Source organism: Amblyomma americanum, chromosome 3 (genome assembly GCF_052857255.1).
Source record: "Amblyomma americanum isolate KBUSLIRL-KWMA chromosome 3, ASM5285725v1, whole genome shotgun sequence".
NCBI classification, from domain to species: Eukaryota; Metazoa; Arthropoda; class Arachnida; order Ixodida; family Ixodidae; genus Amblyomma; species Amblyomma americanum.
In genome coordinates this window covers 91041417-91185595 of record NC_135499.1, presented here as the reverse complement: position 1 = coordinate 91185595, position 144179 = coordinate 91041417, and the positions used below count along the sequence as shown (strand labels likewise).

Below are 144179 nucleotides of genomic sequence, written 5' to 3'. Positions count from 1 at the left end.
AGCAAGAATGTTACAAGGTTGTTCCTTGATCGCACGTCACTACCTTCCAGGTGCTCGCTTATTTGGCATTGTACATGTAGCCGACAGCCAGACTATGGCTAACGAGTAAACGAGGCTTTTATAACACTTGGAAAACTCTAAAGAAACATCTTTGCACAGAAACAACACGGGCTGTACACTCAGCTATCAAAGCTCACACAAATTAACGCTCGTTCTCGGCGCTTTTACCTCAGCCAAAAGTGTGTTGTCACTTCGGACTGCCTCAGAGGGTTCGCTCTATACCTCTGTTGCTATCGCCTCCCTGTGGGTTCGCGCACTCCTTGCTGTGGCTTTGTCTTCCTTGCTTTTGTCGGTCTGTCCAGTGAGCGGACAATCCCTAACAATGTGGCCCACTTTTTGGCATTCAAAGCAGCCGCTCCGTTTTCCCTGGTTGTTCACATCGCGCTCCTTCGTTCGCTCCAGTGCTATCACCGATTGTCGCAGAGCTGCACCTCTACCTTTCGCATCTTCGAATGTGTGGCCGCTAAAGTTCAAACACGAGGCACCGAAACAGTGCAATAGCGTCTTTTACACTTTTAAAAAGATTCTGGAGGTAGAAGAAGCTCTAATTTTAACGCTTTTGAAGTTATCCCGGAACCAAGCCCCTTAGTACTAAAGATATATAATGCTCATTGAGGTCAGATGTCGTGGAAATATTGAAACCGTTTGAAGAGGCTACAAAGTGCTCTCTGGAGAAGAGTATTCGACCATTTGTTTGATCGTTTCTGTGGTCTGCGGTATTGAACGAGAGCTGGAAGGGCGACTGGACAGATCATTTCAGATTGAAGAAGCAGGCCAAAGGGCAAGAAAGTTGACATGTTCGTGTTCCTTCACCAGAATGTTTTGCTGACGCATGATAATTAGGTGTACCTAGCGGTTCTTTTGTAGCGGACAGGAAGCCGGTACAAGTTTGCCAAATTGCCCTGCACGAATATATATTTGATTTTATGGTTGGTAAATAAAACATCAACAAATGAATTTATCGGAATGGTGTAGTGGTTCACGTTTGAGCATAATTGTATCGAAGAACATACTCCGAAACCTTTTCTGCAGAATGAAACATTTTATCCGCTTACAATGTTTTTAATAAACGCATGAATTGAGTATTGCTGACAGTCAATTGTTACAAATGTGCTGTGGTGGCACAAGGTTTATGATACTTGCCTGCTGACAAGAAAGACGCGGGTTCGATTCCGGCCTCAGCGGCTTTATTTCGACCACTACCGCCACTACCTTTATTTCGAAGGAGGCTAAAGGCTAGAGCTCTGTATACTGTGCAACTGCAGTTCTTTCGGAACAAAGCCTCATTAAACCCTCAAACCAACAATGTATCGCAAATGTTTCGGACAGTCGCAGGGCAACAGATGCTGACTATCGAGAGTGTTACTATCGATAGGTTTACTATCGACAGTCTTTCTAATGACAGTCTTATTACCGATAGTCGCAATGTCGACAGTCTCGATATAAATAGCCTCACTATATATAGTACCATCAATAGACTATCTATAGTAGCACTATCGATTGTTTTTCACATTATAGATAGTACTATAGATAATACAATCGATAGTCTTTAGGTAGTAGCAGCATCGATGGTTTTTACACCGTCCATAGATTCAAAATATCTATCGATACCATCGATAGTAAATTTTTCGGTACTTTCGCATCACTAAGGCGGAGTCGTATGTCGGTTTTAAAGGCGCCGGCATAATCAGGTTGCGGCTCCTTTTGAATTAAGGAGCAGAATGTCGACCGTAAATGGAAAGAGTTGAGAAGCAACCACTTCCGGCCGGTAGATACCTAGCTGCGCCAATGCAGGAGCCTATCAGGGATAGCGAAGTGTGCAGCCTGGCGGCGTAGACCGCGGGGCACAGGTGCAGTTGAGGAATTGGAGAGGAGGCATAAAATACAAAACAATCAGGAGTCATCTTTTGCTCCGTGCCCATGCTATCAGACTTGTATTTGGCCGGCACTGCGAAGCTGCCGCGAAGAGCGAGACAAAGCGTGGGCTTCGTTGTGTTTTCGGCCGGAGCGATACATTGCACGGATATTGTTTTCTTGTAGGAGTATGGCCTAGCGAGTGAGGTGCCCTGTAGGATATTTCGAGGAGGACAGCCATGACAGGGAATGGAGGCCCTTGGCGGCGTTGAAAGCGCGGCAGTAAACGAAATAGCGGAACTTTCCGATCATCAAAATGTTGGCCAAGAATTATTTGTCGGCGACGCAGTAGTAGGATTCCGGTTATGTCAGGGCACGGCTCGCGAAAGTAACCACATACTTGTCTATCCTGGGTTTACAATGTGTAAGTACAGCGCCGAGGCCATGCCACTGGCATCGGTGTGAATTTCGGTCGAAACAGTGGGGTCGAAATGTCGTAAAATAGTAGGCCTGTGAGCAGCCGGTACAAGAAGACGAGCTCATCGCCGCAGTCAAGTATCCAGCCGGACTGGTCGTTCCCGCCCCGAGGACGGTTCGTCAGTGGCGCGATAATTGAGGCAATATTTTGGACAACACGTCGAAAGTAAGAATATCAGCCGGGAAAGCTGCGAAGTTCTTGCACAGTTTACGGCTTGGAGAATTCTGCGACGCCACAAACTATTTACTGGTTTAGGGAGCACGCCGTCCTTACAGCGCGCGTGACATAAAATTGTCAATCGGCACACAACAAAGCGACACTTTTTCAGATTAAGTTAGAGCCCCGCATTTGTTGAACAGGTCAGCACGTGCTACAATTTCAGAATCTCGAAATCGCGAGAAAAGACGACAATGTCGTGTACGTTGCAAAAGCGCGGTTTGCATTTCATGCCGCATAAAAAAGAACCCATCATGCGCTCGAAAGTATCCGGGGAATTACAAAGGCCTACCTTTGGGAAGGCATGTACCCTATGAAATACCACCAGATACCTGGCAGCATTGGGGTCGACCCACCAAGAAGAGGCGGTTTTTCATGCTACAATTCCATCGCTGAATAATGTAGGTGATTTTGTTTGCTTCATTTTGTTCGGTATTTCATCTTCTGCTATTTGACCTAGAGTAATTTTGTAACGAATATCAGCAAATTTTGTTTTTCTGGAATAGTATTTTTATGTAATTTTTAAACAAACCGCTCAAAAGACAAAGCTACTCCGCAGGCATGTATCTGTTTAGTGCAGCAGGTTTACATCTCGGTGCCGAACAAGCTTTAACAAATCACTTTTCTACCCCGTGTTGAAAAATTACAGAACGATCAGCTTACTGTCAGCTGTCTGCAAGGTACTTAGGTAATTGCAAATACAATCAGGCCGAAATTAGGCAACAGTCAACCAAATGATCAGAGAGGTGACTAAAAAATGCGCAGATTATAACCTACCCCATTATGTAGCGTTCATTTATTAAGAGAAAGCATTTGACTCAGTGGAAACTTTAGTCATGAGGGCTTTGCAGAATTAGGGTGTTGAAGCGTCATATATAAAAATACTGGAAGATATCTATAACGAGTGCACAACTACTATAGGCCTCCATAAATTCAGAAATAGAATTACGTTATGGAAAGGTGTTAGCCAGGGAGACATTATGGCGCCATTGCTATTCACCGCCTGCTTACAGGAGGTGAACCGAGGCTTCGATTGGGAACAGTTGGGGATAAGAGCTGAGGGAGGTTACCTAAGCAATTTGCGACTCGCTGACCGAATTGCCTTATTAACTCTCTTGGGACATGAGCTGCAAGGCATAATAAATGAGTTAGACAGGCAGAGCAGAACAGTAGTTCTTAAAATTGGCAGAAACAAAGCCAAAGAAATGTTAAGCAGTTCTTCAACGGAACCGCAGCTCAGAATTGGTAGAGGTGCTGGAGGTGGTACGAGAATAAGTCTACTTAAAGCAGGCAGTGAGCGCTGGTCGGGGTCCTCAGAGGGAAATAAGTAGGAGAATATGAATGTGGTAGAGCGCATATGTTAGGTTCTCTCAGATCATGAAATGTAGTTTACCAATATTCCTTAAGAGAAAAGTGCACAACAGCTGTATCATACTGGTACTCGCCTACGAGGAAAAAACGTGGAGGCTAATGAATATTTTTCAGGTTATGTTGAGGACAACGCAGCAGATTTGGAAAGAAAATGATATTTTAAAAGCTAAGAGACCGGAAACGGGCAGGGTGGCTGAGGAAACAAACACGTGGTAATGATATCCTAGTCAAAACCAAGCGGAGGAAATGTGCTTGGGCAGGGCAGGGCATGTAATGCGAAGGCAAGATAACTGCTGGTCCTTGAGGGAAAGAGCGGACTCCAAGAGAAGTCAAGCATAGCAGACACGGCAAAAAGCTATGTGGGCGGATGAGATTAAAACATTTATGGGGATACGGTGGCAGCAGCTGGCAAGTGATAGGGCTAATTGGAGAGACATGGAAGAGGCCTCTTCCCTGCAGTGGGTGTAGTCACGCCAAATGTAAAGCAAAAGACTTTAAGTGGTATTTATTGTCCAAGGTTCAAGCTAGAATATCATTGACTGCAAAATTCTCAGTTCGAATGTCGATGTTGCTTGCTTGTCAATTTCTTTCCATCATATCCTTTGTTTGTAATCTGTTCTGCATCTAAGTAAAGCACTTTCGACGATGCTCTCGCGCGTTTGTCCATATCACGATGTCCATCTAAAATCTATCTAGATATCTATATACCTCTAGATCTATTCTATCTAGATATCTAGAATACATTTAGGAGGAAAGCTAGGGCTATGCGAATTTCATGTGATGAGTAATCTAGTTGGCAGCTAGGATACGAAGCGTAAAGGACGAACTCTACGGTGCGCACTCCAGTACTACATGAATAAAGGTCCAGTTTGTTTATTATGTCGCCCATGCAGGCATTTATTGTTTTTGATTTGATTTAGTTTCGAGAAAATAAAAACTGCGCGCAGAGCAGGTCTGAGACAGTATTTCTGGACAGCGGCTCATTGAGTACCTTGATTTAGAAGGCGCACCATGTGCCAGGGACTGTAGAAAGCAACCTGTCACAAATGTAGGCGTTGGTTGCCGGCTTGTCAAAATATTGGGCCCATAACAGCATTACACGTGTTTTTTTTTTTCAGCTGCGTGTTTTATTCGTGTTTTTCAAAAAAGAAAAGGATCGAAATGCCCGCACAGTAACGATGAAATTGTTTGCTTCTTACGAAATAAGAAAAGTCCAGGGAAACACGTAGAAAAATTCAAAAAATAAGCCGATTATCATTTAAGCTATGCCTACGTATTATTTGAGTTGTAGCTGAACTTCGAAAGTTCTTAGGTTTGCTTACAACAAAATTTCAAAAGCCTAAGTGCCAGTGTGCCGAAGCTCCAAAGCCATCGAGCCAGCCCGCCGCCCCTTCTTTTTGAAATCTGAGGAGTTAAGTCTCTACTGAAGCCGGAAAAGGTAGGGAGTGACTGGCTAGCTTTTTAGAACGTTTGGCATGGGAGGCTGGCAGGAATCCAGCGAACAATTTATTTTCCAATGTTATCCTAGCCTGCTTCTTTATAAACGAATTGCCCGATTTTGTAATTGTGTGATTTTTTCAAGAGAGGAAGCCGATCATCTCAAAGTTTGAAAGTATTGCGTCATATAAAGACGCCAGAGCTTGGTCTTCTATGCTTGCAATTGTAGGCGCAGTACCACAGATAAAAATTCAGCTATCCTTTATTCGGCTAGCGGCCGTTCCTGCAGAGGTTCCACAAGTATAGAAAAATTCTCCATACCATCTTACACAATTTCTCTTAGTTTGGCTTTGTCGTTGTATATTTCATTGTTTTTTAATAAACTTCATCCTCAATCCCTACATGTCAAATTTTCGGTCCCGGTAAAGCTAATAAGAAAGAATGATGCGCTGATAAGAGCGACTGCTTTGAGTAATCAACATGTACTGTTTTAGATGACGCAGCCTCAGCCTGTGGAGCTTCCATATTCAAGGTCGCGATTTTAATTAATAACATTAGGTCAATTTACCATTGTTAAAGTGTTAACGTGCGCATATAAACGTCGGCCGCTACAGTACATTTTTCGTGTACGGTTGTGAAGAAAACCCTTTTTGCTTCACCCAGAAAGTCGTCGAGGTGTTCACACTTCTGTTGCCTTATACGAAATGGTTACGCCAAGACAAACGCTGTAGTGGTTCTCACTCTGTATTATACGTGTGTTTAAATACTGCAAGTTCAGGGAGACTCACTGAGTTGAAGATTTCGTTGAAGCCCAAACTTGCAACAAACCGTCAACACAGAACTGCTCAAGTAAAGTGTAAAATTCTGAAAAGTGATGAGGTGCTTCTACGTGTTGAAACGCCCATCACGCAAGCCTACAGGGCGGATATCCAGAGGTTCTATGCTAGCGCGCATTTTCCTACGGGAAGTCTTTTATGAATGCAATTTTTTACATAGGGTAGAATTCCACTTTAGCAATCAATAAATACATCCGCAGATCTCATCAGTACAGGCTTGTCTTTTCCTGCTGTTAACGTTTTTGCGATTGTCAAAAAAATTCTTCGTTTTTGACGCCAGACTTGAATACTTGATGCGTGCGATGAAAAATAAAAGAAAATATTTTGCTACACAATGATCCTATCAGTCATTACCTTGAAAATTTAGAATTCAAAATTTAACAGTATTGTATGCTTTCCTCACATTTAAAAAAGATTTCGAAGAAACATGCACTTCTGACATTTGTATCACCAGTTCGCACCGCTCACCTAGAAGCAGACAACAGCGGCTGCCAGAAGTCGTCAACAAGCTTCCTGAGATATTTGCTCATGTGCCGATCGCGAGCTCATGACGAAACACTGGGAAGAAAAAAGCAATGCATTATATACGGCTGCGGCAAACTGCATACCAGCTGCGGTACGACTTCATAACGGGCTTTCAACCTTTAAGAACAAAGCTGGATTTCAACACGGGCACTCGAACACTTGCTGGAAATGCGCATTTTAATCGGCTTAATATGCGCCAGAGCATAGCGCGTTAAAATTATATTCGAAATGTTTTCAGGTTACGAATTGGGCCTCCGAGTTATCAGAAACAATTTAATCTTCCCTATGTAGCGCTAGCGCCATGTTGCGCTGTACTAAACATTTTATAAACCACATGTGGCACTATTTAACTGGCTCATTGACTCATGGCAGCATGGCCCAACTTGTCTATGTCAGACGAGTAAAAAGAACGCAAAACAGAGGAGTACAAGGGTGGGGGGGGAGGCAGAAAAACAGAAAATACGGGGCCTCACTAGCAATTCGTTTTTTTCGCGAAGACCACATTTACAGTCTGTATAACCCCGGCCACAGACAAAACCATGAAAGCAAAAAACAAGTGATGAAACCAAGAAACCCATAAAGAAACCACTTCAAACCAAGGCATTTTTAAAGTAGCGATAATTGCTATACTGCAGAGGCCACTAAGCCCTGAGGGCAAACACGAAAGCACAATACCGACCTTCTGAGCCAAGATTGCAATAATGACGCCCCAACGCAACGCCTCAGCTGGCGCAACTATATAGAAAGAAAAGTTCATATTGTGGGAGTAATTCCTTATGATCTGTGTTGGTAATAAAATCAGCGCTCGATCAGTTCTACGGCGCAGCGTAATAACCCTCGGCAACCCTCTCGTAAAATACGTTCTTCTCTTCTACTGGGCAAAAAATAAAATATGGACACCGTGTGAGAGAAATTACTGAAACGAAATTTGTTGCTGCTTTTCAAACTAGAGCCCCTGGTCAATACACACATGATACATATCACCTTGCATTTTACGAACATTTTCATTTAGAACGCCTAGTTTGAAACCTGGTGATAGGCAGTGGCCAAATATGCACGTTTGCTGAACGCTTCAATATCCTACGACACACTCGACTGGCTGAGCTCTTGGATACATGCATATTTAGAACGTTTACACTGGAAGACACCAATACAATAGCGGGAGCACATTTTCGTCTGTTGCCTTATAGGAAGCTGTAAGGTTGCGGCGTCACAGGACGGGTTGCTCATTGTCACATATATTAAGGAGCTTAAATTAAATTTTAAAAGGAAGAGGGGTGAAGAAGACAACGTGGATTAACCAAAGAATAAAGAAGGTAAAGAAGAAGCATTCGGTGAGGCGGAGAGAGATGATTAGTGAAGAAGCATTCAGTCAGGTGGAGAGATATGGGTGGAGAAGCATTCCGTACGTGAGCTGGAGAGAGAGGATTAATGGAGAACAGAAGAAGAAGACAAGGCTTACGTGGACTAACGCCAAGGCTATAAAAGGGCGAATGAGAGCGAGGCACGGGGCGAACAGCAGAGAAGCGGAGGCTCCGGTGGGTCAGGGACACATCGCCTGGAAGAGAGCGACGCCGGCTACTGCTCCGGTGAGCTCGCGTTCTACGGCTTCGCATCGTAGACTTCCTGCCGTTCCTGAAGCCGTTCCGGGGAGTCGACGGAGGACGCTACCACCTGCTACGGCTAGGGTTGTCTCCAGCGCTGTTGCCACCCATCCGGGTGGTACCCCCAACGCCAACAACACTGGCATCATCTCCACGTACGCTTGGACCGGGAGCTTGTACGACGCAGCCGGCGACGCCACCTGCGACGCCAGCCCAAGCACGTCGAACACTGCCAGCGACGCCAACCAAAGCACGCCGAACGCCGCCTCGACGCCGGCTACTTGATCCATACAACGCCGCAGCCGCATAGAACCAACCGTGAGCAGGAACGCCGACCACTAATAGTAGAGCGCTACTAGCAGACGGTGGCAGCAGTGTGCCCGGGTCGTGTGCATTTTTATTCCTTTTTTTGTTAGTTTTGTAAGTTTTGTGTTCTAGTGTGTGTGTCAAGTAGGGTGTATTAAATGTGCGTCTTGTGGGTACACCTGTCGCCTAGTCCATTCTTTCGGTTCGAGTGTTCTCAGGTGAGATCCGTGACAAAGATAAGTGGCTAGCCTGTGCCAGGATACATTTCTTTTTTCTTTTTTGCTTTGTCTCGGATCTTTCCGATCTCTCGACGGCAGAAAGTATGGATTTGGCAAGAAAGTTAGAACTGGCGCTCAAGCTTGGGTTAAGCAAGGAAGAGGCGATGCGTCTCTGCGACCAGCAGAATGAGGAGTCAGATAGGCAGAGAGAGGAAAGGGCGCAAGCTGGCGCAGACGCTCGCGAAGCAGAAGAGTGCGAGAATAAAAGAGCTCGCGAAGCAGCTGAGAGAGCTCGGGAAGCAGATAAAAGAGCTCGCGAGGCAGAAGAGCGAGAAGCTAAAAGAGCTCTTGAGGCAGAAGAACAGGAGAAAAGAAGGATAGAACAGGAGAAGTTTGTTTTGTACAAACAAGCGCATGTCTCGGGAGGATATGAGGAGATCACGGACAATGACCAGCATTTCTTAGCGGGTGCAGAATCTCCTAGACCGGCTAGAGTCTGTCCAAGAAAGCTGATGGCTCATTATGATGACGAGAGAGATAATTTGGACGCATGTCTGCAACAATTCGAGCGGATAGCTTTGGGGCAAGGCTGGGAGCGCAGTGAATGGGCCAGGGCATTGCGCATGCGTTTAGTTGGAGAGGCGCTGAATGTGTTTGGAAGGTCGCCTGTTGCTGATTCCATGGACTACGATAAAGTCAAAAAGGCGCTCCTCCAATGGTTCAGGCTTACGGCAGATGGTTTTCGTGAGAGATTGCGCGCCGCGAAACCTGAGGATTCGGAAACTGCTAAGCAATTTTACGGCAGGCTAACCAATTATTTTGATTGGTGTTTGATATGTCAAACCCAGAAAAGGGCTTTGAGTGGGTGCGTGACAAGATGGTCACAGAGCAATTTTTAGCGTGTTGCAGCTGAAAGCTGGCGGTATTTCAGAAAGAAAGAAAGTTGTGTTCATTGGAAGAGCTCGCCGACACTGCAGACTAATTCGTCGAGGCTCAAGGGCTAAGAAATTTGAGTAAATCAAAGGAGGAAACCCTAAAGTTCCTTGAGAGAGACGCGGCAAAACCAGGAGCATACGGCGGTGCATCTAAGACGCGAGTAAGGTGTCTTCTCTGTGGCAAGATGGGACACCGTGCAGCTGACTGTCGTACTAGTAGTGCTGACCAAAAAAAAAACAGTTGTGTGTCAAGGTTGTAAGAGGAGGGGTCATACTCTGGATGAGTGCCGATGCAGAACGCAGGACCGAGCTGCATGCGTTGTCGACTCAAGGGTAGAACTTGTCACGCCACCTCGAAGTTCCACAGCTGAAGGGAGAGCAAATGCCGCTGGAAAATGAGGCAGTGAGTCGAACACCCAAGTCGAAAGCAGCAATGCCAGCGGTGGTTGGGAAAATAAGGGACCGTCCTATATTGGTGCTTAGAGACAGTGCAGCCAACACAGTGTTTGTTCGGAGAAGCCTGGTGAAGGAAGAGGATCTTACAGGGGAAGCGTCGGCCGTCACTCATGTAGATATCACAGTAAGGTACCTTCTGAAGCAAGGATTCTAATGTCCACGCCATATTATACTGGCAGGTAGTGGTAAAATTCGTAGGCCAACCCATCTACGATCTCATCTTGGGAAACATTATGGGTGCAAGAAGTGTTGATGACCCCGATCCCGAGTCGTGGAATGTCGACGTTGAAGAACAACCAAAAGAGGAAAATCCCTCGACAGCTCAGGGGGGTGATGATTCTCGTCGGCAGTGTAGACAAAAGCTCAAGAGACAGCCCACACAAAGCAGCGTCCGCTCTCTACTACTGTTACGATGTGTCTGTGCATAACACTGGGCCAAATTGCAATTAGGCAAATATAAGATACGAGCTTGAAGCCTGTTTCGAAAGAGGTTGGGAAAAAGTGATAAGAAAGAAGTGTCGTACGTCATTCGAATATCAAATGGTGAACGGTCTTCTGCACAGCGAATGCACAGTTAGCTCAGAAAGGCTGGTCCAACAGCTGGTGTTACTGAAAGATATGAGAGAGACAGTGCTACTCTTTAATACATGACGCCATTAAGGTCGGACACCAGGGTGTTCAAAACACGGTGCCTAGAATCACCGAGGAGTTCTTCAGGCGTGTCCAGAGCGATGTTATACAATTTGCTGGGTAGTGTAACGTGTGCCAGCGCACATTTTCGAAGGCAAGAGTTGGTCCCGTACCCCTGGGCAAGATGCCAGCCATCGACCTACCATTTCAGCGAGTGGCGATTGATATTTTGGGGCCAATCTCTCCTGTATCTGCCAAAAGCAGTAGAAATGTGCTTAATCTGGTTGACGTGGCCGCTCGTTATACTGACGCTTTTCTACTGAGAATTAGTGACAGTATCCAAGTGGGGGAGGGTCTCGTTGAAATGTTTCCGCCTTATGGATTCCCTAGGGAAGTTTTGAGTGACCGGGGCTCGAACTCTACATCGCAACTAATGAAGGAGGTTAACCGCCTTTTGTCAGTAAGGCAGTTACTGACGACGCCTTACCATCCCATGTGTAATGGGCTTGTAGACCGGTTCAACGGCACCCTCAAAAATATGATCAAGAAAATGTGCCAGGAGAGACCTACTGATTGGATAGATATTGGCGCGTGCTCATGGGAGCGCGCCGACGATGAAGACGAAGTGTGCGTGTGCCGGTGGACAAAGACGAAGTGTGTGTGTGGTTCGGACAGCCATCTTGTGAGTTCCCTGCTGTGCGCTGGACTTCGCTGCGACTGTGATCTGTGCCGGTCCTGTCTTCGTTACAATATCTCCCAGCTCTTTTGCCCGCAAAGTACCGCAAACGTGTCTTGGTTTCTCGACCTTCGAGATGTTGTATGGGAGAACCGTTAGAGGTCCACTAACAATACTCAAGGAGCAGTCGGCTAAACGAAGATTGCATCAGATCTCAAGACAACATACACATACGTTCTTGAGTTGCGGGACAAGATGGAAGAAACATGCAGGCTTGCACATCAAGGCCTGTAACGGGCGCGCGAACGCTGTAAGGGTTACTATGACAAGGAAGACACGCACAGGAGTCTGATTCCGGGCGACAAGGTTGACATCTTGCTACCCACGGATCATAATAAGTTACTGATGCAGTGGAGGGGCCCTTACCTTGTGACGCAGAAGAAAAATGACATGGAATATGAGTTACTGATAAATACCACCAAGAAGGTTTTCCATGCAAAAATGTTAAAAAATTACGAAGAAAGAGTTCCCGTACAGTGCGCCCCCAAGGTAGCATGCTCGGTAGTAGCCGGGAAGACAGATGATGTTGTCGAGGTGCCGACTTGCAGTGGGAAGTAAACTGTAGGATGGGATAAGGTGCTAATAAACCCAAATTTGAATGAAGACCGAAGATCACAGATAAAGGCCCTACTCCAAAGCAAATGGGATGTGCTTTCGGATTTGCCGGGCGAACCGGATTTCATATGTTGCAGACTAGACCTATCTACAGATAGACCAATCAGCGTGAAGCAATACCGACTACCTTTAGCTGTTCAAGAGTCAATTTAAAATGAGGTGTGGGATGTGTGTGAGCTTGGTGTGATTGAGAGGTCGTGGTTAGCATACAATGCGCCTCTAGTTGTCAAAAAACTCGATGGTACTAACCGAATTTCTGAAAATTTTTGCCGGCTAAATGACATCATAGTACCCGATGCAGAACCCATACCAAGAGCGGACGTGGTGTTTGCTAAGGTGGCTCACAAAAGGCTTGTTTCTAAATTTGACTTTGCTAAAAGGTATTGGGAAATACCAATGGAACATTCGTCTAAAGAGAAGACTGCCTTTTCGTGCTCGGCGGGTTTATTCCAGTTTAAATTCATGCCTTTTGGTTTGAAGACAGGATCTGCAATATTCACAAAGTTGATGAAGGTTTTGGATGGGGTCCAAAATGTAGAACAATATATTGATGACATCCTGGTGGCAACAGATACGTGGGAAGAGCATGCAATTACGCTGGAAAAACTATTTCATTGAATTCAGCAAGCAAGATTGACCATAAAACAGGCAAAAGGTGAGGTGGGCTTTGAAGCCATTTCTTTTCTCGGACACAAGTTCGGGATGGGCCGCATTGCGACGAAAGACGACATCTTGGATAAAATGCAGTGGACCCAGACACCGACGACCAAGAAAGAGGTACAGTCGTTCCTGAGGTTAACGGGATAATACAAAGACTTTATTCCCGATTCTGCCCATATAGCTGACCCGCTTGTCGAAGTCACTAAGAGGGTAAGCAATAAGCTGAATTGGAGCGCTGAACATGAAAATGCATTCGTGATGTTAAAAGGGCATATGGCAAAACCGCCCGTACTGCTTACTCCGAATCTGGATAGAGAGTTTGTGCTTCGCACTGATGCATCAGACCGAGCTTTATTTGGTGGTGGTGGTGAAAAGCATTTATTAGGCTATATGTACAGAGATTTGCTCGGGGAGAGGCCCCTAGTGGGCATCGCCCATTAAAATAGAAGGCGGAGTCCCTCATTCCGGGACACCGTTGGTCCTGACCGCTGCGCAGGTCCGCCGAACCAGGGCCTGTTGGGCCGATAGTTGCTTGCAGCCGAGCAGAGCCGCCTCCTAGTCATCTCGTGTAGGGGAAGGGGTCGTGGGAGCAGAGAAGGATTTTGCCTGCATGGCCAAACCATGTGAAAGGTGTCTGCCACCTCCCCACAGAATGAGCAGCGGCCGTCAAAAGAAGAGTCGAAGTGCTTGAGAACCGCCGGGCACAGCAGGGTGTTAGTAAGAGCCTAAGCAGAGTTCGTTCGCGAGCTTTACTCAGTCCCTTCATAGGAACCAGGCAGCGCCGGTGTTCGGCACGATAGTGCTCTGATATCTTTAAAAGAAAGAAGAGGGATTTGATCCGGGACGAAGGTCCTCCCAAAGAACGTCTGGTGCCTGGTAATTGAGTGCGCGGGCTGCCTCATGGGCGGCTTCGTTACCTGGCATGCCTTGGTGGCCGGGGACCCTTATGATTGAGCGGTGAGTTGGATCGCAGTCGCGAGTACGGTGATGAAGAATTAGGTGAGCAAGTGGAGTGATCCAAACGAACTCAAAGTTACGACAGGCTCCGCGAGAGTCTGAGGATGAAATTAGAGTCGGGATGGGAGGCTGCGAGGGCGATCGCTACCTCCTCCGCATGAGTTGAGCTGGGCGCCCTGAACGAGAGGTCGTCCACCTGTCCTCCCTCGTGTACCATTCCCCCTGGAGTGGTGGTAGGGGCCTGCAATGTTGACGTAGAAGACGTGTTTCTTTGAGCCATAGTGGCGGTGCAGGGCATCCGCCCGCGCCTGGCGCCGGCCATTATGGTCCTCCTTGTTCATCTTAGTCGGAAGGGGTCGAACGTAGAGGGCGCGTCTCCACAGCTCGGGCACTCGAACCCGTTCCATTGTATGATGGTCATGTTTGATGTGTAACCTGTCCAAGAGGCGGCGACCGGACACGGTCTGAGCGAGACGCGTGTATTGGTTAACGAGATGCGCCCCGCGAAGTTCTCTATAGGTGTTCACCATCCCCAACGCGAGCAGTCGCGCGTTGGAAGTGAAGATCTGGAGGTCGAGGGCTCTCTTGAAAATTTTGCGGAGGACAACCTCCAAGCAATCTTCGTCATGTTTCCGTAAGCGGAGGTAAGGAGTCGAGTACAGTACTCGACTAGTTACGAAGGCATGGGCCAGCCGCACCGCATCCTTACTTCGCAACCTTCCTCGCTTGTTGGAAACGCGGCGAACCATTTGGCCCACCTGGTCGCCGACTCTGCGGAGTCTGGCAAGGGTCGTGTCTACCTTGCGATGCTGATGAATGAAGAGACCGAGTATCCGCAGCTACTGCGCTTCACGGATGGGGCCGCTGGCGAGAGAGAGCTGAACGGAGATTTTGCATTTCGGAGAATGTCGAATATTCACAAATTCAGACTTGGACGGGGAGCACTGGAGGCCGCAGTACGTAGCATAGTGGTCTACTGTGCGCGCCACTGCTTGCAGGCATTCCTCTATCTCTCCTATGTTTCCCCTAGTAGCCCGGATGGTGATGTCATCGGCGTACAGTGCATGCTGAACACAGCCGACACCCGCCAGCTGCGCTGGGAGGTGCATCATGGCAATATTAAAGAGAAGCGGGGACAACACAGCGCCTTGTGGTGTGCCCTGCGTTCCCATCTCAAACGCGCCGTACTCCGTCTCTAGCCGATGAGAATCGCGTGGTACATCCGGTATTTTTCGCAAGCAAGAGATCATCGGCTAGTGAACGCAACTACTCCACGGTTGAAAAGGAATGTTTGGCGGTGGTGTGGGCGGTAAAGAAATTACACATTTATCTTGATGAGAGACATTTCAGGATTCAAACAGATCATCGGCCTCTTGAACACTTAACCAAGGCCAAAATGAACGATAGTAAAGTCGTGAGATGGAGTTTGGTGTTGCAAGAATACTCATTTCCGGTGAAATATCTTAAAGGCAGAGATAACGTTGGAGCGGAATTCATGAGTAGAGCCAACTGAACAGCACTACATATCTCTTGGATGTATCTTGGTACAGTTGTTGTGTTAATATATCTCTGGGATTTATCTTGTTGTTGCTGGAGCGGTGTTAATGTATCTCTGGGATTTATCTTGATGTTGTTGCTGTTATAGGGGTTATGTGATTATACAAGTGAGTGTGTTCCGGACACCAACACGTTTATTAAGGACTCTGTACGAACAACGGCAGTGGTGTGTTAGTGTTCTGAAAACGCCGTTTGGTGTGCTATGTTAGTGGTGTGCTCTTGGAGTGTGCTGGACATCTGCGATGTGTTGTGTGCTGGGTCCAGAATCGCCACAGAAGATAGTCGGTTGGCTGGATGGCTTCATGATGAGGATGACGTGAGCAGTTTTCCACGGAAAAACTCTTGAGAGAGGGGGCCATTGCCACATATATTAAGGAGCCTAAATTAAATTTTAAAGGAAAGAGGTGTGAAGAAGACAACGTGGATTAACAAAAAAATAAAGAAGATGAAGAAGAAGCATTCGTAGAGGTGGAAAGAGATGATTGGTGGAGCAGCATTTGGTGAGGTGGAGAGAGATGATTGGTGGAGAAGCATTCGGTGAGGTGGAGAGAGATAATTGGTGGAGAAGCATTCAGTGAGGTGGATAGAGATGATTGGTGAAGAAGAGAAGAAGACAAGGTTTACGTGGACTAATGCCAAGGCTATAAAAGGGCGAGTGAGAGCGAGGCACGGGGCGAACAGCAGAGAAGCGGAGGCTCCGGCGGGTCAGGCACACATCAGCTGGAAGAGAGCGACGCCGGCTGCTGCTCCGGTGAGCTCGCGTTCTACGACTCCACATTGTGGACTTCCTGCCGTGCCTGCGCCCATTCCGGGGAGTCAACAGAGGACGCTACCACCTGCTACGGCCAGGGGTGTCTCCAGCGCTGTTGCCACCCATCCGGATGGTGCCCCTAACGCCAAAAACACCGGCATCACCCCCACGGGCGCTTGGACCGGGAGCTTGTACGACGCAGCCAGCGACGCCAGCCCAAGCACGTCGAACGCCGCCTCGACGCCGGCTACTGGATCCTTTCAACGCTGCAGCCGCACCGAACTAACCGTGAGCACGAACGCCGACCACTACTAGTAGAACGCTAGTAGAAGACGCTGGTAGCAGTGTGCCCGGGTCTTGTGCATTTTTATTCCTTGTGTTTTGTGTTAGGATTGTTAGTTTTTTGTTTTAGTGTGTGTCAAGTAGGGTGTATTAAATGTGCGTCTGTGTGGGGACACCTGTCGCCTAGTCCATTCTTTTGGTCCGAGTGTCCTCCGGGGAGATCCGTGACACTCAGCCGGCATGAATCCAAGATAAGTGAGGAGAAAGCAAAAGAGCATGCAGGCGCTGCCTCGATGTGAGACGTCGAATCTGGTGCCCGGTGTGAAGCATGCCACACACACCAAACGGTGCAGATCAGGTTACTCTAGCCCCTATGACCAAAGCTGAGGAACAGGTAGCAGGTCAGGCTACTCTACAATAGTGAGGTGCACAAAACATTCTCAGAGGAGTTTTGAGTGCGGCACGTGCGTCGACAGTGGTGCGTCGGAAAGTGGAGCGTTGCGCGTGTGCACGTGCGTATGATGTGTGCGAGGCGACGGCGGCAGCGAGCGTTGCGAGCACAAGGAGCAGAGAGCTGACTGGTCAGAAAACCTAGGTGTTAAGAGAGATAGCGCAGCGAAGGTCGGGTGATGGAAGCGTGGAGGTAGCAGCCGTCGGGTGTTGGGTCCGTGCTGCCGTGACCTTCTTTGAATCACCGTCTCAAGTCTCCTGCGTTCCTTGCTGCCGTGCTGCTTTGGGTCCGTGCTGCCGAAAGGCACTCTTGGATAGCCTGCTTTAAGCCTCGGGCGTTTCGGGTCGCGGCCAACGGGATCTATGATTTTCCTGCTGCTGCCAAATTCATCGGGCTCTTGACGGGAGACGACCAGCGTCTCCATGTGTTCCTGTCGACGCCTATTGCCACCTGGCTCCCTTTAGCCGCTTCCGATGACGCAACGCCAGTGACCCGTCGCAGTTCGTCAACCCGCGTTCCTTTCTGTCTACAATGCGTCCCCGCTTTACCTGGGACGCTTGGTAGCGGGTGAACCCTTTTCTCTTATTCTGTAGTGTTGTATGTTTCTTGAGTGTGTGTTTTTCTTGTTTTAGATTCCGTTTTTTATTGGTCCTTTTTCTTTGAATTAAAAATAGGGCTTCTTTTTGTTTTGTGTGATCTCTTTTTTCTCTTGTTCTCTTGTTGGGACCTGCGCGCGATAGCGTTCCTCTTCGGAAAGTCGTGGACAGGCTACCAATACGCAAAAATTGGTGTCCGCGCGACAAGACGAAGCCGATTATCTTATTTTCAGGGTTTTTTTTAAGAATAAGGAAACAAAGAGTGCGCTAAAGGAGTTAATTGAGTTAAGGAAAGCGTTGTGGTTTAAAGACGCTGAGCTGCGCATGGGGGTGGCTGCCGAGCAAAAGAAGGAACGCGCAGCACGTGTGGCCGAACGCGAGGCTCGACGCGAGCATGAAAAGGCGCTAGCAGAAGCCGAACGCAAGCACGTGAAAGCGAAAACAGAAGCCGAATGCGAGCGCGCCAAGGCGCAAGCAGAGGCTCAGGAGCGTAAAGCAGACGTCAAACGCGAGCATGCAAAGTCGCTGGCAGGGGCTGAAAAGCGTATTGCGGCTCCCACTAAGGCTCGCAGAAGCTGGTGGCGGTAATCGACATCCCGCACCGGAAACCCCATTCACGATTACCCCACACTAATTGATCCCGCCTTTCGACGATCTCAGGGATGAGTTAGATGCATGCCTGAAACGTGTTGAGCGCATTGCAGAAGGACGCAGCTGGCCCAATGAAAAATTAACAACAGCACTCAGTAGGTCTTTGACAGGGGAGGTTCTCCGTGTGTTCAGTCATTTGGTTCCAACTGATTCAATGGATCACGATAAGGCAAAACTAGCCCTTCAACAGTTTCGGTTTTAAGCAGAAGGTTATCGCGAAAGGTTTGGTGAAAGTACGCCACTTGATAAAGAAACAAGAGAGCAATACGCAGCACGTTTCCTCAAACTTTTCGACCGATGGGTCGAGATGTCGTGAACGGCCACAACCTACAATAATTTCCGTGACTTGGTGGGGGCCGAACAGTTCATGAAAAGCTGCCATAGTCGTCTGGAAATTTTTCTTCAAGAAAGAGGACGCAAGGCGCAGAACAACATGGCTGAGGCCTGAGAAAACTTTTTGGAGGCCCAACGACAAAGAAACTTGTCGTTCTAAGAATCCTTAGAGGTGGGCCATCGAAGAGAGATGGTTGTTCCATCAAGTAGATAGTCAGGAAGGTGCCTCATTTGTAACCGACCTGGACATAAGGCTGCAGATTGTCGTTATAATCCAAAAGAGCTTTACTGCGTCTATTGCCGAAAAACAGGGCATGATCTAAGCTTCTGCTCAAGGAAGCCTGAAAACCAGCAGCAGTCGTCCTGTTGTGTTACGCCAGAGAGTAGAGCACCTGAAACGGTGTGCTCAACAGCAGATATGCTTGAACCAGATGAGGATAAGGTGGTGGTCGGATGTATCCGAAAAATCCTGCAAACGCACAACACATGCCTTTCCTAGAAGGAGAGCTCCGACGGCTACCAGTACGTGTTTTACGGAACACGAAGAGCCCTTCTTCCTGACTCAGCTCTCACCTTTTCGAGATCTACGGTGTTCCTTTTTGATGGCAGTAGTCTGGAGGTTCCCGAGACAGAAGTGTATATCGCTTCCTCTTATTTAGCTGACACGGCCCTGGTAAAGTGCATGAAGACACCAGTGTACGATGTCACAATTGGAAATATCCGAGAGGTCTGTGAGCCGTCAAATCCAGAGATTCATTGGAAGAAATCGGAGGGCGTTGCTAAATTATGCCCTGGCATAGTCAATGACGAGGTCGCCAGTGAAAATGGTGAGGGCGAGGGCCCAAAAGTGGTATTGGCTGGAAAGGAAGTTTTCGGACAAATAAGAGAAAACACTGCTTTAAGCGTTGGTGCTTGAGGTTCGCCAAATAAATGCTAGGAACAGAGCAAAGAGGATATGAGTTATTTATTGAAATCGTGTTGGGTGACAGTAGGAAAGGTGTTCCATGGTAAGCATGGCACATCGCACTCGTATTCTTTCGAAAAGATATTGCTGTGTCGCCTCTATCATCTCACCTGTGGCAGATAGGTTCTACAGGTAGTACTTCCAAAGTCTTCTAGATCACAGGTGTTAAGGCTCGCTCACCATACCCCGTCGGTGGGGAATCTAGGCACTAAGAAGACTTTATATCGAGTTCTGAAAACATTCTACTGGCTGGGAGTTCAGGGGAAGATTAACAAGTATGTCAGGTCGTGCGACGCCTGCCAAAGGACGTGCCTGAAATGCAAAGTAGGGAATGCTCCGTTGGGACGCATGCCTCTAATCGACACTACATTTGATCGGGTTGCTGCGTTATTTTCCGTTCGCTGTCGCCCACATCAGTGAAGGGAATATAAGTATATATATATATATATATATATATATATATATATATATATATATATATATATATATATATATATATGCTCACTCTTGTTGGTTTTGCCACGCCGTATGAAGAGGGAGCTCAATGGTCTCTGGGCAGTGAAACATCTCAGCACGACTCCTTGCCGAGTAATGTTCAATGGGATGGTGGAGAAATTTAACGGCACACTCAAGCAGGTGCTGCGGAAGATCAGTCTGGAGCAGCCCGAAACATGGGATCGTTATATCGCTCCTCTTCTCTTCGCATACAGAGAGGTGCCGCAGCCGAGTCTGGGGTTTTCTCCAGTTGAGGTGATATTTCAACGTCACGTGCGAGGACCGCTCGCAGTGCTCAGAGACATGTGGACCAGGGAAATGCTGGGAGAAAACACGATGATGACCTATGGCTACATTACCGATCTAAGAGAACGTCTCGAGCAAAATGAGAGTGCGGCACATCAAAATTTGTTGCGTTCCCAACAGTGTCACAAGCAATACTAAGACAGGAACAGCAAGAAGCGGTATTAATGGTTGGAGATCGTGCTCTCATTCTTTTTTCCGAGCCGCCACAATAAACTGCTAATGCAGTGGAAAGCTCCATTTGTGGTTTGTGGCAAAAGAACGATGTGGATTATTGGATCGACTTGGGCCACACTAAGAAGCTCTCCCATGTCAGTATGCTTAAGCGATAAGAAGAGCATGCGCCCGAGAGACCGTGCAGGCGTCATCTTTTGTCGTACTCGAAGAAGGTGCCAAGCTCGGAAAACGTTGGCGTTGATTGCATGAGTCCTTTGTAATATACAGGTGGGTTGTTCCCACCTTTTAGTGCTACTATACGTTGTTTGCAATTGTTACCTGTTCAATTGCAGCCTGGTAAAAATTGTGCGCTATTATTTTTCCTCTTTCTAGGGTTATGGCTTGTTCAGTGTATACATATTCACCTTCATCCATGGTACACACTTGTTTAAAATTTGGGTCTGATATTTAATACTGTTTTATTTTTACTTTTTCCAGATGTATAAGGTTTGACCGCATGTTTCCTCTAAGACCTTCAACTAGATCAAAAACTTTCTCAGCGACCGCACGGCCACGATTGGCATGGGAGATGTCCGCTCCGACAAAGAGCAGACACCCAACAAAGGCACTCCCCAAGGATCTATCATCTCTCCTCTCCTCTTCAATATAGCTATGATCGGCATGGCAAAAGCACTCGAGGCTATTGAAGGCATCGGCTATACTATCTACGCTGATGATATTACCATCTGGTCCACCTGTGGTTCCGTCGCCGACAAAAAAAAACACCCTACAAGAGGCAGTCAATTGCGTAGAAAGACAAGCAGCAAATTGCGGCTTCCGCTGTGCACCCGACAAATCCGAAATTATCCGCATTCAGGGCTATGCCTAAAAATCTCCCGGTGACATCGAGGTTGATCTCGAACGCACGAGAATAAAGGAAGTCCCTCTTATCCGCATCCTGGGCCTTTGGCTTCAGAGCGACAGGAAAGCCAACCACACGTTACAGCGTCTCCGGACAACTGCCCTCCAGATCTCACTCATGATTCGGCGCATCACCCGCAAACGAAAAGGCATGAGAGAGGAGGATACCATTCGACTGATACAGGCTCTATTTATGAGCCGCCTGTCATATGGTCTCCCATTCCTACCACTTCTAGGGAATGAGCGAGACAAAGCAGATGCCACCATCCGTACCGCCTACAAACATGCGTTAGGCCTCCCGATGTACACGGCCAACTGCCAACGAGGACCTGGGACTGGCCAACACAATAGAAGAAATTCGAGAAGCCGTCCTAGCATCGCAAAAGGAACGCCTCCTCACTACCAAAGCTGGACGCGCAATCTTGGAAAGAGTGGGTTCCCCGGCTGACATACGCGCCGTCCATGACAACCGACACCTTCCTTCAACTCTGCGAACACCCGTGTATGTAGCTTCACTCCCGAAGAGCATGCACTCGGAATCACAAAAGGGACGACGAAAGGCGCGAGTGGACTATCTGTGCCACACACATCGACAGGCACAAAATGCTGTATACGTTCAACGCAGCCATGTACCCCGATTCAACAAACGCGGTGGCGGTCATCCTGGACACCAATTTCAAGGATATCGCCACCGCCTTCCTACGAAAATGCTCTCCCACAGTTGCAGAAACTGCTGCAATTGCCCTCGCAATCCAGCACGGCGATGCTACGGGAAATGAGTTAAAAATTATTACCGACTCCCAGTCCGCGTGTCGCCTCTTCCTCTCTGGCAGACTTCCACACTCCGTCGCTCCCATTCTGACTACCCCACAAATTCAAAATTCCACATGCATGCACCAAATCACTTGGACTCCTGGGCACGAGGGGCTCGAGGGAAACGAGGCCGCGGACAGTCTAGCTCGAGGATATACTAACCGAGCGACTAACCTCCCCGACCTCACCCCTCTCCCCTCTACGTACGGCGAGCGCCTCCTCCTTCTCCGAACACAGACAAGTCTATCCTCCACTACACCGTAAGCTAACGGCGGCAGAGGCGAGGGAATGGCGACAACTACAGACGAACACCTATCCTAACCTACACAAGTACCACATCATCTTCCCCGACAGATATGACAGCATATGCCCCTCAAGAGTGGAAATGCGCCAATCTAGTCCTCATCCCCAAGACAGGCAAACCACCAATCTTGGCCAACCTCCGTCCCATCTCTCTCACGTCCTGCGTTGGGAAGCTGATGGAACACGTTATCCAGACCAGACTCTCACGATACCTTGAAGACAACCATCTTCTACCAGACACTATGTTCGGCTTCCGCCCTCATTTAGCAGCCCCGGACATTATGCTTCTTCTCCATCATCAGGTAGTCATGAGACGTACACTAGACACGAAAGTCATCGTCGGCCTCGATGTTGCCAAGGCATTCGACAACGTCCTCCATGAAGCGATTCTTCAACAACTTCAAGCTCTCGCTGTCGGACATCGCATGTATGCGTACATCCGAAACTTTCTCACCGACCGCACAGTGCAACTTAAAGCCGGCACGGGAGATCCTTCCATCATCTCTCCGGGAAACCGTGGCACGCCGCAAGGCGCTGTACTTTCGCCGATGCTTTTTAACGTCGCACTGATAGGCCTGCCGAAGCTACTGGCCGACATCCCCCAACTGCATCACAGCATTTATGCTGACGACCTCACACTTTGGATCACGCGCGGCAGTGACGGCCAGATTGAAGAGACTTTACAGACCGCGATCGAACGGATCGGAGATTATCTAAGTACAGTTGGCCTCACGTGCTCAGCGACAAAGTCCGAGTATATCATCATTCTTTCCCCGGTACGACGCCCTTCAAAGATACTTCCGGACATCAACCTCCAGGTGCAAGGAAACCCGATTCCTCGAACAGACAACATCAGGATCCTGGGCTTGTATCTACAGGCCAACGGCAGCAACAACATCACGATCCAACGCATCGACCAGTCGGTTGTGCAGATCGGACGCCTCCTTAAGCGAATCTCCAACAAGCATCATGGCATGCGAGAGTCCAACCTCCTGCGCCTCGTTCAAGCTTTCGTCTGCTCCCGCATCACCTACTCTGGACCCTACTTACGTCTCACTCGTGCCGAAAGCGAACGGCTAGACGCGTCACTTCGAAAAGCATACAAGACGGCCCTAGGTCTTCCCATGTCCACAGCTACGCATAAGCTCATGGCTCTCGGAATCTCCAATACCGTGAGCGAACTGATCGAAGCAACCCTCACCGCCCAGTATGAGCGGCTCTCACTCACACACGCTGGCCGAGCGGTACTGCAGCAAGTTGGGATCTCCCTGCCGAGATCGGCCCCAAGTTACGCTGAACTTACATCGGAATATCGCCTAAATCTCCGCATTCCTCCTATTCCCAAACGGATGCACCCGGAACACCACGCCGAGAGACGGGCCGACCGGGCTCGTCAGTTCGAGAAACGCTTCAGCGGACGTCCGGACGTCACGTATACGGACGCCTCTTACCATCCATCGAGGCCAGCGATGGTGGCGGTAGCTCTCGCCCCTCACCGCAGCTGGTACACAGCCTGCAGCATTCGCAATGCAGAAACAGTCACCGCAGCTGAGGAGGTTGCCATTGCGCTCGCGCTAGCCGACCCTAATACCAAAGTCGTCATCAGTGACTCTCAACAGGCTATTCGCAATTACGATGCTGGCCGTATCTCTTGCCAGACGTTACACATTCTACGTTCTACAGCACCCTCTTCCACATCTCGCTTACTTCTTTGGGCTCCAGCCCACGAGTCGCTCAGCGGAAACGCCCAGGCACACACTCTCGCTCGAGATCTCAGCTGCCGAGCCGAGAGTATGATCAGCCACCCTGCTTCCGCTGACACTAATATCCCACGCGCTTCTCTACTCACCACTTAGACGGACATACTCCAGCACTACCGACTCCAAAGGTGCACATATCCTCCCGCACACCGCGATCTAACAAGACGCGAGGCCGTCCAATGGCGCAAACTACAAACTGGCAGCTTCCCACACCCCCTCTTATACAGCAGGATCTTTCCGGAACAGATAGCCCCCATGTGTAAACACTGCTCAACTCCGGCCACACTCATACACATGGTGTGGACTTGTACACATTACAACACAGACAACGCAAACACCCCAGAGACGTGGGAGTCTCTCCTGTGTACTTCCAAGCCAGCAGACCAACGCTGGCTTATCCAGCGCGCGGTGGAGGCCGCGGCATCCCAAAGGATCCCCGCCGACCTTCTCTAAGTCAGCGCAACCGGTCCTTTGACTGGTCCCCTGTTTTTGGGCGCAATAAAAGAGTTTACCTACCTACCCCTGGTGTGGCGGAATTCCTACGTATCGTGTAACATGGGGCTGCTCCGGTCCCAAGCCCCCCGATCTAGACAAACATCACTCCGAGGAACAGTGGGAGTCTGCCCTGCTCAGCTCTGACTTGGCGACGCAGCGAAAGCGGATATCCTAAGCAAGATCAACTGCGGTGGACATTGCGGTCCTGAAATAAGGACTCCACCCAAAATCTGTATTTTCGCCTTTCCATCCTACCTTTTTGGAATAAATGTTTTTTACTACTACTACTCTGAGCGCATTTCCATGTGCCTCCAAGTGCCTCCGGTGACTTCGGCGCCGTCTAACTTGACAGTTTACCAAGTGAACATTAGTTTTCTTACATCAACCGCGTTTGTCTGCTTCCCACGTGCGCATTCGTGTTGTGTGCACCGACGGCAGTTTTTTCTACGAAAAATCTTTTCCGAAGAGGGGGGGGGGGGGGCTTATGTGAGGTGCACAACAAATTCTCAGGGGATTGTTCAGTGCGGTACGTGCGTCGACAATAGTGCGTCGGAGAGCGGAGCGCTGCGCGTGCCAGCCCAGTGTTGCGCGTGTGCACGTGCGAAGGGTGTGTGCGAGGTGACGGCGACAAAACGCGCGGCGAGCATGAGGAGCGGAGAGTTGACGTGTCAGAAAACCGAGGTGCGAAGGGAGACAGCGCAGCGGAGGTCGTGTCATTCAATCGTAGAAGTCGCAGCCATCAGTCGTTGGGTCCGTGCTGCCGTGACCTCCCTTGGATCACCGTCGCAAGCCTCCTGCGTTTCTTGCAAGCGTCGAGGTGGCAGCCGGTGGACTTAGGGCCCGTGCTGCCGATAGGCACTCTTGGATAGCCTGCTTTAAGTCACCGGCGTTTAGGGCCGCCGTCGACATGATCTAGCTACGATTTTGCTGCTGCTCTCGAATTCTTCGGGCTTGTTGACGGGAGACCAAAGGTGTCTCCTTGTGTTCCTCTCCGCTCCTAATACTACCTGGCTCTCTTCCGCCGCTTCCGTCTACGCAACGCCAGTGACACGTCGTAGTTCACCAACCCGCATTCCGTCCTATCTACAAGGCATCCCCGCTTCACCTCAGTACCTGGTGAATCTTTTCCTTTATTCTTTAGTTTTGTACGCGTGTTGCGTGTCTGCTTTTCTTGTTTTCTTTTTTTGTTTTTTATTGGCCCTTTTCCTTTATATTATAAATACGGCTTCATTTCTTTTTGTTTGACCTCTTTGTTCTCTCGTTAGAACTTGCACGCGATAGCGTTTCCTTTGGGAAAGTCGGGGACGTGTTATCAATTCGCGGCACCGCGTCAGCCAGTTTGCACATGGGACGGTGCGACTTTCCACTGCCAACATATCGGCCTGCTGCTCCTGCGGGGCTGTCCAATCAAGGTTGCAGGTGATTTCTTTTGCTCAAACCACGTTTGAGAGCAGCATGATCGTGGCGCCCAAATCCGTCAATCGCGTGGTTTATTTCTGTATTTCGTGGGATTTCTTTAGATCAGGGAGAAAAATACACACGTGAGCGTTTCCTTATCGTAAATGATGTAATGGGGGTTTCTGAATGCGCTCGACAACTATTCAAATTGATTTGGTTGTCTCAAGATAGTATTTATTATTCAAATAGCAAAAATAGATTAAACGATAAATTAATTGCGAAACAAAAAATGACCTATGGTGCGCAAGATGGTTGTCACCAGTAGGCAAATGGTTTCACTCGCCTGTCTCTAATTGATTTCACAACCCTCGATTAAATTTAGCTGGGACACCCGGTATATACAGGGCGTGACACCTAACACTTCACAAAATCATTAAAAGAAGCTCTTTAAGTTAAAAGAGCGCTTTTTCCGGCATAGGATTGTCAGCGGTGTATTACATCAGGATACAACTAAGATGTGCTAAATAGCGGTCTGGTTGACAAATAATGAATAGTTGACTTTTTAACTATTACTGCGGGGCTCTTTAATATTTGAGGGTGTGTAGTCCCACGTAAGTAATATTAATATCACTTTTAGAGATTTTGAAGACGCGGTTACTCTCGTAGCTGTGGCAACACTAATTTTAGCTATTTCGACCAGTTACATGCGCAGGAGAGTTTGATATGCCCGAGAGCTTCTCAAAAGCGCATGTATTTTGGCGCAGTGTAGCCAAAATTTGTTGGTCAACACAGTGCCGGGTGTAACCGCGTTTTCGAAATTCTAAAGAAGGTTGTGGATATTATTTTCGGGTACACGCCTCTCGATAAATGAAGAGCATAATGGTAACAGCTGAAAAGTTAAATTTTAACTAGCTAGGACATCTCAACTGTGTTCCTATGTACTCCACCACTGACAGTGTAATGCCTATAAATGCGCTTCTCTTACTCAAAGCCTATCTATATATGGTGGGATTTCATATCCATTAGAGAAAGCAACTTCTGTCTGGACTTGCAACTGACAATAACATTTACTCTTGCAGGTGCATGAGGGCATTGCATAAAGTATTTAATATCGTTAGGCAATCCAATTTCTCTTTGTCATCACTGTCGCAAAGAGCGAAATGAGGGGCCTAGGGCTTCTGCGCAGATGGCAATATTTTGTTCCGCTCTTGCTCCCCGCATATCATTTTTATGTCTCTTGCACGTCTCGCAACGCTTCAGTAGATTAGAGATTGTGCGCAATGGTTGTAATAATTTGCATTCTTGGTTCTGTAATTTTTTAGTAAGTGTCTCATTCAGTGTCCGCAAAATGTTTTTGAAGTGATAAAACAATGTTGATAAAAATATAATACAGATTCGGTAACACGCACTTTAGGAAACGTTGATAATTTCGTGGGATTATAAAGGCCTTCTTCATACTTGACACTTTTGGATACCGGTGGCCAAATTGTCGGAAGACGGTTAATGAATGAGATGTTACTAGAAAGTATAAAGACATTTAAAATACTATCTATTCAATGTTAATAAGTTGTATTAACATTTGTATAAAGACATTCTAAAAAATGTTACTTCAAATTTTTGTAAAGAAAATTTGCAGCAAAGAAAGCACAACAAAAAGCATTAGAATATGTGGCCAAAGCCGAGAGAACAAATGGCGACACCTACAAGGCTATTGCGGTAACAAAATTGAAAGCAAAATTTACGAAGTACTAAAAACAAATAATAGTTAAGAAAGCATGTGTGAGACAATTCACGAGGCCAAAATCTGATGGCATTATAGCTAAAAGATTAAATTGGAAAATTTTGTACCTTGGATTGCAGCTGGCTTAGGAATGAATTTAAATGGGAAGGTTAAAAACTGAGCCCAAGTATGATCCCATTAATCAAATTTAACCGCCGGGAAAAAAAATGTCTTTTTTGAAAAGGGCTATTGGTGGCATGTTAACTCAGCTTGCTTTTATGATGCCAAATCTGACCGCTTGCATTTATTTAATGTGAGCTCATATTGGAGAATATACGGGCATCTCTCATTTCGCTTCAATCGAAACGCAGCCATCGCAGGAAGGATGGAGCCCTTATCTTCTTTCCTAGCATCCTTGTGTGCTATCTGTTCAGCTCATATTTCTACAGTGGCTCAGTGGTTACTGCGTTCGGTTACTGAGTCGGAGGACCCAGGTTCAATCCTGGTCAGGACGGCTGAGTTTAGACGGATGCAAAACGCAAAAGGTATGGTTGTAGGGTCTAATGTCTGGGCGCATAAAGGAATCAAAGTTTTCAAAGTAATCCGGAGTCTACACTACTGCCCATGTTTGGCTTCGGGATGTCCAACTCTATAATTTAACATTTTTTCTATTATAGTTAAAATAAATGTTTCGGGAACTGTGTTTCAGCATCCAGAAAGCTATTTTTTTTCTTTCCCCTCTAATTAGAGATCAGTCTTCTTTGAGCGACTTTGTTGGGAATTTCTTAATCAATATTCCAGTAGAAAAAAAGTGCGATTTTATTTGCTTCTAAGCTTTCATTCTGGGTTTTGAACGTGTAGGCCAATATTGGTGTTCCCTGCTTAAATGTCTTGGGAGGGTGGACGCTCTTGCTGGGCCGAAACTTTCCCCATGCTAAGTATGCGCTGACCGAATCAGCTGTGAGCTTCAGCCCTCATCAAACGGCTCCGCATTCTGATGTAGCGGTGTTATCGTGCGCAAGGTGGAAAACATCCAGTAACAGCGAGAAACGTGGCTAGTTAACTGCATCTCAAAACATGCATGTAAGCCAACCTGAGAACAAAGTTGCCGTAGCAGCGAGCTTGCTCCCATAATCTTCATTGACAGCCTTGCATAGAAAAGTGTGTATGAGTGAGTTGTCTGGTTTTAACACATTTACCTTATTCAGCGCATGTAAAGGGTATCTGCTGCCGCCAAAGCGTGAATCCCGGATTTATCACGTGAATTGACCGCCCTCTTATGCAGATCTCCATTCGTATTTGAACAATCGCAAGGAATTATTTGGATCACTGTGCTTCAAAGGGCCTAATGGGTCGCAATGTTGCTTTCTAGTGCATATATCCAAAAATTATTATCCATTCCTTGAAAACAAATGGCATCCATAATTAGCCTCCAAGGATAGTGCACGCAAGAACCTGGGGATAATTCCTTATGTGCGAAAAAGGACGTCAAAAATGAGCACGATGTGTTTCGCATTTTTTTTTTTGTTCTCTGCCCTTAAGCCATACACACATTTTTAAAAATTTATGTGAAATACAAAGTGTGGTTGGCTGCAAGGAAGAAGAAAACGGTGACGCACTTTGTGGTGCTTCTGAACCAATTTGAAAAATTGAAAATAATGCGTGACCTTTCTTTTTAGCTAAGGTAGCCTTTGTTTCAGCAAATTCTTTCTTGTTAAATCCAGATTGCTGGTTTTTTTTTCGAATGATAGAATTATTGCATTGTGCATGCATCTTGTATACATGTTTGAATATTTTCAAGATGTTCTCTAGATCTCTTGCTTAAAAAACCTGCAATTATGGTGTGGGCTGCAAGAAAGATCTCCATCAATGAATAATACATAGTCCTGCACAGTACTAGGGCTTATTGAGTTGCTGCCCGATTGGCAATTCATAATTAGATGGCAAATGATTAGGCGGACCAACGCAGGCATTCAACTCGGGTTAATTAGAATTCCCGCATGAGTGTATAAGCAATAGAGCCCACTTATAATGGCCCGCAGTTAAAAGGAATGCATGTTGTAGCGAACAAGGGTTGTGATACTGTGAAAACGTGCATTAGAGGAATGGCAGTGTGTTTCGGGTACAACGAACGATCGTAACTGCACAAATCGGGAACAGCAATCAAGCAGCGCCGTAAACCTAGCCCTGAAATCGAAAAACGTACGCTTCAAACCAGTGTGGTGATTGAGAAGTGCCTCCCAGCTTCTGTGACACCCACGTACGCCTTGCAAAAGGAATAAGGCGGCCGAGAAACAGCAGCAAAAAAAGGAGGCGTTAAAACCTCTAGCGAAGCAAGCATCGATGGACTACAGTGTAAGTCGCTGCATGAATATGTACCACCTTATCCTGAGTTGAAACACAAGCGTGGTATGTGTGAAACAGGAATAGATTTGTAAATGAAACTACTGCACGCTGTTAGTGATTAACTTCTAATGCTAGGCTCGTTGTGTACTTTTGCTGGCCCAGCCATCCATGTACGGTACTTAGTCTGCCCAATCAGTTCTTCAAGTCATGCGCCATAGAGGCAGTTTGATAGGCTGTGTGAGCACGTTGGCTTTGTAGTTGCTGTAAACATTGATGTCATAATTCGTACTGTCACGTCCCTATAGCAGGCCGTTGACAAAAAGGTATTTCGGTGAATTTTGGACTACCGCTCTTTGACATAAGTGGCAGAATATAATATGAACTGAATTGAATTTTACAAAAGTATGCGACACTGTTTTTGCATTTTGGGCTGTAATAAGGGGAAGTCCAGTTACTGTGTACTATGGATACAATGAATGCAATCCCCACGACCCCCAAGTTTTTATAAGCAGGCTCAGCTGCATGTGCAGTGCGCTACAAACAATATTCTTTAACACATAAGGTAAATCATGCAAAAAAATTTGATATCGCCTTAGTGACAGCAGATAGATAGTGGGTTGTGGTAGTGGTTTTATTAAATATAATTGTAAAAAGGAAGGAAAAGATTTTTGCTAGCCCCTGCATCTGCCATCGATACTGAAGCACCTGAGCTGGGGCAGCGGAAATAAACGACAGCAGAAAGAATGGAGAAATGAAATGAAAGAGGTGAGGGGACAGAACAGCAGATAGTGCAGCGAAGAAATTAAATTTTCTTTTCAAGATGTGTTACTAAGGGAAAGCTAAGGAGGAGGGACCTGCATTCTTGAGAGTTTAATTGTGATTTTTTTTTTCAAATGTGCAATGCCGTTATAAAATGTGCTTGAGGCTCCTTGCTCTTTTTCAGTTTTCTAGTATTTTCATGCTGGTAATCTTTGTGGAATGAAAGCCTAAGTGTTTCAAATTTCGCGAAATAATAATTGTATGCAAAATCAAGTGCATTGATTTTGTTCTGTGAAGAACTAACTATGCCCGGGCCAATTTACGCCTGCGGGCATGCGGGCATCCCTTATGTAAGTGCTGTATCACTCACTGTTTTGCTACGAGAGAACTTTTTGGCTGTGGTCTCCGTCTATGCTGAAACAATGAAGTCTGACAGGCCAGAACTGTCGTTCCTTTTTTTTAATAACGAGGGTTAGCATACTGAAACTTTCATGGCGCAGACAATCTCTTGGTGCTGAAGTGTGAGTTTTCTTGCACCGGTTCTCAGTCCTGAGAAATGAGACACATTTTAGAACTGGCGTTTTTAAGAGCCGCATTTGACCACGTCATTGTGAGGAAATAACAAAGAAGACGTGCTGCCTCACAGAGAGGTATTTAAGCATATCTAGCAAAGGGCAAGGGAAGATGCCAAATGGTGGACATGAAAACAATTTACTACCTTGATGGAAAGAAACGCGAACAACCCGGCGCCAACATGCCCTGCTGTTTGAATTTATTTTCATCGCGCATTTACCACGGTGGTACGAAAAAGACGTCATAGTCGTCCTAGAATGTAACGTGGACAAGCCTAGGGTTTTTTTTTCTATCATCGAAGTAAAAGCACAATGAAAAGAAATTGAAACAGCGGAGCTTGTTGCCGCCGGTTTGTTCGCGTTTCTTTCCGTCGATGTAGTACCAGGGGGGAAATGTTGCAAAGGGCGCTGTTCAATCTCGTTGAGGCCTTAGCTCTGTGGATAATTGGCTTTGTTGGTTCGATTATTTGTGTTCCATGAGTTAGCATGGTTTTGAAATTTTCAGATAAGGCATGCCCTCTATCACTGAGCACTTCATGAGCTGCTTTATGGTGTATCATGAAACATTGCCACAAGAAGGACGCCACGTCGTGTGCAGTTGCAGCCGAGAGAGCTGCGGTTTTGGTGTACTTGGTCAGGACTCAGGAGGTCAGCAGCAAACAAATACACAATGGCTCTCAGCAGCGTGTGTTGAAGTGGACCATATAAATCAGTGCCGACATTGAGGAAGGGCGGAAGCATGCAAGGCAGCGGCTGCAACTTTCCAGCACGAGTATGGGAGACCATGTAGCGACATTGACTTGTTTTAAAAGTATCCTGCATCATAGTTGCAGTACTGCAAATTTTCATGCCGGTCAGGTAAAAGTTTACATTGTTTAAATTTATCTTGTAGTTCCACCTATTATAGGTGCTGCCGCTCTTTTAAAACATGACCCAGTCCTCAGTCATTTTCATCTTCCGGTGGTGAAAGGAGTGGGCCGAGATAAATGCTAGGCTCACTTGGATGGCTTGGTGGCTGTTGTCTGCAGGCATCGCTGGCTCCGGTAGCATGCGACTGAGGAGTGTCAGGGCTCTTAGCTAATATTCAGTTCAATTCATTTATTTCACAAATGGCTCCTCATTCTGTCTCCTCCACAGTGTGTAAGATGGAGTTTGGTTTATTTCGAGAAACATAGCAGCGGTGAAAGCAGTCTAATGGCAAACAATTCGAGTACATACTGTCCATGAGTCGATGACCGAAAATTGGGACCCCTGATTTTTCGGTGACGATTGACTTGACATTGCTCATAGATTTAATGTATAACATCAGCGGAAAATTTCGAGACACCACAGTTGACTGCACTATTCTTTAGACCTCGTTCGTCCTCACCGCCAATTCCCAAGTTGCCATTAATCTCGGCATGGTTAAATAAAACTGCAAGGAGAATAGAAACCAAATCACAAAACCGAAATTCTAGATAAAAGAAGCGTCATAAACGGCGGGGCTGTTAATGTCCGCGAATCGGCACATTACGCCCGAGTGGTTTCGACTTCGGACTGTTCTTGGACATCGTCCACCACACAAACATGAACACCAGCCACAGTTCGCGGCGCTCGTCTATACGGAGCATTTTGTCCCGACTACGGGAAGAGGTAGCAACGAAGAACGTGACAGGCATACGGCTTCACAGAGACGGCGAGTGCAGAAGAAAGTGGTGTTGCATTGAATAGCGACTTCAGAGTACCCATGGAACACGCCCGCAACCCTAATTTTTCCACCTTAAAACCGTAAACAAGTCCGTTTTGATGAAAGGCAAGCTGCATGTCATTATACGCATGCCACCGCACAGTGCGCATCGCCAGTAACGATGAAGATTTTAACTCTAGATGCAAGGGCTATATATGGAAGCCAACGCCGACGGAGCGCTTGCTTCAGTCTTTTTGTGGTTGTTATCGTTTCTTTAACTTCACCTTTCTTTCCGCGCACTTCGTACTATGGGTGCAGTGCAGTTGCTGCCTAGGCGTGTTCGACTTCACGTCCAGACTTTGTCGCAGCCCATGTGTTAATCGGCGACGACGAACGTTGTGCAGTCATCGTAAGCCGAACTCGGGAAAGCTGTCGCCGCGTTTTGTGTACAGAGACGAATGCGGTGAGATTTAGCAATGAGGAGCTTCAGAAGATTGCATATTTACTGACCGCATCATCAGTCACATTGGGAAGAAGCGAAAGTGATTTTAAGAGCATTAGTTCATACTCATCGTGTTATGAGATATCGTGGGTTCTGCTACCACCCTGAGATCACAGCGCCATATGTGGCAGCAACTACTCATCAGGTTTTGAGATTTCGTGTGGTCACGGTAAAGTGTGGTGCATAGAGGTGGAACTGTGAGAGTATCACGTCAGTGAACGGAATGACAGCATAGTTTCGATTCCTCGTATATAAGATCGCGGCCACTAAAATGGCGCTCCAGTTACGGAAACGCTTTATATGTATGCATTCGTTCCGCAACAAATACTCCGACAACAAGGGGTACCCATCCAGTAAAAGTTGTACAGCGAATTTGGCAGGAAAATAAAATCATTAGGGTTGTGGGCCCCGCCGCGGTGGCTCAGTGGTTAGGGCGCTCGACTACTGATCCGGAGTTCCTGGGCTCAAACCCGACCGCGGCGGCTGCGTTTTTATGCAGGAAAAACGCTAAGGCGCCCGTGTGCTGTACGATGTCAGTGCACGTTAAAGATCCCCAGGTGGTCGAAATTATTCCGGAGCCCTCCACTACGGCACGTATTCTCCCTTTCTTCTTTCACTCCATCCTTTATCCCTTCCCTTACGTCGCGGTTCAGGTGTCTAAAGATATATGAGACAGATACTGCGCCATTTCCTTTCGCCAAAAACCAATTATTATTGTTATTAACGTTTGTGGAAGAGAAATATAACTACATATAAGTAAGAGGTATACGTTGTATACATGCAATAACTAATTGAAGAGTTGCCATATTGCAACGCAAGCGGAATTGAAGGCTCACCTTGAGCCCCAAACGAAGGAGATTCATTTCGGGACGTATCTTGAGGGGATGTAACTCGACAACGTGTAGACGTCCATAGAAAGTTTTCTGATAAATGGCGCTAGGCGTCGATCACTCCGCTAGGCGGCGTGCGTGGATGCATAACCAAGCATGGTGGCAATCCATCCCGTTTGAAAGGGGACGCTCCTATGTTCCATCCATTCGTAATGAGCCGTCTAATTCGGGAGCTCCTCTCAGATGCCCTCGTTTCGCCGTTACGCGCCCTATCACAGTGTTTGAAAGACATGGATGATCCCAAACGATCGAAATCTTACGCAGTGGGCGAAGAAGGTCTGGGAAATATGTGCAGGAGATCAGACATACTCGGATACTTCTGAGAACGCCGAGCTGCCGAGACCTCACTTTAATCTCCTTCATCTCAACTGTAGTAAACGAAACAGCTAACTCCCGTTAATTCAACGTCTCCCAGGCGCTGGCGGCCTTTCTTCGGTGAAATTCAATTTTTTGGCCTGCTCGTTTTTTCAGTAAACTTCGAGGTCTTCACAGAGTCCGAAATATTGGTGCCAGAGTGTAAACACACAGCAGTATTCTTGCCGCTGTGCCAACTTTGATCGTCTTCTTTACATTGTACTTTTCAATGCTCAGTCGTGCAAGGCTGCTTAAAATGCCTTTGACATTTGCCAGTCGTAAACATATATTTAATCAATCCTCTTCCTCACCGATGTGTGGCACTTACCAATGCTTGTTGAGTTCGCTGTCCATTGACTCATAGGGCATTATACACTCCGTGTGACAGGGGTATTAAAAATTCGTTACCTTCTGACATAAATTATCCTTCACTTTCTAAAGCGACAGTGTTAAACGCCCAGTTGGCCACAAAATCCGGCGTAGCCGTTGTGAGCGAAAAATCGCGAGCGTGACTCTATCAGGCGGTGCCCAATGGGCAATCTAGGAGACCGGTTGGCCATTTCGGTCACATGACCAAGCAGCCACAGCCTGCCAACCATGGCAAATGAGAGCTAAATTAATCATTGGTCGCTCGGTTACAGGAACCTGGGCCAAACAAGGCCCACCGCTGGGAGCACCTGCCACCACAGGGAAGTTGTGCATTTCATTAGCGCTGTACCACTGCTCCAGCAGTGGTATGAGAACTCCCTCGGATCAATGAATGTAAGGTAGAGAATGACCCATATATGGGAATTAGCCTAGTACGCTATCACGTCATGCCCTTAAAGTGGAGCTTAAGTGTGCACTCCATTTTATTATTATTTCATACATTTATTAAAGAGGCCCTCAATAAAGGTTCGGTATTCCGAGATGTTAACGGATGCCGCTTCGCGAGGGTACTCTATGAAGGATTTTTTTCTGAACTTCTCAGAAACTGAGTGTTGTGTAATCTAATTCTATTTGGTTTGGGGGAAAGGAAATGGCGCAGTATCTGTCTCATTTATCGTTGGACAACTGAAGCACGCCATAATAGAAGGGATAACGGAGGAAACGAAAGATAGGAAGAAAGAGGTGCCGTAGTGGAGGGCTCCGGAATAATTTTGACCACATAGGGATCTTTAACGTGCACTGACATCACACAGCACACGGGTGCATCAGCGTTTTGTCTCTGTGAATACGCAGCCGCCGCGGTCGGGCACGAACCCGGGAACTCCGGATCAGTTGCCGAGCGCCCTAACCACTGAACCACCGAAGCGGGTAGTGTTGTTTATTCAAATTTGAATTTCAGCATCTTCACGCCTTTCCCTCTCGTGTGGTAATTTTTTGGATCCTCAAAATCGGATCTTCTCCCCAAAGGCTACCGCCGATGCGCGCAGGAATTCCCCGGAATTCCCCGCGCAGGAATTGCCAGAGCTTCCTGGCCCACTGAAGTGGCGGTGCTGACTGGCTGAGGCCATGGTGTTAGCTATGGGACGCCTGAAAGAGTAACCTACAGCCATTTCTGAACAAAATTATCCATAAGTGTTCGACTGTAGAGATCGCGGGCATGAAAACGTTGCCGGAGATGATCTGCTGACTTTCGCGTGCGATTGTGGTTTCTCTGCTGCAAGTAGTAATTTATTTTTTGGCTCAAGTGTTCATGACGAGAGAACGTAGTGAGTGAGCGTTTTTATGTATTCTCCTCAGATTGTGTTTCACGGCCGTTGATCTTTCCGTGGATACCATATGCATCGGTGTTTCAGAAAAAAGCATTAATATGATCAGCAAATTAGCGAGTTCGAAATGTGAAGAAAATGTTTTGAGGAAGAGGCTGTTGCCCAGGGTGGGCGTCACTTACTGTAAAAGAAATCATAACTAGGTATTAAGTAAGTGGAGTTCATTATTTATCTTTTTTAGCACAACAATCAGGTGGCTAGATTCAATCAAGGGTTCAAATCCACGAGCTTGACAATGCCATATCAGTTTTCATATAACGAAAACTAAGAAATATGAGTTTTTTTCAGGAATTTCAAGATTGCAGAAATTTCAGCAAATAAAAAGAATCAGTTTTCATATCATGAAAATCCAGCATTCGTTTCCGCGCAAATTCAAAACAGGATGCATAGTTAATTTTGAGTAGGCTAAAAGGACGGCTTTTCCCGGCAAAATGCTTCATGCTGATGGATTTTCAATCTGTTGGACTAAGAAAAGTAACGGCAGCCAGTGATGCCTGGAGAGGTACGGCTCTGTGGACGGAGCGTGTGTGTCACGCGCTGGTGCACACTATAGAGAGATGACATTTTCAGGCGTTTTGTGTTGCGCAGTAGCATTGTTCCCAAGGGCGTCTTCATTGTGAGCGCGTTTGAGATGGAAGGCATAGGAGACGGCTGCTGGTGACCGCATGCTGGGAACATAAGCGAATGTTCGCATGTGGGTTTAAATCAAGATGATAGGCTCTTTGCTCTGCTTGGCTTGATCAGTAGTCTGGTGTTAGCGGACTCAAGGTGCCAGCCACTTGAGATGATTTCAGTGCCTTAACTCCGACTGGCCGTTGCCATCCAACGCCCTGAGCTTCCTCATGCAAGCATGCTTGCTCTAATTTTGGCGCCGAATTTCTGTTTTGGCTAGTCAGTGCCTTTAGTGCATTTTCTGAAGAAAAACAGATTTCAAAAACATAGAAACGTAACAAAGATCCAGGCGCCACCTCAGCCAGTCGGGAGATAGGATACGGGATCACCGCATGTGGGTGGTGTCTCTGGTCCACTATCATCTAAGAACTGGCTCAAGCCAAGTAGCGCAAACGGCCCATTAACTTGTTTTTCAGCCATACGCAAACGTATGTGTTCCCTACATGTTGTACTCAGTAGCCATCTCCAAGAGTTTTAGTCGAAACGCGTTCACAATGAAGAGGCCTCACGAACAGTGCCTATGAGAGCGCGCAATGCATGTGCTTTTTATGCGGTACCGGATCATTGCAGACGCCCCCACTGCAATTGCTGCTTTTACTTTAATGTTTTGGAACAGCCACCTGTACGATGCATTCAGAGAGGCGGCTAGTGCTTCTCAACCCAACTGTAACGTAACATCTCCAAAACCAGGAATGCTGTGTACACACTCGTATGCACGCATTCCAGCTTTTCTCACATTGTCTGAGGCACCTTGGAGGTGCAAATTAAAGGAACACAGCAAAGACGTAGCGCTTTTTTGCGATTTTGTATCATAACATTAAGCCTGGTTCTTGCCAACAGCTCAACCATACACAAGACAAGCAGATATTGAAAAGGCAGCGCTCTTTTTACACTTACAGCAATACTTTCCACCAGGTGGACAAGCTGAAATACTGGTCATTGTCACAAGGCTCCACTGCTGCGGAGCAAGACTTTCGCTTGCGAAATGTTGAATTGCCCCACCAGCAAAACAAAATGACCAGAAGCATGAATATGGAAGCAGTTTTGATAATACACATGGTTTCAATCCAGTGACAAAAAAGCTAGCACCAGCAGTACCAGCTAATTGTTACGCAGTTGTACACTAAGTTTGTGGCCCAAGTATTAAGCAGTTTTATTTATGAGAGTGGTTCTTTGCCACGACTAGTGGATCTCGTGTTGCTAGAGCAGTGAATACTCTTGCTGCGACCTTGTCCAAACATTAGTTCTTCTGCCCGAGGCATATCGCTGCTGCAGCTGGCGTTGCTGCCTGAATCAATGCCGTTATGCTGCAGGCCACATGCATTGTGGTTACCGTTTTGGGTGTGATCTAGTGGCTACTTTAGGCATCATTGCTTGGCACATAGCCCATATCAATACGACTAGATTTCAATTGCCTGGCAGCACCTTGGCTGTGGCACCACTCGAACATGACTTGTCCACCTCAGGGTCCCCCCGCCTAACTAGCACCAATACTGTCTCGTTTAACGCCACAGCTAGGCTTTGGTGTTGCAGCCTGAACCATGCAATTTGTGCCGTAACCTAGAAGAGTTGCTGTTTCCACCTCAGTCAGCCATGCGGGGCCGCACTGGACACCTGTTCTTGGCGAGTAGCTCATGTCGGCATGCTCCTGCAGTTCTGAGCCCTGAGTGACCTCGCTATATTGAACTGTCTGCTACCATGTACCATCACATGTACATTTTTGCCCCCGTCTGTGTGAAAATAACGGTATATTAATCGGTGATTGTGACCGAGCAAAATGTTATGCTTGTAAAACGAACTGCGCATGTATCCTGCGCAGACCGCGCATTGCACGCGTCTTTAAATACAGCTGCGTTTCTGAATAAGACGTGTTTTCTTCACTGCTGCTCGCCTCATTTGCATGGTGTCAAAAGTTGTACCGGCAGTTCGTTTTTGCTGTGTAGCAAGCCGTAGCATGTGAACCAAGTCGTCAGGTTAACGACCGGCGAGTATCTCTGATGCCCCAGTTCGAGACAGCCTGTATTCCAGAACACAGCCACAACAATGAGTTCAACCCTGCTAACTCCGCCAAAACGCGTCGACGCTACAGGCGACGTTTTCCACTACTGGACTATCTAGAAATGTGAGTTCGAACCTTTTGCAACCGCGACGAAGCTGAAGGGACAACATCAAGCTGTTCAGGCCGCTACTTTTTTAATGGTCCGTGGCGAAAAGGCAAGGTGCACCTTCTGTACCTTTAAGTTTGAAAAATAGGAGCAGAAAAAGAATTTGAAGCCTTTAATCATGAAGTTTTAAGAGTATTACAAACCATCCACAATCCTCACGTTCAGCGAGTCTTGGGTTGGTTGCAAGAACCAGGGGGATGGCGAATCGTTCAACGATTAGCTCACGGAGCTCACAACTCTCACGAGGCCATGCCAATACGGAGAACCTTAGGACAGGCTTCGAAGCGGCCGAATAATTCTTGCTATAAGAGACAAAGAACTCCAGCGAAGAATCATCTCGGAAATTCCAACCTGTTCCAAAACAATAGAACTTTGTCGTGCTAAGGAACAGCGTAAAGAACAGTTCACAGAGATCACAGTTAATAGTTCTCAGTGCGGGAGTCCTGATGAAGTTATTGTAATAATTGAGTAAAGGTGTTCTTAATCTTGATACAACTCATTTATAAGAGTTGGTTATAAGAAGGCATGCATTGCGTCATGCAGGTATGTTGGCGTTTTTTTACGTGCTACGGCCAGTGTGGGACGGCATTCATCATTGCTTCTGTGTTTTTTCCTGTATAGAGAGCGCTTTGAATTTGCATCACACTTTAAACCCCGACGAGACCGATTTAGTTCACATGCGGGCACATGACTCTTGAAACCCCGCCAGAGCCCTTGCTGGACGTACCACTGTAACAAGAAGCAGTCGCAATTAAGCTTGGCGAGGCTTTTCTCGTACAGAGACCACATTTATTCGCCCCTCCCTTCAAATGACAAACATGGTTCCTATTTGGGCTGCATATGGGCACCTCAGTTTTCCAGCCATGCCGAGTGTGATATGGGACCTATGGCGATTCTGTTACAGAAACCGCAGTTGGGCTCGGCAAAGTTATTCCCACATAACGCCAATATTAATGGAGCGCCTGCCTTCAAGTACCCTTCAAGAGTAACGTGGGCAACATGCAGACGCTCCCCTTTTCCAGACATGCATTAGACGTAATGAGTAGTTGGGCAGCCCCTTTTCAGCTTGTTGATTTTTCCTCGTAGAGCCTACATTTATTCAGCATCCGCCATGAAATGCCCCACAAAACACCGATGTGGGCTAGAGGCAGTACAGTGGTCTGAGTTAGCCCTAGGAACGACGGTACGGGACGCTTGTAGCATCAACAGCGGCAGGCCCAATTTGGGCTTGTCTACCTAATCCCTATCGGGGGCCGATGTAAACGAGTTGCACCAGTCCACTTGCCGAAGCGGGACCGAAAGGTGCCTGGTATTGTGTGCTGGCTGGGAAACTATTAAAATTGAGTCCCTTATCAGCCGTTTACTGACACTGCATTCTCAGTCCTGTATGGTAAAAGCGCTTTGTAGCCTTAACGATTCAGTGCTGTATTCAGTTCATGATGAAATAATAAAGTTAGCGCGCACAGCTTGACCCATGCTGTGAGTGACTATTATTGTAATTCCCCTTTTGGTGCTCTGTGCACCTTTGCAGGTGGAAAGTAAGCTGTAATGCCGAGGCATCTTTCCGACATATTTAATGAAAAACTTGGGTTTAGAAAAAACCATAACTTTAACTGTTCGAACCAGTTTGAGTGCTTTTGGTCTGGGTAGTGCATTTTGAAAGGCGCATCTAGCAATCGAAAAAAGTAGGTTTTTAACGCTGTTAAATGGAGTAGACGAGTTAAAGCAAGTGCTCAGCATGATTGGCTGATGGTTTTTTAGGCGAAAGCCGCTACTCGCGGTGTTCGCTCGTCCGTGACGTTCTTCAACTCGATAAGAAATATTTGCGCACGATGGAAATCGAACCACCATGCTTCCGTTCCGCAGCTCAGCGTGCAAACGACTAGGCTACTTCCTGTCATCGAATATGTTGTTCTCTTTGTCTAGGACGCTGGAGAGTGTTTTCAGAAAGCTGTCAAATCAGATGGACGCCTGCGAAATGCCCTCATTTGTCTCCAGCATTTTATATTCACGAACAATTGTTGCCTTAATCAACATCTTAACCATCATCGTGACACAAGCAGCAACACAGCCCTAAGGCTCTCGCCTCACCACACGGGGTTGTCGGCCTGTCTGACGCCGATATTAGGCTGGTTTGATCAGATCGCACAGCTGATAGAAGGTGATGAAGACGACGAAGTTTTGCAGTCTAACACGAGGCGTGATTGGTTGCGGCGATAACATAGGTTGTGCATTTCCTTTTTTCTTGTTCTTTGATGCTTATATGTGTCGCATTATGATGTATTAGCTAATTGCTCCAAAATGGCACTTTCGTCGTGCTTCCTTGGTTAGGTGTGTTGATTTAACAATGTTTTCCTAATGTTGTAGGTAGCTGATGTGCAAAAAACATCGCCTTATTGTAATGAGTGCAAGGTACATAAAAAAAAGCGGCGATAGCATAGTGCTCGCGTGCGGTGGCCAGCAAAGCTGATCGGTTCACACTGCCACGCGTTCGAATCTCAATCTTGGCAGCTTTTCTTGGTCGTGAAGAATAGTTTTCGCTTTAAAAATCAGACCGCGGTAAGTGGAGTGATTTTAAATTCGTTGATTAGGTCAGCTTAACTCAGAATGGACGACCATGGCTTTCAAATTTCATTTCAGTTTGAGAAAGGAACCGACAGCGCTGAAGGCAATGTTGGCTCTGTCACTCAGACGTCACAGCAGAGGTGCTTGCGGCGAAAGGTAGGCCCTTGTATTGCCCCAGATACTTTCGAGCACATGATGGGTTAAATTTTATGCGGCGTTAAATGAATAATAATAATAATAATAATAATAATAATAATAATAATAATAATAATAATAATAATAATAATAATAATAATAATAATAATAATAATAATAATAATAATAATAATAATAATAATAATAATAATAATAATAATAATAATGAAAAACGTGCCTTTGCTACTTACACGACATTTTAATCTTTTCTCGCGATTTTGCGACTGTGAAATTGCAGCACGTGCTGACCCGTTTAACTGAAGCGGGGCTCTAACTTAATCTGAAAAAGTGTAGCTTTGTTGTGTGCCGATTGACAATTATATATCAAGTCGGCTCTAAGGAGAGCGTGCTCCCTAAACCAGTAAACAGTTTGGGGCGTCGCAGGATTCTCAAAACCGTAAACTCTGCAGGAATTTCCCCAGCTTTCTCGGCAAGTATTCTTACTTTAGACGTGTTGCCCAAAATATTGCCCCGATTATCACGGCACTGACGAATCGTCTTCGGGGCGGGAACGACCTGTCCGGCTGGCTACTTGACTGCGGCGATGAGCTCGTCTTGTACCGGCTGCTCACAGTACCTACTATTTTACATTTTTACCCCACTGCTTCTACCGAAATTCACACCGATGCCAGCGACATGGCCTCGGCGCTGTCACAACATCATCCAAATAACACAAACAAATCTGCCACTTCAGACCACGCAAAATAGTGTCCATAAATCTTTAGAATGTGGCACATGCATTGCATAGTCCGAAAGGCATGACGTTAAATTCATGCAGTCCGTTGGGTATGATAAATACTCTCGGCCGTTTAGCTGTAGTAGCCAGTTGAACTGCGGCACAAAAAGAAATAATAGCATGCGACTGAATGTTCTTCGTGCGAAACAGGCATTGCTGCTGCTGCCGCTGCCATGATTCTGTAGTGCGAGTGTCACCTTACTTCGTTGCCTTTAGTACTTTATCCTCTGTTGTAGTCCCGTGCAATGCCGGAGAATACTATTTGTATTGCATGTAAAGAGAACCTTGATGATGGCGACGAGTGTATCACTTGTGACGAATGCAGTTGCAGTTACCACAATGGAAACTGTTCTGGAGGTTATGTAAAAAGTACAAAGGGGAAAGCCTCCAAGGCCACTTGGAAGTGTCCGACTTGCATACTTGTCAGAACCAGAGGGGGAAAGTCGAATGAAAAGTCGAAAAATGAACAGGCATGTGAGCACAAGGCTGAACTATCGCAAATCAACGCCAAGTTAACTGTTCTCTTGAAGATGAAAGAGAAAGTCGACGCTCTAAGTAGCTTGAAAGAAGTTATAGAAAGTCTTGAACAGTCAGTGCAGATGATGTCAGCCAAGTATGACGAGCTTCTAGAAACGCAAAAACGACACGATACGGAAATACAAAATCTGAACAAACGGCTTGAAGTCGTAGAATCGGTGGGATCTGAGGATGAGGTGGGTCGAATGAAAAGTCGAAAAATGAACAGGCATGTGAGCACAAGGCTGAACTATCGCAAATCAACGCCAAGTTAACTGTTCTCTTGCAGATGAAAGAGAAAGTCGACGCTCTAAGTAGCTTGAAAGAAGTTATAGAAAGTCTTGAACAGTCAGTGCAGATGATGTCAGCCAAGTATGACGAGCTTCTAGAAACGCAAAAACGACACGATACGGAAATACAAAATCTGAACAAACGGCTTGAAGTCGTAGAATCGGTGGGTTCTGAGGCTGAGGTGGGTCGATTGAAAAGGCAAATAAATGACCTTGAACAGTATGGACGACGCCAGAATCTTGAGATCCATGGTCTGAAATACACTGAGAACGAAAACGTGTTAGCTGTTGTGAACGACCTTGCATTGTCTTTGAGCCTTGAACCGGTCACTGAGAGCGAAATTGAAGGTGTGCACAGACTTCCTCACAGGAATAATGAGGACAAAACGCCTCCTGTGCTGATCCGCTTTGTCAGCCGGAAAACAAAAGATCAATGGTTAGCAAAAGTAAAAGATCTGAAAGCTAAGCAAACTGACATACGCCTTTTTGACAACCTGACAGCCTTCAACAGGCGACTCTTGTGGCTGGCACGTTGAAAGGCAAAGCAGTGTGGCTACCAGTATACCTGGCAGAGAAGTGGCAAAATATTTGTCAGGAACAGAACCGGAGAGAATGCAATCTGCATTGCTTGCGAAGACGACTTGGTAAACATTCGGTAGCCTTAGCTTTTCATGCGCGCTGATCTTCTGTGAGAAAAAAGAAACCTATCATGACCTATTTTGATATTGATTCTTTCAATAAGTACATGCTGAATTCTGAAAAGTCTCTCAACAATTCTCTCAGTTTTTTTCATTTAAACGCACGAAGTCTGCAAAACAAAATAGATGAAATGGTTGTGTTGCTGTCAACTTTGAGGTTAAAGTGGGATGTATTAGTATTTTCTGAAACCTTGTTTAGCAATGATAATGATGCTCCTAACATTGATAATTATAAATGCGTATCTTTGGCTCGACAACAGAAAAGAGGAGGGGGCTTATCAATTTATTTGAGGAATGAAATCGGCTATCACTGTTTACCTGAATGCTGTGAAATGAATGCAGATGTAGAAGCTTTGTCTTTGTGCTGCGGAAAAATTGTTGTTATAGGTATATACAGACCGCCTTCAGGTTCGGTATCTGCGTTTTGTAACTTTGTTGAAAAAACTTTGGAATATGTCTCTCTTAATAATTATGAAGTGGTTTTTCTTGGTGATATAAATGTTGATATTCTGGGTCAAACGTCCGTTACAAGAAATCTGCTAGATTTGTACAACAGCTATGGATTTGTGAACTTAATCTCCTCACCAACACGAGTTACTGATAACTCTGAAACGCTTATTGATGTGTGCTTTACGAATATTTGCACTAGTGATGTCCCGGCTGGCGTTTTGACATTAAGCATTAGTGACCATATGCCTATATTCTGTATAGTTCCGAGTCAACCAAAACAACACAGGAGTAAACCGGAAACTTCTACATTTATAAGAATTGATGAAAACAGCTTATCAGAGTTTCGACGTCTTTGTGCTAGCACAGATTGGAGTAATATTTTAAGACAAGAGGATGCATGCCAATCGTACACAAATTTTATATCTACTATTCAAGAACACTATAATACTGCATTTCCGCAAGCAACGCACAGAACTCATAGAAAATCAAGAAAGCCGTGGATTTCAAAACAACTATATGACCGCATACAGGAAAAGAGCAGACTTTTTTCTCGTTTTGTGACCACAAAAGACACTGACATTCTCCGTCAATTCAAAACGTTCCGCAATAAGTTAGGCGCTGACATTAAAAATGCAAGAAGTGATTATTACGCGAGAAAGTTCTCCATGTCTGATGGCTCGAAGGGAACATGGAATGCACTTAACGATCTTCTAGGTAAAAACAGAACCAACGCACCCGTCTCACACCACATTCATGGTGAGAACTATGATGGCGCTGACCTAGCGAATGAATCTAATGGGCATTTCTTATCTGTTTTTCCACGAAAATCAACTGATGGTCCACATCAAGATGCCTCAGTCTATATAACCAGTAAACAAAGTAATTCCATGTTTTTGTTACCATGCACTGACTCAGAAATAATTACCATTATTCACTCCTTACGCAGTAATAGTGCTCCAGGTGTAGATGGCATAGCTCCAGTCCCGATCAAGAAAGTAGCAGATGTCATTGCGATACCATTAGCACATATAGTCAACCTAATGTTCACGACACACACATTTCCACATCAGTTGAAAATAGCTCGTGTCACTGCCATTCATAAAGGGGGTGACATTAATGATTTAAATAATTATCGGCCGATCTCCATTCTTTGAGTTTTCTCTAAGATTGCGAAACTTGCAATCAACACACGTCTTTCTCAACATCTCGACAAAAACCATGTCATCTCCAAGCAACAGTACGGATTTCAAAAAAACAAAACAACTGAGGCCGCCTTACTGGAAATCAAAGAGAAGCTAATTGGAAACATAGAAAATCAACTGCTAACAGTTGGCATATTCCTTGATATGAGGAAAGCGTTTGACTCGGTTAACCATAAGATATTGCTTGAAAAAATGCAGTGTTATGGAATACGAGGCGTTCCTTTAACCTTATTTGCAAGCTACCTTGACAACCGATCTCAAACAACTATCATTAACGGTATTTCATCTGGGATTGGTCAGATTGGGTCTGGTGTGCCACAGGGCTCCGTTCTAGGACCAACGTTGTTCTTATTATATATTAATGATATCGTCAACCTTCGTCCAGCAGACAACATTATAATCTATGCAGACGATACTAACGTATTTTTTTCAGGGCAAGATAGTAATATTTTGCAAGCAGCCTCCAATAGTTGGTTATCCCAATTGTCTGTTTGGTTAAAATCAAATAGGTTAGAACTTAATGTCAAGAAAACAAAGTACATACTGTTTAGAGCCAAAAATAAGGAAGTTCCGAACAACTTCCAAATTCACTTCGAACAAGCTCCTATAACTCGTGTCAGCTCTACAATGTTCCTTGGAGTCATTTTTGAAGAACGCTTACTCTGGACAGATCATGTAAACTACGTTTGCAATAAAATGGCTCGCTCTGTTGGTATCCTAAATAAATTTCGCACTATACTGCCTCGAAAATTCAAACTACAAATTTATTTCTCTCTAGTCTTTTCGCATGTACAATATTGTTTGTTGATCTGGGGAACGACTACCTCAACCAATCTTGTGAAAGTACTTACTTTACAAAAAAGAGCTGTACGAGCGATTGATAATTTACATTACAGTGAGAGCACGGGTCATTCCTTCCTCAACCATAGACTGCTAACCATCACGGCCGCTTACCACAAGAAACTTGCTGTTTATATCAGAAACCTTATGAAAGGAAACTGGCAGACTTTCGAGAGCACATATTTAATTGCCCAAACAGCTTACAGTCTAAGGCACCCTCAATACCATGCATCAAAATCCCGTACAAACTATGGGTTCCAAAAACTAACTCACATAATTCCTCATACATTAAACACCTGTCCATACTTAACAGAATTGTCAGTACAAAATATGTCCGAGGTCAGATTTAGGAAATCTGTTCATGAATATTTTTGTTATAGCTAGTTGTGGTGTGTTTTTACCTAATCAGTTTTTGTCTTTGTTATGTTTTGCTCTTAGTTTTGTTGTGCTTAGCTCTATGCATGACTGATTTCTGTTTCGTTGTCAATATATCCGCTGCTTTTCTGGTTTCTGTTACTTATGGAAATTTTGTACCATTGCCAAGTGCCACTTTGTTTTGATTTTTTTTTACATGGGGAGGGCAGGCCTCTGTCAGGCGCTACTAGGCGCCTTTAGCTTGCTCTCCCTTGTTTGCAGTCTCTGTACTGGCCAAACAAAACCAATAAATGAAATGAAATAATTTGAACAATGGCTGTGTCAGAAAGCCCAGCAATGATGGTATAATTTTTGAGATAGTGTTTATGATATACAAAGCTAGCCTTAACGGGGTAAGATATTCCTGTGTCGGGGATGATCATAAACAGATATAGCATGTTATCCAGCAGAGCTGAATATCATTTGGCCGATAACTGATTACGTATTGCACTGTAGCATTTAGAGGGTTTCGCGCCACTGTTAATGGTAGGCATGTCATTTTTTCTGATATAGGAAGCAATTTTTCTCGGCGATTTTGAATCCTAGAAAAGGAGACTTCTTTGGCGTTTGTTTAGCGACGCCCACCGATACACGCCACTTTAAACCTGTGTGCCGATTTACCTACTCTACGCAGTCTGCGTTACAATGCCATCAACTGGCTACTCTTTTAACGTTGGCCGGACAACGAAGATTGCTTCACATTTGCGTTTTGCAGTGATGTGTACTGGTTGGCGCTGCTCAGCACATGCCAGAGATCAGTTTTATATTTCTCAAAACATGCGCAGCTCTCACTAACGGGCTGGCAGTAATCTCATATTGCAACAAAGCTCCTAACTGCAAAAGTCAAAACACTCTCAGACACAATAGAATAAAGAGATTCTAAAGCAACAAGAGAAAAACGTGGAATAAAGATGCGCACAACATGCCGCGACAATTTATGCCTCTCGTTCGGAAATCAAGGAAATATCCGATTACATGCGCTTATAAATTTCAGGGTAAAAAAAATTGCCTGCAAGACGCAACTGACCAGAAAGCCTTTCCTGGTCGCTACGGTCGGACTGAAAAAGTCGTGAGGGGTAACGTATTATCTGATTTTTTTTTTCACACAGTTCACGAGTGTTTTGCAAGTCACAAGCGAAATAGAAATGGAATCTTGAATATCTGTACAACTTTTGGTTCCACCATTACTCTATTGTTAAAAAATTATACATGATGACATTGCTCTCGGTTCTCTTCCTTCCTACGCTTTCAGCTGTAGCATTTGAAGGATTTTCAAACGTGACTCATCAGGCTCACATTACAGCCACTATCCTTTTCTATGGCCTCGCATGATGTCCCCCTTTGGAGTACAGTTGCCAATATGGGGGAAAGAGCGGACAAGTAGAGCCATTCCTGGATGTGCCGTTAACTGGCGTTGTGAATACAGGGGAAACTTCGGACAAGTATGTCCATCGTTAGAGGTGCCATGGAGTAAAACTGCCAGTAATGATAGGAGAGAGCAAACAAATAGCACGACCTTGGAGGTAGCATACAGTGGCATTGCCGAAAGGGAGACGGCGATCACAACGCTGGTGCTATGTAAGGCCGGTTACCAGCGCGCTTCCAATATTTGACCTATGCATAGTATAGCCTTGGTGAGGTCTCAAATAGAAAGCTGCCAACTCATGCGGGGCGCCACTGTGAGCACCAGTCCTTGGAAACGTTATCCCGTGCAAAAAAAGGGGTTACTCCCATATTTCGAATTTACATCAGAACTGACATTCATATTGTCTCAAATACCAGCTATCTGGTCGCGGAATAGACGCCTTGCAAAAATACCTCACCTGCCGGTGAATTTCAGTTCCCGTTTCGGTTCGAAAAGCGCGCTGGAAAGAAATTCGCCATCTTAGGGGAAGCCGCCTCCCCGCCTATCCGCTGCAGCCTGACTGCCTTTGTTCCGTTGGCGTGGGCACGCACCGCTTGCTCAGCTGCGATTTTGCTGCTATAGTGCTGCGCCACCGTTGGTACAGATGTATTGTTTGAACTGAAATGAGTGATATCGTGTATCCGGTGCGTTTGTGGGAGAGCGACTTGAAGAAGCTGCCGCCGCTTCGGAGGCCACACATCGATGCATATGTGTCGCGGTTGACAGCGACCACGAAATGTCAGCGGAAAGCATGCAAGCTCGTCACCGAAGGCTACGTCGTCACGTCATCTGTGTCAGCGAATTATTCCTGCACAACGTAAGTAACCACACTTCGTTCGGCTGTTTAAATGTTGTTAAACCGAACTCATTAAGCGCAAGCGGAGCTACGGAGAAATGCCGCGCCTGTCGGCGCCCGATGTGATGTGCTCGCTTTGTTTTACGCTGCCGGGTTGACGTGTAGGTAAGCCCCATTAAACTGCTTTGTTTATTTTTATTTGTATGCGCTGCTTCGAAAGGTCGAATTAAAGACACGTGCAATAAAGAACGCACGTTACAATATTGTGTTGACGTCTCGCGCGCGCTCGTATTCGTGCTATACAGTTTTGTCCATGTGTTCGCGTCGCGCACAGTGGCTTCGCAGTATTTCTTTCACTACGTAGACAAGACCTACTACTGCAGAGCGTTGCAACACCCAGATAGTTATTCATTATAAAGTAAGACAGCGATATTATTTCAGGTTTGTGTACACTGAAGTACACGGGATAAAGCAACCCGACAAGACGAGGGCGAAGTGACAGTGTTACGAAGTGCAGTGTCGCTTCTTCGTTTTCATCCTGCTATGCTGTTCTCTCCCCTTAAAGACCCTTGGGGACGAGACTGCAGAAGACATGCCACAAATGCTGATGCCAGTACTTTTGTCTTTATTTCAGCGACAACATAGAATTTGGGAAGGCCAGCTGCCACAGAAGCCAGAAGACGAAGCCACCATATGTGGTTTCAGTGGCCTCGTCTCTGCAAGGTGACGTGCTTGGCGGACAATGTGAATGTGCTGCCGGAAAGTACATGTGTAACCACTTACAAGCAGTGCTAAGGATTGTCGCGCTGCTTCAGGAAAAAGGATTCTCTGAGGCACCAGCTCATATGTCATCCACTGACTTGCCTCAGTGGTGGCGAGTGCCAAGAACAAATCCATTACGAGGAACTAGTGTCCAAAAAATTGACTGGCGAGAAGTTGCAGAAGGCGGGCAAGCTGTTCCCCGCTGCTCAAAGGTATACAGCGGCCATGCTGCAAGTGAGCCCCCTGGAGCAGCAAGAAGATTGCATAAAAGCATTTGCTGATGCCTAGAACACATCCAGTGGAATGCAACAATTTGCTAGTTTGATTCAAGCTCCCGACTGCAGTGAAGTGGTCGAAACCAGATACGGCAAGCGGATAAAAGGTGGTTTGCTGAGCTACCAACAGTCGCTTGTGCCGCATGGGATTTCTGTGCTTATGTATTACAACCTAAGAAGCAGGCAGCCACAGCTGCGGGAGACAGCTGAACCCTTTGTGTGCTTCAGTTGCCTGACACCTTGGCAGGTTCCTTACCCAGTGGATGGAGCTACTGCCGCAGTGCTTAAAATATTTGCATCACTTGTATGTTTAGTTCATTTCAGTAAAGACTTTATGTCTGTTACAAGCCGCGAACTGTTTAAGACATGTGGCCTATAACGTTGTTTGTGGCACGCAGTATGTGTGACAAATTTGCTAAGTCATTGTTTTTTGCACCTTTTAGGGGACAGTTGTTACACCTGCTGAAGCCCAGCAACTGGAGAGCACCTCCAGAAAACAAAAGAACAGCACATCTTGCTTTCACGCCCACAGCTATCGATTGACGGCGTCCCTCTTTTGCGTAGTCATGAGCCGCAAAAAATGGACGGAGAAAGGGCTAGCGAACCTAAACGCTATGAATGACCTTTCCCGAGTGAGAGCTATCAGGTATGTGTATTTTCTACTGACACGGTACGGAATTGCGAATAAAATTTTTTCAGGTACGGAATTGCGAATAAAAGTGATACAATCCTGCCATATAAGGACACCATGATTGCTGCAGGCCATCCTGTTGAAATCATTAACTGTGGAATCATCGTGAACCCCAAAAAACCATGGCTGGGCGCATCATCAGATGCAATTGCCTTTGACCCCTGTGAGCCCTTCCCGTGGAGTACCGTGGAAGTGAAGTGCCCCTATTCTCTGAAGGATGCTAGAAAAGAAGACCTTCTGTCTCAAGACTTTTTCGTCGAGTTTGACGAGAACTACCTGCCAACTTTCAAGAAGCACCATGAACACTATATGCAGGTGCTCGGCCAGATGGGTGTTAGCCAGACGCTGTGGGCAGACTTTGTAGTGTTCGGGCCACACTACCTCATTGTCCAGAGGTTGCGTTTCTGTGAAGAATGAAGCAACATGGAAGCCGTATTGAACAGCTTCTTTGTCAACACACTGTTGCCTTTTATGGTAAAGCAGCTCAAGGAGTGAATGAAACGTAAGGCTTGATTCAGCAGACCACAAGAGGTGAAAAATGTTTTTATTCGGATTCTAGAATTAACGGGCTTTGCATGTTGATGAGCACTGCACAGGCTGACAATTTCTGGTTAATAAGCGGGCCAAGGGACAGTGGTATGGGGCGGTCAAAGATGTGATAGCACTGGATGCGTTGTATTCGTCGCTCTACATGGATTCGACAAGATGTGATATGTTGCGTTTCCTGCACGTCTTCTTTTTCGAACTGGTGCTTCTGAGAAATGGTGGAATGTTGAGGCCAACTTTTTTCTTCAAGCAGGTCCCTGATTTTGAAACCCTTGTCAGCCATGACAGTGTCTCCAGAAGAAAATGTGTGGTTTCTCTGTCGGAGAGCGACCCCATGAAAGTTAATAATAATAATTGGTTTTTGGGGAAAGGAAATGGCGCAGTATCTGTCTCATATATCGTTGGACACCTGAACAGCGCCGTAAGGGAAGGGATAAGGGAGGGAGTGAAAGAAGAAAGGAAGAATGAGGTGCCGTAGTGGAGGGCTCCGGAATAATTTCGCCGCGATGGCTCAGTGGTTAGGGCGCTCGACTACTGATCCGGAGTTCCAGGGTTCGAACCCGACCGCGGCGGCTGCGTTTTTATGGAGGAAAAACGCTAAGGCGCCCGTGTGCTGTGCGATGTCAGTGCACGTTAAAGATCCCCAGGTGGTCGAAATTATTCCCATGAAAGTTCTGAAGCGAAAATCAGCAGACCATCTGGTGATACACAGACAAGTGCCCTGAAAGTGTTGGCAGATTTATAATTTGAGTATGTACCTGAGTGCATTACAAGAGAGCTAGGTACCTCGCACCTAATCTCTTTGGCATCAATATTCACTCTTGTGGAGGGGTAGAGCTCACGGAACACAGCAGGCATATTGCGGTTGATCACACTTTTGGGTGCCCACAAAGGTAGGTTCCCTAGCTGGAGATACATAAACCTCACCCAACTAGAGAATATCCTCGACACCGTACTGGGTGTGATACCAAAACCGTGGCCAAGGTGCGGGTGAAAGAAGCCTGTTCTAAGCTTAACCAGTGTAAGAAATAGCTCTTCCTCTTGTGAAAGCTTGCGAGGTCGACCTCTGGCATCATCATTGGGCAGGCAATGTTTCTTGCTCTACACATCACATGCATTTTCGCCTGGTTTTAACAGCAGCAGCAGCTTCTGGAAATCCTGGTAGTTGAGCAGGCCTGTGCAAAACTACATGCTGCTATCGTCATTCTTGTATCTGTCTAGTAAGAACGCCCTCGGTTGCTGTTTTTCGTTTACAGCTCGTGCTTCTTGCAGCTGCTGAGTGGTAACTGCAAGCTGTTGCTGGAGATTTTCATTATGTGCTACAAGCTCGGCATTCTTCTGTTTTTATACTTCGAGGTCATCTTTTAACTTCTGTACAAAAGCTCTCAGATTTGTTACACAAGTATAGAGGCCTCTAAGTTTCTCATATTTGTCCTGAAGCTTTGCCTTAATGTCAGTACACACAGACAATCTTGAAGCTCAAATTGCTTCTCAGGAGGAGAGTCTGATTGGTCTGCCAAGTCTGCTGGGTGGTAGTCGCAAACTGCAATGTTAGGGCTTGCAGGAGGCTCGTCATCTTGACTGCTGCCTTGGTGAGATGTTTTTCTAGACCGTGCTGTGCTTGTGTGGGTTGTTAGAGTCCTGTTGGTGCAGTGTTGTAGTCTCTGCTTTGGTGGTCGACGTTTGGTCGCTGGTTTCGAAAATGGGAACTGTGACGGAACAGCATTTTCTTTGAGGAAACGTCTTCCACTTGCTACATTGCTGACGAAGTCATCTAGCTTGAAATGTTTGCTGCATACTTCAGTTGATTGGTCAATTACAAATTTTAGACCCGGGTCTCTCTTTATAGCAATAATCCACTTCTTGACCAGTAGACTGTCTCTGGGAAACTTGCGATAAGACACCTGCAAAAGATGTAATTGGCATTGAAAGCATGATGTGACTGTTTTTCCTACTTTCTAGTCTGTTATCTTTCATGTAAAAACTGATTCAGTTGATCAACGTCAAAAATAAAATTTTACATAAACTCATTCCCTGTGTCTGTTTTTTTAGTCAGTGAGTGCTTCCATACAAAAATTGTTTCCTGTGCTATATTCTCCAGTGCTCTGGTTCTAAAACGGTTCGCTGTGTTAGTACAAGCGAACCAAATGATATCGCTCGCGCAAGCACATGTGTCCTAGCGGTGTTTTGGTCAAAGCACACTGCTGCTGATGGCGAGGTGGCCTGCATTATACTTCGTCCGTGACCGAATTTATAAGCGAGAACGACGCAAACCAGCGTGCTGTCTGATGCTAGTGAGTAACTATTCTAAGCTGTGGTCTAAATGTGTCGCCAACAGGGAATCTCTTGCTTCTCTCATGCAGCTCCGTGGCACTAAATCGTAGGCAATACGAAAGCTCACAGCCTACCATAGCGCATACTAATGCAGCCAACAAGTGCAAACTGCACGAGTAGGTGTGCGCGCACAGCTTAGATTCGACCGCCTCCACCAACATCGTCGTTCACTCGGCTGCACAAGCGAACGACGCATTTCGTCGTCGCATTTTACACAAAATCACAACAATCTATCAAGCTGGAAGGCTGTCGGTAGTCACCACATCGTTTCTTTCTAATAGGTAACGTTCCTGCGTAGTCGGGTTATCGTGTGCTGCGGCGCCTTCGGGGAGCAGGCGCAGTAGACGGTGCATTTCTTCTGCATGCGATAAACTGTGCGTCCTTTTCGAAATGCATACAACTCCAAGAACAAAATACAGTTTATTAGGAAAAAAAAAGTTGCATGCATGGTCCGCGACGAAGCGCGTACCAGAAAACTTGCATCCACTGCGGACGTACTACTTACAGTACGTACCTAAGTACATACCTTCCCGCCATTCGCGTCGCGATATCCGTGTTTGTGGCATTGTGGAACACAGCAGGAGTTGACCATCTTGAAGTGCTTCAGATGACGCCAGAATCAGTAGTGTCAGTGCTTTAGGCAGACTTGTGCGGCGTACCGCGGTAAATCCGTGTGGCGACCGAATCGGGCGTCTTTGCGGTCTTCCCCCAACATGGCGCTGGCGCTAGGGTTCCGGTGGTCTCCCACAGGTGGCGTATTTTTACAAGGGGCCCATTGTTTCATAACGTCTGCATTCGTCTCCGTCTCGTCTCATGTGGGTTAACTAACTGCGCATTCATCAGCCCGGTCGTGTAGATTTATCGAGCGGCGCGCTTTGGCCAGCGTGGACGATATCCACGTCTAACACGTAGATATCGACCCTCGAAGAGCCTCCACGCATTTCACGCCGCGTAAATAATAATTATTGCCTTAAACGCTCATGCAGAAGAACCCAAGCCTTCAATTCATCTTCACTTCCATGTGCCATGGTTTTTTGGAATGATCTTCCCGACAGTATCGCCTCTGTCTATAACCACCAATCATTACAGCCTAGCTGCACAAACATTTTCTTTAATGACATTGTAGGATTTTACAAGATGTTCTGTCCCATAAGCTCTTTTTCTCCTCGTTGCTAAAGTATTATGTTTTGGTTTCTTGTGCAGTTTCAACAATTCGCAATTTTATTATAGATAGAACTATTTCTTTACATGTGTATTGGGCACATGCGATGCATTCATGCTGTTTTTTGTTGCTCGCGGGGATGTGTGTCTTGTAGTAACAATTTACCCTTTATTACTATAATTGTTTTCACTTTTTGCCTTGCATTGCGCGTTGTATTTTATTTATTGTTCCTATCTTACTTTATCCGTTATTTTGCTCCCTCCCCCCTTACTCAATGCACTTCTGGGCCCTGTAAGGTATTTTGAATAAATAATAAATGAATGGACAACCAGTCTGAGAAAGTTGGAATATTAGCACGCGCTGCAGCACAGATGTTCATTGCTTCAACGTTTAGCTTTGCTTGTCTACAGCTGCAGTCACTGGCGAAACCGGCGCAGTGCCTCGAAACAAAAGCGGAGATAATGCTTTTCGCCATTTGCTGCTATTAAATATTTGTCCACTAAAACCTGAATGCGGGGCATTATTTTTTATCAGAGTTTCGTCGCCGCATTATTAAGTTCGGCGTGCACCGCAAGCGCTCTATTTTGCCAGATAGCTTGAACTCTGTCACCGTCGATGAATTCTTGACCTTAAGGAACTTGTGTTTACCTGCGGTGGATTTTGTTTTTAAAAATCAACCTTACAGAACGTGTGGATTTTTACGCGTTTCACGCTTTGGACTGAATATTGCGGAAATATCAGTAGGGTGGTGTGATAATTGTTTTGTCACGTGGCAATGAATGATAAAATCTATGAAAGAAAGCCGCAATTTTTACGACGGGATCCGACGAGGTAGATCAAGCTACGCTTTTAATGCTTTAATACCGCCACAGTATGATTAATAAGATATAATACATCGAGCTAATATGATGAGAGTCAAAACTAGCTCTGAAATATTCTAGTTTAGGACATATTGGGGTCTTGTACGCAAGAAATTTAGCACAATATGGGTGGAAGCGCCATATTTCCACGTAGATTCTGTACTGCATGATAGGCTGAATACTGATCAACAGTGATTTGCATATGCCTTGTCGAGTGCTGCGCAGAGATTGCACAATAACAGTTGTATCTTACACTCTGGCCAAACGGGCGAGTTGGCTGTACATTTTTAAGGCGAACAGTGCGAAAGACATAGCCGGAAAGCACAGGAAACACAGGATGAGCACTCGTCCTATGTTTTCTTTGCTTTCCGTCTAAGTCTTACACGCTGTTTGCCCCTTAAAAAAAAGCTTCATCTTGACTGCCAGCTTGAATGCTAGTAATCACAGGTTTGGCATGCTGTGCAGACTTGTAGGCCCGATGTAGCCCTGGTTTGCACTTTGCTGAAACACATTACATAACGGGTGGAATGCACAGCAAGTGCTACACAAGACATTGCTTTTCGTAGATTTTACTGGACTAAAAAATTATGTTACGTGTAAAAGACACACGAGTATCACAGACAATGATGCCAACATGGCTGCGTTTGAAGTTGTAAAGGGACCCACAAACGAGAGACATTAACATTGTTGCATCATACCTTTAAAGGCGGAGCTCAAGCATCCGCCAAAATTTTTTTTGCCTGCATTCAACACTAGTTCAGAAGCGACTTTGGACGAATGCTGGCAAGCCTCATTTTTCCTCGGGTCTACTGAGGATAGAACATGTTACAATGCACACAATGGACACTTTACGGAAAAGCAGGAAAAGTAATGCGAAAAAAAAACGACTCAGGAACATGCAAACAACCTTAACAGACACAAAATCGAAGTGTTCAAAATTTATCCAGAATCCCCATATTATGATGCCCTTCATAACTACAGTCACTTCAGAACAACTTTGCCCCACATATTGCACTTGCCCACATATTGCAATGAAAGAAAACAAGCACTAGAAATTGCACCTTGTGCACCTGCCACAGCTGCAGGTAAACATTTGAAAGGAATGGAAAATAAAAGAGTATAGGAGGCTTTCACACCTGGCAGAGCTTAAATTACATAACTGGAAGAAAATAAACAGTGTGAAGCATCCGGGCCTGCAGAGCTTACAAGAAATAAAAAAATGATGCTATGGCACATGGCAGAGATGATCTTGAATAAATACAAAAACAGAAACCTCACAGAGAAGCAGACATTGTAAATAAACAAACACATAAAACAGAAATTTTAAGAAGCAAACTAAAAATAGTTCAATGAGTCTGCACCTGGCAGAGAAGTAAATAATGTTCTTGAATAAATATAAACGTATGAAGAGGTTCTTTCATAAAAATAAAAACAAGCAAATAATGACATAAATATGAACAATTCAATGTGGTGCAGGTGGCTCAAGCTGCTTTTGTAAGATTAGCGTCAGTAGGTTCACATTCTGGATGAGCAGCTCTTGCTGACCATTTGACGCCTGCACAGCATCTGCCACCTCCCATATGGCCTGCATGTAAAAATACTTCCAATTACAAATTATTACTGACAACCAAATTTGAGATCTCGCTTAAGCTTTATGTAAAATTTCAGGTGCTGAGATATTTTGGACAAAGTATGGCTGTAGAAGACTCGTGTCAGTTTCATAAACTCAGCTGTCCCAACCACCTCCCACAAGAGGCGTCAAAACAGAAGTAGAGGTGCTCAAAAGAGAGCACTGATATTTATGCTTCAGGTGACGGCTTCGACTCTTCAAAGTGCAGTGTGCGCAGCGAGTACACACCTCCAGCATGCTTTGCTGAAAAGCAGCGTCCTGGCGGTTCCGGGCGTCAGTAAGGGAATCCAAACGATGCGATTCATACAGCATCTGGCGCAGCACCTTATTGGCCCCATCGTCTCGCCGTCGCTTCCCAAGAAGGCTAGGCGTGGCACGCGTTGAGGGCTGCAGTGGGGGCTCTGGTGTGTGCTGCTGTGAGGGCTGCGGCGAGGGCACCGGTGTAGCTGTCGGGAAAGAAAATGTGCTCATCACGTGGTGGAATACGCAAAACATTTGGTACAATGTGTTAGAGGACTTGACATAAATATACAGGACAGCAATCTTGGGCAGCATTGTAGTAGCATATTTCATGTGCACATTTGCTAGACTGCTAGGAGATGTCACAGCCTCACTGCAAGAGAAACATTCTGCACTGCGTGGCAAAGCCAGAGAGAGATAGTTTTGTGTGTACTGTAGAATCACTGCAGTATTTTGGCTACTGCTGCAAATGCTGCCAGAGAGTATAGTGCTATTACTTTCAATCAGCTGCCAGAAAGGGTAGTATGGAGCTTGAATAATGGAAAGCCAACTCACGGTCTGTGAGGCTCCGTGTGTCTTGTCGACAACTTGCTGAGGCTCCCCGTTCATCTCCTCTGCTGTAACAGGGTAAAAGGTGCGGCTGATTGGTACTGGCAAACCATGAAACTAAAAGAGCACTAGCAAAAGAGAAGCAATCAATAATGCTCAACCACTTGTCTATGCATTCCTGCACCTCCTCCGAGACTAAAATACACCACAGATGGAATAAACAGTGCTAGCAAGGCGCAAGGCAAAGACATGTTTTTAAACGGCCGACCCCTTGTTGTTGAGAATCGACGCAAGCTGGATCCACAGCTCGCGCTTTTCAACAGCTGTGTATGAGTTTGTTAGGTCGGCAGAAGCCCGAGCCAAGAGCGGATGGCTCTCCATAAACTCTATTAAGATAAGCTATTGCTCGCTTGGCATTCTTCGTGTTGGCGCCATTTCGAGACTATAATTCCCGCTTAGAGAATTGCAGCAGCGAACACAGCGGGGAAAACAAACAGGGAATAGTTTCTGTTCCGCTTTTCGAAAGCAGGGAATAACAGGAAAAAACCTTTGCTCTGAGTTCGGGCTAATATGTTTTTACAGGAACATATGCGTGTGCTGCGCTGCAGCAACTTATAGCACAGCCAAGAACGACCGAAAACGAGCAAGGTTGTTAGCGTGCGCCCAACCGCCTTGCTTGGTTCTTGCTCCTTCCCAACTGAATCATTTGTGCCAGACGTTTATGAAGCCAAAAAAGTTGATTTTATCCAACAAGCCGTGCTTCGTGGACGCCTTGTATTTGCTAAAGTGAAAGAAACAGAACCCAAATCATATGCTTGGCATGTGGCATCTTTAAACCAATAACACAGGCTTACCTCAAGTTGTCTTCGTCGATATTCGGGCCCGACGTTTCGTGCAGGTTCCTTTCTGGAGGCCCGTGACCTTCACTGGCTTCGATGATTGTTATCCGCTCACTTTGGACAACCAAATAGAACCTTGATTTCAGACGACGCCTAAAAAAGCAGGAACTAGCCGTGGGATCAGCTGTTTTTTAGAAGGCCGCCATATTCAGTGTTTACATCGGCCAGCGCGCCCTCATGGCAACAAAACTTACCCACGAAAGCAGTTATTTGCAAAAGTGAATGCCCTTCTTGTTTTACTTCATGGCAGTGAGAGTGAAATACACTTTTATAAAAGAATAAAACAATGTTTATTTTATTCACTGCGTATTCTTATAAAAAAAGTTAGCATACGGCCCCTTGCCGTGCAAATTGGCCTCTTGTCGTGCAAATAAACTCTTCCGGGGCGGCACCCTACTAGCCATTGGCTGATTCTGCGTTCCGTCACGCGTTGACGTCTAGCCTTGTCGTCATGCTGTCGTCATTTTGACGTAACGCTCTACAACTCTAGAGCGAGTTCCGTAATTCGGGCCCAGATATTCGATTGATGTCTCAGCGCCGATAATTTTTTTTGTTCCAGGGAGCTCGCCGCCTTAACAACGAGGACGGCAGAGTGGCTCCCTGCCATCGACGTTGATCTAGGATGTGGATCTTGGTTACAGACCTCGCCTCGTGCGCAGAGGCCTTGAGGCCCGCCGAGACGAGGAGTAGCGTGGTCTGCTTTGGAGGAGGTGGAGTAGCGCTAGCTAATTCCACATGAGCGAGGATGCCATTCTACAGCCTGAGATTGTGTGGTCTGGACAGGTTCCAGAGGCCAGTGTGACGCGTCGCCTTGTCGCACCGTATGGGAGAAGTTTGCGGGTGTAATGGTAGAATGATAGAAATGTTGTTTGCCATTCTGATGCGAGCTGTCCCCTGTTTGCATGAAAGGATTTATTTCGTTTGCACTGCTATTATTTTTTTTCCTGTCTTCCACGATGGGCAAGACCTGAAGTAGGCAGTGTGCTCACCTTCACTGTTAGCGCAGAGGAATGCTGATTCGCACTTTTCTAAGGCATGCTCCTTTCGCGCAGGGTTTGCGACCGGGCAGCTCTAGCAGCCTTGGCCATACCTTTGGCATTTGAAAGAACGCCTCGGGTTTCGGATGTACGGAGGCACGGCAATCTTTGTGTATCTCACTTCAAGGGATTCGGGAAGTGTGCAACAAGTGAAAGTCAATACAAGGTGCTTCGTAGGGATTTCTTTCTTTTATTTTCTTAATTTTATTCTTTCGGGTTTAGAGATAGCGTCATCTCCACGGTGAGGTACACTAGTAGTAAGTGGTTTTTATTAAAATAATAATGAAAATGAAGGAAAGATTTTTGCTAGCCGGCATCTTCCGTCGATACTGAAGCACCTGAGCTGGGGCAGCGGAAATAAAGAATAGCAGGAAGAATGTAGAAATTAAATGAAAGAGGCGAGGGGACAAGGAGAGAGGATAGGGGGAGAGGTAATATACCAAAATTATTTACACAGTAAGAAATGTGCACAGGTTGTGCGCGTGATTAGTTCATGATGGAGCAAGAAAAACACGCGCACAGCGCTATATCGACAACAACAGGAGTGGAGCGTCCAGTTCTTAATCGATCAAGGTAGAACTCGCGGAGCGTTCGGTCACTGCGTGTAACTACCTCGCGGGGAAAGGCGGGACGTCAAGCCCGTCTGTTCGAGGAACGAACCTAGGCTCACCAAGGTTCGCTCACGGGTGCGCGCACTGCACTGCGGCCACAATAGCTTGTTGAGGGAGTCGGGTAGTATGTTGGGAAGTTTTGGTACTTGACCTTTGCCCTAGATACCTAGAAGCAATTCACTCCTAACTTGTTTGGTCACCTTGCATCCGGGACTCATGGCTTTTTAGATATTTGACAACTATGAAAGGGGATATTTTTCTTCCTGGCTTTTTTTTTAATTCTCGACATTGGACCACGTATTATTTCGGGAAAACTATTTTTGTTTTCTGGATGAACAGTTTGGCTACACCGGTTCGTTTTCTCTTAACAGGGAGATCGTTTGTGAAAAAAAAAGAGAATATGTATGTGTTTCGGCTACAATGCCAGCCACCCACGATGGAGCCCAACAAGGGCACAGGACAGGCATTTGCAGGTACTGAACACGTAGGCTGTACACCTGAAGCACATCCCAATATGACGTGACGAAGGGCAGTTCGCCACACACGGTTAACCCTAAAGCCTCCAGAATAAAAAGGAAAAACTCTGAACAATGGAGGAGCCAAGAAAGTTGTGAGAAAGATGATAGGAAAGTGAAAGGTGTAGAGGAAGGATAGGAAAAGGCGACTGCCGATTTCCCCCTGTCGGTACAGGCCCGACGAGTCGTCTACAGGAAGCTACCGTCTTCAGCAAAATGATGCGTTGCCTACGCCGAGAGTCCTTATATATCCGAACACTAGGCATCGGCTTAACCTCTAGGATCCTCTTTTCGCCGGGCATGGCTGAGCCACGCACAGCTAAGCTCGTGTGCTCGGGTCCGTGGTGGGGCACTGCTCACCAGCATCCCCCTGCGAGGAAGCCTCTGCGGAGGCTCTGAAAACTTTGGTGTCGTAACTCACCATCACCGGCTTGTTGCAGATGCCCCTGCGGGGTTTGGTCGGAAGCTTTTATAATCTGTGAGCTTCCGTTTCTGTCTTTTCCTTGTTTATCCTGGAATGTTGCAGCAATTATGTGGGACACTTCGCATACTTTATATCTTGTCTTGATGTCTGATGGCCATTCTCTAATGTTTTAGCTCCGTCAGATATTCAGATTGGTTTGGTTTGGTTTATGGGGGTTCAACGGCCAAAAGCTACTCAGGATATGAGAGACGGCGTAGTGATGGGGTCCGGAAATTTCGACCACATGGGGCTCTTTAACGTGCACTGACATCGCACAGTACACTGGCTTCTAGAATTTCGCCTCCATCGAAATTCGACCGCCGCGGCCGGGATCGAGCCCGCGTCATTCTGGCCAGCAGCCAAGCGCCATAAAGCCTCAGCCACCGCGGCGGCAGATATTCAGATTCAAGCTAAGGCCATGAACCCCACTTTCAGTGCATGCGATATGCTAAAATTTGCTGGTAACAATATTAAAGGCTGATTGCATGCTGCTGCCGCTCTCCGTTACTAGCGCCAAATTTTTCTCACTTACCACCGATTCAGTCACCTTGCAGATATCGCTAGCAACATACACAACAGAGTAACAACTGTTGCCTGTTTCCACAGATAAGTTGAACAACGTTTTTGGCGCAGCCACGACAGAATTCATGAATTCCTCGCCACGAATATATGTCCATCCGTCCGTCAAAAGTATCAGACAGGATGTATTCCTCAAGGACTCCTCCACGAGATTCGTCACTCGCATGTATTTCGAGTGCAATAAAGGTCGGCTCTGAAGGTGCCGTGAAGACAGAGAATGCGATGGGCAAATCATCTTGAGAGCTGGTTTCCAATGCTCTAATCTCAGAGAGAGAAAGAGTTGAACTACCTGAGCAAATGGCTTGAGCTAAGCGACCGTCAATTTGGCTTTGCAGGGCGCCACGAAGGTTTGTACTCGGAGAAAGCCTCTTGCATGCGCAGAACCTTCGTTGTTTTGTGCCGTGTGAGTCAAGCGGCAGCATACTCAGCCACATTGCTGTACTTAAGGCCTGAGTTCAGAAGAGAAATTTGTATTGTAACGTTCAGCCGGGCGCATCTATGTGCAATTCACATCCACTAAGCCCGAACGCCTGAAAAATAAAAATGTATGATTTTATTGAAGTGAAACGGAGAAGTACTTGCGAAAGGTTTTGAGCCCAGATCGAAGTTCATGGAGACGACTACATGCAATGAACATCGCGAGAGTGTGTTGTAGTTTGAATCGTCGCGTGATCGGCTCTGGCGATTGCATAGATTCTCGTGTACTAGGCAGCGACGCTGATCTGTTCGCGCTGCCGTGCTTTCGAAACCCAGTGGCAGCAATACTTATTTTGTTGCTTCAGGTTTGCCAAGGGCATTCTCAAGGCCAAGAATAATAAAAAGACTAGCTAATATAACTAAGACAAAAACAAAGTAGAAGACAGTACGAGCGCTAAAATAGGATTAGCGCTCGTCCTGTCTTCTATGTCTGTGTCCTAGTTATATGCGCAAGTCTTTTAAATAATGATGACACACCAACTAGCCCAAATTTCCGCCTTAATCACAAGGTCAAGGTGGTCACAATTTTCTTGGCTCGTATGAAGTAATGCTTTCACAGTAAATCCTTATAGAAAACAGGCGATAACGATTACTCTTCAATCGTTCTTTGATGTACACTGGAGTTCTAAAAAAAAATTATGAGGAACAACTCTAAGCAAGAACTCGATCATGGAACTTTGAAATCAGTTTCGAAGATTTTCGACATTATAGCGCCTTTTTCGGCGCTCAAAAAATATTCTTTTTTTCAAAATTTCTGTGTTTTTTCGCGCCTTTCACTTCTCCACTCCACAAAAATTAGCATATGCTCTTTAATGCGTCAATCGTGGGTGCGTCTTGTTGCAACGCATGTCTGCTTTAGAGGTAGAGTCCGTTGGTGGCAACGAAAATACGTGAAGTGATCAAGGACGGACACGAACCTCAAAACAAACTCCAGATCTCCGTACGGCACGTATACATCGACTACTGCGAGGCAATCGTGTTGCCTGCGGTGTACTCTGGGCCGTTGTGAAGTGTGAATGTAAGATGCGAGGGATCTTCTAAGGCATGCGCGCAGCTACCTTTCCTAATGCATCTCGTCTGAGCGAAAAACTGCACAAGCATTGCTCATCAAACGGCGCTCTGTACGGTCGATTATCCTTCGTTTGTTCACTGTAGGTATAATTGCAAACGACACTTCAGATGGACTCAGCCGTCGTCGTTGTGATTTATGTGTTTTATGAATTGTTTCTTGTCAGTTGTAAGAGAAAGTGTAGGCGGCACACAGCAGACTTCGCTTGAGCGCAGTCTGCTCTGTGCCGCCTACACTCTAAACTGGAAGTAGTTTAAAGGGTGTGAACTTTACTGTATCGCATTCTCTTTTATGAAGGTGTGTGCGCTATAAGGCTATAGAATATAGCCGTATTCGGGTTCAGAATGTACAGCTCTCGGCAGAGAGTGCATGCATAAACTTCAAGACACGTCAGCCGGCTGATCGTTGTTCTCGCGGAAGCGTGTGGAGCGTTGATACCAGTTTATCTGCATAGCGAATTTGTATGATATAAATTCTCCGTAGATAACGGGCACTCGAACGAAGTGAGCTAAAATCATTTGGTGCATAAAACAAAGCCAGTTGCATTGAGCCCGCTATCTCAATATGAGCCTCCAGACCGGCGCTTTCAGCTCCTTTTTTTTTCCACTGCAATTAATAATCGTGAAAGCACACGCCGGCTTTGAACTCTCTTTAACATGCAGTCCTCCCACTCGGGCTATGAAAAGCGGCAAATCGCAACCCACACCACGGTTGTGCATAGAGCACAAAGCGCATTTACGGCGTGCCCTATGCATTGCTTGGTGACAATATCATGGTCTTGGCGTGCTAAAGGCATGTTTCAGATTTTTTTAATTTAATCCGCTGTATCACGAAGCAGACACTCAGTACCCGTGTGGTAACCTTTATTTATTGCAGGAGAGAGAAGAGAAGAGCTCTGTTTTAACGCCGCCTGAATTGCACACGTGTCTCTGCGACGTAGAAGAAGGAAATCGACGGCTCCACCGGCTCCAATCCTGGTCATTGCGCACTCACTGATTTGCTGAGGCGGCAGTATCCGTGGCAATGATGAGCTCCACTGTCGCAGTGACATGGGGGCCTGCAGGGGCCAATGCCGCAAAACTACAAGAACAATGTTGTTATTGTGAATATGTGTCAGGAGTATCTGTTTCAAAGCGGAGTACGGCAATGAACGGAAATTTTTACGTGGAAAAAAAAAAAACTTAGCAGGAATGACAGCTGAGCCATCATCTAGGAAGGTGTATTCCCCAGCTGGGTACACCAAAATGAATAAACTGTCAAATCACAAATGGAAGCAACCCTAAATCAATGCACTAACGTGAGTTGCGGCCCTTATTATGGTTATCCACAAAACGTAATAGTGAGTTATCACATGTTTGATGCAGTTAATTGTGACAAGAAAATGAACACTGATATTAGAATGAAACCGAGATGTCTAGGACTCTGAGTTTCTTGCCCAAGATACTAAGAACAGAAAAAAAAAGAAAAAAAAATATCATATGAAGCGGTAAATGACTCGCTTTCCGTTTTAAAAACTGATGAGGCACATTTTTCAGCTCGACAGCAACACGGGACTACCTAGCGTACACCCTTTTGCAAAAGGGTGTACGCAAGAGGACAGTTTACTCCCTTTTTACTCCCTTGTAGGCGTATTGGTATTTCGAATGTAGATCTAAGCCCGTGTATGTGCGATGTCATTTCTCGTTATCCCTTAAAGGTGCAAGCTCCGTTCATGTCTCTCATGCATGAGAATAGCAGAGTTGCGCAAGAAATTGGTTTAAGAATTTAAAGACGTTATTTGCAAGTTGTTTCGACCAATGGTTTGGCAGAGAAGTGGGGTGCGAAGTCCTACCTAAGGACCTAAGGGCTTCGTATCAGGAGCCCAACTGTGGTATGTATTCTTACTTCAGTGTTGTGAATGTGTTAAGCAGCTTGTATGTTAATTAAATATTACGTACAGAAACATAACAAGTCAGTTGAGTGATGGTAAAATCCTTATATCTAAAGCTCAACAATGTTACAAAGTTTTTCCCAACTAAGGATAGCCTCGTAAAACTCTGCACTACCGCTTATAAAAACACAAAGAACACCAAGGAGGCTACTTAGCGAAATATGAAAACAAACTGAATCACATGCTTGATAGTTCGGTGGTCTTCCCCATGTAAAGGTATGATGGGCAAGTACATGACTTTAAGTTTCGCGGCACTTGAAGCAAGTAGGATGCGTGTCCTGCTACTGCACAAAGGATAACGAACTTCGCGTGGCCGAAATCATCCGCAGCCCTCCACTACTACATCCCTCATAGCCTGAGTTGCTTTGGAGCGTAAAGCCCCATAAATTCAAACAATGTTCTAGTGCATGTGTTTATCAGAGAACTTTATTTAAGTGAGCACTATTTGCAACAGAGTGACCGGAAACTTTAAAACGAGAGATCTTTTACGGATACTTAAAGCCTTTAGTGGCGTCTTTGAGGGATTATCAAATAACACCACTTTCGCGGCTCAGTTTCTTTCCCCGCTTACCAGCTTCTGACTGTACATTTCTTTTCGACACACCACGGGTAGGCAATGGACCATTTGACGTTCCTTTCAAGGTGGCGTTGAGAGTCGACAGGCGCGGCGTTCTAGAATCAATTTTCTTGGCACATACTTTACCACTTACTTTCAGGGGTCACTGATTGTCAGTTGCGAAAAGTGTATGGCTCAGCATCATTACGCATTTGAGGAGGCGGCCGTATTTGTTTTGTCATATTTTTGAACGAAAAAATCCTAATACTGAATTCTTGTTGCTCTTCATAATGCCTACCGTCTTACGTTTTATTTTTATGCACATAAAATTTTTGGGGCAAAACTGAAGACTCCTAAATATAAGTTATCGTCTCATTTCTAGCGGAAAATCAAGTAGGATCCACGCACTAAATGATTAACTTCTGCAGTACTAATCATATATATGTGAGTCAGGTCAATTATATTTTTGTATGCGTTAGCCTAAAAAGGAGTTGTAAGTTTATTTTGATGTTATAATAGAAGCAAGTTCACGCTGAAAGAGAGTTTATGCTTACATTTTACTCAGGCGGACCGAATTTTGAATCACTTTCCAGTCTCCGATCAAATGCCTGTTTGCCTTCATTTCTAACTTCACCTTTTGCGAGCCGACAGCTCAGGAGTGAATGCTTCCGTGGCATGCTTATTCTCTCGCGCATCGGTTTGAACAGAGTAATTTATTGTGAACTCTGGTGCCAGTGCCAGCCTCTCGGTTCCGTTCAGTACGGCTTATACGTGCAGGCGAGTTCCCAGTGTAAACATAATTTTACTGGGATAACATGGGCATCAAGAAATTAAGTAGCCTTGTTAGCGGTATGAAGACATTATAAAATTCCTTCTTTGCGTTAACTGTCCTATCTATCAATGTAAATATTTCACGTAAATTTGACGTGTAGTGGAGGTGATTTTCTAGAAGAAGGTTTTGTGTCAATTTTAACCGGTAAAATACTCCAATCGGATCATAGTTTCTCCAAATTACCAGGAAGAAAATGTCGTGCCGCCGTCTATGTGATTTTTTAAAGAGCACTTACTTCATTGGCGGCACTTCATCTGCAGCTGGAATGCTGGCAGACGAGGATTCTAATTTCGATCGGGCAGTCTTGCGTGGAAAAGATTAATTATGCCTCACGACGGGCAGCAGCGCCAGACAAGACTAACGTCCTTGCGCAGGTAATATGATTTTAGTATTGAGTTTTCCAATTTAAACATTTTATTTATTACAAGCTATAGACCAATATGCAAACTTACACCGCATACATTCAATGTTTTCCTCGAAGAGACGGCTATTGTTACAACTGAATCTACGCGTCATGCCGAACAATAGCCGAGCGAAATCTCAAACATCATCTTCCAGGCATTCATGCACATCTCCTCAGCAGTTGAAGTGCTGCTGCGCCAGTTTTCTTCCCAGGTACTATTAAGCAACTCCATGTTAATAATAATAATAATTGGTTTTTGGTGGAAAGGAAATGGCGCAGTATCTGTCTCATATATCGTTGAACACCTGAACCGCGCCGTAAGGGAAGGAATAAAGGAGGGAGTGAAAAAAGAGAGGAACAAATAGGTCCGTAGTGGAGGGCTCCGGAATAATTTCGACCACCTGGGGATCTTTAGCGTGCACTGACATCGCACAGCACATGGGCGCCTTAGCGTTTTTCCTCCATAAAAACGCAGCCGCCGCGGTCGGGTTCGAACCCGGGAACTCCGGATCAGTAGTCGAGCGCCCTAACCACTGAGCCACCGCGGCGGGGCAACTCCATGTTCCAGATAACGCTTTTCTCCTCACAGGCGCGCCATGCACTTGCACCATGATTCCTCTGCTATTCATGGCACCAAAACACAAGTACGAGGATTGCATCGTTTGCTTGGAGACCAAGTAGAATTAGGATTTCATGCACATACATTTGGCAAAAGCGTTTGCAATGATTCAGCTACTGAGAAGAATGAAGAATGGCTTGCACTGATTGTGCTTTAAAAAGCATACAAGTGACGATATTCGTCACGCGTAGTCCGGCGCACAACACACAATGGGTGTTCAAGATATTATCATCATGGTTAGGTGGGTGAAAAGGGCGCGGACAACGCAGATATTAAGGGGATCCGCAGTTATGTAAACGGCACCCAAGAGAAGGCTGTCTAAAATGCTGTAACGTTGCGCGCTTGCACCTCAACATTCCTGGCGTTTAAATGTTTCTAGCAGTTCGACGCAATCACAGACGCAGAATGCAGCAAATGTGGTGCCGACACTTCTGGCCCCAACGTGCAGAACATTTCACGCCACAGGGATAAACTTTCATTGCGTTGAACGTTTGCATGACCACAAATAACATTGTTGAACGTGGAAAAATGAATTTTAAGACTACTCCTGCTCGTCGGTAAGTTTCGCTAAGTATCGAAAAACTAATTTTGGCAGGTCTACGCATTCCTCGCCATAAATAGTGAAACGTGAATCTGTGATATGGCAAACTGTAAGCGTACAAGCACCTCTATTATGTGGGATGCAGTATGCATGCAGAGAGCAGTGCAGAATATAATAAAAGAACATACAGCCCCGACACAGGGGTGCTCCCGTTGTTCCTCTTCACTTGGCTCTTTGGGACAGTATGTACTGGCTGTAACACTGAAAAGGGAGAGAAACAGTAAAGGAGAAGGTTGAGACTTTAACATTTGTAGTGTAGCACTTCCTGCCTTATGATTAAAACCACTCGTAGGTTTGCTTTTCTCTCATTTCTTCCTGCTAGCCTGGTACATAATTGCGGGTACTACTGAGAATCGATTCCTCCGATTGAAGAAGTGAGGTTCCAATGTGACAAGTTATCAGAAAGCTGCGAGTGGTCAGCTAGAACAGAAGAGAAAGACGGAAGACGTCTTCAGTGTATCCGGTGAGCCGTGATGTACCAAACTGCTAGCGAAGAAGCGAGGAATCAGTTTTGCTAGCGCTTAGTGAACACACAGACAAAGAACACAAATACACAGGACAGTTATGTAAACGGCTTTGTCTGTGTGTTCACTAAGCGGTAGCAAAAATGATTTCAAACGCTGTCCAACTAGCCCAAGTTTCCGCGTTAAGCAGAAGCGAGGTTTTAATTTGGCAAGTTATCAAGAAGCTGTGAGGGGTCTGCTAGGGCATAATTGAGAAAGACGGAAGACGTCTTCAGCGTATTCCGTGAGCCGTGATGTTCCAAACTGCTAGCGAAAACGAGCAGATACTAGGTTCACTATTTTTGGCTTAGTATGAAAAAATCACGCCACCTGAACTACTCAGCCCGGAAATTAACAACTTTGCGTTGCGCCGAAGCCAGCTGTCCCATCCTGTAATGAGAAACTCCAGGGCTTCCCTTCCTCGGTGGTCTATCGATGAACAAGAATTAGAAGAAGTAGTTGTTCACTAAAACACAGCGAAGTCTCTTACTGTAAGTCAGCGCGAGGAACACCTGTAAAAGCATGTCCCTAAATTTTTGTATGTTTACAAACAGGGAAGTGTCTTTCCAAGCCAGCGATCAACGGCTTAATTTTTGCTTTCCAAAGCTGAGTTAGTGCCCTAGGCCACCGTAGTATATTTATTAAGTAGAATGTTTACTTCCGACCGGGAGAGAAGTGTGTTTTCTATGTTATGAGGTAAAGGAACGGATGAGTGAGTAGCTGGTTGGTCTTCTAGTGGCTCAGATTTTCAGACGAGCGAGAAAGTTGGTTAGCTACGCGAGCAAAATGAACCCGAGCTATTGGCCCCTGTTTGTTATGTTGGTGGGCTCAACCAGGAGGTCCACTAATGCTTGATGGAACAGAATGAGCAACAGACTGTGATATGCAATAAGGCTGAACCACAGCCATCGCTGAATATTTCACGCAGTCTATGCGCGTAGCTATGCATGTCATGATGCGGCAAGAAGCTGCTTCCGACGTGTAAGGTGCAGCTGAACGTAGAAATACTGCCTAAGGCGGATTAATTTCGAGTTAGATTTAAACTTCGGGCAGGCAACGGCGTAATGGGCAAAATGGCGAAAACCGTATATTGTGGACGGTGGTAAAGGACGGAGTGCAAGACGCCGCGAAGCATTTATGCATTTTAAAGCGCGCTGAAAAATCGACCACTCCACGAGAGGCGTGGCCACTTGCTGGACACGCGCCAGCTGAAAAGCACTGTAAGATACAAAAGGAGTCGCAAGAGGCACAACATTTATTACTTTCAGAAGGCGAGGAAGTGGGACATCCTGTGTACCCCTGTAACAAGCACTGCTGGCAAGTTAGAACAGGCTCTTAACGCAATAGTTCATGGTGCTCGTCGGAAGTGTTTTTACTAAGCCGCCGCGTTAGATCAGTTGTTATGGTGGTCGGTTGCAACCCGAAAGACGGGGATACAATCCCCACAAAATGAAGGCAAAATGCCAGAGGCACCTGTACTGTGTGCTCTGTAAGAGTAAGTTCAAGAAAACCCCATGTGCCCAAAATTATTCGAATCCCTCCAATTTGGTTTCCCTCATAGCCTGGTTCGTTTCGGCATTTTCATCATCCTCATCAATGTGACTACGCCTACTCCAAGGTAAAGCCTTTCCCATGCCTCACCAATTAACCCTGTCCTCGGCAAGCTGTGGCCATCGTAGCCCCACGAACTTCTTATTCTCTTCCACCCACCTAACTTTCCGGCGTCCCCTGCTACGCTTGCCTTCTATTGGAATCCAGTCCGTTACCTTTGAGGAGCAGCCGCTAGCTAGCATTCCCATTACATGCTCTGCCCAAGCCAATTTCTTCCTCTTGATTTCGACTGAGATGACATTAATCTGTGTTTGCCTCCTCATCCGCTTCACCGGCTTCCGGTCTCTTAACATTTCATCTACCACTTTTTTCAATACCTCGCTGCGTTGTCCTTAAGCTGAACCCTCTTCTTTCGCCTCCACGTTTCTGCCTCATAAGCGAGTACCGGTAAGATACAGATGTTGGGTACTTTTCTCTTGAGGGATATTGGTAAGCTGCCATTCATGACCTGAGAGAACCTGCCCTATGCGCTCCACTTCATTCCTATTCTTCTCGTTATTTCCCTCTGATGATAACAAAACATGCCTCTTTCGAAGGTCGATCAACATAAATACTTAGGCATAACATTTACATCTAACCTCAAATGGGAAACACACATAGCTAATATTACATCTACTGCACTGCGAAAGCTATTGTATCTAAAAAGGCGCCTAAAGCTCGCTCTAATGAATATTAAGCTTCTTGCGTAACAACATTTGTGAGACCTATTTCAGAATACGCTAACACAGTTTGGTTTCCTTACACAGCAACATAGCTAAATTTGAAGGCGTACAAAGAAAAGCCGTAAGGTTCGTTCACAGCAAATACCGTCCTACTGACTCACCCTCGCGTCTCTTAGCTTGTTCAGGCCTTAACACACTATTGTCGAGAGCAAAACAAGCTCGACTTAAGTTCCTTTTTAGAATTCTGCATTGTCAGTATAAAATGAATACCACCCAGTACATTTCATATTCGCAAGCTAGAAAAACACGGTATCAACACGAGCATACGCTAACTAAGTATTCTTTCTCTAACGACACATTCAGGTACCCATTTTTTCCTCGCGTGATCAGAGAATGGAATGAACTTAGCTCATCATTAACAACAACAAATTCATTATCCGGGTTTGTTTCACAGTTAGAGTTAATCACAAAAGTTTATTAAGATCTTCTAACGTTTGTTCGCGATTCTATTTTTGGTAGCACTCTCAATAAGTAGAATTGAAATGCAGTTGCTTCTTTAAACTTTCTCGTTTTTGCTTATGACTATGACGAGCACAGTTGTCATTATATACTACGTTGTTTTCTATTGTATGCTTCTATTACCTTGTCTCTTGTATTTTGATGAATTATGTTGTTTCTTTGTGATTTGTGTCACTCACACGTATACTTGTATGCGTAGAAGAATTCATTTTTTATGCCCTTCTGCTAGGCTCTCGGCTGAGAGAGGCAGTATTGTAAAATAAAAATAAATAAATAAATAAATAAATAAATAAATAAATAAATAAATAAATACGAATTGGTGGGCACTGCCAGCCCTAAGTAGGCGTATTTCCTTAAAACTCCTAGCACCTCGTTATTAATTGTGAACTGTTCTCATGCAAGACCGTTGATGATGATGATGAAATAACTTTATTTGCACCCGTCAAGGAATCAGAGGGCGACAACGACGAGTCTTGACCGCCGTCATCTTCCTCCCCTTTCAGCAGGCTGGGATCCCTTGGGATTCAGCGGTGTCCAAAGCCAGACGGATGACTTCTTTTTGTTCTTCTTCTTTCTGGCTGGCCATTAAAGCCTCCCAGCATTATTGAGCATTATATTTGGTTTGCCTCCCGTTGAGCATTATTTTTGGTTTTCAGCGTGTTAATTTTAATACCGTCCCTTGTACTCTGCCTGTCTGACTCATTCATCATGCTTTGCAGCTCATCTCCTGAGTGACATAGCAATGAAATGTCATGAGCGAATCGAAAATTACAAATGTATTCTCCATTACTTTTATTCTCAATTCTTCAGAATCCAGGCCTTAGAACGCTTCCCGTAAATAGGCGTTGAATAGCATTGTCGAGATCGTATCCCCAGATCGTGTCTCCCTGTTTGACACCCTTTATTATTAAATTTTATTGTTAACGTTATGAACTATGGTAGACACGGAGTTATATCTTCCAGTATTTTCACACTAAAAACTTGTGCACCCTTATTCCAAAATACATGCATGACTGCTGAAGTTTTCACTGAATCAAATGCTTTCTCGTAATCAATGAACGCTTTATATCGAGGTTGGTTATATTCCGCGTATTTCTCTGTCACCTCACTTAGAGTGTGTATATAGTCGCTATGGTGTAGACAATAATAATAATAATAATAATAATAATAATAATAATAATAATAATAATAATAATAATAATAATAATAATAATAATAATAATAATAATAATAATAATAATAATAATATTAATATTAATAATAATAATAATAATAATAATAAATAATAATAATAATAATAATAATAATAATAATTGGTTTTGGGGGGGAAAGGAAATGGTGCAGTATCTGTCTCATATATCGTTAAACACCTGAACCGCGCCGTAAGGGAAGGGATAAAGGAGGGAGTGAAAGAAGAAAGGAAGAAGAGGTGCCGTAGTGGAGTGCTCCGGAATAATTTCGACCACCTGGGGATCTTTTACGTGCACTGACATCGCACAGCACACGAATGTGTAGATAACTCAGTTCCTGCAATAACGGCGCTCACCCAGCGCAATAATTCTAACCCTAACTGCGTTGCGGCAGACAGAGTCGAGATGGCACAAAAGCAAATTTCTTTATTCGAAAAAGTTTTCAGCTTCTCTTGTACGTGCCCTCTGAAATTCAAAGGAAAGGGCGAGTGATGCTGCCGTCTTGAAACCTTACTATTTTGTGTTCAATAGGGTGTTGTTGGGGTCCATTGAATTGTCGTTTTATTAGCATGACACGCCCAGTACAAGCGACCCCTTTCACTTGTCTCATCGGAGTCTCCTAAGACCACATTCACTATTGTGGAGCCTCTCTGATGGATATCGGGCGTCTGAGGTTGAAAGGTGAGCTCGTACTTCAGCACCCTTTGAAATGGCGAGCTCGTAATGTGATGTTACAGGAGCCATCCACGTCGCTGCGCCTCCAGCCCAAAGTCTGGGTGGAAAAATTTGTATTCATCGTCTGCAGAGTGTTCATCGTCTGTAGAGAGAAAACTGACGCCAACCAAAATCTTTTACCTTTACCCAACGCATCGGTACCAACTTGGTCCACTCTTAAGCGGTGACTAAAGTGCGCCAGCAGCAGCAGCGGGTTGCTTCCTTCTCTCTCCCTTTGTTAGCACGTGGCGCAGTCCACTAATGTACGCGGAAGGGAGCGTTACTGGAGTCCCATTTGTCGCCTCCTTTGTGAGCCGGATGTGCCATAACTCCACATGTGGCCTCTTGAACAGGTTTGGCTCCACGGCCAAGACGCTCACCTCCTCGAAGGTTATCCGGTGGTCGGCGCGCTCGCAGTGTTAGGCGAGGGGGTTGGCTACTGAATTCATTACCCGGATGACATTTTCGCATTTTTACGGCGATGTATGAAGCCGGGCACTCTGAGCATAGGATTTTGTAGACAACACTCGGTTGTTTTTCTCTTGGGACGTGGTCTTTTGGTCGTAGTAAGTGGCTGATTGTCCAAACAGGTTTTTCAGCCACGTAGAGTCCATGCTTTCCGATAATGCGTGGTAATTCCTCGCTGGTTCCCCTCACATCATCATCAGCCCTACTACACCCACTGCAGGGCAAAGGCCTCTCCCATGTCCCTCCAATTAACCCTATCCTTTGCCAGCTGCATCCACCCTTTGCCTGCAAACTTCTTAATCTCATCCGCCCATCTAACCTTCTGCCGCCCCCTGCTACGCTTACTTTCTCTTGGAACCCACTCCGTTACCCTTAAAGACCAGCGGTTATCTTGCCTTCGCATTACATGCCCTGCCCAAGCCCATTTCTTTCTCTTGATTTCGACTAGGATGTCATTAACCCGTGTTTGTTCCCTCACCCACTCTGCCCGCTTCCGATCTCTTAACGTTACACCTATCATTTTTCTTTCCATGGCTCGCTGCGTTGTCCTTAACTTAAGCTGAACTCTTTTCGTTAGCCTCCACGTTTCTGCCCCGTAGGTGAGTACCGGTAAGATTGTGCTGTTGTACACTTTCCTCTTGAGGGAAATTGGTAAACTGCCACTCATGATCTGCGAGAATTTGCCATATGCGCTCCACCCCATTCTTATCCTTCTAGTTATCTCCCTCTCATGATCCGGATCAGCTGTCACTACCTGCCCTAAGTAGACGTATTCCGGCACAATTTCTAGGCTCTCGCTGCCAATTGTGAACTGTTGTTCCCTTGCTAGGCTGTTGAACATTACCTTGGTTTTCTGCATGTTAATTTTTAGACCCATCGATCTGCTCTGCCTGTCTAACTCGTTGATCATGATTTGCAGTTCACCTCCTGAGTGACTCAGCAAGGCAATGTCATCAGCAAATCTCAGATTATTTAGGTATTCTCCATTTATTCTTATTCCCAACTGTTCCCAATTCAGGCCTCGAAATACCTCCTGCAAACATGCGGTGAACAGCATTGGCGAGATTGTGTCTCCTTGCCTGACGCCCTTCCTTATTGGAATTTTATTGCTGACTTTATGGAGGACTATAGTAGCTGTGCAGTTGCTATATATATCTTCCAGTATTTTGACATAAGGCTCTTCTACCCCCTGATTACGCAATGCCTGTATGACTGCTGAGGTTTCCACTGAGTCGAATGCTTTCTCGTAATCAATGAAAGCTATATATATAGGTTGGTTATATTCTGCGCATTTCTCTATCACCTGATTGATGGTGTGAATATGATCTATTGTAGAATATCCTTTACGAAAGCCTGCCTGATCATTTGGTTGATTAAAGTCTAACGTTGCCCTGACTCTATTAGCGATTACCTTAGTAAATACTTTGTAGGCAACGGATAGTAAGCTGATCGGCGTGCAATTTTTCAAGTCCTTGGCGTCTCCCTTCTTATGAATTAAGATAATATTTGCATTCTTCCAAGCTTCTGGTACAGTCGAGGTCATAAGGCATTGCGTATACAGGGTGGCTAGTTTTTCTAGCACGATGTCCCCTCCATCCTTCAACAGATCTGCTGTTACCTGATCCTCCCCAGCTGCTTTTCCCCTTTTCATTGCTTCTAAGGCTTTCTTTACTTCATCTTTCGCTACTGGCGGGATAACGCATTGCTGTGCACTGCTGTCTTTCTCATTAGCGTTCTGATTACATTGGCTACTGTACAGGTCTGTGTAGAACTCTTCGGCTACGTTAACTATCTTATCCATATTGCTAATGACATTGCCCTGCTTGTCTCTTAATGCATACATCTGGTTTTTACCTATGCCTAGTTTCCTCTTCACTGTTTTTAGGCTATCTCCGTTCTTTAGAGCATGCTCGATTCTCTCCATATTAAACTTCCTTATGTCGGCTACCTTGCGCTTATTTATTAACTTTGATAGCTCCGTTAGTTCTATTCTATCGGTAGTGTTAGATGCCTTCATGTTTTGGCGCTTCTTAATCAGATCTTTCGTCACCTGAGATAGCTTCCCGGTATCTTTTCGAACTGTCCTGCCGCCTACTTCTACTGCGCACTCCGTAATTATTGATGTCAGGTTATCGTGCATTGAATGAACATCAAGATCATCTTCCTCAGTTAAAGCCGAGTATCTGTTTTGCAGCGCTATCCTAAACTCCTGTGCTTTCCCTCTTACGGCTAACTCGTTAATGGTCTTCTTCTTCGCTAGCTTCTTCCGTTCCCTCTTCAAGTCTAGGCTAATTCTAGACCTTACCATTCTATGGTCGCTGCAACGCACCCTTCCGAGGACGGCCACATCCTGAATGATGCCAGGTTTAGCGCATAGTATGAAGTCTATTTCATTTTTAATCTCACCATTGGGGCTCTTCCAGGTCCACTTCCTGTTTTCTCGTTTGCGGAAGAAGGTATTCATGATCCGTAAATTATTTCTATCCGCGAATTCGACTAATAACTCTCCCCTGCTATTTCTAGAGCCTATCCCATAGTCACCTACCGCGTGGTCGTCAGCCTGCTTCTTGCCCACCTTCGCATTGAAGTCGCCCATCAGTATAGTGTACTGCGATTTTGCTCTATTCATTGCTGATTCTACGTCCTCATAGAAGCTTTCAACGGTCTGGTCATCATGGCTGGATGTGGGTGCGTAGGCCTGCACCACTTTCAGCTTGTACCTCCTATTCAGCCTAATTACTATAGCTGCTACCCTCTCGTTAATACTGTAGAACTCCTCTACGTTGCCAGCTATATCCTTATTAATGAGGAAACCCACACCTGGTTCTCGTCTACCCTCTAACCCGCGATAGCACAGTATGTGTCCGTCCTTTAGTACTGTATACGCCTCACCTGTCCTCCTAACTTCGCTAAGCCCTATCACATCCCATTTAATTCCCGCTAGTTCCTCGAACAGCACTGCTAGGCTAGCCTCACTAGCTAAAGTTCTAGCGTTAAACGTTGCCAGGTTCAGATTCCAATGGCGGCCTGTCCGGAGCCAGAGATGCTTAACACCCTCCGCTGCGTCACAGGTCTGACCGCCGCCGTGGTCAGTTGCTCTGCAGCCGCTGGGGACTGAGGGCCGAGGGTTAATTGGTTTGATCATAGAAGGTTGTGGCCAAGTACTACACCAGGGTGGCCAAATCCTGCTCTGGTGAGAGAGTGCGTTGTCGGTTCTGGTCACCGAGATAAGGCCGCACTCCAGGCCTGATTATGCAATTCCATCGACACGCGGATTTTTTTTTTTTAAACCCGGTGGAGCAATGCGCGGCACCAGGATTTGAACCCCGGTCCTCTTGCACGCGAGGCGGATGTTCTACCTCTACGCCATCGCTGGCTCATCCCCTCACATATGGAAGCACAACGCGCACGCGTTTCGTTGTTTCATTGTTCGCTAGTTCTCTTGTCCTCCGAGCTTCACGGCGACCAACGCGTTGAATAAAGATACGTATGTAGCCATTCTTCTGTAGGTCGGCGAGAACGGTGGCTTCTGCTTTTTTCTCCGCTTCGGAGGAGCAGATTCACTTTGCTCTTCTCAGGAGAGAGGAGACGAGGGATCCTTCCATGTCCGACAACACTTAACCGATAATAACATAATAAATCCACTTAAACATAACTTTCAACGGCGCCAGTCAACAGTAACACTATTAGTAGAACTTACGCATGACTTCTGAGGGTTTGGTGATCGCAAGCGACCGATAACTGTATATTTCTCAATTTTTGCGAAGGCCTATGGCAACTTAACTCCAAGATGAGGCATGTTTCAAAAGAGAATAACTGGTACGATGGACAGTTCGTATTCATCACCGCAAATATGTCCAGCACATGTCAATTAAGATTGGGGGTACCGCAAAGTTCGGTACTTGGACTTTAATTGTTCCTGCTCTACATTAATGAAAAAAAGGGCGAACAGGTTGATTAAATTAGGATTATTTGCAGACGACAGCATCATTTACATCCACATTGAGACAGTAGACGACCAATTTACATAATTAGTACTTGGGTAAGATCAGTGACTGGTGAAAATTATTGAAAGCGTCATTAAGCCGCAATAAATCAACATTCATGACTACGTCACACAAACGTCCACCGCTAGAGTTTGGTTAATCCGCAGAAGGAAACACGTTCCCACGCACAAATGAATTTTGATACCTAGAGATGACTGTGAGCTAGAACTTTCATTGGGGGCCACGTGTCCTGTCCATTGTTGTTAAAGCTAATAAGAAGTTAGGCTGCCTCAGGTGAACACTAAATTTTACCTGAAGTGAAACAAATCTAACTTCATATAAAACGTTGGTGTGTCCAATGTTAGAGTACTCATGGGAAGTGTGGGACACGAAAAGCAATGTGTTTGCGCAGGAATTGGAACATATTAGAGACGAGCATTGCGTTTCATATTTTCGCACTTCGGGAGGAAAGATTCAGTAGCTCCTTTCCAGAGTTGAGCCAATAGACGATATGCGCCATCCCTTGGCGCTCCGAGAACAAGGCCAGCCATGTTGGTTTGGCAGAGAAAACGAAACCGCTGCCCAACGTTGGAGTTAACCCGGCTGCGCATCGTTAAAAATGTGCAATGCCGACGCACTGTTGCGCTATGTTGTGCGCTCTGGGAGGACGCTCCGATGGGTGCAGGAACCAGGTACGTTTAAGCTTCTTGCTTATTTAATTTTTTAAATTTGTCCCAAGGTTTAATAACATCAAATGCTACGCGAGGTAACGTGTGGCAGCAAGCCTGCCAGTGCGAAGATTCTTCTTACTGCGCTCATTTCTCAGACAGCTTTATGGGTAATTTGCGTATGAATTAAAATGCGGGCCAGGGCCTTTGTTCTCTGTGGACAAAATCTGAAGTCGATTCCGAGCATTTATTAACTTGCCGATAGCGCGTAGCGGTCGGACGTGAACATACCGACGACGACTTAAAGAACTTAATAGAGGAGGCAAAATTTTTCAGCTGGCCAAGGCGTGTGTTGATCAAGCCTGCAGTCCACGCGAAGAAGCGCTTTAATTAATTTGCGGGAGATCGCGGCCATGAGCACTCAGTGCGCTTTATCTACTAACCTCGGTCGCTCACGCCCCGGCGAGCTAAGAGCACTCACAGAATCATACGTCCATTACTGCTTATTTTTCTACGTCCCCTGTTCATGTGTTCTCAAGACCAATTACATTCAGAAGCGCTAAAAATTTCTATCGAACGATGAGCTGTTGCTAAGTTCCACGCGCTGTTTTCCTGTAATGCTGTGCGGTCGTGGTCGCATGTTATGCCCCTTAATGTGCCTTGGTGATGTAATACAAACAGTTGATAAACACTGAGGTTTGGAAGTTTTATATTTTCAGGATTCCTGCAATCGGTATCCGCGGCTGCAAAATATTGTCGGCGCGGACATCTGCATCTTTGATTAAAATATTTTGAATTATATATGCGCACACTTTCTCCTTGATTATGTCGACTGCTCGCAGCGCAAAATAGAGTCCAACTGCGTCTTCCAACGATGCTTAATCCTCGTTGAATAAACACTAGCAACAGCGCAGGGCTCTGAAAGCGGTGTCACTGAAAACCGCAGATATGCATTGCACATTGCAGCTAAAGGAATAATATTGCACTGCTTGCCGAGGGTCTTCTATGATTGAAGTGTAATGCACGCAGCTGCTAGAGTCAGAGCGCACGACAGGTCGAACATGATCGACAATGAACGACTCAATTCGACAAAAAAGATTTATGAATACGCTTTCTTGGGTACAAAGATTGCTTGTGCAGCCTAGTAATACATGTACTGGTATGTAAAATAGGTGCATGAGGGTGACAAACAAGCTGCTAAACTAATTTCTAAAGTTGCCCTCACTATTACAGTTAGTGCACTGCATGCCGCTGTCTGCACTTCGCGACCTTTTGCGTAAGGTCCCAGACACCTAAGGAGCGTGTGGGGGTAGCGGACTCGGTCACAAAGGAGATGCCCTCGAGTCAGCGAGGCAAGCTCAGCCGGAGAACAGCTACCATACGACAAGGAGGTTGGTCGTTTCATGCCGACCTTTCACCGGTCGCAAGCCAGATAATTGGTCGGAGCCAATGGTTCACAAAACATAACAAAGTTTATACAGCGAAGAGACGACACAGAGGATTTCGCAATCACTCGTACGAGCGCATACAAATTGATTTACTAATACAATGCAACTCGTCCAAAGTAACACTTGAGAGAGATTACAATTCAACAAAATCTTTGCACCTACAGTGCACTAACATAAAGAGAGACAATCAAACAAAACACAATTTGATCACCGTGCACTGCGTTTGTCCGACGACCTAAGGAGCACGACGGGGCCGATTCGCAGACTGGCGCATGTAGCCTCGATGGTCCGTGGCTGGGCGAGTGGTGTTCTCCCGGGAGTCTAGCGCGCGTGCTTCTAGGAAGCTTAAACGGCGGCTCGGGCTAACAGACAACGGTTGAAGCCCCTCATTTATAGGCGCAGTCCGCGTCTGTTTGTTCGCGCCAAGGCAGGCGCGCACATACACGCAGTTTCAACTTCACAAGCTCCTTCACATTCTTACGCCGGGCGCGCGACCCAATTGGTCGAGCGCGGAGACAGCCTTCGAGAAAAATCTGGGTCCTTCTTGCGATGCGAAGATGTTGGCGCGAGAACGAAGGGGAGAGGGTATCCTTTTAGCGCTGTCAAAGTCACGCCCTCTCCGTCGACGTGAGTAGAAACTACTCAGACATTGTAGAGAAATCAATGCCGCACGTGGCCGTGTTTCCGTTGGCGCCGCTTCGGCGAGCTGAGTGGAAAGGGTAGCAGCACACGCAAAGTTACGCGATCTCCGGGGATCCTTGCTAATACAACACAAAGAGGGAGCACACAAGTTCAAGGCATTCCTGCGCCTATATTTCCGAATTCGGCGTAAGCTGTCGGCTCGGCATAATCTTGCCCCGCTCGAGATTTCGGAGGCGTTTGTGGCTCGCTTTCTAACTCGACTTTGAGTTTTCTTCCTTTCGCGCGTTCTGCTCGTTTTCCTCTTTCCACAGAGTTTTCTCTTCCGAACGCAGTTCTGGCTCTGCTTCCTACTCGTACCCCTCTGAGTATTTCTGCTCAAACTTCGAGCCGTTGCTCTTTTCCTTCGGCTAGGGCGTCTGTTGAGAGCAGATGTTAGGCCAGTTCGCTCATGACGACTCCACTTGTCGTGTGCTTCTTCTCGGCGCGCACTTTTCTGTTTGCGCTTACGCTTCTGCAATAAGTCCGTTCTGTAGGTTGGGCTCGTTTGTGTCAGCTTCTGTTTAACTTTGCTGCCATGCTCATGCAGCTTGCTTGCAACCGACTGAGCGGTCTTCAGATTGGTTCTCTGTTGTCCGGGTTTCTTTCTGACCTTTCTCTAAGGTCTGTCCTGTTAGACAGCATCTGGTTGGCTGTGCACGATTCGTTGCCCTTGCTTTTTACTTTCTTCCAAGATGTTCTACGGGGCACGCTCGGTTCATTTTCACTTGCATCATCCGAGCTGGGTTCTCGCGGTGAAGCCACTGGTTCAGATGCTTTTGGTTCTTTGAGCACTGAGCATTTTTCCTGAGATCCTCTCCTGAGCTCGTCACTTTCTGTGCACTCGTGCTTCATTCCTTGCACTGCACTTTCGCCTTTCTCACAGGCAAAATTTTCATAACCTTCCTCATTGGGAAAGGCCCCCTCACTGCTCGAGGGTTCACTCGGAACAGATTCCGGTTCTTCACTGAAGGTGCTCTCCTCAGTGGCAAGCGCGTCAGAGCTTTCGCACTCTTTGACATTTGACCTTTCTTTCTCACGGTCACTACTGCAACAATTAGGCGTGCAGTACTCTCACTTTTCGGTGAAGCTCCTGCTTTCATTTCCATCTTCAGGCGACTGCCCTAAGGTTTCCTCTGAGTGAAGCGCCAGGCTGACCTTCTCTTCAGTGCCTACTACCTCGGTAGTAGCTACACTATCACTTTCCTGAGGAAGCGACACTCTGGTCTGGCCCTCACCCACTTCAATCTTAGCTGCAGGAATTGGCTGTTCCTCAACGAAACTCTCACTACTGGAGCTATTTACAACCTCTTTCGTGGTTGCTTACAAATCAGACTCGCTAGTCTTCCACCCGGCCTCTCCGGAAATAAGCCCCACTGGCTCCCTGACGTTGTTCAAACGCCGAACTTCAGCAAGCTTCCTCGCAAGAATTGCATACTCTCTTTGAAATTCAGTTTCTCACTACAAGGCGAGCTTTACGGCTTCTTCTCGTCTCTTCTGCAATTCTCGTTCTCTTTCTTCTCTTTCTTTTAGTTCCTTTTGTCTCTTGTTCTCAGCTGCTTCTCTTGCGCGCTGTCTTTCTCGCACACCGGATTCTTTAGTGCGCTGTCTTTCTCTCTCTCTTTCTTCTTGTTTTCTCTGCCATTCTCTTTCTCTCTTTTCTCGAACCTCTTTTCATTTTTGGCCCACCCACTGAAAAAGTTCAGCTCCCTTCAGACTTTTCTGAAGGCCTAGCTTGGCTATCTCCTTGAGATTCATTCTGATCTTGAACTCTTCAGATGCAGCACATAACGTCTGCTCTGTGAACCTCTCCAACCGCTCCAGCGCGGCAACTTACAATATCGTTCTGCTGCTAAACGCTCATTTACGAACTCTTCGTAAACTCTTTCCGAAATTTTCTCCGTTCTCTGCGACTACAAAGTACCAAACACGGGTCGCGGACGCCAGAATATGTCACCACTTCCCGCACTTTTGCTTGCGCTCCCAGACACCCTTAGAGCGTGTGTGGGTAGCGGTCTGGGTCACAAAGAAGTTGCCCTAGACTCAACGTGGCAAGCTCAGCAGGAGACCAGCTACCAAGTGTCAAGGGGGTTGGTCATTTGGTGCCCAGCTTTCGCCGGTCGCAAGCCAGAGAATGGGTCGGAGCCAAAGGTCCACAAGACAAAGTTTATACAGTGAAGAGACGATACAAAGTATTTCGTAATCACTCGTACGAGCGCATACAAGGTGATTTACAAACACAATGCAACTCGTGCAAAGTAACACTCAACAGAGATTACAATTCAACAAAATCTCTGCACCTAAAGTGCACTAACACAGAGAGAGACAATCGAACAAAACACAATTGGTTCACCGCGCACTGCGATAGTCCAACGACCTGAGGAGAACGACGGGGCTGATCGCAGACTGGCGCACGTAGCCTTGATGGTCCGTGGCTGGGCAAGTGGTGTTCTCCCGGGAGTGGAGCGGGCGTGCTTCTCGAAAGCTTAAACGGCAGCACGGGATAACAGACAGCGGTTGAAGCCCTTCATTTATAGGCGCAGTTCGCGTCTGTTTGTTCTTCGCGCCAATGCAGGCGCGCACATACACGCAGTTTCAACTGCGCAAGCTCCTCCTTCTCGCACCGGACGCGCTACCCTATTGGTCGAGCGCGGAGACAGCCTTTGAGAAATTTCTGGGTCCTTCTTGCAATGTGAAGACGAAGGCACGAGAGCGAAGGGGAGAGGGTATTACTTTAGCGCAGTCAAGGTCACGCCCTCTCCGTCGACGGTGAGTAGAAACTACTCAGACATTCTAGAGAAATCGACGCCGCGCGTGGCTATGTTTTTAGTGTGGCGCCGCGTCGGCGAGATGAGTGGAAAGGGAAGCAGCACACGCAAAGTTGCGCGCTCTCCAGGGATCCTTCCCCGTGTTTTTTTGTTTTATTTTACCGCGCGCGGGCGCGATTGCTTACGCGCAGCGCCGTTGTTTTCGAATGTGCGCCGAATTTTGAGAGCCGCCCGTCCAGCTCCCGCTTATCAAGCGGCGCGTGTAAGGAAGATATGCTGGACATGCGCAGAAGCGACCCACGGGGGTTGAATCCTCATTTTAAAAGCTTTGCGCACCTAACGGAAGTTAAGGGGCCACTCGCGGCGTTGAGAGTCCTTTTCACGGCGGCAGCGCTGGCTGGGATCCTTGGTATGCGAGTGCTTGCCTGGGCCTTCGCGGCTGATTTCTTTATATATTCCTGGACTGGTTGCGGGAAATATATACATATTTATATTCATAATATTGTTGTATCCGTCGTTCTTGTTTCAGTTTGGTTCGTTTCAGTGTACATATCGTCATCGTCATTCAATATGATTTCCTATATAAGTGGTTTTACTGTGACGAATAAAGGAGAGTTTTTTTGCATACTGCGCTTGTGTGGTCCAGTGCCATGCGTCTGGCCTGAACCAGACACCACATATTGGCGGCGAGGGTCAGTATCGGAGCCATGCCGATCGGGCGTTTCCCAGCACCGCCCCCTTTCTTGCCTGCACCCGGTGACCCGGCTGTGCCTTGGCAGCAGTGGAAACGCGTATTCCTGAATTTTCTGAAGGCCATTTGCGGCGATGAACTGAAGCCGAAGCGTTGCAAGGCAATTCTGCTAAACTCGCTCGGGGTTGAAGGCCAGCGAATATTCTACAGCATCCTTGCACAAGGAGCAGACGTGACCGCGGACGGCAAGGCCGAGGACAAGGTGGACCAGTTCAAGGACGCGCTTGCTGCACTGGATACGCATTTCGCGAGCTCTAAGAATGATTAGGTGGAGCGGCGCTGGTTTCGCCAAAGACAACTGCCTGGTGAGACATTTCAAGCATTTACAAACAGTCTTCGGGACCTTGCGTCTATTTGCAATTTTGGCAGTGCTACCGATAGCATGATTCGAGACCAATTACTGGAATGCACTTCGTCACGAACAACCCGTGAACGCATGCTTTATGAAGGGTCGTCGCTTACACTGCAGCGTGCTGTTGACATCGGGAAGAAAATTGAGCAAACACAGCAAGAGCTCGGGGAATTCGCGCATAGCACTGTGAACAAGATTCAAGATGTGGGAAAAAGGTCAGACTCTGAGCAAGGAAGTTGCTACAGGTGCGGCTCGTCATCGCATATGGCTAACTCGACTGCATGTCCGGCGAGGAACAAGCTTTGCCACTCTTGTGGAAAAATTGGTCACTTTTCAAGCATGTGCAAATCGAAGAAAAAGAAATATGCCGTTCGAAAGCCCGAGAAGGCCAACGCCGTCACGGTACTTCAAATCGGTGACCGTAATGCGTCGGCGAAAGATAGTCGAGCCAAGATTTCTATCGGGAAGATAAGATTGTCGTTGATTGTCGACGCAGGCGCTACGGTTTCTTTGCTCAGTAAAGAGCACTACCACAAATATCTAGCCAACACGTACTCTTTGCGACCGCCGACTGCCAATTTGTGTAACTATTCCGGAGAACAAATCAAGTTAAGCGGTTGCTTTCTTCCTGCCGTATCTTACAAGGGAAACAGAGCCAGTGTGCTTTTTCATGTCACAACCAAGGGCACTTCGCTGCTGGGGCTTGATGCCGTTCGGAGCCTGGGAATCACTATCAACGACTCAACCTTGAATTGATGACAGGTGACATGCCCTGATTCACTGCCTTCAGAATTCACGCACCAGTTTGCGCACTTGTTCACGGAACAGTTAGGGCATGTGAAAGGCTTTGTTCACCATGTTAAATGCCGTTCATCTGTGAAACCAGTCGTTGCGAAACTCCGACGCATGCCGCTCACGCCACGGCAACAGGCATCGGTAGAGATACGTCTGCTGGCCGAAGATATAATTGAACCTGTCGACGCATCGGAGTGGATTTCACCGATCGTCGTCGTGAGGAAGAAGGACGGTTCAATTAGGTTGCGTGTGGACCTACGTGAAGTGAACGAGGCAGTGATTGCCGATGCTTTTCCTCTTCCGCATACAGAGGAACTACTTCATGAACTAGCTGGAGGAACGTGCTTCTCAAAGCTCTACTTAGCGTCGGCATACCACCAGCTAGAACTGACTCCGGAAAGTCTGGGACTAGCCACCTTTATCACACACCACTCAGTGGAAACCTCAGCAGTCATACAGGCATTGCGTAATCATGGGGTAGAAGAGCCTTATGTCAAAATACTGGAAGATATATATAGCAACTGCACAGCTACTATAGTCCTCCATAAAGTCAGCAATAAAATTCCAATAAGGAAGGGCGTCAGGCAAGGAGACACGATCTCGCCAATGCTGTTCACCGCATGTTTACAGGAGATATTTCGAGGCCTGAATTGGGAACAGTTGGGAATAAGAATAAATGGAGAATACCTAAATAATCTGCGATTTGCTGATGACATTGCCTTGCTGAGTCACTCAGGAGGTGAACTGCAAATCATGATCAATGAGTTAGACAGGCAGAGCAGATCGATGGGTCTAAAAATTAACATGCAGAAAACCAAGGTAATGTTCAACAGCATAGCAAGGGAACAACAGTTCACAATTGGCAGCGAGAGCCTAGAAATTGTGCCGGAATACGTCTACTTAGGGCAGGTAGTGACAGCTGTTCCAGATCATGAGAGGGAGATAACTAGACGAATAAGAATGGGGTGGAGCGCATATGGCAAATTCTCGCAGATCATGAGTGGCAGTTTACCAATTTCCCTCAAGAGGAAAGTGTACAACAGCATAATCTTACCAGTACTCACCTACGGGGCAGAAACGTGGAGGCTAACGAAAAGAGTTCAGCTTAAATTAAGGACAACGCAGCGAGCCATGGAAAGAAAAATGATAGATGTAACGTTAAGAGATCGGAAGCGGGCAGAGTGGGTGAGGGAACAAACACGGGTTAATGACGTCCTAGTCGAAATCAAGAGAAAGAAATGGGCTTGGGCAGGGCATGTAATGCGAAGGCAAGATAACCGCTGGTGCTTAAGGGTAACGGAGTGGATTCCAAGAGAAAGTAAGCGTAGCAGGGGGCGGCAGAAGGTTAGGTGGGCGGATGAGATTAAGAAGTTTGCAGGCAAAGGGTGGATGCAGCTGGCAAAGGATAGGGTTAATTGGAGAGACATAGGAGAGGCATTTGCCCTGCAGCGGGTGTAGTAAGGCTGATGATGATGATGATGATGATGATCACACACGAAGGATTGTTTCGTTTTAAGAGTGTGTTTTGGCCTTGCATCTGCCCCTTCAGCCTTTCAGAGAATGATGCAGCATATTTTGAAAGATTGTAAAGGCGTACTTTGTTACATTGATGATGTGATTGTGTGGGGCAAGACACGTGAGGAGCACCACAAGAATCTACACCAGGTGCTAAAACGCATTGGTGATTCAGGTTTGAAGCTCAACCAGAAATGCACATTTGCTGTTTCAGAGCTATCCTTTTTAGGGCATACGGTGAGCTCAAAAGGGCTCACACCATTGCAGTCTAAGGTTGACGCTAATGTCAAAGTGCCTGCTCCTCACGAAGTTGCCACTTCGAGGTCATTTTTGGGTCTCGCTGGTTACTATGCTCGGTTTGTGACGCGATTTGCTGATCTCGTCGAGCCGCTTTGAAGGCTCCTGCGGTCTGGTCAACCGTTCACGTGGGATGATGAGGCTGAGCGTAGCTTCCAGCTTGTTAAGACAGCTTTGTCTTCAAGTCCATTCATACAAATGTTTAACCCAGACCTTGATGTAATTGTTACGACAGATGCTTCTGACAAGGGACTGGGAGCCGTTCTTCAGCAACGCGATGGTGACAGCGTACGCACGGCGGCCTTCGCATCGCGTGCCGTGACTCCTGCTGAGCGGAAGTATTCCGCTGGGGAACGTGAGGCCCTTGCTTGTCTCTTCGCGTGCGAGCGCTGGCACGTCTACTTGTGGGGTAGAAAATTTTTGTTACGTACGAACCACCAGGCACTGGTGACGTTACTTTCAGCTGCCGGTACAGGACGCCGACCTTTGCATATATCCAGATGGTCAGCTCGACTTTTGTATTATAACTTCGACATAGAGTACCAAAAGGGATCGCAAAATGTTGTGGTCGATGCGCTTTCACGCCTACCTCTTGACTGTGATTCGCAGCAGACGATGCAGGAAGAAATTGTGTCCGTTGTATCAGAGTGCCTAACAAAGGAACGGCTGCAGGTGGCCACTGCTGCAGACAGCACACTGCAGCAGGTTGTTGTGCACGTGGTACATGGTTGGGCGCGTAGAAAAGCTTTTCCAGCAGAAGTAATTCCGTACTTTAACGTGCGGGAAGAGCTTTCTTTCGTTGATGGCCTTTTAATGCGCGGCGAGCAGGTAGTTGTTCCGAGTGAATTAACCTCGCTCCTTGTTGGTTTTGCGCACGAAGGTCACCCAGGAATGATGAGGACGAAGCAGAGACTACGTGATCTTTACTGGTGGCCGCGTTTGAATAAACAGGTAGAAGGAGCAATCCATTTTCGTCATATCTGCCAGGCCGCAGACAAGTCCGCTAAACCATCGTTTGCACCGCTGCAGCCGGTGACGTTTACAGCGCTACCATGGCAGAAGTTAGCAATGGATATAGTGGGACCGATTGGCTGGGCCCCTTCAAACTGTAGGTACATGATATCGCTGATCGATTATCATTCCAAGTGGCCTGAGGTTGCCTTTTGATCTACAGTGACGTCACAGAGTGTGGTCTATTTTTCGCAGACTGTGTTCAGCCGAGAAGGCTATCCGGATGAAATTGTCACAGATAATGGGCCTCAGTTTAGATCGCAAATGTTTGAAACATTCTTGAGAGAGAGGGGTACTGCGCATCGTTGTTCTTTTCTGTACTATCCACAGGGAAGCGGTGCGATTGAACGTTTTAATCGCGTGCTGAAAGATTTCATGCAGGTTGCCCGATTGGAACAACGGCCCCTCCAGGCTACTGTGGTTGACTATCTCGGCATATATAGGTCGACGCCGCATGCGACAACGGGTGTGTCGCCAGCTAAGTTGCTCCACGGGTGCCAGCCTAGGACAAGACTCAATACAATGGGCTTGCCGACAAGAGAGGGTGTCCATGCCGGTTTGAATAAAAATGTTCCTGCTAGGGTTAAGGCGAAGCAGACGTATGCAAAAAAGCATACGGACAGGAGGCGAGGTGCGAAAAGACCAGCCTTTAGTTTAGGGGACTTCGTTCGTGTACGCAAGCCAGCAGGTGGTGGGAAAGCGTCGGTAAACTACATGAGACATTTCAAGATTGTCGGCAGAAAAGGCAAAAATAGCTTTTTCATGAGCGACGGTCGTTGCTGGAACGCGTCTAAACTAGTTCGGGTTCCCTGCAATCAATCGCAGACAATAGAACAATGGGCATGGGAATTGCCTCATGACTACCCGGGTACCGCTGGGCCTGAAAGCCGCGCATACGCTGAACAGAGTGAACTGTTGCGATCGCTGGAAGCATGGGCTGAAGTTAATGAAGTGGTTGCTCCTTTAGAGGATTCGGTAGAGCAACCTTTGCGTCGCAGCACTAGGGTACGCTGACCTGTCGAAAGATTTGGGTTTTCTTTACCTGAACAATAAGTGTTTAGTTCGTGTTATTTTGGTTGTTGCAAATAACTATGTTGTATTTTCAAGCGGGAGGCGATGTTGTATCCTTCTTTCTTGTTTCAGTTTCGTTTCTTTCAGTGTACATATCGTCATCGTCATTCAATATGATTTCCTATATAGGTGGCTTTAGTGTGACGAATAAAGGAGGGTTTTATGCATACTGCGCTTGCGTGGTCCAGTGTCATGCGTCCGGTCTGAACCAGACACCACAAATATATACACTCATTTTCTCACACAGGGCTACAACATTCTGTGAAAACAGCAAAAGTGTGGGAGCTGGAAGCATTTTTTTCACAAAAAACCTTTAAAAAAAAGTATGCCTCTCATAAGTATGCCTCCAAAAAAGTATGCGTCCCAAAATTAAATTAGCAACGCTTAGTATCTCAATACTTGTACAAGCACCTAGACCTACTGGACGTACACTATTATTCTCTAATGAGCAACTCAAAGAATGTCAATGTATTTCTGGAGAAATAACCTGAAGTTTCTTGGGCTAATTTTGCCTTTTCAGAAGATGTTGAGGAATGTGTTATTCTACTCCCCAAGGAAAGCTGTTGAGAGTTGTTGAGCGCATTGAGAGTTGGGGAGCAGATAGATTTCAAAATGATAGTGGGGTCGCGTTAGAAAAATTTTGCAGCTTTGACAATTTGCTGTCTTTCACTTTCCTTCGTTTTACCGACAAGTTGTATTTGCAAAAACAGATGCAATTCCTTAGGCTATTCCACAGCTCCGATATTATTGGAATCTTTTTAGCTCAGTTTCAGAAGCGTGTTGCCGTGTGGATGAAGCAAAGAAAAACATGTCATGAAATGTTCTAGATACATAGACGTTTTATTGTTATGAATGAAGATAATGAAAGCTACAAACCACAGGTTGTTGGAAGTGTCTTTCAGGTATTTGGCGGATGTTGAAGTAAACTAAGCTTTAGGCATGAAGTATTGTTGAACGGGTGCCTTTAATTTCTAGAGCTGTGTTTGTACTTTTCACTTTTACTCTTTTTTAGCTGTACATCCCCCGTTTAGATCATTCTTTAAAGGTTCAAGAATGCCAGTGCCGTATAGATGTCTTTAAAACTCATTTTTTCTCAAAACAGTGCATGACTGGAATAAATTGCCAGAACTATTGTTAGCCTCGCGATCTTCTTTTGAAAATGCTTTGTCTGACCTTTTGTTGAATGGATTTTTTGTCTGTGTGTGTTTGCTGTATTGCTGTGCGTTTTCGAATTTTTGTATACGCTCGTTCATATTACAATATGCCATTTACGCCTTTCTTGCTTTCATGATTCTTTTCTTATCAGTTTGCTGAGTATTGGAATGCTTTGTATTTTTATTGTTTCCTTGTTTGTTATTTACACAGTGTCATCTGAATGACGATGTTTTGCAAGTTTATCCCCCCTACAAAAATGCACTCAACGGGCTCTGTAGGTACCTGAATAAATGCATAAATAAATGAAAACCAGGGCACATTACACTAAAATTAAAATGGCCATTTTCGCTTATAATTCGGCATGTTCTAAATTGGGTATATAATCAAGGAAATGGACAGTCTGTTTATTTAATACCACAGAGTTGTAGCACAGCAGTCTCTTGTTGTATCCTACATTTTGCAGGACAAAATATGGTGTTTCATATCAATTCCAACCACGCTCTCTCCAGCTCAATAATGCAGCATTGCACGAAGCAGCGAACTGTACAACACGCAGTTTCATGTAAATAAATTTATGTTCCCACTAATGGACGCTCACTTTTAAAGGATACCGGGATTTAATGCTGCGACATTTTCATCTTTTTCGCGACACGTGATTTCTGTCCGGCTTGAAATTGGGCACCGTAACGTATTTTTTCTATGCGCAGGTGACTCGCCTCTCCTGTAACGCCATCTCAGCTGAAGCTTCATAACGCACTGAATTCAAATATGTAGCAAAAAATAAACGTTACAAAACTTGAGGTAGTACGTAAGATACATTAGAGCACACTCAAGCGTTCTTGTTTACGAGATCAGGTGTTTAAAGTCGAAATCTCATGAACGCTTTTAAGCTAGTTAGCTCTTACTATTTACTTCATTTAGGGACGCGTCATCACATGGCAACAGTGGGCGCGTAGCGCCTCAGTTATTACCTACACTTTCTATTCGTTAGATATGTGCCAGTATAGCGGCCATTGAAGTGGGACCTTTCCTTACCCCGAGACCACCGCTTGCATAAACTTTGCAAGCCACTTGTTTGACGCAGAATGTTCGAAGTGGTGTCACATGACTTGGCATGTTCCTGAGGATAAAGTTACTAATTGACATCAAGCCCAAAATATGTGTGGGATTCGCAACGACGACCTTTCTGCCCCCAAACAGCGCATTCCGTGGACCTTCAGATGGCCATTAGCGCCGAACTGTTTGTTACAAGCGGTTCCGGATGGTGTCAACCAATTTTCCGTGTTGTGGTGCACACGTTTATTAAATTTATTATCGGATATAGCGAAGAAACATACCTGATATAAAGATGGTGGCTGTAATCGCAATATTACTACAAAACCTATCAGGCAGACGGCGGGGCTGATGCCTTAAAGGGACGTTTCAGGAAAGAAAACATCCACGAATGTTTGGATTTGTTCTTCACGTTTGCTGAACACACCGACGTAAGTACTTGAAGATTGACTAGCTAACGCTCTTAAGTCTAGAGCTGAGGCAGTGTTGGCAAAGAATTTATGGTTAGTAAAATTAATTTTTTTTTAAAATCAGAACATCAAGACAGGGCGCAGATTCGCAATATGGCATAAGTAATAGAACTGGGTGCGTCTGCAATTGTACAAAAAAACATCGTTTTTTAAAACCGAAACTAGGAATAGTGTGCTGATTATCAAGTGCAGAAAAAGACCCCAAGAATGCATGCCTGCAACCACTGGCGCTTTCCAGTCGTTAGAATTCTGCGGTTCGCTGCTATTCATAGAAACTTCACCAAGCGTGCAAGGGTTACAGTCGCCTACTGTGAGCAACGCACTAGGAGCGCACTCCCGCGAACAGGGACCGCAATTTTATTTTACGGCGTCTGCTTTTGTCTTTGGGAAGACAAGAAATAGCGTTCCTTGTACAGCTTTTCCGAAAACTTCGTCTTCCAGCAGAAATCTTGATTGCCGAGGCGGCGCTTCAATTAATTCTAACTAAACAATGCACGCGCTCCACCCGGACCGAACTCGACAAAAGAAAAAGTTAACGGTGCCTTAGCTTAGAGCTGTGCCTCCCGCTGTCGTTCGTGGACGTGGCTGTCCCTGTTCCCACAGGCGGGCGTGGTCTCACTGGGCGGGGACTGTTCGTATCACTAGCTTCTGATTGCTTGATTGTCTTTCGCTTTTGCAGGGCGCTTGCAGGTCGCTAGGGGCGCATGTCGACGTCCTCTCCTGGCCAGGGGAACTCCCCCTGGTCGGCCAGCCTCCCCCCTAACCAACTCCCCCTGTACGCCTTCTTTCGGGGTGGCGTCGGCACTATTCCCGTGGCCTTGGTTCCATCGGATGGTGGCGCCATTCGACTCAATAACCCGGATGCGGTTCAGACTGCGCTACAGGCGATTACGCCTCACTTCTAAAAAATCTGTGATGTCCGGCAGTACGGCAGAGGAGGCGTGGTGTGCAGGGCGGCCGACCAGGCCTGCATCATGGATTTGTTAACGTCCCCAGCTTTTGGAAGCCAGTCGGTAAGCGCATTTATACCGCCGCACTTGGCGTGCTCTAAAGGGCTGGTGCGAGGGGTTGACCCACGCCTTAGCCCTAAGGAAACGCTAGAGAAACTCTCCTCCGCAGGGGTGATTTCTGTACATCGGTGCACTCGGGTCGTTGAGGAAACAAAACTTCCAACTGAAACGGTAATTGCCACCTTTGCGGGTCTCTCCTGTCCATCTGAGTTGAAGGTGTGGCCCCTGGTTTTCAGGGTCGATCCGTATTCTTCAAGGCCACTTCAATGCCGCAACTGCTGGAGGTTTGGCCACAGCGCGAACGCCTGCAAGTCGAGCTCAAGGTGCAGTGTGTGTGGCGGTAATCATGACCGTGTAGGAAGGTGTTCAAAAGATGAGATGTGTTGCTTGTGCAGCGGTAGTCAATCCGCCACATATTCTAATTGTCCTGCAAGGGCTGAGGAGGTTAAGGTGCGGGAAGTGTTAGAAAAGCGCCGGTGCTCAAGGCGCAAGGCTATGGCTATTGTTAAGGAAAGGACGTACGGGTACTCAAGTGTGGCGGCACGGCAGACGACTGCGGTCGTGGATTCAAGTCTGTCAGATGCGATTGCTACAGCGGTTGAAAAGGCAATGGCCAAGGTCATGGATCGGCTAGTGAATTCAGTAACAGAGTGCATATCGCAAGTTATGGTGGCGCAAATGTCGTCTTCAATAATGACCTCCAATGCTGCGTTCAAGTCATTCGTGGATCCTGCAGTACCTACTGACCTCAATGCGGAGACGCCTTCCCTTGTTTCAATGCAGCCGCAAAAAGAGCGCACGCCTCCAACTCATGTACCTGAAGTCACGACCGGAGCAATTGATGGGTGTGTTGAGCTGATGGAGCTCGATGCTCGAGCTCAGAAACGTAGCCGGTCTCCTTTGGCCGTTGCTGGTCCGTCTATCTCCCCTCAATCCAGAACAAAAAAGAGTAATTCAGGAAAAACTGGTCACCACAGCATTTTGGAAAAGGCAGTTGCTGCTGCAGATCTCTCGGCAGAATAGGGTCTCTGAGAGTGCTGCAGTGGAACTGCCGTTCCATTCAATCAGCTTTCACTGATTTAGTAACTCTTTCAAATCGATTTTCTCCTCATGTCATCGCGCTTCAAGAAACCTGGTTGTCGAAAGAGTTTTCATTTCAAATGGAACATTATCGAATTTTTAGAATGGACCGCCCATCAAGGGGGGGGGGGGGCGGTTTGTTTCTGCTGGTTTCATCCAGATTCTGTCACAAGGCACGATTGGTGTTTCAGCGGGTGGACGCTCATTGCGAAATTCAGGCAGTGGATCTTTCAGTTCCTGGTTTCCATCCCATTACTGTCGCAAATGTATATTTTCCATCTGGGGTTCATGACTCACTGCCATTAGATTCCTTACTCTCTGTCAGCAGATCACATGTGTTGCTTGTTGGGGATTTCAATTCGCATCACTTGACTTGGGGTTATCGAACAGACCAGTGCGGTTTGCGTTTATGGGATTGGGCTTGTGTGAATAACCTAAACTGTCATAACTCGGGTTTTCCGACCTTTCTCCGTGGGCACTCCCGATCAGCATTGGATTTAACGTTTTCAACCCCAGGGGTAGCAGTTTCCTCCTGGACTCCGGTTGACTGTGCCACAAACAGTGACCATTTCCCACTCACTTTCGACATTGTGTGTCCGACGACTTCTATCGGCGGATTCAGTTGCACCCTAGTCGATTACAACAAGTTCAAAAGTTCACTCAGTTCAGAACTACACTCTTTGCCGAATTTGTCTCAGGAGAGCAGGGTGTTAGGCTTATGCTCTATTTTAGATCGGGTACGGAGGCAATCAGAGTTTACAGTGTGCGATAGCATAGGCACTTCTCAGAGCCCTTGGTGGAATGCAGAATGTTCAAAGGATTATAGGCGGCGCAAGGCAGCCTGGAAGAAACTTATCCATAATCAATGTCCCCGGAATTGGATCGATTATAAGCTTCTTGCAGCTACCTTCAAGCGCACAGTCGCTAGGGCAAAAGAAAAATATGATGAAGAGAATTATGCCCATCTATCAAAATCTAATTACAGACAAGCCTTGTTTCGCTTTCTGAGGTCAAGGAACAGGCTGCCACCGCCTAACAACATTCCCTCTAATGTGCTGACTCCAGTAGAACTTGCCAGGTCATTAGAAGAAATTGGCAAAGGCTTGGAACACCGTTTTTCGGCTGCGCTCTCTTGCCCACAACTGCTTGGGGATCACTATGATGATTTCCTTAATGTCTCGGTTTCTGGGCTCTCCCAGGTGATAAATCGGTTGCCTTCTGCAGCTCCTGGTCCTGACCGTGTCACCTCTGCGATGATTAAAATACTGTTCAACGAATCCCCCAATGCTATATTGGAGCTGGTAAATTACTCTATTAGAACCCCATGGATCCCGGATGTATGGCGTGTTTCCAAAATTATCCAGGTGCTTCAAAAGCCAGGCGAAGGGTTGGTCTTAGACAACATTCGACCAATTTCATTGACATCGAATCTGGTGAAATTGGTTGAACGCGTTCTGTATGGACGAATCATGCCCATTGTTACTGAAAAGGGACTACTTAACCCCTGTCAGATTGGTTTCAAGCCTGGGTGCTCTATATGGTGTGCGCATACTGACCTCGAAAGCCGTGTCCGACTAGCGCGCCGGCGTCGACAGTATGCTGCGCTGGTAACTCTTGACATCTCGAAAGCATATGACAGTGTCGAACATGGGCCTCTGATGTACAGACTACGTGCTCTGGGCTTAAGTTATTTTGTGGAATGGGTGTCAGCTTTCCTGGCTGACAGAGAATTTCATTGGTTTCAACGCGGAGTTTCTACAAGGAAATTTCATCAATCTAGAGGTGTGCCTCAAGGTGCAGTTCTCTCCCCTGTTCTATTCAACCTCTTACTCAGTTCGATTTCGACTTCCCCTGACGTGACTACGTACGTGTATGCAGACGATATAGCTTTCTTTGCTGCTGCGAGTGATTTACATTCTGTGTATATGGTTTTACAGTCATATTTAAATTCTCTTGACCGATGGTTATCTGAATTACACTTAAGTCTTAATGTAAACAAGTGCGCTTTGTTACCTTTTCCGGTTACTCAACAGGTACACATTTCATTGTCTTATCGTCATCATGTCATTCCTCAGGTATGTTCCCTAAAGTATCTCGGGGTAACTTATGACTCCTCTCTCTCTTGGCGGTCACATATAGATTAGGTTGCTGCGAAAGGGATTCGGGCGGTAGGCCTTCTGCGAAGGATGAGTAGCCCTCGCTGCGGTATGCGCAGACATGCTCTTCTGCTGATTTACAAAATGTATATCCGGCCAATCTTGGAATTCGGTTGCGTTTTGTTTTCTGGAGCAGCTGCATACAATCTGCGCCCACTTCTGCTCTTAGAGCGAGGAGCTCTGCGCCTGTGTTTGGGTCTCCCTAAATACGTGGCGAACAATGTTTTGTATCTGGAAGCGCGGGTGCCGTCTCTTAATGCAAGGTTTCGCCTTTTGACAGTACAAACGTTTTTAAAGTTTTGCGACTCGGATCAGCATGCATCCGAGTTGATCTTCCTAGGGCAGTGAGCGGAGTTCCTGGGTGTCGGATGGTCTCGCCTTCAAACTCCCCAAATCTGTTTCGTTGAATCTTTGCTGGGACCACTCAACGTGCGAATACCTGAAATTGTTCCGGTGCGGTCCATCTCTGCAAATGTGTCTATCATCTACGATAATATTTATCCACGTAATGCAAAATTACTGCCTTTCTCATGGGTATATGGTATGTTGCAGGATTATTTGTCGACCTTCAGCTCACATGTTGCAATTGCGACTGATGGCTCGGTGTGTGCAGAAAAGGTAGGTGTAGGTATTTACTCCCAGTCCCTTGACTGGTCTTTTTCTATCCGTCTCCAAGATTTCACTCCTATCTATCTGGCTGAGTTTCAAGCAGTGGTTCTCGCTCTGCGCAAGGTACCAATTTCTTTATCAGCAGTAATAATAATTACGGACTCGTTATTTTTATGCACTTCCCTCTCGGCGTCCACTGAATCGCAGCTCTTTCGGATTCTAAAATTCCTGATCCCTCCACACATCACATCAATTCGATTTCTTTGGGTTCCTGGGCACAAGGGTCTTCTATTAAATGAATCAGCTGATGCTTTAGCGAAGGCAGCCCTGAGTGGACCGATTGTTGACCCGCTTCCAACAACTGCTTTCATCACGGCGGCACGCTTTCGACGGTACACTGTAATGAACGAACTGGGCGCATCAGCGCTTACTTCCTTGCACGACTTCCAGCACCTACTGTTCCCATGGAGAAGCTCAGTCTGGCGATCGCGCAATCTTGAAGTTTCCTTCACGAGGCTTCGTTGCCGAGTGCCACAACTAAATTTTTACCTATACAGGCCTGGTCTGGCGATCTCCCCATTGTGTCCGTATTGTGCGGAGCCGGAAACAATAGAGCACTTTCTTCTTTTTTGCCGTCGCTACTCATCGATTAGGAGGCGACTATTAGAAGTTCCAATACAGAATCTCAGTTTGCGCCTGTCTTCTGTGGTTGTTCTGTCTCTTGGCGCTTCTATGCTTGGCCATACCAATGGGAATGTTTGCTCTGCCGTTCAAAATTATCTGCTAGAATCAAAACGTCTACCTTCATGAGCGTTGGTCCTGCCCATCCCAATATCAGCTTCTGTATGTCGGTTTTTACAACCACTTATAGTAATCCCTACCCCTTCTTTGCCTAAATTTTAGTTTGTATGACCCCCCTAACCTCCTGCAACCTCCTCGGCTACGAAAACTGTGCGATCCAAATTTTGGTAGGTCATCCCATGCTTGTCACATGCAACTGGTCATTTAAATAGTCACCGCCGGGTTATGGCCAATCCCCCTTGTGGGTATGTGCCATTGTGTGAGGTCAACAACAACAACAACAACAACTTTGGTTAAACCGAGTGAGAAACGGAAGCTTCACAATGATTTAGCCTGGCAAAGTATTGTATGCTGTACGCTGAGCGTTTATTTCATATTTTTCAGACCAAACTATCGTGACGCTACCGCTTATCGCTCGGTTTAACCAAACCGGAAGGGACAGTTAATTCTTTTATGCTCCCCTCAACGCGTGACCTCACGGTCTAGCACGTCAACATCGCACGTGGACTTCGTGCGTAGGAGCGCCGCCATTGAGGCGCCTAGCACGTGAACACCACATGTGGATTTCGTGCATGTGCGCGCCGCTGCTGCAGACCCTTAAGTCACGGCCTAGCACGTGAACACAACATGTTCACTTCGTGCCAGGCGCGCCGGTACTCGGTTCAGGAGGCGGTGACGTCAAGGCCTACCACGTGAACACCGCATGTCGACATACTCCTAGGCGGGCAAGCGCTCCTTCCGTCGTGTACTCGGTTAAAGATGGCGTGACGTCACGCCCTATTACGTAAACGCCACGTTTAGGCTCTTCAGGGAGCACTAAGTCGTTCACGTAACCAAATCTTGGTTGAGCATGATGTGACCTTGTTGTCCCCGACTTGACCTTGAAATGACCTTGACCTGTCGAACTGCTTCACCATTGGTCTGACCACTGAGCATTAACCGGTTCTCCAAAATTATAAATTGAAGGTTTGACCATGGCTGAGCTTTGAAGGCCATCGGCAACGCACAGCGACCTCAGCTCGAGATCTCTAGTAGTGAGGCTACCCCTTCGAAAATAGATAGCCGTACTGCTCACAACGTTCGCTGCTTTATTGCGCATTCATGCCCTCGACGTGCGCGTGCCCATACTTCTACACAGCGTCTAGGCATAGAAACCGCGTGTTAAATTTGTAAACTGTTTAAGGCAATACCAAACTTAGAGCGTCGAGGTCGCACATCAGCCTCCAGCCATCATTCCACGCCGCCCATAAAGCATTCACTCTTGATAGCTTCCCTTGGAGGACGCCTCTTCGGTTATTGTTCCAACACAGATTCGGCAAGCTGTCCACTCGGCGAAACGCAGCCAGGTACACGCGTCGTCTACTACGGATCTTTCAAACGCCTGTAATAACAGGATCTGGTTTTTAATAAGCACATAACTTGTGCACGATTAGTTTTTTCTTATTATATACCCAGCAAATTGGGTGCCATTCAATTTAGCAGAAGTAAAATTTCATTAAAATAGGCGTCAAAGGCGGTGAGTGCTACCACGAAACTGATGCTATCTGAAGAGGTGAGGCCAATCGGCTAATTGCGACAGCAATTATAGTGCCCATTTACCCGTCGTGTGTTTGTCTCAGGTCTGCTTTGTGTCAGGCTATACACCTGTTTACCGGGTTGAAGGCAACCTGCCAGGTATATATATATATATATATATATATATATATATATATATATATATATATATATATATATATATATATATATATATATATATATATATATATATATATAAATATATATATGTATATATATATATATATATATATATATATATATATATATATATATATATATATATATATATATATATATATATATATATATATATAACTAATGCAGCATGACAACCACGGCGGCATATAAATCAGAGTCTCTCCTCTGTCCAGGCCTGCACGCTCTCGCTTTTAGCGATGGCAGTGTGGTTACGATAATGCCCTTCTTCACATGGCCCCGGGGAGAAAAGAAGCCATTCTGGCCACTCATGGTGCCAAGACAAACTGGTCGTAATACGGCTTGAGCCTTTCGACATGCACAGCCTCGCGAGCACGTCGGCGGAGATCAGTCGACAGGCTGAGGGGCTCAGTAATGTAGTTGACTGAGGATGGGTGGTCAAAGACGCAGTAGGGGCCATAGTATTTCGAAAGAAATTTCTCTGAGAGGTCGGGAGGAGTGGAAGGGAAGGAATCCACTGCCAAGCGATTGAACCGGGTGGAAAATTCGGGTCAAACTGACCTTCGTCAATAGTGTTTTGGCGCACCTGAGCGGCTCCCGTGAGCGACCGTCTGGCGGCAGTCTTCTCCGTGCTGGGCAGCTTCAGAAACAGTTGCAAACTCAGAGGAGGCAGTGCGGTATGGGAGAACTGTGTTAATGGGAGCGGGTGGATGCCGCCCGTAGAGCAAAGAAAATGGGGAGAAACCGGTTTTGGGCTGGGTAGCAGTGTTGTAGGCATGCGTAATATAGGGTCGAACTTGGTCCCTACTCGTGTGGTTGGCAGCAACGTATATTGCCAGCATGTCGCCCAGAGTGCGAGTAAATCGTTCAGTTAGACTATTGGTTTGCGGATGGTAGGCTGCACAACTCCGATGAAAAATATTGCACTCGGTGAGTAGAGCTTTAACGACGTCCAGCAAGAATACGCGTCCTCTTTCACTGAGAGGTTCACGAGCAGCACCGTGGCGAAGTATAAAGCGTTGCAAAATGAAGAACGCCACTCCACGAGCTGTGCCAGCCGGGAGCGTGGCGGTTTTGTAGCGATAGCTACATTACAGTAGCAATTCAAGCCTTCAGCGTGGCGATGTCACGGGACCATGGCAGTGGCACGTGACAGTGGCGGCGCAGCCACGGTGTGGCGGCGCTGCCACCGACACGTGGTGCGGAGCAGCTGCTACTGCCGGCGGCGCGGCGCGCCTGCGAAACGGAGTTGCAACAGCTGTGCGCATGCGCCGTGTGAAGTGGGACGAAGATGAAGAATGAACGCCCAGCGAAACGTTGTGGCGAAAGAATGACTTTGCAATTCAACTGAGCAAGTTCCACTCGGCCAGCTGTAGCTATCGCGTCACTCAAGGTTTAACCAGTGCGAAACCACCGCCAATTTCTTGTGTACTGGGTGAGGTGATCAATGGCAAAAATGTCCAAGCGGTTGCCAAAAGCGGTGTATGGTAGAGGGCCACATAAATCTATGCCAACACGGTCGAAGGAGCGAGGCGGACAATGTAGTGGCTGCAACTCTCCAGCGGAGTGATGAGAGAGTTGCTTACGGTGAGTGTACGTCTTGAACATTCCCGCGTGGCCGCTTTGCGTGTCAGCGTGGAAAGAAGTGCAGGCTTGGGACCGGAGATCTCGGGGAATGACGAGAAGCCATTTCCATCCAACAGAATTAGAGTTGTACCGATAGGGAAGATCATCACGTATATCAAAATGTAAAGCATGGTGGCGAAGGGCGCGGGATAGTGGAGGCGTAGATGGGTCTGCAAGAAATAAGAGATGCAGCGCATTGATAGTTACGCTGCTCAGAAGGCATGTCACAGGTGGTAAGTGAATGTGCAGTGGATTCGAGGGCGGAGAGGCTGGCAAGCTCGGTCGGAAGCGGGGAGCGGGACAGAGCATCAGGGTCTTGATGCTTGCGGCCCGACCGATATAAGTCACAAATGTTATATTCTTGGAGACGGAGAGCTCATCGAGCTAGGCGACCAAAGGGATCTTTTAGCGAAGAAAGCCAACATAGGGTATGGTGGTCGGTGACCATGTCAAATAGAGAGCCTTATAGAGATAGGGTCGAAACTTTCCAAGGGCCCAGACAATGGCCAAGCACTTTTTTTGCGTCACAGAGTAGTTGGATTCAGATTTCGTGAGGGTGCGGCTGGCGTAAGACACCACATATTCCTCGTATCCAGACTTGCGTTTAGCGAGCACAGCCCCGAGGCAAATGCCACTGGCGTCCGTGTGTACTTCCGTTTGGGAATTGCGGGTCGAAGTGACGGAAGACGGGTGGTGCCGTGAGCAGACTGCGCATGGTGTTGAAGGCGTCTTCGCAGGCAGGCGACAAAATCGAAAAATCTAGGTTGCTGCCGAGAAGCTGAGTTAAAGGTTAAACAGTGGCCGCAAAGTTGCGAATAAAACGTCAAAAAGGAACATAGGCCTAGGAAGCTGAGCAGTTCGTTAATGCAAGTACATTTCGGAAACGCTGTCGCTGCACAAGGTTTTCGGCGCCGAGGCGGACGCCCTCTTTAGACACAACGTAGCCTAATATTGTCAGCTCACGAGCAGCAGATCGCCATCTTTTTAAGTTCAGCTGAAGACCGGCGTCCGTAAGACATTTTAAGACGTACTTCATCCGAGACAGATGAGTCGCAATGTCGGGCGAAAAGGCCACAATGTCGTCGGGATAACACAGGCATGACTTCCATTTCAAGCGGCACCGATTGCTGTCCATCGTGCGCTCAAAAGTAACCGGGGCATTACAGAGACCAAAAGGCAGGACGTTAGCTTCATTCAGGTCATCAGGGGTCACAATATGCGGTTTTAGGGCGATCGTCGGCTGCCATGGGGACCTGCCAGTATCCAGGGCGTAAATCGAGAAAAGGGAAGAGTTTCGCTTCTTGAAGCCAGTCCCGAGCATGAACATTGCGAGGAAGAGGGTCAACATCCTTTCGCGTGACCTTAATCAGGTGGCTGTAATCAACGCAGGAACGAATAGAGCCATCTTTCTTCTTCACGAGTACCACAGACGAGGCCCAGGGACTTTGTGACGCCTAGATCACGCCGATCTGAAGTATGGTGTCAACTTGCTCTTGCATAACTTGGCGCTCACTGGCGGAGACACAATATGGGCGCTGATGCAGAGGGGTGTGGTCACCGGTATCGATGTCGTGGGTGACGGTCGACATGCGGGTCAAAACTGGTTGGTGGGAATCGAAGGAAAAACGAAATCGATGAAGCAGCAAGAGAAGTTGAGTGCGTTGAGGTGCAGGAAACAGGCGTCGATAGAGGGCAGGAAAACGTCTGGAGGCGAAGTGTCGAGTGCAGGATCTTGGCGGGCTGAGGGCATATACGTCGAGGGAAGGCGAATCGCGTCTTATTGCGATAGAGAATGAAATCAATGTTCTGTACTGTACCGAGGTATTCACCGCGACGCAGAGCGTAAACATAGGTAAACGCAGTTGTCACGAACAACGTTGTGAGGCCAGCTGACGAGGGTGAGGACGGCGGAAGGTATGGGCAGGTACTTGCGGCACAGAAAGAGGGGCTATGGTGTAAAAAGTTCGTTGCCGTCGAGAACAAGGTCAGAAGTGATGTGCACAAGAACAGAACAGGCAGGCAGTTCAGTGCCTTCGGCAACGACGGATTTGGCAGGAGCAGCAGAATGGGCATCGGACGACTAGGAACCTCTGACCGCAAAGAACTCTAGTTCAGCACGAGCACAGTCGATGACTGCGATGACTGCGAAGACGCGACAGCAAGTCCCAACCCAAGAATATGTCATGAGAACAGCTTGGCCAAATGATGAATTCAATTACGTAGAAGATCTCCTGAATAACGACGCAAGCCGTGCGCGTCGCTAACGGTGCAATAGCCTGCGCGCTTGCGGTCCGCAGCGAGAATCCAGAAAGTGGGGTCGTGACTTCTCCCAAGAAGCTGAAAAATTGATGGCCATGGCAGAAACAGCAGTACCGTTGTCGACAAGCGCCAGAACAGAAACACCCTCTACTGAAACGGCCATCAGATTTGCGGGAGATAGTTGAGGCCTTGGGCGTTTCGCTGGTGGCGCGGTTCTTGCGTCAGGAACTACGGCGTCTAGTTTTTTTTTCTTGCGAAAGATGCGGGTGCCGACGCATGGGAGAAATGGAGCGGCAACGAAGCGAAGATGAGCGACAGGTTGAGAAAGTAGTGCGATCAGGCGAAAGCGGGCGACTCTGTGGCGGCTCTGCTGCCGCTGAGTATTCACTGAGAGGAGGCCAGTAACCAGGATGTTGGAAGATTGGCGCACGACGAAGGCAAAGCGGGACCAGAAGAACAGGCAATCCGCAAGAGTGAGAAATAGCCCGATTGTCACTAGTACGCCAGGGATTGCCGAATAGTCGAATCGGTCGTAACAAAGGCGTCGGAGCATGAGGAATTTGAGTCACAGACGTTAGAGGTGCTGCGTAGGGTGGACGGTAGTTAGGCGGCCACGGCCGTGCGACGGCGGCAGCGCAGGTCAGGCATGCAGCGATAGGTGCGGGCAGCAGTGCTGGTGCAGGCGCCTCAGCCACTTTTTCACTGAGGACAGTGCGAAGGTCGGGCGCCAGGTACGAAGATTGCACAGAGGAGGAGGAAGGTGGCAGGAACTAAAGGTGACATACAACTTCCCCACGCACAAAGTCTTCGGTCTGCGCCAATACTTGTGAATGGTCGGGTGCAGTCGATAGGCCGGCAAGAAACTCGACAGGCGCTGCGTGCTGGCGAATGATTAGCCTCTGCTTGCGCAGCTCCTCGAAGCATTAGCGGAGACGGACGACTTCGGCAACGGTGTGGAGATCTCGCGACAGCAGCATTTGAAAGGTGTCATGCTCGAAGCCTTTCAGAATATGCTTGATCTTGTCAGCATCGGACATCTGCGCGTTGACGCGCGTACACAGGTTTACCACACCAGTGCAGCTTGTGAACGTCTCACCCGACTGCTGAGAGTGCTCGCGCAAGCGGTGTTTAGGGCGCAGCTTGTGCACAGGACGACGTCCAAACACTTCGGTGAGGTTCGCCTCGAAAGCAGTCCAGGTGGAGAAGTCTGCTTCGTGGTTGCGAAACCACAGGTTGGCAACGCCGTTAATAACAGATGACAATATTCAATTTGGCAGTGTCGTCCCACTTGTTATATGTGCTGAAAAGCTCGTATGATATGAGCCAGTCTTCAGCGCCTTGGTCGTCAGTACCGCTAAGAGGACGAGGCCCCACTTCCGGAGGTAGCCGGAACTGAAGACTGTGGAGCCCACCTGCACAGCTCGGCGGCAGGCGTCTTTGGGCATAGCGAGGGTCGGTAGCGTCCTGCTGCGGAGATCCAGGGCGGTACAAGGATGTTAAACTGAACCTCCATGAAATGTTACGGGGGCTTGAGTCAGCGCTGAGGAAGCGGTGAAACCACGGTGGGGTCAGTGTCTCTGGTCTGTCAAGGTCAGCACGCTTTTGCTCTTAACGATGGCAGTGCGGCTAATATAATGCATTTCTTTCTGTTCTCTCTCTCTCTCTCTCTCTCTCTCTCTCTCTCTCTATATATATATATATATATATATATATATATATATATATATATATATATATATATATATATATATATATATATACACGAGCCCCTCATTTCCTTTACCTTGTCTGCTAATAGCTTAACGAGGGTCTCGGATCTGGCAGTCTTGATTTCAAAAGTAGCATAAGGGGCTCTCGCACAGTTTCCGCCCTCGCAGTTAGATGATGTTTCACGTCACACTCGCGCTAATACAGGACGTGCTACGTCCGCCGCTATGGACGAGTGTGGCGCTGGTAGAAACTCTCAAGGTTCGCTTACACCCGATAAACATAACCACCTACGAGAGCAGCAGATTTGACAGCCGTCGCCGTAGCTCGGTTGGTAGAGCACTGGGAACGATATTCGGAGGTCGTGGGTTTGGATCCCGCCGGCGGCCTAATTGTTTTTCTGCTGCTTTATAAGTAACTTTTTAAGCGATAGATTAATCGAGGTAATATTATCCCAGTGATCAGCACTACGCCTTAAAAAAAATTAAACATATCTCTATGCACCTTGGTTTCGATGACTGTTGGCTCCCTTCATAAGTTTGTCCAACGAGCTTCTCATTTCCTTAGCTTTGTCTGCTAATAGCTTAACAAGGGTCTCGGTTCTCGCAGTCATGATGCCATAGGTAGCATAAGAGGGCTCTCGCACTGTTTCCGCCCTCGCCGTTAGATGACGTTCCACCTTACACTCGCGGTAATACAGGACGTGCTACGTCCGCCGCTATGAACGAGGGTGGCGCTGGTGAACACTCACAAGGTTCGCTACACCCAATAAGCACAAATACCCACGAGAGAAGATTGGACAGCCATCGCCGTAGCTCAGTTCGTGGAGCACCGGAAGCGATATTCGGATGTCGTGGGTTCGGATCCCACCGGCGGCATGGTTGTTCTTTCTGCTGCTTTAAAAATAATTTTCTTTAAGCGATAGATTAACCGAAGTATTATTATCCCGCTGATCAACCCTACACGTTTAAAACAATTTAAACATTCCCCTATGCACCTTGGTTTCGGTGACTTTTGGCTCCGTTAATAAGTTTGTCTAACGAGCCTCTCATTTCATTAGCTTTGTCTGCTTATAGCTTAACAAGGGTCTCGGTTTTGGCAGTCTTGATGCCATAGATAGCATAAGAAGGCGCTCGCACAGTTTCCGCCCTCGCCGTTAGATCACGTTCCACGACACACTTGCGGTAATACAGGGCGTGCCTCGTCCGCCCCTATGGACGAGTGTTGCGCTGGTCAACTCTCAAGGTTCGCTTATGCCCAATAAACATAAATACCCGCGAGAGCAGCAGATTGGCCAGCCGTCGCCGTAGCTCGGTTGGTAGAGCACCGGACACGATATTCGGAGATCATGGGTTCGGATCCCACCGGCGGCATGGTTGTTTTTTCTGCGGCTTTATAAGTAATTTTCTTTAAGCGATAGATTAGTCGAAGTATTGTTATCCCACTGATCAGCACTACAGATTAAAAAAAAATTAAGTATTCCCCTATGCGCCTTGGTTTCGGTGACTGTTTGCTCCCTTCATAAGTTTATCAAACGAGCCCCTCATTTCCTTGACTTTCTCGGCTCCCAACACATGTGCAACGTGCTCTTAACACAGCGCTATCCACATTCCCTTATTTATGACGCCATAAGCAGAGCTTCAAATCTGAACCGTAGTCAAATACTCCAGGGGCACCGAATAGATAACCGAAATGATTACACTACAAACCTTATTCTCACATTTAACAGTAACGGACCGAACATAAACAGAATTCTTAACTAGCACTTTAATATCCTCCAGCAAAGTCAACGACAATCGAAAATATTATATTTACATGCGCACCCCGCGTGATTTACAGGCGTTCCAAAAACATTCAGAACCCTCTAGTCCACTCCAAGGAACACAGAGCCACAAAAATATGGATGACAGCCCTGTGGTAAAGGTCGCTGCAATGTTTGCAAGCACATGCAGACTACGTGTTCCCAAACATGTACGAGGTCAGTTTTCCAGCATTCAATCAACGGTAAGTTTGACAGCGACCCATCAAACGTTATTTACCTTCTTGAATGCACTGTGTGTATCCAGCAATACTTAGGACAGACAAACACTGCATTCCGCGTTCTATTTAACAAAAACCGCGCACACACCAAGTCTCTCCCAAATCTTCCCCTATCTAAGCATGTAAACGCAGGACACCCATTTGACCACTTAAAAGTAACAATTATTCAAGGGGGCTTCAAAAACAGGCGAGAACGTGAACAACGTAAATCCTATTTTATCCATCCTAGTTTAATATTATTCAAGAAGGTCTTACGAAAAGCCTGGTACCCTTTCTTTTATTCACGACCTCCAAACAAAATAATACTACACTTCACGTTAATTGGCTAACTCAGATATACCCTTTATAACTCCTAGTGTATATCCCAGGCAATCATACCCCTCCTTACTCATGCATTATCCTGCCTCGTGCAGTATTGATAAGCTTTGACATTCATTCCTTACATTTTCCGACAATTGGAAATCTTTGTACACAGCTAGCCCAGCCCTCCTCCCCTACAAACAAGTATTCCCGACGGAGTCGGTTCAACGACCCGCCCAGGGAGAGGGGTGCACCGTTCAGTGAAAACCAGACCCTCTGAGTAAGTTCTTACACATGTGCTCGTTAACGTAGCCCACTCCTCCCTTAACGTTCTAGCCCTCGGCTCACCGGAAATTAGTGAGACCCCCAAAAGGCGCCTCGTTTGGCCTGTTCGTCGCTGCAAGTGTCATTTGGGCAGCGGCGCCTCTTTGGCCACGCATGTGCAGCGGCGCCCATCTTTGTGTTTGTGCATTTTTTTTGTGCGTTTTGTTTGCGCGTTTTGCTTTCGCGTACCTTTGGTTGCCGCGCTGCCCATGTCCCCCGCACCGTCTCCCTCTCCCTTTCTCTCGTTTCTTCATCTCCTTTTGTGCCCCTTTCCTTCCTTACTATACTAGTTGTCCCCTTTTTTCTTTTCTTTCTATTTTTTGCTTGCTCCCTGAATATTTCCCTTGTCTGCTCCCCGCACCCCCACTTTTATTCTTATTTTTAGTTCAATTTTTTGAACTGTTGTTGCTTTATGCTTGTTACACTCCTTTCTCCCTTCTCTGCAGCTCACAAACATAAAACATCCATCTGACGCGAGACCACTACAGTCCTGAAGAAGACCGCACCTCGGTCGAAACGTTGATAAATAAATGTGTCTCTGTAGAAGCGCCCACTTCTCTTAAATTTTTATTCTGCGGAGCCAACGTCCTTTGGAAATTCCCCGTCGAGAGCCCAACTACCGCTATCATCGGAGACTCTCAAGTAAAATGCTTGCATCAGCACTTCGATCCTGCAATCCCGCAAACCCCGGCATTTATCTGCCAACCTGGTGCCAAAATTGAACACATCCCCAACCTCCTGGATTGGGTACCACGAGGTGTGTCGGACATCGTTCTTCACGTCGGAAGCAACGACGTCGCAATCATGGATGCCGCTACCGCCGCAGACCGGTACGTGCAACAGATCCATCAAATCAGAATAGGAAGACCTGATATTTTTAACATTTTTGCAACGCTGGTACTACCTCGGGTGCCAAATTTGCGCAGAAATTCAACCAACAGGCCTCAAGGGGTAAAGAACAACCAGAAGGCCCAGACCTTTAATGCCCCCCTTGTCGACATCTGCCGACAAAAGCAGAACACTTCTTCGTAGACCACCGAATGGAAATATTCCACCCTAGCAAAGTTCTGTCCGCAGATGACGTGCACCCCAGTTTGGTGGAGTCTCGTTGCTGTCTTGGAAAATCTATAACTTACTCCTCCGAATTAGCCACCGCACATTGGGGCAATGGAGGGACTACGTGCCACAACTTCTACAGCCTCGGCAGCAACAAAATTCGATGAATACTGCAGAGCCTCGAACATTTGCACAAGTCGTAAACCAAAATGCTATGTCTACCAGACAAGCAGCAGCCAGTCTTCAAGACATCACCACCAGCCCACCAATCACCTCCCGAACATCGAGGGGACACTGCAGCGCAGCAAACAGCCACCCCAGACCACCAGTGGTACAGCAGCAGCACGTTCCCCTACAGCAAGCACCTCAGCCCAGGCGGGCACATCAAACAAGCCATCGTGTCGAGAGGCAAGCCCGAAGAGAAGAACGCAACCGAGGCGGAAACCTGCCGTGGATTCTGCACCAGAACAGTGACCCATCACCAGCAGCACGTCATATAACTGTGGAGTGACCCCCAGCACCCCTGTTTTACTTTATGACCTCCGGAAGCGTTGTGGTTCCGCCCAGTGAGTACGCAGGGACTGATACGCACGCCGCGTGAGTACTCCGCCTCCCTTGTTCTCTTATCACCAGCAGCCCTGTTTCAAAACTTAAGCTTTTCTTAAATTACGAAAAATAATTGATAAGCGGCTTAGACATGACCATGTTAAAACCTTAAAAATGTACCTTCGGGCTAATATCGTACCGAAAGGTCTACAAGTGAAGCTGATACCAGCAATGAATAATCTATCAGAAGGAGGCAAAATGAAATGGAACGACATATAAGAATCAGCTTCCCTGGAGTTACTCAAAATCACAATTCGACACTACTGATCCGGAGTTCCCGGGTTCGAACCCGACCGCGGCGGCTGCGTTTTTATGGAGGAAAAACGCTAAGGCGCCCGTGTGCTGTGCGATGTCAGCGCACGTTAAAGATCCCCAGGTGGTCGAAATTATTCCGGAGCCCTCCACTACGGCACCTATTCTTCCTTTCTTCTTTCACTCCCTCTATCTCTTCCCTTACGGCGCGGTTCAGGTGTCCAAAGATATAAGAGACAGATACTGCGCCATTTCCTTTCCCCAAAAACCAATTATTATTATTATTATCACTCTGAGAAAGCTTCGGTGATACTGAGAACAGAGGAGCGTCGGGCTCGGAACACTCTTCTTGTTTCCGCGCTGGAGGCCGAGGAACTAGAACGTTTCAAAACAAAAAAAAAACTTCAGAAATGGGCATTAATCAAAATTAGAAAATTTACACTGGACAATGTTCCCCATGACTAATGGATGAAAGAAGCACTAAGTGCGGTTGGATCAAATTCTCCCCACCCTGATATCGCTCAGTCAAAGGTCAGCCAAGGGCGAAAACTCTCAAAACAGGGCCATCAAAGTGTAGACAACATCACCAATCTATCTCTAACTCCGCTCACAGAGTATTAGGGAGCCGTCCTATCTAGAGGGGTGACTTTTTGCTCCCGCACAGGCAAATACAATGACTTCCAACTCCTGAAAGATCTTGACGACTTCGCCAGAAAACTTCGCCTGAGAGAATACTTCTTTGATAAGCCCGAAAACCCCCACCAAACCCACCAAAACTCTGCCTTCCACCCAGCAAACCAAAATTGGACTCCCAACATCGGATGGGAAAAACACTTGGATATCTATATTGAGGCAGTTCATAATGACATTATTGAAAATTTTAAAAACAACAGGTTAGGACCAGACAATCTTCCTAAAAGAGAACGTACTGCTCTAGAGGCGCTCAGCAACCGTACCGACATCGTCATAAAGCCAGCTGATTAGGGCAGAGGCATTGTTATCTTGAACAGGTTGGACTATATAGCAGAAGGCATCTGACAGCTTTCTGACTATAATTTTTATAAACAACTTCATGGCGACCCCACCGACGAGCACTCAAAATCTATATCTGACATTCTCCTCCACCTCACAAAACACAATGAAATCTCCAAAAAACTATGCAAGGCGATCACGGGTACTCCTCGATGGCCAATAATTTCAGGAATCGGCACCATAACAGAACCAATATCAAAGTACACTGACACTCTAATTAGCCACATTCCAGCCACACATTCATCCTACATCAAAAATACACACCACTTTCTCCGCCAGATAGACAATATAACATTACCTGAAGGAGCCTTTCTTGTGACCATGGATGTAACATCCTTATACACAAATATTCCCCATGCCGACGGCATTTCATCCCTTTTAGAATCTTATGAACAGCAGAGACCTCATGAATCTCTAAGGCCAAACGTCTTAGGAACACTAGCCAAAATTGTGTTAGAATATAATAGTTTCGAATTTGATCTTCAATATTATCTACAAGTAAGTGGCACCGATATGGGAACAAGAATGGCCCCAAATTATGCCAACATCTTCATGCATCATATAGAGTCAAAATTTCTTGTCTAATTCAGCCGTACTTTTACAAGCACTATTTGGATGATATTTTTATAATATGGACAAACACAGAACAACAACTTATCCGTTTCATTGACAGTTTCAACTCCGTACACCCAAGCGTAAAGTTTATGCACAGTTACTCAGCCAGTCAAATCAACTTTCTTGATGTTGACATTCTGTTGGACAAGGGGTCAGTTCGTACAACCGTTTATAGAAAACCGAACAACTCACAAAATGTCTACATTTTCAAAGCTCCCATCTCCGTCACTGCAAAATCAGCATCCCCTATTCACAGGCCCATCCTTTTCGAAGAATCTGCTCTAACGACCTAGACATTCATGAAAACTCCAAACACATGCGCAACGTGCTCTTAACACAGCGCTATCCACGTTCCCTTATTGATGACGCCATAAGCAGAGCTTCAAATCTGAACCGTAGTCAAATACTCCAGGGGCACCAAATAGATAACCGAAATGATTACATTACAAACCTTATTCTCACATTTAACAGTAACGCACCGAACGTAAGCAGAATTCTTAATAAGCACTTTAATATTCTCCAGCAAAGTCAACGACAATCGAAAATATTTACATGCGCACCCCGCGTAATTTACAGGCGTTCCAGAAACATTCAGAACCATCTAGTCCACTCCAAGGAACACAAAACCCCAAAATATGGATGCCAGCCCTGTGTTAAAGGTCGCTGCAAAGTTTACAAGCACATGCAGACTACGTGTTCCGCAACTAGTACGAGGTCAGTTTTCCAGCATTCAATCAACGGTAACTTTGAGTGCGGCTCATCAAACGTTATTTACCTTCTTGAATGCACTGTGTGTAACCAGCAATACGTAGGACAGACAAACACTGCATTGCGCATTCGATTTAACAATCCCCGCGCACACACAAGGTCTCTCCCAAATCTTCCCCTATCCAAGCATGTAAACGCAGAAGGACACCCATTTGACCAACTAAATGTAACAATTATTCAAGGGGGCTTCAAAAACAGGCGAGAAAGTGAACAATGTAAATCCTATTTTATCCATCCTAGTTTAATACTATTCAAGAAGGTCTTAACGAAAAGTCTGGTAAACTTTCTTTTATTCACGACCTCCGAACAAAATGATACTACACTTCTCGTTAATTGGATAACTCAGATATACCCTTTACAACTCCTAGTGTATATCCCAGGCAATCATACCGCTCCTTACTTACACTATCATGCCTCGTGCAGTATTGATAAGCTTTGACGTTCCTTCCATATATTTTCCGACAATTGGAAATCTTAGTACACAGCTAGCCCAGCCCTCCACCCCTACAAACAAGTATTCCCGACGAAGTCAGTTCAACGACCCGCCCGGGGAGAGGGGTGCACCGTTCAGTCAAACCCAGACCCCCTGAGTAAGGTCTTACACATGTGTTCGTTAACGTAGCCCACTCCTTCCTTAACGTTGTAGCCCTCAGCTCACCGGAAATTAGGGAGACCCCCAAAAGGCGCCTAGTTTGGCCTGTTCGTCGCTGCCAGTGTCATTTGCGCAGCGGCGCCTCTTTGGGCACGCATCTGCAGCGGCGCCCTCCTTGTGTTTGTGCCTTTTGTTTGTGCGTTTTGTTTGCACATTTTGCTTTCGTACGCCTGTGGTTGCCGCGTTGCCCATGTCCCCCGCACCGTCTTCCTCTCCCTTTCTCTCGTTTCGCCATCTCCTTTGTACCCCTTTCCTTCCTTACTATACTAGTTCTCCCCCTTTTTCTTTTCTTTCTATTTTTTGTTTCTTCCCTGAATATTGTACCTGTCTGCTCCCCGCACCCCCATCGTTATTTTTTTATTTTTTATTGCGAAGCAATACTTCTTTAGGTCGCACTTCAGCCCGTTCCGTGGCGAGGCGGTGGTAGGCACCATTGACCTTTAGCGTGACCTCGCTGCGTGACGTCACACCACGTGACCTAGAGTGACGTCACACCAGCTGTGTAAAAACGGGGCCCCATCTCACGCCGTCGCGAGGCGAGGCGGTAGCCACCAACGGCGGCCAAACTCCCGCTCCTCTCACCAGGGGCGCTACGGTCGGTGTGACGTCACACCAGCTGTGTAAACCAGCTCCGCTCCTCTCGCCAAGGCAGTCATACAGCCAGATGTTACGATGGTGCCTACGAACAAGGCAGCTCGGCAGAATGCAAAGAGGAAGCTTCAGCGAGCTACTGAGACGGAAGAAGAACGAGAAGAACGACTTTCTAAGCGGCGTACCCAGTATGCAGCTCGGCGACAACGTGCAACCTCCTCTGTGGAAACAGCAGAAGCAAAGGAAGAAATTATGAGTTTGCCCGACAGTCTCCTTCTACAAGTTCAGAACGCTGGAACGCGACTAAACGGCGGAGGCGTGTCCAAGAAACCCCGGAACAGCGGCAGCAGCGGCTCGAGAAGGAACGTGCGTTTCGAGAGAAGGAAAACGAAAAGCGAAGAAAACAGCGAAAATACTATACACTATTGCTTCGCAATCACCAGGCTTAACCAAGCTAAGCCACGGCCGTTTTTGTTCATTTTTTTTCAACTGTTGTTGCTATATGCTTGTTATACTCCTTTCTCCCTCCTCTGCAGCTCACAACCTTAAAACATCCATATGACGCGAGACCACTGCAGTCCTAAAGAAGACCGCACCGCGGTCGAAACGTTGATAAAAAAATGTGTCTCTGTAGAAGTGCCCACTTCTCTTAAATCTTTATTCTGCGGAGCCAATGCAACCTACGTTCGTAACGTATATATATCTATATATATATATATATATATATATATATATATATATATATATATATATATATATATATATATATATATATATATATATATATATATATATATATATATATACAGTATAGAAAGATAAACGTATTTGGTTGCTAGAGGCAAAAATTCAAAGTAGAAAACGCTTCATTTAGCCATAGATTTATTTTGAGCCGACGTTTCGGACAGAGCCTGTCCTTTCTCAAGACTGCGGTTACAGGGGTCTTCTTCCTCTTCTTAAGGAGTTGGCACAGGCACACATGTACGACACACGAAAAAAAGAAACAAACGGAGGCAAAAAATACTAGAAAAGATACAGATAGAAAGGGAAGAAAGGGGAACAAATAAAAAAGAAGAAAAATGCGCTGTCCCCCGCCGCCCACCCCGCAGCCGCGGGGAGCAGTGCCAACTCCTTAAGACGAGGAAGAAGACCCCTGTAACCGCAGTCTTGAGAAAGGACGGGCTCTGTCCGAAACGTCGACTCAAAATAAATCTATGGCTAAATGAAGCGTTTTCAACTTTGATATATATATATATATATATATATATATATATATATATATATATATATATATATATATATATATATATATATATATATTCTCCTATGCACCTTGATTTCGGTGACTGTTGGCTCCCTTCATATATATATATATATATATATATATATATATATATATATATATATATATATATATATATTGCACACAGTGGCTGATGACAGATCAACTGATAATTGGTCGTGAAAGGTTGCCCGCGAGGACCAACCTGGGTCTCGGAAGCCCTACATAACTTGCCATCGCAGGGCAGTGGCTCATCGCTTAACCGCTGCACCACTAGGCGAGAAGTGGTGCAACGACTTCTAGGAATATATGACTGGAAAGTAGAACATGACCAATTACGCATATAAGATCATTAACGCATTATCGCTGTTCAAACAGCTTCCATTCGTGACCAATCGGTCCGAACACCAAAACAAGTGGAAATGGAGCTAACAGCGCACCTAATTCGCATTTGTTCTAACCATGCCATACATTTTAAGCAATCTAGGAAACGCGCAGCTGAGTCTGGGAAGGCGCACACGAGTTTTGAGAAGCCTTTTTAATCAGCTACTTTTCTTAGCTGTAAAGGTACTCGGCGTCTTTAGGCCCTTTTCATGTGCACCGACCTGTGTGACCATAGAAGTCCGCATGGAGAAGAAAGGCTGGAGAATCGCAGATTAGACATTGCAACGCCTGCTGGACGCCTTTGAGTGCTCTATACAATTTATCTAATATCGACAGCCGCAAACAGTTGGTGTCGTAGCTCCTCTTAGAGGTGTATTATATAAGTTTCTGAGTTGCGATTTGCGATGCGTTCAGAGTGCGAAATGTCTCGAGGATGCAATAGTCGTGCTGGTGCTGTAGTGGAGCATGCGTACGATCAGCCACGCGCCGCGCAGAACAGCAGTGGTAATTTTTGTCTGTAGCACTCGACTTTCACATAATTTCGATTATTATCAAGGCGTCAAAAACACTTGGCTTCCTTAGATGCAACTTATTATAACAAATGCAGACACAACGGTTTAGACGTACAATGCATTAGTCAGCTCTAAATTGAGAATACGCCTCTTTTTGGTACCCAAATGTGCATACTTGATAAACTAATGTCTTTGCAAATAACGCCGCTCCGTTTGCATCTATGACCCGGAACATATTGCGTAACAGGAATTAGAATAAAATACAACAGCTTAAGTTTTCTGGAAAGACCGAATATCTCGCATGCTATCGTTTTTGTACAGATATATCGTGCTGATTCTTTATTTGCTATGTGCCACAACATACCTCTTCATCGCCTTTTGTTAACGTGCTGATCACCAACTGAAAATCGAACCCACCTTTGATCCAGCTGATACCGTTAAATTATCGGCTTATCCTCTTTTCGTGAGGACGTCACTGGGAAAACATGTGCTTGTAAAATTCCGGGAGACCTCGTCAACGCCTCTGCTTTGTGAGTTTCTCCTAATGAATTTGCGGTAGAGTTGGTTTCAACATCACAAAGTACTGCGGCGTTTTTCATCAAGCACTAGTATGTAGCTAGGCCAGAACTATACTTTTCATTTCTTCGGGCGCAAAGCGCCCATGTTCTCTCCTACACGCTCTTCGGATTTCTCGCCACCTGATTTCTTTCATGTGGGCTATTCAAAATCAAAAATAGCACCTAGAGCAAAGAATAACGACTGCGTGCAAGAATATTGCGAATCAAGCACTGCTCATAGTTATGCAGCACAAGAAAGCACAGTTTCTGATGTGCACTGCTGCCGAAAAAAAACTTCGAGCATTATGTGTAAATTTGCTGCCCCAGCAACAGAACATTGTTAAGGTTCCGTTCAAAAAAGATGATATCGAGTTATTGCAAAAAAATTTACCGGGTGCACTTAAGCAACTCATGAGCGAGTAACGTCAAGACATTTCAAATCTGTTGCAGTTCTATTCACATTCCATTATCACTCTGTTCCATTTATATTTTATTGCATCCCAATACTATTCTAATGATGTCCTATTTTTTTTTTGCAACTGGAGCAGTTTTAACCACTATTACTGACCATCACTGGTAACACTCTGTATATTCTCGTTGTTCGAAGACATAAAATAGTTTATATTAGTAGCGAGTTTTTTAACAGTAATTCTTGGACGACGCCCGGGATTCGTGCCGGTGAACTATCTCATGCTTTTGCATTAATAAACTAAATTCATTTTTATTTTGCAGAAGTGCGGCTTGTTTTTTTTTATGTGTAAGTAAGGATGTTGCTGGTCGAAGCGTGTGCACGGAGGCCTCAGTAAATGCATATCATTGTTCTGAACACATTTATTATAGAATGAAACATAAGGAAACTGCGACAAGCTGTCGATCTCCGTCGAACAAACACGCGACAAAAGCTCAGTTATGCTTTCTGCCAGGCCACTTGGTTCATTTTGACGTTCGAAAACATGTAATCAGAAAACCTCATTCATGAAATCAAACAAAATTGCTATCTCCGGCGCTCGTCGTGCGCTCCGGTTTCAGATCGGCGCTGTTTTAATGAAAAATTGGACCACGCTTATCTTTTTGTAGGAGCTTAATACAGGTTGCTAACAGTGTAGGAAGAAGCTGGAAAACTACATGCTCTAGCTTTCCCACATAAAATCATAACTTAAATCTTGTAATTAAGAAGTAAACGAGAGAAACATAACAATTGCCTAAAGAGAGCATAAAAAAGACTGAGTTTCAAATAAGTCGTCGCCTTCGAATAAAAACCAGGCAGAAAGGAGTAGTCTATTTCTATTAATCTCTTTTTGAAAGCTTTATAAACACCGTTTTGTTTGTAGCACAATGCGAACATTTTTAGAAGAAAAAAGGCTACTCACCGCGGCAGAATAATGTGAAGGGCAAGCAGAAACAAAACAAAAGCCTTCCTAGTAGCCATCATATTGAATGTTGAGGAGCCTCTATTATTTCTTTCACTGTCACTGTAACAAAACATGGAATAAAATCAATACTTCTTTAATTACACTAGTCCGAAAGCAGTAAATACATTGTTGCTGCCTTTATTGTGCTATCTCAGAAAAACACGAAAATTACTATTCTTCATGCAGCTCCCCATTCTGATTAGTTGGGCGCTAATATATATCATTTCTAGCTGCGATATGCGTAACGCCATGGCGCTTGTTGGCCCAGAGGCTCGGAACATTTTGCAACAGATACTGATGATGAGGTACGTTCTTCTCAATAGTAGTAGCAGTAGTAGTAGTAGTAGTAGTGGTTTATTAAAAAAATAATAATAAGGAAGGAAAAGATTTTTGTTATCCCCGGCATCTGCCATCGACACTGAAGCACCTTAGCTGGGGCAGCGGAAATAAAGGATAGCAGGCAGAATGGGGAAATGAATTGGAAGAGGTGAGAGGGCAGCGTGCTTTGGCGCTTCCTAGACTTCTGAAGTTAGCGCTTCATTATGCAAAGGAAGACTTCATGCGAGGCCATAAAAAGATGATGGCTGTAATGTGAAGCTGTCGAGTCAAAATTATTAATCCCGCACATGCTTCAGCTGAAAGCGTAGGGAAGAAGAGAACCGTGAGCAATGCCATCACGTTACCCCTCACGACGTTTTCACTCCCACCGTCCAAATACCGAAGGGACATCTGCGCATTATTTATATATGGTGAAGTGGAAAGGAGAAATTGATGACCGCACATGCCCTAGCACACAGAAAGTTTGCATAAGGTTAGTTTTTTCGCTCCTTGTCGCCATTGCTGCAATTGCTGCAATGAGCAGATCTGGAAAAAACAACCTCATTCATCACTGTGGCGAACAATTATTTGATATTTGATCGTATGACGGCGCCGATATATTGAGATGAGTGCATACTAAATTGCTGAAGTAAAAATGAGCTGAGGCCTGTAAAACGGTCTGCGCTGTGTATTCCTCGAGAAATACGACGTGCGAATAACTCTCGAGACAATTGCTACCACACACGCCTATTTGCTTCATCTGAATTTTGCAGAACTGCAGTGCGAGCAGCATGTCCTGCTGCCAGTTGCGTTAAAAAAGCGCATGACTGGCAACGTCTTCTTCCAACGGCAGGCTGTCGCGTTTATGACCACGTGCAAGGCATAAAATTTGCAGTGAAAATATTTTTTTTTTTTTGCACAGACTATTCATATCTCGCTCGTATACTCAATGCTGCGTGGTATCATATGCATAGCTACGAAGCTGCAGTTCTTTTTCGTCACAGATGATAAAGATTGGTGCTTGCAATACGACACTGTAGAACCATGTTGGTGGTAATATAACAGCGATATTTCTGAGAACTGCACGCATGCTAGTGCGAGCAGCGTGTTTGCTCAATTACGTTTTTTTTATATTCTATTAGCTTCATCATCTGGAGTAGGCGATCCAGGGCCAGCATCTGAGGTTGTTTCAGCCTCCACGTCTTTTGCTGTTGAGCATTAGCTAATTTATTTCGCTATGGCGCACTCAGTTCTGGCAGACTGCGCAAACTAGGCCGGCATCAGTGACGCTATTTCGCCTTTCTGGCGTATCTTTATCTTTGTCCTTGGCGCCGATGACTAGGCATGTAAAATATAGGAGGCTATGTGGCCTCGCGCTTTCTCACGAAAGCTGCAGCCTGCTGATAGAAGATGGCATTGTTTCTTGAGCACTGCAGTTGGTCGCGCTGCGGGAAGAGTGCGTCTCAGCTCAGCGTCTCAAACTTGTGTTTACAAACATGTTCTTTGTGTCAATTGTGTTATGAAACACAAAGATTGAAAGCGCATTTATTCAAATAAACAAAGACACAACACTTATCCCACTGTTCTGCGCTTGCGTGGACGCACTGTGCTCACTTTGTTCGGCGCACATTGTCATAAAGTATACTGTGCGGCCGTCCTTTCGCCGTTGGCAGGGGGTATCTCGATATCTGCATGTGTCCTGCTGCCGACACTGTAACTGTACTAGGGGTCAGTCAAGCTGCCCCTGAGCATCATTTTCTCCTTGTATCCCCGACAACCGTTGTATCTCCTTGTTTGTGGAAATACTTAGTTGTGAAGCGGGGACATTGACGAGGACAGCTTAATACAAATATTGAAACAAGCGCAAAAACTAAAACTGCGAACTTTTGACAGAAATTGGCATCGCGAATCGCAGAGCCGGCGTTGGATGTGTCATGAAGTGACATTGCAAATACGCGGCAAGCAGCGGACAAATAAGGTCATCGTTGGAAGCGTGATCGAATGCCATAGGCACTATGGGGTAAAGAGCACACATCAAGGTTTATCGTTGGAGGTGCCATGGAGTGACATTGCCAATACGGCGGAGTGAGAAAACAAGCAAGCGATCATTGGAGGTAGCATAGAGTGGCATTTACGACATTGGGACGACGATGTCAACACTTGTACTACATATGACCCATTCTTACCAGCGTGCTTCGAACATTGCGCCAATATATATGGCTCCCAGGATCATGTCTCAAATGCAGAACTGAAACCACGTGCCGGGTACTAATGAGACCAGCAGTCCCCGGATACTTTGTACCCGGAAAGAAATCGAGATTTTCCCGCTTTTTGCGCTACCTTTTTAATTCAAGTATGTGCGACCAACTACCCCAGCAACAGGTTTTATTGAACCATAAAACCAGCTCTGTGGTAATAGGTTCGTTGGATAATCTGGCTCTTCGTCTGATGTGGGTGGAGTACCCGCGTAATTATCAGAACGGCCGTGTAGACATATCGAGCAGCGCGCCTTTGCCTGCCCGTACTTTATCTACCGGTAACGCCTAGTTTGAGAGAGTGTAAATCAATGCATGCGCCGCCGCACAGAATGCAATTGCTTAAACTTTGCGCTTTACTTGCCAAAAGCTGGAATCGCCGGCGCAACGTGCGCAGAGACTCGGGACAAAAGCAGAGACAATGCTTGTTGCCATCTGCTGCTGTAAAGTTCGCACGCAAAGGAACTTTAATGCGCCGCACAAATTTGTTATCAGCATTCCTTGGACATATTGTTTTTTTTCCTGCATGCGCCGCGCTTGCTTGCTTTTGGCATATATCTTTTGAATCCTTACCATCGCTGACGGCTTGACATTAAAGAATGTAGTCTTCGCCAGCTGTAGATTTTTTTTTACAATCGAGCTCACAAAACGTGTCGAGGTTTACAGGAGTGTGTTCGAATTATATGTATGCTTCCAGCATGGTGGTCACATTTGTCTACACAACATTAGCACACACAGGTTCTTGTGTAGAAACCGCGATGCGCACCAATGTGGGCACTGCAGAAAATGACTGAATTGTGCGACGCCATGCCGAGGAGTATTTCAAGCCTGCCGTGCGACATTAAAGCGAAACATTGTTTTCAAAATAAGCGTAGTGGCATGTGTACGGCAGTGGTCCGTGCAGATTTTTGTTTGCTGGTTTTCGCAAGATTAGGGCTTTAAACAGTTTAAGTTATTTGCTGAGTTTTGAAATTTAGCAAGTCGTCTTTGAAGAATTACGAAAAAACAGTATGACAGAAACTTTCAAGCTTGTGTGGAATGAAGTTGTGCTGATATGATGTTTCGACTTAAAGCGATTAACTAAGCATCCGGAAGGATACGAATTTCCACTGGACAATCATAGCATGCTCACTTGAAAAAAAAAATTGAAAGCTTTCAAGTTGCCCTTTTAAGACTTTCCGCCTGAAGAGGATACTGATGCCGAAAGCAGGTGTTATATGCACGCAGAAAAAATTATTATAAATTGGCAGAATGGTGGCGAAAGTGAAATATTTATGCTAAATTTGGGCCCGCAGTGCTCGCGGGCAGTGCGCGTCGAGACGCGTGATCTCCGGTTTTCTTATTTATGTCCGGCAGTACCATCCCTTGCGGCCGCTGCCCATCGCATCTTCGGTGAGGCGAGGCGAGGCGAAAAAAATGAAGTTAGAGTCACCAACGTGGCGGCGCCTGCTCAAACGGAGGCTGTCTCAAACCAAGCTTTAGCAGTTGATTTCGTCCGCACAGCCCAGATCACTCCTTTTGAGTGCTATAGACAGACATCCTGACGACTCTGCTGTATGCATGTACCTATGTTTTGCCAGTTAACACTTTCCGTTGTAAAAGCCGCTTGTGAAAGTAGGCCGCTTAATAATTGTTCCTTGCAAATGCTACAACCCTGCTATTTTAATCTTCTCCGCACGGTTACAGCGAATGGACTAAATATAACTTTCAAGAGAAAATTCCAACTCGGCTATATTTGTTTTAAATGATCATGTTGTATTACACAATACCCTGTTCTCTGTTCTCATGTGATACTGTGTTAACCATTATGTCACGTTGTGGTTACGGCATTAGGCACAAATAGGTAGACGGTTCTAAAAACTGTTTATTTAGCTGACTTGACCCACAAAGAACAGAACTCGACAGCGGCAACAGGAACAAGGTAGCTCAGTGGTCATCGACGAAGAGCATCAGTGCCCCTAAAGGCCTCGCTTAGTTTAAAACTTCTCACGATAATGCGCTGAAAGAATCTGCAAAATTCGTTTTGAGGTATAATAGAGAGGCTAGTTGGTGACTATTTGTAGAGTGCATCTTGAAACCGCGCAAAAAAAGACCAGGGACGAGGAAGAAATCTACAGGACAGAGCGCGGAACTTCAACTGGTTTATTACAACAGTGCGTCACAATTATAAAATCATCGTAATCACGTGGTAACATGACAAACGATCATGACGTAACACTTGTGCGCGGGCGTGTACGACACATCTTGCAATCTAGATATGAATACTCTTTATCGGACAGGTTAACCGAGGTTTTGCTGACACACGAGCCGGATTCCTTCTTGATAGAGTAGGCCTCATACACTTCTCTGCTTAGTTTAGACCCGACCTTTTTGAGGATAGTTTTATCGCGGAACCGAGGCGTGCAACCACGGCAGTGGCGACAATGGTTGGCCACATGCCCTTCCCCCGCCAATGCGCCTACACCTGCGTGGTGGTCCTGAAGTCTGACGTTTATACTATGTCCAGTTTGTCTGATGTAGCTTTTCCAACAGGAGAGGGGTAAACGGTAAACAACCCCCCTTTTGCACGGGACAAATCTTTCTGCGTGCTTGGTACCGCATTCTTCTTTGTGCTTTCCCGGCACCTTGTTGCACAGGCCGGGCAGTTTTTGGGGTGCGGTGAAGACCACCGGCACGTCGCCCATCTGAGCCACTTTTTTCAAGCGATGCGAGATCTGGTGGTAGTATGGGATGGCAACGGGTATCTTGCGTTGCGCTTCTTCCCTACGGTGGTGCTCAGGTACGCCCCTGGCTTCATTGGCAATGGCCTCTTGCACAGAGGTGATTATCTCCCCAGGGAAACAACAACACTGGTCAGCCTTTTTTAACTGAAAACTTCACGCTGTGTGCCATTTCATGATTACAGGACTTGTCCAGAGCAGCACGCAGGCAGGTTTTTGTAATACCCCTTTTAACAAGCTTAGAATGAGCTAATTGGTGGCTTAAAATCGCTTTTTTTGAGCGAGGCTGATACCTCCAGCACGCTTGGGTTTCGCGGACAACAATACAGATATCAAGGAATTGCAAGGAACAATGCGCTGGCACCTCATGGGTGAAGCTAAGACCAAAAGAGCACTCGGAGAAGATTTCTAGAACCCGGTGCACTGCTGTCATACCCCCCTCATGCGTAACCACTTTCAGGAAAAAGGCGTAATCATCCACGTACCTAAAAACCTTAGCCAAGTAGGCTGTGTCAAGGCGTTCAGCAATTCGCTTCTCACAGTAAGATAAAAATATGTCACACAACAAAGGGGCTATGCAAGAGCCAATACAAACGCCAAGCCCTTGAATGAAGTTCTTTCCTTCAAAATTGACAATGGTTGATGAAAGATAAAACCTAAGCATTTCAAAAAATTATCTACACTTAATCCGCATGCATTCTGAAAGGCCACAGGGCTATAGTCATCAATTGTACCTTTAAGACCACAAAAGAGTTTTTCCTGAGGTATGGAATAAAACAGCTCGGTTACGTCTATTGAGAAAGGAAACAAGGGTTGATTCGAGCTTTCATGGTCACGAACAAATGCGATAACCTCTTGAGAATTCTTTATCATGAACGGGTCCGCTATTCAGAGTTTACGCAAAGGTTTTTGTGAAAACTTGGATAAAGCCCCCTGCCACGTATCCCGCTCTTAAACATTGGCTCTAAAGCGAACGCCTTCTTTATGAGCTTTCGCGAAAAAAAATACGCAGTGCCCCGCTCTTTTTCCTTTTGACAGTTTTTCCAAGATTTGCCAGGTTGTGCCTGTCACACAAGACCAACACAAGGTTTTGAAGGTCAGCAAGCACTCCAGATGAGTCCGGTGGCATCTATCGCCACAAAAAGTGATAAACCGTAAAAAAATAAACTTTGGAAAGCTTTGCGCAATTACCCTCTCTAAATATTCCGTGACCCCAAGCTTAAAAAGAACGAAAACAAAGACTCAAAATGCAAACACAACTGTAGTTCAACTGGCGTAATAGGAAACCAAGGTACACGAAGAAAGTGTGAACCGTAATGTTCATTAGTGGTCGCACAACACCACCGCGCAGCGTTCACTGCCCCTCCGCGATGCTTTCACAGCAAATAGAATGACTTTGTAGTTCTAAGCAGAAAGATCAGTTGGGCGAGTCGGTACACATGCGTTTTTGCAAAACCGCGCATACTACGATGGAGAAGAACAAGGACACTGGACAAACGCTGTGACAGGTTTGTAGTCCTGTTCAGCTATTCGTCCAAGTATTTTGCAAGGCGCGAAATAACACTAACAGTTAGCCATTAAGCACCCACGTTCCATTCGTGTCGACATCCAGCTCTCTCACTTGTAGTAGGATGTAGAGTCTGGCGTCGTTACGGTGCGGGTCTCTTATCTGTAGGCGGCCCAGAGGTCAGGTTTCTCCAATCTAAAAAAAGGTGGTTGCCTTGAGGTTGTTTTCGTAAGGGACGTTGGGAGCATAGTGCCGAACGCGACCGTTCCACCTCCCTGCCATAAAAAAGACGAGAACGTGTCATCTCGGTGGTAGCGCGTACTGCGGTGGGGTATGCGAAGGTGATGTAGGACAGGACCACATCTCATGCCTTGTGTTCCGCCTTGACAACATGATAAGCATGTCAGCAGTGTTTGTGTTTGAGCGCTCCGTGGCGCCATTTGTCTGTGGATGGTTGGCAGTTTTCCTCCGGAAGATCTTTTGTCTCAAACACAACATAGCTTGCATCAGCTCTGCTATGAACAGTATTCTCTGGTCTATAATGAGGACTTTGGGGACACCTTGCCGCAGCAGGAAGTATTTTGTGAAGAAATGCGACTTCTGCTTCTGTAGATTTGATAGCGCTTTTGCTTCGGCCAGCAGGTCGGTAGTCACACGCCAAAACTCTTACTGTGCTTTCAGACCTGGACGGCGAGAGTGACCTAGGAGGGACAAGTTGAACTTCTGGAACGCTCGCTTGGTGGCCTGATTTATATGAGAAGCCCTGCAGTCTTGGCGGGGGGTGTCTTTCGTTGCTGACAATCTGAACAGGCGTTGCCGTACTGCGCGACGTCGGCAAGCAGTTGCGGCCCATTATGTGTCTTAAATGCGTCGCAGCGCGTGGAAAGACCCTATTTGCCCAGCTATCGGTTTGTCGTTAAAATTGTGCAGAATTTCTTTTCTTAAGTTGTTGGGAACGACGAGAAGCTAGAGGTCTTACTGTGAATGAAATCTTTCTCTGTGAACACGTCGTTCTGTGGGAAAAGACGGCATTTTGAGCTTGAATATTCGGGGAGCGAGGCTAGTTTGATTTCCATCTACTGGTCATGGTGTTTCAACTCAATTTTGAGCGCTGATGTCGTGCAAAATTGCTGGCGCTTAGAATCTCAGGAAGGCGTCGTGATCGGGATTTGGCGGCGTGTCGACGGCGGCTCGTGACAGCCAGTCTCTATCGAACGGTTGCCATCGAGCGTTGGAGGCTACGGTGAAGTCGACCTTTTCGAGACCAAGGCTTCATCGAGTGTGGCGGACTTGGGAGACTTAAAATTGGCATGCCAGCAAAGTGCTTAGCGACCTCTCAGAACTTTGAAAGGGTGGACGTACTGTTACGGGACCAATTTCGATGTCGCCCTGATGGCGGTGGAGCCCTCTTTCTCGTTCGTCAAAATATGTAGTTAGCTTCACCGTTTGATAGGCAACGGGCAACGCACGCGATGTTTTCTGACGGTCATTAATCTGAACGACGAATCTGTCTAGGCCTATGATATTCCCGTTTTCAAGAAATTCGGTATCGGCAACTTGCTCAAAGCGGGGATGGACTGGATGACGCTACAATGCCGAGCTTCTGCCTGCGGCGTTTGCCATTTAAACGGCACGTCTGCAATTTTCAGCGAAGTCACATTTTCGCCGATGTGTGTTAAGTTCTCCAGAAACTCGACCACCAGGCACCTCAACCTGATATCACGTGGTCGTGACTGCAGTGCGGCCGACAGTAAGAGAGTGAAATGCTTCCAAATTGAACTTTTTATTGGGGCGGTCTTGCCGAGCCAAATGACTGCATTCGGCGGTGATTATAGCAACAAGCGTTCCCGGCGGTCATGACAGGAAATGCTAAGGTTTTAATATATTTAAACCGAGTATATGTAAGAAAGCATGTGTTTAGCATGATTAGATGATGGTGTCACTTTGCTGGATAGTCTTCACGTCTGGCGACGATATTAGACTCAGCTAGGTTAAGCTCTGATCAAGGTTTAGCTGATCTGACCGGTTCGCACCGCAAATGCATGTTGATGAAGATGACGATCATTAATGTACAGCACAAGGGTGTGTTGCAATTTGATAGGAGGCGTGATCGGCTGCCTCGATAGCGTAATGCTCTCGTGCACTGGCTAGCGAAACTGGTCTCTTCGTGCCGCCGCGTGCTCGGATCGCAAACGCAGAAATATTTATTTTCTTTATTTTTTATTTCGCGCACAAAAACCTAATGTTGCGTCGCTGTTGCTAGGAAACGCCTCAACATAGTAAGATCAGTATCAGATCAACAGTCGGGGTTGGCAAGCGTTCGAGTGCTTTCGCGTTATAAGAATTGCCGCCGCTCACTTCCACATTGAGTTTAAAGCTGACGAAGGACTTTCGAGAAAAGGCGCTTGAAGAACGTGCAATAATCTCGATGAAAGTAGAGGTAGCTGCAGAAGGCTAAATATATTGCAGGTGAGCCTACTCGCATCCATCGTGACCATCAAAAAGCTGACTATCGGCTGCTTTGAGCACAAACTTCCAAATGCTACGCGGCGATATTTTCTTTTATTGTTATATGATTCATTGCTTTTATGCTGTAGCAGTTTATAGTGAGGCAATCATTTAATGCTACAATCCTACTGATATTGTTGGTTGAGAGCCCATGATCTTCGTTTTCACTTGTCTCCCCACGAGCAATACATTTCTGATTGCATATGAACATTGACTTGAATTTTAAAAGAAAGATTAGTTCTTGGGTTTGTTCCGTCATCCTGCGCAGTGATGATTATGATGGATCGTGCGCGTGTGCCGACCTACACAAGCAAAGAGAGAGATAAATGGGTGTTGGCCGAAGTGAGACAGTACATCTACATTACGTTGTAAAAAAAAGTGGTAGATTAGTAGGTCACAAACATCTGCAGTGGCTGCAAGAGTTTTTGGCTAGCAGCGCGAAGGATTGGTTTCGTTATTATTATGATTGTTTATTATACCTCAAAACTTCCTGGCCACGACATTAAATGAGGGGGGAGATAAAATGGCATAAGACGCTTAGGTGGAAAGGCTTGGACGATGGGCTTGGATTGCAGACTTGAAGCGTGACCGGTCACTGGTGGTAGCGATATGTTCAGCAGGTGATTTGGGTCACCGGCAGTTGGAACAAAAATAATTCCAGTAACTGCGCATATGCAATTGCGCATGCGCGTGGGGATACACAGCGCTGGAGTGAATATTGCGGGAATAGCGGTAGGGTGGTCTGATAATATTGTTGTCCGGTGGAAATGAATGATAAAATCAATGAGAGAGAGAGCCGGAATATTTTACGACGGCGTTCCAGGGGGTAGATCAAGTTGTGTTTTTAATGCTGTAGCACTGTTGCTGTAAAATTAATCATATTATACATCTAGTTGCGAACTTCAGAATGAATTCGACGGTAGTTAATAGATTATGATGAGGGTCTAAAATAGCGCTGGAATATTCTATTTTAGAGCGGATTGCGGTTTTGCAGGCAAGAAATTTAACAGAAGATGCAGCCAGTGTCAGATGGAGACTTAGATTACCTAATACACGGTTAGCCGAGATAGTTACGCTGTTTACCTGAAGTGTCGAGGTTAAATCATAAAAATAATAACATATGTGTATTTTCAGGAGTCACTGAGGAGGGTCGCGTTATAAAATAAGCATAAGCATAAAATAATCCGGTAATACGTTGTAACACCGGCGGTGGAATGATAACAGGGAAGTCTAGCTTACATTGAGCGTCATGAGGCAAGTGTCACACCAAACTAGTACTTTATTAAAATCCTCTTGTTGACTGTAAAAAGCTACGTGATTTGTGCGTGGACAGTATATGACGCAGTAGTCCGCTAACAGGAAAATTTCAGAAGTGACGTTATTAGGCATCGTCATTAATGCAGGTGATGCCACACCATAGCCTCAGTTACTTTTGCGCCATAAAAGTCAATATAACTGAATAACATTAATATAGCTGTGGAAAATAAGAGCACCGAGAACAGTTCCTTGGGGAACACCAGACCGGACGGAGAGCATCGAGCATGAAAACCATTTTCCGGGAACATATATTTGGCGGTTAGTTAGAAATCTTCGCATCAGTTCTAACACAGACAGACGAAGGTTAAAATTTGGAATTTTAGGTATTATGCCCTTATGGAGGTCGTCATCTAATCCGTTTTCAGATTAATAAATATAGGGTGACAACAGGAATGTTCTACTCATTAAAGAATCCAAGTCATAAAGGAAAAGTGTGAGCCGAGAATTACATGAATGTCCTAAGAGAAAACCATGTTGGGAAGAATAAAAGTAATTGACATATGCAAAAATTGAGCTACAGCCTAGTATATAACAATTTTTAGTTATTTTTAACAGATGCAAGTGATAGAAATTATTCGACAATTAATTAGACATCCGTTGCCTTTCTTATATTCAAGAATTATTTTTACTCCGCCAGTCTGATGGAACATAACCCGCCGTTAGTGACTGCTGAAATAAAGGCGATATATTTAAACTGCATATGTGCTTAGTGTTCTTCGAAACATTATCGTTAGCTCCGTAGTCATCAACTGAACTTGATTTTTAATTAGGCTATTATTTGACGATACCACTGACATTGAAGATTGTGTTTGTTATCGAGGTTGATTGTGAGCAGCGGCATCGGGAAGATTCTAAAGACTCATGGGTGAAAATAGAACAAAATGCATTGTACAGCACATCGGCGTCTCCAGAATCAGGCATAGGCAAGTCACCAGGATCACAAAGGGGTATAACGTTGGATTCATTCCAACAAATACATTTTCGAAAGGCCTTGAGGTGTTATGCAACATCGAAGGAAAGGTAGTAACGTAAAAGTTTGTTTCCTTTCAATTCTGGTGCATCGCAGTGTCTAGCAGCAGAGTAGTATTTGCCCCAAGCCAGTTCAGGGCTGTTTGTGGCACAGCGCAAAAGGTGCTTTATCTCATTACTTAGGCGTTCTCAGTTCGCAATAAATCAGGATCATTTCAGGCTCTCGGTTATTTTATTATTTGGAATAAAACATGTAATTAACCGCTGCATATCGAATTTTAAGAGGATACTGTTCGATTCGGTTGAGCGTGACTGATAACTCGATTCGAAACTATCATAGAAACTTGGTAATTCTTTAGTTACGCTACAGTAATCATACCGGCATTAAACCATAGGTTTCTTTTGACTTTTGTTTCCTTTTGAGCACTTTACAGGTGAATGTAGTATGAATGATTGCGTGATCACTGAGGCCTTGCAGACATGTTATAGTGGAGCTGCATTCTGGTTGGGAATAAAGATAAGATCATGAATGTTTGAAGATTCAACAGAGGTGCGTGTTCGATTAATGATAGGCTGGGTTAATCTGAATGTGGGACAGATGTTTACAAATTGGCTAGCCATGCTCTTTTTCGATAAAGTGGAAGCAAAGCCGATCAAGTGTATGGAAGGAAGGTATAAGTCCCTAAAAAGAAGAGCTTGAGTGTTTTGTTATGTTTTTGCAAGCGTGTTCAGTGCGTCGTGAAAATGATGTACAAAAGAGGCGTCGGTGTTCGGCGGGCGATATCTCCAACGAAAGTAGGCGGTTCTGAATATTACCGAAAATTCCAATAATCGTTTTCTACATTTTACTCTAGTTAACCTATCAACCCCATTTAAACTGAATTGGGAGTTTGGGAAAGGAAATGGCTCAGTATCTGTCTCACATATTAGCGGACACCTGAACCACGCTGTAAGGACACGAATAAACGATGGACTAAGACAAGAAAGGAAGAAAGAGGTACCGTCATGGAGGGTTGGTGAATAATTCCAAGTGGTTGAAGTTATTCCGGAGCCCTCCACTACGGCACCTCTTTATTCCGTTCTTCTCTCAGTCCTTCATTTAGCCCTTCCCTTAAGTGCGGTCCAGGTGTCCGTCGATATGTGAGACAAATACTGCCCCATTTCCTTTCCCAAAAGAGCCAATTCATTTTAAATGGGGATGGTAGGTTAACTAGAGTAAAATTTAAAAGACGATTGACAGCGATAAACACACCGCCTCCTTCATTTAGCCCTTCCCTTAAGTGAGATCCAGGTGTCCTTTGATATGTGAGACAGATACTGCCCCATTTCCTTTCCCAAAGAGCCAATTCATTTTAAATGGGGATGGTAGGTTAACTAGAGTAAAATTCAGAAGACGATTGACACCGATAAACACACCGCCTCCGTGGGAGTTATCATTTGTGTCTTTGCGAAAGATGGCGATGTTTGTTAACTAGGGCAAGGTATAGGAATCAATCAAGGATAATTCGAGGCATAATTCAGATAAACGAAGAATATTGCATGAACTCGAACACGTGAGATTATGCACACAATGTTCCTTTGGAATAACACTGCGTATGTTAGTAAACAGAGCTAAAGAACATGACAATGAAGTGTGTTTTGAAGGTGTCAAAACTGATTGCTAAAATATGCATCATTTTAGAGTGTTAGACTGGATATAACACGTAAGTTTTCTTGTAAGAGATCACCTTGTCTTCATCTTGTCTTCAAATTGCCTTCACCTACTTCATCCCTCGAACCTCTCCAAATTTAATGAGAGACGAAACAGCTGCACGAACACTAAGCGAAAAGTGCTCGGGAACTGCGCAATTGATGGTATTAAACTTCTCGGCTAGAGATAGAATCTTATCTTTGTCTTGGAAATAACTTAATCGTTCAATGCGTGGCCTGCGTCTCGTGAAATGCAATGGTGCCTAGCATGTGTGCATGCTATATGTCTCGTGGTTGTATACCTATTTCTAATTTCTTTACAGAGGCCGATTACTAGTTGTTCAAACCTGCTCTATGATCCACTGTGAGCGTCTTTGATACCATAGAACATAAGGTTGCTCTGAAGCTGCGTCGTCAGAGTCAGCGACATGGACAGTCAGCGACGACACTTCGGCCACGCAATCCCTTGCGATAGACTCGATGGCCTCAATATCGATCATCACTGTTGCTAAAGAGGAGCAGTACTGTTAAATCTTATGCAGCCTAGTTTTTAAGTCAATGAAAGATTTTTCATAGTCCGCTAAGGTGGACTGGATGAATTTTTTTATCGCCCGAGGATCTCAGACTGTCGGACTTTAAACCTTTTTAGAGCACCATCTATTTCTTCAGAGTGCACAGGTGGACCACGATTTGCTTTAATGTCACCAGCTAACGGTAGTAACACTGACAACAGGTTCATTCTGTCAAAATATAGATATACTGATTCCGTGACTGACATGCTGCAAGAATTACAACTTCCTTCACTGTCGAAACGAAGGAAGATCGCCAGGCTAAAATTTCTTTATCTTTTGCGCAATAATCACTTCAACTTAAACACAAGCTGCTATTTGCAACAGCGTTCGTGTCGCCCTGTAAGAAGCTCCCACAGTTACCAGATTACACCCATGATGGCCCGTATTAACTGTTTTAAATACTCCTTTTTCCCCAGAACAATAACAGAGTGGAATTCCCTGCCTCAGACCTTTCTGCAAATAGACAATCTCCCCCAATTTGAAAATTGCTTGTACCGTCACTTACCTGAATAGACATCCTTGTAATTTTGTTTTTCTTTTCATACGTTTTGTTTCCCTACTGCTATTTTATGGTTGTAAGCTAAAATATTTACCCGCTAGCGTTTGTGCTTTAGGTCTGTATCTGCAGTGCAGGACAGCTGTGTTGCGATGACTGTCGTTTTCAATTTGACTATTTTGAATTGTGCACTGTTCATACTTGTGGCTGTGTGACATAACTTACATATGTATCTGTTTTCACCCTGTAACGGCCTACGGCTGACAGTATCAATAAATAAATAAAAAAACATACAAGCAAAGTCACAAGCAATGTAATACGTGCTTTGTGTGCTCGGCAGCAGGAAAACTGCTTTATAAAAAGAAGCTTTAGCATAAACACGGTGACAATTGTTTACATGCATGGAGAAAAGATGCGAGCCGTAAGGTGCTCCCACCGCCTGCGTGCCCCAGGCCCACTGAAACGCTGGCGATGTCGGAGTAGGAACATTTGGAATAGGATTTCAGAAGCGATGATCCTCCCGCCGCGGTGGCTCAGTGGTTAGGGCGCTCGAATACTAATCCGGAGTTCCCGGGTTTGAACCCGACCGCGGCGGCTGCGTTTTTATGGAGGAAAAACTCTAAGGCGCCCGTGTGCTGTGCGATGTCAGTGCACGTTAAAGATCCCCAGGTGGTCGAAATTATCCCAAAGCCCTCCACTACGGCACCTCTTTCTTCCTTTGTTCTTTCACTCCCTCTTTTCCCGTTCCTTTATGGCGCGGTTCAGGTGCCCAGTGATATATGAGACAGATACTGCGCCATTTCCTTTAAAAAAAAAACAATTATTATTATTAAGCGATGATCCTCGGCGTTTGACTCAACAATTCACCATCACTCAAACCGTTAGAAAAGCAGACGTCTCCGGCGCTTGTTCAGTGGCAGCCACAGATACACATCGTTTCCTGCTGAACATGCGGTTTGACCTAATCTATGCAGTCCGCGTTACAGTGCCCGCAACTGGCTCCTCTCTTAACGTAGACCGAACAAAGGAGATGGCTTCACATGTGCCCTTTGGTGTGACGTGTACTGCTTGGTTGGCACTGCTCAGCGCGTGCCGAAGATCTGTTTTATATTTTTAAACATAAGCGGCTCATACTAACGGGCAACTAGTAATCTCATACTGCAACCAAGCTACTAACTGCAAAAGTGAAAAGCCTCTCAGACAGAATGCTACAAGAAGTTTCTATGACAACAAGAGAAAAGCCGGCAAAGAAGGTGTGCACAACGGGCCGTGGCAATTTATAGCTCACGTTCGCAAATCAAGGGAACATCACTTCATATTTTCTCATAAAATTCAATACAAAGAAAATTGCCCGCAATACACAACTGAACGAGACTCCTTTCCTGCAGTCGATACGCAGCTGAGGATGCCTGTCTTCACGAGCAGTGGATTATTTCTTACTTTCTTTATAACGTGACGACAACTGCGAAAGTTGGTACTGTGACACTTTAAAATCTCTTCGAAAGCGCGAAACTGTGGAAGCATATTCGAATTTTCCCCCTTTTTACAGAAGGCGCTCTGTGTTTCAATCTGATTTTGAAATACTGCAAAGATGAGCGAGAAAGGCGAAATAGCGTCACTTATGCCTACCTAGTTACCGCCGCCTGCAAAAATTGCGTGCCTCCCAGCGGAAGAATTTAGCTACTTCTCAAGAGAAAAATACGTGACGCCAGAAACAACCCGCGATGCTGGCCCTGGATCGGATACACCAGATGGCAAGGCAAATAAAATACCAAAAAAGGTAGTTTTGCGAGTTCTTTGCCCGCTCAAGCTAGCGTGCAGTTTTCAGAAGTATGGCATCTGTATTACCACCGACATGGCTCTGCACTCTCGTCTTGCAAGCACCATGCAATGTTGATTATCTGTTGTGGTAATGAACTGGAGCTTGGTAGCAGTGCTATAGGATACCACCAATAATTTCGTGTACGAGCTGCGTATCAAAAGTTGCTGCCAAAGAAATATTTTTCCTTGTAATTTTTACCGTTCCGCTTGGTCATGAACGCGACAGCCTGTTGGTAGAAGGGGACGCTCTCTGTCACGCGGTCTGGTTAATTGGTGTTTAACGTCACAAAGCGACTCAGGCTATCAGGCACGCCGTAGTGAAGAGGCTCCGGAAACTTCCACCAGCTGCTGTTCTTTAATAATAATAATAATAATAATAATAATAATAATAATAATAATAATAATAATAATAATAATAATAATAATAATAATAATAATAATAATAATAATAATAATAATAATAATAATAATAATAATAATAATAATAATACTAATAATAATAATTGGTTTTTGGGGAAAGAAAATGGCGAAGTATCTGTCTCATCTATCGTTGGACACCTTAACCACGCCGTAAGGAAAGAGAAAAAGGAGGGAGTGAAAGAAGAAAGGAACAAGAAGGTGCCCTAGTGGAGGGCTCCGGAATAATTTCTACCACCTGGGGATCTTTAACGTACACAAACATCACACAGCACACGGGCCCTTTAGCGTTTTGCCTCCACTGTCATGACATGGTACACGAGCCTAATGAATTTACCCTCCATCAAAATTCGACCGCAACGGCAGCGATTGAACCTGCATCTTTTCTGTCTGCAGCCGAGCGCCATAAGCAATCAGCCACAGTGGTGACTGTCACGCGCCCTTCTGAAAGCAACTGCTCACACTGCGATTCTGCAACGCTCAAAAGTGTCAAATAAGCGTATGCGCGTATCTATTGTCTCGCGAGTTATGCGCTCGTCGTACCCGTTGGGAAATACACAGCGCAGAGAGTTATACAGGCCGCAGATCATGTTTTACTTAGCGTTTAAGTTAGCACTCATCTCAAGATATGACTGCCTTCATACCATGAAAGATAAAAGAATTGTTCGCCATATTGATGCATGTGGTGGTTGTTTTTCAAGACCTGCTTTTGGCAGCAATGTAAATTCGCGATAAAAACAACAAATTGTGCAACCGTTCCCTGCGCAATGGCACGTGTTGTCATCATTTTCTCCTTCGCACATCGTCATATATATATATATATATATATATATATAAATATATATATATATATATATATATATATATATATATATATATATATATATATATATATATATATATATATATATATATATATATATATATATATATATATATTGCGTGGAAGTTCCTTCGGTCTTTGCACGGTTGGACTAAAAGAGTCGTGAAGGGTAACGTATTCCCTGTTTTTTTAAACACAGTTCAGTAGTATTTTGTAAGTCCAGGCGACTATAGAAATGGAATCTTGAATCCCTGTAGAGTTTGTGGTTCCAGTATTACCATAGTTTTATGAATTACACGTGATGTCATTGCACTCGGTTCTCTTCTTCCTCACGCTTTCAGCTGTAGTATTTGCAGCATTTTTAAACTTGACTCGACAGCTTCCCATTACAGCCACCATTTTTTTTATGGCCCCGCGTGATGTCTGCCTCAGCATATTGGTGCGCAAACTTCAGGGGTTTAGGAAGCGCCAATGCACGCTCGTCCTCATCCTCAGTATATATTGCAAAATAATCCGAGCCCCTGAACGAACTCGCGTCAGGGCATTACACATATTGCAGCTGAAAAAGTTATATATTACTCCCCGACTAATGAGAATAGTGAGCTGCGTGCATAATAGTTATTTTGGCCGATTTTTTAAGGCAGCGCTATAAAGGCTGCATAAATATGTGTACTGCTTTCGGACTAACGTGATTAATTAACAATTTGATTTACTCCACGTCTTATTACAGTGACAGTGAAAGAAAAAATAGGGGCTCCTCAACATTCAATATGCTGGCTCATAGGCGGGATTTTGTTTTGTTTCTACTCTCCCTTCACATTATTCTGCCATGGTGAGTACCCGTTTTTTCTTTTGTAATATTTGTACTGTCTAACAAGCTATACACTGCATATAAATCTTTTAAAAAGAGTTTCATAGTCATAGACTACTGCTTTATGGCTGGGTTTTATGCGAAGGCGAACACTTATTTGCAACTCAATTTTTTTACACTCTCTCGGTAATTGTTATGTTTCTCTGGTCAACTTATTAATTACTATACTTAAGTTACGTTTTAATGCGGGAAATCTGGAGCATGTAATTTTCATCTTCTTCCTTCACTGTTAGGAACCTGTACTGAGCTCCTACTGAGAGATATGCGCGGTCCTATTTTGTTGTTACTTCAATCTTGTTGTTACTTCATGAATGATGTTTCCTGACGTTTTCGTTTTCTGGCGTTTTCTTTCCGTTCATCTGCGGTCCTGTCCGCAATCATTTTAGTCGCGCTACATGCCCAGCAGAAAGCATAACTGAGCATTCGTCGTGTGCTTGTACGAAAAAGGTTTACAGCTTGTCGCAGTTTCCTTGTGTTCCAATCTGTTATAATTGTTTCAGAACAGAGATATGAATTTACTGAGGCCTCCGTGTGCACGCTTCGAACAGCAACAATCTTACGTATAAAGAAAAAACACGCCGCACTTCTGCAAAAAAAGAAATGGAATTATGTTTATTAATGAGAGAGCATCAGATCGCTATCTGATGCTATCCCGGCATGAATACCGGGCGTCTTCCAAGAATTGCTGTTTCGAAACTCGTGACTTATTGAAACTATGCGATGTCTTCGAACAGCGGGAATATACAGAATGTTAGCCAGTGATGTTCGTTAATAGTGGCTACAACCGCATCAGTTGCGAAGAAATACGGCACAATTAGAATAGAGCGGGGACAGAAATAAAATATAATTGGACTTGAGGGATAATGGAATGGAAATATATCTGGAATAGATTTCAAACGCCGTGGCGTTAGTCGCATATGAGTTCCTTCAGTGCGCCCGGTAATTGTTTTTTTTTTTTGCAATCACTCGTTATCATCCTCTTTGAACGGAAATTTTACAATATGGTGTTGCTGGGGCAGCAATTTTAGAAATAATGTCGAAGTGCTTTTTTCGGCTGCAGTGGACATGAGAAATTGAGCTTTTGTGTGCTGCAAAACTATGAGGAGTGTTTGTTTCGTTATATTCTTGCATGCAGTCATTATTTATTGGTTAAGTTGCAAATCCCAATCGCAAATCCCAACTCAGAGCATTTTCTAATACATCCCTAAAACGAGCTATGGCGCCAAATGTTTGCGACTGCCGATAATAGCTAAATTGTATGGAGCACTCAAAGGCGTCCAGTAGGCCTTGCAATAGCCTAATCAGCGATAAAAATTGCCTCCAGCCTTTCTTCTCCATGCGGTCTTCTATGGTCACAAAGGTCGGTGCACATGAAAAGGGCCTAAAACGCCGAGCACTTTTACAGCTAAAGAAAGTAGCTGATTTAAAGCCTGCTTAAAAACTCGTGTGCGCCTCCCTAGACTCAGCTGCGCGTCTCCTAGATTGCTTACCATGTATGCGCCAACGAGAAAAAATGCCAGTTTTTGTTACTGGTATATCCAACAGTCATTTTAGATTCTGCTAAAAGGAAGCATTCATTGATTCCGCTGTGGAAACAAGTGAAACAACATATTACCGGTCGATTTGCGTGGTTAGAACAAATGCGAATTAGGTGCGCTGGCACCTCCATTTTCAAATCGGTACCGGTGTTTGGATCGATTGTTCAGGGATGAAAGCTGTTCGGACAGCGATATGCGGAACTGGTTAAACTCTGCGTGGCAGTCAGAGATTCCTGGAAGTCTATGTACCACTCCTGGCCCAGGGGTGCAGCGGTTAAGCGATGAGCCAATGGCCTGCGATGGCGAGTTAAGTTGGGCTTCCGAAACCAAGGTTGGTCGACCAATTATCACTTGATCTCTCACAAGCCTAGGTGTGAAATATATATATATATATATATATATATATATATATATATATATATATATATATATATATATATATATATATATATATATATATATATATATATATATATATATCTGCCGCCGCGTTGGCTGAGTGGTTACGGCGCTCGGCTGCTGGCCCGAAAAACGCGGGCTCGATCCCGGCCGCGGCGGCCGAATTTCGATGCAGGCGAAATTCTAGAGGCCCGTGTACTGTGCGATGTCAGTGCACGTTAAAGAACCCAAGGTGGTCGAAATTCCCGGATACGTTCACTACGGCGTCCCTCATAGCCTGAGTCGCTTTGGGACATTAAACCCTCATAAACCAAAACCAATATATATATATATATATATATATATATATATATATATATATATATATATATATATATATATATATATGAACGAAACAAACAATAGCCGATACCAAGGCGCACAGGGGAATGCTTCGTTTTTTTTTACTTGAAGGGCTTATCAGTTGGAGAATAGTCAATTAATCGGCAGCTTAAATGGAATTAGATATAAAGCCGCAGAAAAACAACCATGCAGCCGGGGGGATCCAAACCCTCGACTTTCGAATATCGCGTTTGGTGCTGTAGAAACTGAGCTACGGCGACGGCGGTCGAATCTGCTGCATTCGTGGGTATTTCTTTCCCGTGGGTATTTATGGTTGGCGCGATATTCAGAGGTCGTGGGTTCCGGATCCCACCGGTGGCATGGTTGTTTTCCTGCTGTATTATAATTATGTTCCTTTAAGCAACATAAATAATTGAAATAGTGTTCTCCCAATGATCAGTACTACAAATTAAAAAAGAAACATTACCCTGTGCACCTTACTTTCCGTGACTTGGTTTCATTAATAAGTTTGTCAAAAACGAGCCCGTCATTTCCTTTGTCTTGTATGCTAATAATATATATATATACATATATTGTTACAAAAATAGGTGGTTGCGTTGGCTTCCGCAGGGGAAAGGTTTAAGAGAAGTAGGCGCTTCTAGAGGGACGCATTTATTTGTCAAGGCTTTGACTGCGGTGCGGTCTTCTGCAGGACTGCAGTGGTAACGCGTCAGATAGACGTTTGAAGTTTGTGATCTGCAGAGGAGAGAGAAAAAGGAGTGTAACAAGCAAATAGCAGCAACAGCTGATAAAATTTTAAAAAAATTTGGGTGTGGCGAGCAGGCAGGAAGAGGATTGGGGGAGGAAGGAAAAAGAAAGTAGAAAGAAAAAAAAGACAAAACTAGTAAGGAAGGACGGTCAATATAGGAGATGGCCAAATGCGAGAAAGGGAGAGGAAGACGATGGGGGGGCATAGGAAGCGCGGCAAACAAAACAAAACATACAAACAAAACATACAAACAATGCACAAACAAAATCCACAAATACAAAGATGGGCGCCGCGGCAGATGCATGGCCAAAGAGGCGCCGCTGCGCAATTACACTGGCGGCGACGAACAGGCCATACCAGGCGTCTTTTGGGGGTCTCAATAATTTCCCTTGAGTGAGGGCTGGAATGTTAGGGAAGGAGTGGGCTACGTTGTCACGTGCACATGGTTAAGAATGTACACAAGGAGTCTGGGTTTCAGTGAACAATGCATCTTTTATAAGGAACTTCTTGCAAAGCACAGCGTCGAGAACAACCAGCGGTACAGCCCTGGCACAGCCCAGAGGCAGCGATCAGTCCAGACCACCCAGGAGGGACGGAGCGTTCGGCACTCGAGCTTCGGAGCGTTCGGCGCTTCTAGTCGTCTTCTTCGTTAAGCGCCAGCCTCTGAAGATTCCAAAACCCAAGGCCAGTCTCACAATTCGCCCCGGGCGAAACGCAGCCATCCTGGCAGCCTGGGGCGATGTGACGATGGCGGGGTCGTAGTGTGGTTTGAGGCGGGTCCTGTGGACAATGGCGCGGCCTCGGCGACGATGATCAGGGGATGGCTTAAGGGGTTCGATGAGGTGATTCACGGGAGATGCCTGCTGAGGAATATGGTAGGGTCCCTGGTACTTGCTAATGAGTTTGGAGGAAAGGCTGGGACCTGAGGAAGGTACCCAGAGCCAGACCAAAGTGTCAGGAAGGTAAGAGGGAGGAAGGGCATGGAGATCACGGGTGCTTTTCTGCTGCTGATGGGCGTGAGAAGTGAAGGACCGGGCGAGCGGTAGGCATTCTTCGGCCGGAACGATAGATAACGCGACTGTCGTACTCTTGGAGTAACAGAGCCCAGTGCGACAGTCGACCATAGGGATCTTTCAAAAACGGCAACCAGCAGTGGACGTGGTGATCGGTGACAACGTCAAAAGGGTGCCCGTACAGGTAGGGGCGAAATTTGACTATCGCCCAAAGGATGGCTAAATACTCTTTCTCGGTGACAGTATAGTTGGCTTCAATTTTTGTGAGTGTCTGGCTAGGGTAAGCGACAAAATATTCGTCAAAGCTTTGCTTGCGCTGAGCGAGTACTGCACCGAGGCCGACGCCGCTCGCATTGCTGTGGAGTTCCGTCGGAGAACGAGGGTCGAAGTGACGCAGAGTTGGTGGAGCGGTCAGGAGGCGACGGAATGTTGTAAACGCTTCATCAAAGGTTGGCGACCGGGCTGAAAGGTCGTGGCTGGAAAGGAGTTTGGTCTGGAGGCTGATGATAGTGGCGAAATTGCAGACAAAGCGGCGGAAGTAGGAGCAGAGGCCGAGGAAGCTGCGGAGGTCTTTTACAGAAGTGGGCTTCAGAAATTCTGCCACAGCTTCCAACTTGACCGGGACCGGGAGAACGCCATCCTTCGACACAATATGTCCGAGAATAGTGAGCTGCCGAGCTCCGAAGCGGCACTTTTTCAAATTGGGTTGGAGGCCAGCGTCGGTCATGCAGCGAAGAACACTCTCAAGGCGCTGGAGGTGAGAGGAAAATTCCGGGTAAAAGATCCAACGTCGTCTAGGTAACAAAAGGTTGTCTGCCACTTGAGCCCTGGAGTATGTTGCCCATCATGCGCTCGAATGTGACGGGTGCAATGCAGAGGCTGAGGGGCATGATAACAAATTCATAGAGCCCGCCGGGTGTGACGAATTCAGTTTTTGGGCGATCGGCCTCCGCCACCGGCACCCGCCAGTAACCGGAGCGCAAGTCCAATAAAGAAAAGAACTCCGCGCCCTGCAGGTAGTCAAGGGCATCGCCGATACGGGGCAGATGGTAAACGTCCTTGCGTGTAATCTTATTCAGACGACGGTAGTCCACGCAGAAACGGATGGAACCGTCTTTTTTCTTGACCAGAACCAAGGGCGATGCCTAAGGGCTGTGCGACGGCTGTATCACCTGGCGCTTGAGCATATCGGTCGCCTGCTCGTCAGTGAAACGGCGCTCAGCGGCTGACACGCGGAACGGACGTTGGCGCAAAGGGGCATGTGTTCCAGTGTCAATAAAGTGGGTAACGGTGGTATGCGGCCCAAGAAAGGCTGCTGGTAATCAAACGAAGCTTGAAATGGTGCAGAACGGCTACAAGCTGGTGTCGTTAGGTAGACGTCAGTGCGGCGTCGACGGAACGGTGAAAAATATCGACAGAAGACTGATTGGTGATGGGAATAGGCGTTAGGCATTATGGCGCTGACGTGAAGGCCGGCCATGCTATCGACGTGGGGTATGCTGAGGCGGGATTGAGAAAGGCAGCACTACCAAGCAATTGGCCAGGGAGTAAAGTGGTAGGGCAGGAGAACGGGTAGGCCACATAAATTGTGCTGGAGCCACGAACAATTATCAGCACGGCATGAGGCAGCCAAACAGACTTCTGGTCAGCGCATCGTAAAGAGGGGGTATAAGTGACAGTTGCATCTGAGAGAGCAGCGCAAGAAAGAGGCACCATCACTGAGCAGAAAGGCGGAACTTCTGTGTCCTCTGAGACGACCACAGTAGCGGCAGCAGCCCCGGGTAGGTCCAAGGAAGCGTCATTGTAGGGCGGCAAGTCAAACTGAGCACGGGCGCAGTCAACAGCGGCGTGATGTGAGGAGAGGAAGTCCCAACCAAGAAAAATGTAGTGAGAGGCGCGGGCGAGGGCGATGAACTCGATTGTGTAGGGAACGTTCTCGATGAGCAGGCTGGCGGTGCAGGCGGCGAATGGTCGGATGTCCTGAGCGCTGGCGGTGCGGAGGGAAACGGCAGGAAGGGGCTTCGTCACTTTTTTCAGTCTGTGGCAGAGGGTGTGACTGAGAATGGAAACGGCTGCACCAGTGTCAACAAGTGCTTCGACGGCGACTCCTTAAACGAAAACGGTAATATTATTGGCAGGCGCCGAAACAGGTCATGAGTGAGCCGCTGGTGACGCAGTTCTTGCCTCCGGAACTGTGGCCGTTAGTTTTCCGCGTGGACGGCGGGTTCGCGGCGGAGCATCGGAGAACGGGAGCGGCGACCAGAAGGCGGCGAGCGGTGGGAGCGGGGATGGTAACTAGGAAAAGAAGAATCCGGAGGCGGCTCGTGTGACGCAGGCGAGGACGACGGTGGAAGGTCGTACGTTGGCTCACGCCTATAATCGTAGGGACGGTGGTCACGACTGCGACACAAACAATCCACGTCACCAGCGACGCCACAGGCGTATCAAATAGGGCGGCTGTCTTTAGTGCGCCAGGGGTTCAGTGACTGCGGCTGTGATCGGGGGCGGTCAAGCGGACGGTAAAGTGGGGTTGCAGGTCGCTGGGGTTCTAACTGCCGGGTAGGTGACGTCAGAGGAGCCGCGATGAGGGGTGGGTGAGGAGGAGGTGGCAGGATTTCAGCGATCTGCTCCTCGATGACACGCTGTAGGTTGAGAGTGAGCGACGGCACAGGCATAGGCGGGCAGGTAGACAAATATAGCTGGCGTGTGACTTCCTCACATACAAACTGCTGGATGCGCTGGAGGAGCGACTGTTGGTCCAGAAAACCGTCCCCTGAGAGAGCCAAGTTGTAAAGTGTGGCCTCCTGAAAGCCTGCACGCCGGGTAGAAAGGCGGTGTTTGCGCAGCTCATCGATGCTTTGGCAGTAGCCGACGGCACCGGAGACAGTCTGGGGATCTTTGGCGAGGAGCATCTGGAAGGCATCATCCTCAATGCCTTTCATAACGTGTCTGATATTGTCGGCCTCGCTCATAGAAGGGCTGACACTCTTGCAGAAGTCGAGGACATCTTCTATATGACTGGCGAAGTTTTCACCTGTTTGCTGGCCCCGACTTCGCAAGCGTTGCTCGGCGCAAAGCTTTCGCACTGCAGGACGACCAAAGATTTCTGTCAGACTAGCTTTTGGAGCTGCACAGCTTGAGATGTCACCCTCGTGGTCTCGAAACCAGAGATTGGTAACGTCGCTCAAACAAAAGATAACTTTGGTGAGCTTGACGGTATCGTCCCACTAAGTGTATGCGCTTACGCGCTCTTAGGAGGCCAACCAATCCTCCACATCCGTGTCATCTGTGCCGCTGAAGATGGCCGGGTGACGCTGCTGCGCGGCGCCGGAACGTAAGACAGCCCACGGAAGCGGTGAAGCGGTTTGGGTGAAGGTATCAGGAATTGCAGAGACGGTAGGCAATGCGCAGGTGTGAAGCTCCAGGGCGAGGGGATCGTTGGCACCTCCACCACTCGTAATACCGAACGCCTTGCAAAGCACTGCGTCGAGAACAACCAGTCGTACAGTCCCGCCACAGACCAGAGGCAGCGGTCAGTCCAGAGCGCGCTCGAGTGA

General features: G+C 46.1%; 1 protein-coding gene and 1 long non-coding RNA gene across 2 annotated transcripts; both read right to left on the bottom strand.

Annotated features, from left to right (window-relative positions):
* Nucleotides 1-57643: 57643 nt before the first annotated feature.
* LOC144123146 (uncharacterized) lies at nt 57644-59060 on the bottom strand. The gene is made up of 3 exons (XM_077656031.1): nt 58686-59060; nt 58119-58336; nt 57644-57845 (listed from the first exon to the last, which is right to left on the bottom strand). Exons 1-3 carry the CDS (start codon nt 58737-58739, stop codon nt 57776-57778), a joined length of 342 nt encoding a protein of 113 aa, XP_077512157.1. The 5' UTR covers nt 58740-59060; the 3' UTR covers nt 57644-57775.
* Nucleotides 59061-65175: 6115 nt separating this feature from the next.
* Nucleotides 65176-119032, bottom strand: LOC144123145 (uncharacterized). The gene is made up of 4 exons (XR_013313024.1): nt 118983-119032; nt 118258-118359; nt 69399-69471; nt 65176-65409 (listed from the first exon to the last, which is right to left on the bottom strand). It is a non-coding gene; the product is annotated as an uncharacterized LOC144123145 (long non-coding RNA).
* Nucleotides 119033-144179: the final 25147 nt, after the last annotated feature.

Bases quoted from the DNA above. Each gene is read 5' to 3' on its own strand.
- LOC144123146 (XM_077656031.1), bottom strand. From the start codon at position 58,739: ATGAACGGGGAGCCTCAGCAAGTTGTCGACAAGACACACGGAGCCTCA. The intron at 58,337-58,685 runs GTGAGTTGGCTT...CTTTCCCGACAG, and splicing joins CACACGGAGCCTCACAGACC to CTACACCGGTGCCCTCGCCG. The intron at 57,846-58,118 runs GTGTGTACTCGC...TTTTACATGCAG, and splicing joins TTCAGCAAAGCATGCTGGAG to GCCATATGGGAGGTGGCAGA.